General features: G+C 41.9%; 2 protein-coding genes across 3 annotated transcripts in view; one reads left to right on the top strand and one right to left on the bottom strand.

The window, feature by feature from the left end:
- Positions 1–2,199, bottom strand: part of ATP4B (ATPase H+/K+ transporting subunit beta) — a 6,332-nt gene extending 4,133 nt beyond the window's left edge. Inside the window, exons 1-2 of the mRNA XM_027675043.1 lie at positions 2,088–2,199; positions 554–682 (exon numbers count right to left, since the gene is read on the bottom strand). Of these exons, the coding sequence (XP_027530844.1) occupies positions 554–682; positions 2,088–2,199 (241 nt within the window). The remainder of the gene's footprint in view (positions 1–553; positions 683–2,087) is intronic.
- Positions 2,200–41,042: 38,843 nt separating this feature from the next.
- TMEM255B (transmembrane protein 255B) lies at positions 41,043–115,303 on the top strand. Of its 2 annotated transcripts, XM_027675029.1 has the most exons (10): positions 41,043–41,132; positions 48,522–48,664; positions 53,782–53,844; positions 74,401–74,490; positions 96,820–96,900; positions 100,733–100,818; positions 104,873–105,032; positions 107,735–107,743; positions 110,069–110,212; positions 114,596–115,303. In XM_027675029.1, exons 1-10 carry the CDS (start codon positions 41,075–41,077, stop codon positions 114,761–114,763), a joined length of 1,002 nt encoding a protein of 333 aa, XP_027530830.1. In that variant the 5' UTR covers positions 41,043–41,074; the 3' UTR covers positions 114,764–115,303. The 2 variants fall into 2 exon arrangements, with proteins under 2 accessions (XP_027530830.1, XP_027530831.1); XM_027675030.1 differs by lacking the exon at positions 107,735–107,743.
- The last annotated feature ends 1,123 nt before the right edge of the window (positions 115,304–116,426 follow it).

Raw genomic sequence — 116,426 nt, 5'->3', positions numbered from 1 at the left:
GGAAGGTATTCCTGCTCTCCCAGGGACTTTCTGTAGTGCCGGCAAGTATGGAAATACCCACCCCAGGTTGCTTGCCCCAGCGCGTCTCCATCTTGCAGGCACCCCACAACCCTCCATGGTGCTTGTGGGGTTGGAGCAGAACCCAGGCTTTCTCCAGGGATTGATCCCTGCCCATGGGTACAGGAGGTGCCCCACAGCCCACAAAAGCCTCCTCCTCTTGCAGGTGACTGCTACAGGCAGGCACCGATTAGCTCAGTAGTATGATTAAATAAATTAATGTATATATATAAAATTTTATTTTATGATATATATTTCTATATTATCTCATGTATATTATATTATTTGTTCTATATATATTCATATATAAATTAATACTTAATAAATTAAATAAATGTGCCAATATTTTTTAAAGCCTGATAGTGTTTTCAGGCAGAGGTTAAACTTTGCAGGGATCATTTGGGCAGAATTGATCTGATTTATTCCACATTGGTCCCCCCTCATGCCTGGGCTCTGCCAGTGCCTCTCAGCCCAGCCCAGCCCCACACAGCCATACCTGGGGATTTCAGCTGGTCTTGGTAATCTGGTTCATATGGATTAATTGTCCTCATTAAAGAATAAATGGAGAGTGCGAACAGCCCTGACATCACCACGTAGAAAGCCAGGTAGTAGAGGCTGATCCAGACTGTGGAAAAAAATGAAAGCAAAATCTCATTTTTCGAGCGAGGCACAGTGATCCCTCTGCAGCCAGGAGCATCCTGGCAGCAGCAGCTGACTTCTTTCCACCCTTGGCCTCAGGGAGGTTTTCCCTGTAAAGGGACAGGTTTTTTGGATCACTTTCTCTACACTCAAAAGAATATTTTTGTAGGAAAAAATTGTTCAGTTTTAAAGGGATTTTTGAAGTAGTTGGTGATGAGCTCAGATTTTTTAAAACTTAAAATATTATGTGGCTTCTTGAAGTAAATTCACATATTAAGACCATTTATCTACTTATTACACATGGACTAGGTGACACAGCCAAGGTATTTCTGTGTCAAAATCAAGTTGCTCCTTGTGTTATTTGGATGACAGATGTCAGTGTTTTGGGTGTGCTGATTTTAGAGCCATATCACTTCACTGCCTTTTACAGCTGAAATCACCATCAGCAAAATGTGTTATCTTGCTATTTTATTCTGGTGTGAGATGCAGAATAGTGTTGTATTTCTGTCTGTATGTGCATGAAGTGTCTTATACATGGCTGATGCTCTACAGGCAGTCAGTGGCTGTTTTGTGGGAGGGCTGTTAGAAACCCACCCCTGCATTCATTGGCGCCTCATAGTACATTCCTCTCTACCAACTGGAAGGGCTCACATTTCAGTTACATTTTCTGTAAAATTCTGTTTTTAGGAGTGGCCAATAAGCTACACTCACAGGTTTCATGGCAGAAAAAAAATCACCTGGAAACTTGCAGCTACTCTTACAGTTTGTGGGAAGAACAGGGATATTCCTTACAATGGTCCAGACTGCCCTTCTCAGAATGTAGATCATAAAATTCATCATGGTTGTAGACACCAGTTTGACTATGGGAAGAGTTTGGCTATGGGAAGAGAGGCTCATCTGAAATACACACTAAGACACAGTGATAAGAAACAAGATCTACTAAGCAGACAATAATTCAGAAAGGAATTTCAGAAAAACAAAGCTTGTTTACAAAGAATTGGACAAACTCCACCAATTAAGCAAAATTCCCCATGTACTACTATGTGAACCCCTTTTAGTTAGCAGATCAGAACCCAACTATAACTGTCACCCTTAGCTATCAATAAGTTACCTGTTAATATGTTAATTTTTCGCCTTTCAGAGTACTTGGTTTAAAACCACTTTCAAGTCATCTTACATTTGCAGGAACTACTTGGATCAATGTTTTGATCAGCTTATTATTATTATTATTATCAGTTGATCCAGCCACCCAAAAAGTGGTTCAAAATTATATGTGACAACTGATGTCTTCAACATATCTACATTGTGCCCCACTCATTAGGATGACACCTCCCTACATGGTTTTTAAATATACTACAAGGAAGAAAATACCCTTATATGTGAAAACCTACCCCAGTTAATTAAGGACCTTCCCATGAAGAGCTTTGTTTCTGGATTCCAGACAAAACGACGGAAATTTTCCATCCGTTCACTGCAGGTCTTCTTTTCATTTAAAGTTGCCATTTTCTCGCAGAAGTTCCCAAAAATGTGTCCTCCTTTGAAACTAAGAAATTCAACCGGTGCCCAGAAGACAGCCAACCAAGAAACTTTGGGTTTTATACCTTCTTCTCCACTGAAGGTCACCAAGTTTGTTTCCTGTGCCAATGAAAGCCCCTGCTCACTCCTGTCAACCTGCTGCAGATACAATTCTTTATAAAGGGTGTTGATAACGCTGCCATTGAGGCTGGCAGGGGAAAGTTAGTTCCAATCAAATGCCCTTCTCCTTTCTGTTGATGGCCTTAGCAGGTCAGCTGTAATAGCTGTTATCAGAGCAGATAAAGTAAAGGAGAGCTTGTTTCTCCCTGGGTTTTCTTTTCTTTTTGTTTTTTCCAATTAACGTGGAATTGCTGGATAGAGTTCTCCCACTACAACCTGCAGACAGTTGTTGGGATATAAAGTATTTTAGTGGGAGTTAGTGGGGGGCAAAAAGCACCAGGTTTTCCCAGTGTTTGCCACGTTGTACAGCTGGGGAAATAAGATCAATGTTTTTCTGTTTTCTGTGGGGAATGTTTTCAGGTGATCTCTGACAATGCTAACTCAGCTTTGGAGTGTGCATAATAAAAGTTTTGCCATCGCCATACAGATATGTGATGAGGTGGAGCAGAGAATGTACAGGAGCCATTTAACCCCCTTTTCTATCTGCTTTAAACCAAAGGCTCTGGGGCATTCAGAGGCAGATGCCCAACCCTGAGTTCACTCTGTGTACAGAGGAGCAAGACTGAAAAGTATACCCAGCAGCTCCCCAGATACACAGAAAACCAAAGGGTGCCCTGCAAGTGACAGAGCTGATGAGCTCTCTAAATGCCCCAGCTGCAAGGGGAGCCTGGGTGTTAGCCCTCCCAGGCTCGCTGTGTTCTTGCTGCTTGTCAAAGTTGTTTGCTAATGCTCTTACTTTCTTATTGAATCCCAAAAACCTCAAAAATTGCCTGGTGAACTCCCCAGGACCAGGGTTTCATCCTATTTAACCAGGTATGTTGGTGTGCCCTGCCTTATACTCACTTCACAGGACTCTTGATGGGGGCAAAGTCTTTGAAATGTGCACACATATAAGGTTAGCTGAGAAACTTTGGATTATTTGAACATTGAAACAGCTGTAATAGAACTGTCAGCTGGAGTAATATGGCAAGATTATTCTGTCAACTAAATAATGCAGAGTTTCTGAACAGAGTTTTATTGTGGGCTTTTTGCCTCAGGTTAGGCAGCATGATAGTTTAGCATAATAACCACCAATTTGGAGTGATTTATTCTCAGATAATGAGTTAGGAGTCAGGCCAAGTAAAAGAAAAATAAGATTTACAGACAGTTAACTAATTTGTATTTCCCATAGAAAAGAAAGGAGGATGAACATAAAGGTACTTTCAGTCATTACACCATGAGCTAACTGATATTCAAGACAAATGTGGGGTTTTTCTTAAAAGTTAAAATAAGACAGGGAGACTGGGCAGTGGCCTGAAAATCATGAAAATGAAACAGATGCCCAGAGGTTAAAAGTTTTATAGAGGATCCCACATAGCAGTTTTGGAAATGGGAACAGAGATGTGAAAAGATTAGGGAGAAGAGCGGGGGGGACCCGTAGCAGGTCTTGAACAGGATTTAACTTTTCCTGTGCTGAGCAGGAGCTGTTTGGGTGAATCTGATGGAGGGGACTGGACTTGGTGAGATGTGAAGTGAGAGGCTTTTTGAAGAAAGAGTGGTTTCTGCACAGCTTGCAGAAAGGTGATAATTTGACCATACACAGACTTCAGCAGGCAACTGAAGCTAAACAACAAATTAGTTATTAATAATGCAATTAAATCCCAAATTATGTTTAAAAGGAAAATGTTGTTGCTTCTGCTTTCACACAGTGAAGATGATGTAGAAATCAGCAGGGTGCAAGTGTCTGTACAGGAGGTGAAGTGGAGCTTCTTGAAATCAAGGAGAATGTCCTCTGGTGAAACTGAGGTTAAGGATTTCATGTGCTCTTCTCTCTTATATTATATCCCATTCGTTCCCATCTATCATTGGCTGGGGAATCTAAAACTCTGCTGAGTTCAGCAGCACTCGCCCAGGTGTGGCTGCACAGCGTGAAGGAGACCATAAAACCAGGAGGGCAGAGTCATGTGCGGGAGGGGGAGAAAGGCACAGGGCAGCTCAACGGGACCACATGGGCAATGGGAGAGGAGCAGCACCAAGTTCTTTCATCCCAACAGGGTCAAAGAAATATCTCTGGATTTGTGTATCACAGAACAGGCAGGAAAATGTTGGATGAAGGAAAGGAAAGCCAGATTTCAAAAGAAGGAGGAAGAGCCTGGCTGCTTTTTATGCTGCCGTAACCTGCACATAATCTGCTAACCTAGATTCAACCCTGCCAGCTATATTAGGCAAGAGTAGGGAAGCTAGATGATTTAAGTGGGTGATTTAAATTATTTTGCTTTATTTCTAAACTGGAGATAGTAAAGATCAGTGAAAAATGAAAATGCAAATATGTCAAGTTAACAGCAGTATCTACACTGAAGGTAAGAATAAAGCAGGAGAATATTACAGCTGAAAATATGTTCTGACTAGAAGCTCCAAAAATACAAATTAGATAAATGCATTACCACATTAATATAAAAGTGCAAATAGAATAATATAATTTTATTATATTCTTACTGTATAATACATTATTTCAACTGCTACACAACTTAAATACATTATTATATATTAAAACAAATAAATTACAAAAATGCATTTACATCAAATACAGAAGTAAGAAAAACAAAGTCGTATAACAGTAGGCGGTTATATTAAGATAGTTTGTCTCTTAGATTTCTCCTCCTGTGTTGCAAATTGTTAATGAAAATGTCAGATGTATCACTCTGCATTTGGACAGAGTGTGATACATCAGCACATATGAGCTGAAAAACTTGCATTTCATTGATGAACTCACCAGGACTTTTGAGCCAGCACTGAACTTAAAGACCAGACTTACTTGTGGAGGTGGTGTCATTGTTGCCACCAGCCAACTGTGTGTGGCAGTTGCTTGGTGCTTGTAAACAGGCTCATCCTATTCAACACTATTCAGATAATTGCAGAGGATATTTTTGTTAAAAACTGGATTTCATTTACATGATGTCTAAATATAATTTAGGAAATGGGATTAGTTAGAAATAAGTAATTACTTGAGTATGCAACTACTTTTGGAAGCTATCTGCAAGCCTGGAAAAGCATGCAAAAATATTGTTTATGTCTTTGGTGAGACCACAGTGGCAGCATGAGGGGCCCAGAAGGGACACAGGGACACATGCTGCATGCCATGTATATGGGCAGCCTGCTCCCAAGCCAGGCACAGCCATGTCACCATAGACTTGTCTCCTGTCCCTCTTCAGCTTCACAGCAGCAGAGACCATGAGGAGAGAAGGGCCATCAAGAACAGTGCCTTCTTATATGCATGAGTTCTGAGTGTAGAAATTTCCCATTGGGAAGCTGGGGATTTTCCACCACCTTGCAAACAAACTAACTCGGAACTTGGTGTTTCCTCTGAAAGACTAGAGGAGAAGTTTGATTAAAAAAGCAATGATTTGTAATGGTGGATTTTCTTCCTTTTTTTTCCTTTTTTTTTTCCTTCTAGAACAAAGAGTGAAATCTGGCTGCACGGAGCTGACAAAACACCTTTATTTACTCACTGAATTGCACAGGAGGCCAAAGGAACCTCGCTCATCTCCTGCAAGGTGAGGTGAATGAAATACTGGAGGTGAAAAGCTGTGATGAAAGGGCACTGACGCCTGGTGTGTGTTGGGGTGGGGGGGTGTTGTGCAGCAAACATGGGGGGCAAGAGGGGATGAGAAACCTGCTAGAAGAGCATGAGGGGAAAATGTTGGAGCACAGAGCTGAAGGTAGGATGGAGCAACGGCTATTCTATGGGCTCTGTTGAAGGGTTCCTGGACAGCACGGTAATTTGTCAGGACACTTGTTACTGACCAGTGGACAACTCTTCATGGTTCCACAGAGGGGGTTTTGGTCTAAGCTCCCTCTTGCTTTATAATCCATCAGGATTCATCCAATGCCTGCTTTCCTCACCCACACATGCAGGGCTGCCCATCAGCGTCCATCGCTGCCCTGATACCCTGGCCTCATGGCCACTGCAGCCAGCCCTGGTCCCATGGCTGTGCCAATCCCTTCTTCCAGAACCTTTTGCTGTATTTAATGTACCCAGAACTGCTCGAAGGGGGACTGATGTTTGCTTTCCTTGGCTGGAATTTAATGGCTGCATCGCTGACCTTGGGCTGGCCACAGAAGGGAAGGACAGCCAAGAGGGAAGGTTGTGCAGGAGTCTATGGTGTGGCACAAGAAGCCACCCTGCAAGAGCCACCCTGCTGTGACTAGGCACAACTGATTTATATGTACAAAGAGGGAGGTGAAGCCCCTTCCTCTCCCAGTGGTTTGCACAGTTATCAAGCTTGAGTAAAAAGCTTGAAGGCTACTTCTGGAGCACCATACCTAAAAGGTTAGATCCAGGCTGAGATGGTATCCCTTGGAAATGGTGCCCTTAGCAGACCTTTGTGCCAGTACACCTTGGCAAGCCAGGCTTGGCTTTACACCGGACTTCTTAAACACCATACCAGCTTGATCTGTGTTAGGTTTGCCTGGCACTGACTGGGAACTTGGTGTCAATGTTAATAAAACATTAACTTTGTTTACTCGTGATAAGGGCACTGATTCCATTCTCTTGTTGAGGCTGTGCAGAGGTGGTCGTGGTGGGGAATACCAGGAGGGACAGGTTGCTGCCTGCTGACTTATTGGAGCACTGCCAGAGCCATGACAGGGTGTCAGCCTCCTGATTTCAGATGGCTCAATGACACTACCTCTCCAAGCATCATGATTTCAGCCTGTCTCCCTGAAGGAGGTGTTCATCTTGTGCTGCCTGGGTGACTTTCCAGAGCACAACATGGACTGCGCCAGCTGGGAGGAGAAACCATCCTGGTGTAGTAAGACACGGGGGAGGGTCCCATGGGCCTCCATCCCCAGTGTACTTGGGGCTTGCCAATGAGGTTATGTGCTAGGGCTGGCATTTAAAGTTCACCTGCAGTGATAGAAATGAGGTTTATGCCTTTCTCTTTGGCCTATGACTGTCTTCTGTATTAAAAAGTCAGCAGGTGACTGGACGTGCTAGGCTTGCTCTGCCTTTCTCATGGAGACGGCAAAAAATTTTCTGAAAATGTCTGAAATATAAAATTTAGAATGTAAGAGAATATCAGATCCTGATGGTGGAGCACAGTGAAGGGACAAAGATGGTGAAGGGCCTTGAGGGGAAGCCGTATAAGGAGCAGCTGAGGGCACTTGGTCTGTTCAGCCTGGAGAAGAGGAGACTGAGGGGAGACCTCATTGCAGTCTACAACTTCCTCGTGAGGGGGAGAGGAGGGGCAGGCACTGATCTCTGTGGTGACCAGTGACAGGACTGAGGGAATGGCCCAAAGTTGTCTCAGGGGAGGTTTAGGTTGGATATTAGAAAAAGGTTCTTCACCCAGAGGGTGGTTGGGCACTGGAACAGGCTCCCCAGGGAAGTGGTCACAGCACCAAGGCTGAGAGAGTTCAAGAAGTGTTTTGATGATATTCTCAGGCACATGGTGTGACTCTCGGGGATGATCCTGTGCAAGGCCAGGAGCTGGACTCCATGATCCTTGTGGGTCCCTTCCAACTCAGCATATTCTGTGATTCCATGTAACACTGTTCCTGTCCAACTTTCTATGTCGTTTCAGGGTTTGGAGTGTGATTTTTTTTTTTGGTCTTGTATTTTGGTTTTTTCTTTGCTGCATTGTGTTTTACTAACAATCCCTCTCATTTGCCTCTCCCCTGTATTTTGCATTTTGACAAAAGAAAACATGTTAGCATTTTTTCAGCCTTGGGGAGCACAGTTATTCTATGTTTGAAAATAAAGACATCAAATCAGTAGCCTGAGCAATTCAGGGCAAGAAAACAGTTGAAAACATGGAGTTGTTGCTATCCCACTGTTTCCAGCCTCAGAGAAAGTGATAAGAGCAAGGGAGGGTGTTGGCAAAAGTGCAGTGCTGAGTTTATGATCAGGGCTGTGGAAAATGCAAAGCAGCCTCTCTTCAGGGCTTAGCTGGTCTCCACTTTTCTGTTCTGCTCCCATTTGTCCAAAGACTGCTGACACCACCATGAGCCCATTCAGATCCCTCTACTTCCCCTCTGCTTCCTGAGAATCTAAAGAAGATTATTGCTATGAAAAACTGCTAAACTGCATGCAAAAACAAACCTAGCAAAACCCAGTAATGTTTCTTTCAGACATGGCAGAGTGCCAAAGCATGCTGTTTCAGGGGCAACATACTACTGCTCGTGGTGTTTTTCAGATGATGGTGAGTAACGGGGTCCTTGAGAACATTAAACATCGCATGAGGCATCTCCAGCAGTTCTGACTTCATCAACTTCCACTGAAGGGATATCTCCATCTGCACAGGCTATCGCAGGCCATAGAGTTTCATGTGGTGTTGCAAGGTCATAAGCCACATGCCCAGCTGAATGCCCATCTGCAAAGCTGCATCCTGGCTCTTGTTACACTCAAAATCTTGTTCACGGACAAAAGGGATGTTCATCAAGTAAGGCCAAGAATGTATTGATAACATAACTGAAATCTTACGAGTCTAATCAGTATTACTCCAAATCTAGCTGTTACAGGAAAGAATATTGCAGTTAAAACCATACACACATTTTTTAGCCTCTACACTTTTTCTTGATGCTACATTCTGCCTTCCACTGCTTCTTGGTGTCCTGAGGTCAGTGTTGTCTCACTGGTTGGGCATTGTAAGTGGTGGAACAGCCCTCAGATGGAGGGAAATCCCACCATACCTAAGTTACATAGGGCTCAGCCTTCAAACCTGTCCGGGTGTGCCAGGCTGGGCTTCTCCCAGCCTGACCTCACCATGGGTGTTGTGGCACTGTCACCTTGTGACATGTTGCTCCCCCTCGCCTTTCACTCCTTCCTTTATGCCTCTTTACTTCAAAGACTGTTGAGATATTGCTTAGCCAAGCTATTAATACTTCAATAGCTCTTCAGTCATACTTCCTGAGCCTTCTTGCACTCTGTTACTGCCATTTTGTACTACCTCCCAGCTTGTCTGTGTCTTGGGGGTAATAAGATGTCCAAAAGTGAATGCTGTTCAAGATGTGGCCTCACCAACCACAAATCCTCTAAAATCCATGAGAATGTGCCCAGTGGCTTCAGTTTACTTTGATATCTGGCCTAAAGAGAAGAATACTGCTTTTTTTCAGCTCGGTAATATGATATCTCAGCATGAACCACTCAAAATTACATAGGGATTTTTTTTTTTTAACACAGCCCTATTAAGTGGCAAATTCGCATGTATCTACTATTTAGCAAATACTCCAAATTGCTTTGAGTGCCACTTCTTCTCAGTTCTACTCCTGTCAGATTTTAGCCATTCAAATATTTGCTTTTTATCTTGTACTTTGCCTCACTGCAATCCACGTTGTTTTCTGCCCAGCTTTCTAATCTTGTCAGACCTCCCCGTTTCTGTTGTCAAAGCCTGCTGCAGACAGGCTGACCATCTCTCTTGCCTCAATAGCAGATATGTGTTGACTCCAAGATTAGTTTTTAGCCAAGATGAAGAAGTAACAATGCAAAGTCTTTGCCTTAATTTTAATGTACCTGGCTTAGTTTAGACATTCAGACTGAATCTGGCTCATTTTTATATGGACCTCATTTTTAAAGGACACCCAACTCAATTCTTGGACCTGGTTTTCAGAAATTAAGTCTGCACCCAGCTGCTTCAAAGCATGTCTTACCAAGACTCAACAGTTCTCTTACACACTGGGGACAAGATATTGGGAAAACTGTATGCAACAGCACTCAACACACCTGTCATCATGCTGCTGCATCACTACCTTCCTCTGGTGCAGCAGGTCTCTATTACAAATTATATCCTTCCAATTCATAAAAACATTCTTCAGCCTCTTCTAAATAATTAGTGATACTACTCAGTAAAGGCATCAACAACCCAGGCAGTGATGTAATGGTAAGGAGGTAATGAAGTATCAGTTCCTTACTAAACTTATAGCATAGGGAGAAAGATTTCTTCATTCAAGTATACCCTCACAGTGTACAGGACAGCATGGATAAGTTCAGATAACTGTTGCAACTCCTCTTTGGGAACAGGTTTTCAAATGCTTTTGAACGCACCTAATGGCTATTTCACTTAAATCACATTATCAAAGTTTGCTTGGAGAAATGCTACATGAAACTATCTAAAACCTCACCAAACCAAGATATGCCAAGTTTAGCACCTGTTCTCCTAAACAAAGTGAGAAATTATGTTGGTTCAGCATTTTCAGCATAACTTAAATCACCCTAATTTGTAAAGGGATGGTATAATCCATTTTCTAGCCTCTTCCTTTGCACTGGAGTGGGACTGACATTTTTCATCAGGTGCTTCCTTTCTCTCTGTTTCTAAGTAAAGATCACGTGTTTCTCTGTCTTTGAACCTCTGGGTTTGAACCTTTGCTGGTCCTTGGCAAGATTTTCAGGGATTATTTTGGCTCGTTGCTGCATTCCTCTGCTCTTGGCTGGCTGGAAAACACTTGTTTATCGATATGTTCTTTAACTTGAGCACCCTTATTTTCTGGCTTGCACCCAATCTTATCTTTGTCTGATATTGGGATACAGCTGTCTGCCATTTGCAACATGAATTTTCCCCTGGGTAGTGGATGAAGCAAGGAATTATCTCCCCTTTCCTCCCACTCAAAAGATACAAAGGATATAACCTGGTGTCAGCTACGGTGGACACACATTGACCATGGTGGGGCCCTGCCAGACCCTGGTGACAAGTTGATTGTTTTCTTTGTCACATCTTCAGAACCCAGTCCTCAGCAGGCACTGAAAGCTCCTGCCCTGCCCAGCACCATAGGGAGCCCAGCTAAGGTAAGGAAACCTGGAGCCATCAGGGTTTGTCTGCACACAGCAGATTTACACAGCCTTTGGCTGTGCTGGTTATGACCTTAACTCTGTGACAGATCAGGCAGGGAAAGGTCAGCTTCAACCACGTGAAAAATCAATACCGAGTGGAAAGCGATGTCTCGAGCTGTGTGTGTTAAAATCCACTTTTACAGATGCCCCACATCTTCACTGAAAATTTCCCTTAAATATGCATGGCTGGTTCCTCCTTTGATGTCAGTGAGTAACAGCATTAATAGCTAAGTCCCCTTAGGCCTTATTTCCCCTACTAATGACAATCAAATATACCTATAAATAAATATTTCTTTAAAATAATAAATATAAATAGAGAGAGACATAAGGTATTTTTTTCCAGGCTAATACAAGGAAATGAGGCTACCAAGAAAATCTAGAATTATCTTCCAGTAAAACCACAGTGGCTGTTCAGCGGTTAATTTAGCATGCAGATGTCCTTTTACACACTCTGTCCCTCGGGAGCTGCTTAGTAGTCCTCCTGGCCTTGTTACAACAGACTAATTCCTGTTACATTGAATAAAGTGTTCTGAACTACCAAAATGCATGATGTAATGGTGCTATGCTTTAAGGGACCCCAAACTCAGGCCAGTTTTTTTCTCAAAGACTCAAGTCTCACTGCCTCTCACTGCAGTAGGGGTGATGGTGGGTTTAGGTGCCGTCCTGCACGCATACACGCAGTGGCAGCAGGGTGCTGACACAGGTGGCCACCACAGCATCCCTCCAGGGCTGCCCATGAGGATGCAGTGCAGGGGGATCAGCCCCCAGAGTCCTCTCTGTGAGCTGCAGGTGATTGCACAGCTCTAGAAACCATGACAAATCTCGCTTTGCACAGCTCCTGAAACATGCGTGCTGAGAGACATTTTAAAACGGTGCCTAAATGATTAGGAAATGGCAAAAATAATGCATTCAGTCTTTGTCCAGAGGTAGAACTATTCCTCCTGTTTCAATGAATGTTGGTAAATGGGAAAAGATTATGAGACTTTTCCTGATAGTGGGACTGTGAGTGCTGAGGAGGGGTCCTCAGGAAAAGAGGAGGTGAGAGAAATCTGAGGACAAGGGCTGAAAGCAAGCAGGTTTTAGTATCAAATTATCTCTGTGTACTTACTTGTGGAGCCATTAAACCACCAGTCTAAGCTACACTATCTTCTCAGAAAATCTTACGTTCAGCAACCTGGCATTAGAAAGGTACATGGCTACAGATGAAACAGTTCTAGTTTTGGCTATTTGTCTACAAGACTTAGAAAACTGAGTCTTTGGAGAGAAAAGGTGAATCTTCAGAGAGATAAAGTTTTAATGGGGATACCATTATTACAAATGAATCAACATTTCAAGGGAAGACCAGATTGGGAAAAAAATACTATAAAACTGAGTGTTCCACTAAAAGAGGTTAGGAGCATTTATGGCACTTTTATGTTTAGCTGTCATCCTGCTGAGGTGGTAACATTTCAGAATATGGCTATGCATCAGAATTTCAGTATCAGTACATCTTTATATTGATCTGAGTGCCTGGGATCAGCATCCATAATGGATAATGAAGCTTGTGATTCCAAGGCACTCTTAGGAAATACCAATGTTTAGAATTTACTACTGCTGTAAGCTGAAGTTATGGAGATACTTGTGAATGCCAGGTCTGGCTCTTGAAATATACCCCAGTTGTTATACAGAACTTGTTCTGTTTCTAAACTATAAGACTGGTGAAAAGATGTATTTGTTGCATTTATCACTGTGAATGATATGAATCACTGGGATTGCTGTGAATGTGTAGCTAGATTTACTCCTTCCTAGAAATAAATACTAATATCAGTGTATTTGTCAGGATCCATGGCAAAGATCGCTGACCACCTTACAAAACTGTGCACCTGCTTCTCATCTCACATATACAGCATCACCAGAAAGCCAGTTTTGTAAACCTGAAACATCGACTGAAGAGAGAGAAACCAACTGATCTAATTCAGTTGTCAATCTACCACAATGACTTGAAAGGCCATGTTTGAAACTTGTGACATAGAGTTCAGTAAAAATCCCGCTCCCCCCACCACTCACCCCCACTCCCGCAGGGTAGGGCTGTTCTTGCAGAGGGTATTTAGTGAAGTGAAAGATGTCTGTATAATGACAATCCTCAGAAAACTGCTGTTATCAAGGAAAAAAAGTGCAATGAAGAGATACAAGAGGGAAAGTGAGAGATCACAGAATTGTTCATTGTCATCTTTTAAATAAAGGAGCTAAAATTATTTATTTATAGGAGCTGTGCAATCATGTGAAGTTATACAAACTGTGGATCAACCAGAGGCACACAAAGACCCTGGTCCATACCAGGGTCACACAACATATTTCTGCAAGGCTGGTGAGCTCTGTGCTGCCCTTCTCCTGCTGGACCCTCTCCATCTCAGCCTCGTGGGCTGTGCTGCCACCTGTGGAGATGCCAGGCAGGCACTGACAGCACAATAGCAACCGAAGGTGAGAAGCCTGCATTGGAGTCCTCCTGATGGGGTCTCCTGCAAATCAGGCATTTTAGTGGCCTGAGGAGGGCAGCTCGGGGATCTGGTTTTTTTCCTACACAGGAACACTTGCATGGCACCCCCGGCTTTCTTTGCCCAAAGGGAGGACATGCACTGCTCAGGGGAGGGAGGCTGAGCCTGTATTTCACAAGCGTTGTGCTTACAAATATGGAGTCATACCACGTCAGCCATCTGCTTTTGGTCCCAGGGCAAAGCCTCCCATTGCCCTCGCATAAGGAGCACGGTTTGGCCTCTTTGATTAATGAAGCTTCCTAGTCCTCGTGCTCTGTGTACTCTTAATGAATAACAGCAATGCTTCATGCACAGCAACAGATATCTACTTACCCAGCACCCTAAAGCATTCTCAAAGTGAGGCCTGCAGCATCCTTATGGTAGGCTTACAGAGGGAGACACAGAGACAGGGACCATTCATGAGATGTGCCAAAAACATATTTTGGACATGACCATGTTTGATAATTCTAGAAAGACTTTTTCCAGCCCTGAAACACACATGTTCAGAAATAGACTTCATCTAGTATTTTTATTTTCTTCCCTGGCAGGATTTTCATAATATTCTAAAATTCAATCCCAGTCTCCCTTCTTCAGCTATGACAACAATAGCATCGTTCAGTGCACCAGGGCAACTGAGCTGAGCAGGCTTTTCCTTCCCATGACCCCTGGACAGCAGCACCCTCTTAGGTGGGAGTGTACAGGTCAGAAGGGCTCCCTGATGATCTTTTCTTTCTGCCTGCTTTGTGACTGTGCCCCTGTAAACAGCTGCTTTTTCTTGACTCAGTCAAGTCACTGTAAGTGCCAATACTGCAAAATGCAGTTATCGATAAATGAATCATTAGTGGGAGGCTCTGAGGATGGGTAACATGATATGGAGACTTTCAGTAAGAGGTCACAAGACCTGAGCTGAGGCCAAGATACTCTTGGGGGCGTGTAACACTGTGGTCTGTGTGGTCACCTGCTGGGCTACAAAGCTGGGTATGGGGTGCAGCTGAGTGTGTGCAAAGGCTGTCAGCTACTCCTGGAAAGGACGGTTGGGGTCCTTTCTGGAGCCTGAAGCTCCACAATGTTTTGCTGCTCCCCTCCTGTCACCCAGAACAACTGCACCTGAGACTGTTTCCAAGCCCTCTCATGTCCCAGTGACCCAGTTTACCCTTTTTTTCTAACCTCGGATCATTTTCATAGATGTGTTTCTGCTGGTGGACTGGAGGAGGCAGTATCTGGCCACTGCAGAGTAGGTGGACAGAGTGTTCCCCTGGCCTTTGGGGCAGCAGCCTGGCCTGCAGCCCTGACTGCAGCTTTGGGGGCAGTGCTGGGGACTGCAGCTGCCCTGGATCCGCCTGCTTTGACTCTGACAGTATTTCCTCACATCACCTTGTCTATCCCACCTTGTCCTTCAGGCAGTGCAGAGCCACAGGGGCACTTCCCCAGGCCCCTCGCAGCAAAAGGCACACTGGTTACAATGAACACCTACAGCCGCACAGCCAAAAAAATGGGGAAATGTGGGTTATTTCTGATTCTACCATGTCCCTCCACACACGTGGTCAGGGACTCAGAGTTCTGGTATTGAGACCTAAATGAGGCAGATGAACTTTGGGAGAGAAAAGAAAGCTTTTGATGCACCTTGAAGATAGCAAAGAACACTCCTGTTGAGGTTGCACATGCTTTCTTCTCCCTTCTCTGAGTGTTGCTCTTATTCTCTCCTGCATTTCACCTTCTACTTGCCTCCCCCCCCCTTTTCCAGCTGCTCAGAGACCCTGCTGCTCACTCAGTTTTCTGTCCCAGCACATATCCCACTGCTCTTTGCCTCCCTTCAGCTTTGTTTTGTACTTCTTCCTATGGGATGCTTCTGGTAGGGGCACTGGGCATTGTTCTTGGACACAGCAACTGTCTTCATGTCACAAGTTTTACTAAATTTGGTGATTTGGGGGATTTACATCTCAATAATATTAACTGCTTGAGGGGCTGTCAGAGCTTAGACCACAGGGCAAAGTGCACTACCTGTGATCAGTAGGCGGTATTCCCTATAAGCTGCCAGCCAAAAGCCCTGTTTAGAGGATGTTCTTGTGCTCAGAGAGTGAGCAAATGCTTGAAGGCGATGCATATGCTGAAAATGTTTGCCGTCTACTAAATGCCTGAAAAGCGTGGCTCACTGTCTTATTTAGAAAGTAATGTAAAAAAATTTTTTTTGATTGTCCAGAGTGTTCCTGGTTGAATATCTATTTACATCTCCAGCAATGTATTGCAGGACTCACTAACAGATACCAACACTCATCCAGACCTCCCACACCCCCCAGACATACTGGACAGAAGCAGGGTAGCTGTGTGTGTAAGTATACCCCCATTGCTGATTCCTGTGTGGTGTCATTCCATTTAAATGCCAAAAGTCTAGTTGTTTGGATCCTATGTTGCTAGGGGTATGCAAGAGGGACTGTGGATGTGGGCTGACAGCATTTCTCTATTTATGTCCCCGAGGAAGGCATGTGCACGTGTCTGGTCCCTCCTAAGCATTTCTACAAATACATTTATAAATCAATGTCACTTCAACCAGACAGTCAAGAGGATCAATATTCACTATCACTCCTTATGCTGAGTGATACATTGATCCCACTCATATCTGCATAATAGAGAGTAAAAGCTGAGTATGTGTGGTAGCTGTTAAAAGTTGCCTTTCAAGCTATACATTTTAAGGATGCACATGTGCAGTTGCACTGATCTGAAGGATTAAGGCTAATTTGGTGAATATATAGCTTCCTCCTTGACTGTGAGATTGGATGAGATAGCAGGTTGTAATCTACTGATCATGTGTTATCTGGTACAGTATTTCCAGAACAGCAGCATGGGCGAAAAGGTTCATTGTGAAGAAAAACAGTGGATGGAGAAACCTGTCGCGTCATTTTTTTTGACTTGGGAGCAATAGCTGCTGTGGGAGGGCCTGCCAGCAAAATTAGACCTGCTTCTGGGGGTGAGGACCTGCCCATAGAGGTGTCCTCAGCAGAGAGTAAGGAGCAAAAACATAAAGCTTTTTGACACTGTTGTGTTCGACCCTTAATTATCAGTCACCTTGCAGAAAGTACGATTAATAGAAAAAAGTTCTATATTCTAATTAAAAATTGTAAAGTTCTTTTTCCACTGAAGCTGCTTTTACTGCTACTTACTGTCTTAAAGCTAGGGAAATTAAATTTCTCTGGAGCTAGGTGTGAAATACTGAGTATCAACATTTTATGTGCTTATGCCCTCCTTGGGAACTTTATCCACAGGTTTTCCATTCAGTTGTAAATAGCTTCTGAAACCATAAGCTATGAGATCACTGTAGCAAAGACTGGGTAGAGTTTCATGGCGTGTTTTGTATAGCAAGCAGTATGGGCAACCAGGATGGCTTTCTCTAGCCCCTAACAGCAGTATGAAGCAGTTTGGAGAGGGTAAGGAAGAGTCTTTCAGGTACAGTACTGAAAACACAGCCTCTCAGCAAACAACTTTTGCAGTGTCCCTGCAGGTTGATCTTGCACAGACTTTTTAGTTGCCAAACCAAAACGATACAATAATTAAATAATGTCCATCTGACTATTTGAGGAGCAACCTGAGGAGGACATACAAGCTGTCACCAGTGCATGTGTAGGGTACCAAATGAACTGAACGTGATCATGCATGCTTGAGGCCCCAGGAGCAGGGCTCGAAGGCTGGGATGAAGGGACAGCACACATACTTTGCATACAAATTACTTTTTTGGGTTTTTTTTGTAAAAATGGTTTGCAGGAAATCTTAGGGTAGCTGAAATGTGGGTTTTTCCTCAGCTCAAGTGGCTGAGCCCTGTGGAGGCTCTTGGTCCAACATCCACCAAACACGGAACTGCTGCACATCCTGAGACTACTCTCCCAGCAAGAAACAAGAGGGGACCCCTCTGGCCTGATCTAGCCCCACTGTGTGGCCACAGGGTTGGAAGTCCTGGAGCATCCCCATGCTCAAGCTGCCACTGCAGACTGGGTTGGGGGTGGGAGGCAGCTGTGGGGCTCCTGGCGGCCTTCATCCAGCTACCTGTCATCATGTCTGGACATAAAACGTGGACCCAAATGACCCCAAGGGATAAGGAGAGAAGAGCACTTCTACCATTTGAACCAGTGATGATGACTCTCTTCTCGACAGGTCTGGGTGCTTTCTGAGTCCAAGTGACCTTGCAGCCTATAAACAGAAGGTCTCTGCCAAGGCAGCCCACAAATTAGTTGCATATTGTGGGCACAGATATTTTTCCGTCCATTGAAACTGCTGCCTGACAGGCTCATTTGCTGCCCTTTGCTTCTTGTATTAGAAAAGAGAGCTGGCAACTGTACCCTGCTGGCTTTCTTACTGCCATTCGTGGTCTTATTTATCTCCTTCATGCCACCCCTGCTCAACTTCTCTTCAAACAGAAGATCCCTCCTGGATTTATTGGTTTCTGGTGCAAAGGCCTCTCAGTACCTTTGATTATCCGCACTGATGATGCACTGATGCATCAGGAGCATCTTTGCATCTTTTCCAATTCTACTGTAGCCTTCTGGATGTGGGGAGAAGACAGTGCTCAAGAAACATCTCCCCCTAAAATCAACGTCTGTTCACCTCAATATTAATGGTGCCTGTTGGTCACTTCCAGAGCAGAAAGCAGGATGCATCCAAGAGGGGCAGACAGTTATTCAATCCCATTACAGCCCAATAAATAAATGATAGATTGCCTAGTAGAACAATCTGGGCTATCAGATGTCCTTTCATAATAAAGGAGTGTAAAGCCTTTCCTGCTGGGACAAGGTCCCCCTGCAAACAGCACTAACCTGCCTGGGGACCAGGCAATGTCACTTTGCTGTGTTCTGGTGGAAGACTTTTTCTCTCCCTTCCTATACCTCCAGTCCACCATGATTTCTTCTAATGGCTTCACAATTTTTTCAGGACATTTATGAGATATTGTGACACAAATTAGTATATTTTCTTTCTATTCCAGAACTAGAAATTCCACCCATTATGCCACCACTTTTGATCAACATGACTATGCCATACGGACTGTGTAGTAGGAAGAAAAGCCATCCTCTTCTGTATAATGGGATAGACCGAGAAGCACTACTCATGACAAGAGAGGAAGGAAGTCGACCTACATTTTACTAGATACCCCTTTTCTATAAGTGCTTGGTTATAAAAACTGAGCAATTAATTCTTGTAGGAAACAGTGCCAGGGATGCCTCCTGAACATTATTAAAGTTGTTCACAGAACAAGAACAAAACTGATTCTGTAGATAAAAGAAAACTGAGCTGGACTGAACTACTCCAGTACAACCATCTGTTTATGAATCTATTGGGAAGATGAAAGGTGAACAAGAAGTTCATCTGTGTGCAGATGTGTAGGTGATGTTGTCTGTGTGAATGGCCCATCTGGATTTTTGAAGCTTACACTTCTCAGACCTGTAATAAGCAGAGTCAGCAGAGACTGTTTCCCATTTCTCTCTCCTCTGTATAACTTCTTTGGTGCCTCCCAATGTGGTTGATCTCTCCTCAAAACCTTTCTGCAGTGAAAGCATTTGCTCCCTCTCCCTTCATTATCTGGTTGCCTCTTTCCCCAGGTGTGTTATCCTTGAGAGGTCCAGCACTCCGCTAAGTGTAGTTACATTTGGCCGCTGGGTTCAAATTTTATTACAGGGCATTGATAGACAGCACAATTGCATAAGTCTCAGCTTCAGGGGAAACAAGGATAAAAAGTCCCAGAGAGAACAAAAAGGAGAAAAACAACCTCATTTAAGAAATCTCCACGCATTCATTGGCTAAAACACGGCTTGAGCAGAACTTACCCGGGCAAACTCCAGTTAAAGTGGAAGGACATCCCTGCATTGAAGACAGTTATCACACAAGGCTGGATCTACAGATGTTGTATAAACAGCTATGTTATATGCATACCAGCTAACATTAATGTGCAAAAGAAAAGGGCTTTCAATTATTCATTACGTAGAGGCTCTAAAAACCCATGCATTTGGTGCCTCTGATGTCGATTTTTGGAGTGTGAAAAGAGTGGTAGACACCTCACTTAATGGGACCTCAATTTCAAAGGGGCCAAATCTCTCCCAAGTTTCAACAGGCTGATCAGTTGCATGGAGGATTTTCATTTGTAACTGCACATGCAAACCCCTGTACTTTATTTACCTCACCTAACCCAAGCTTACCAGTCCTTGTACTCTGCATATATGTGGGTATGCATGTGTAGATGCTGATGTACTGTATAGTCCTACAGCAGAGGTGTACTTCTGTCAAGTACTAGCTCCTATCGGGAGGATATCCTATCTCAGGCCTCTTCAGGATGGAAGTTTTCTCAGTTCAGTAACTGTGACTCTGGAATCACGGTCTAAAACACCAGAGCATTTCTGTAGGTGAGCTCAACTTTTTCATAACTGACTATTTGGGAGGTAGGTAGTCTCATTTTTGACACAGCAAAAAGGAGAGAACTTTTCAAAATCCTCTCGATAGTTGATGAAAACTAATTTTTTCCATGCAACTGATTCTTGCTTTGTGGCTTTAGTGCCTCTTTCTGCAGTGATGCCCTTTAGAGTGTATAATGTATTAAACCAAGTCTTTCTAAAGGAATGAGATATCATCCCAGATAATCTTAGAGCTCCTAACTGGCAACTTAAGCACCCCAACATTATTTATAAATGAAAGCAAAGTAAATGATAGCAGCAATACAGAGCAGTATTCAGTTTCTCTGTCTTAAATTTCTGGTGTTGCTGTACTCAGCATTGCAACTCATATCTGTCTGCCACTGGGTAGTTAGCAATCTAATAATCAATATTAATTTTTTTTCATTGAGTTTTTGCTATCTCATCAGATAGGATACTTGCAGTACTTAGGGATTTGGGGCGTTTTTGCCCTCCAGAGAAGTCTGGCTCCAGCCAAGGTGTTTCTTGCTTGTTTCCCAACTTCCAGACCAGTTTCTTACGTGGCAAGTGCTTGCCAGTTTTTCCTCTTTCATGATTCTGTAATATGAATAGAGGGATTTATTATCTCTTTCATTTATTCCTTTCCTCTGCTCCAGCCTACAAATGATGGCCTCATCATCTTCCTGGCAAGGAGGGTGGGCGGTCTCCTAGCATTTTAAAAAAATAAATAAATTTACTTCAATGACTTCAAGGCTATTTCTGTGTGACTTCATGGAGGGTTGATGTGAGAGATTTTAGAAGGCAATGACTGCATATATGAAGTACTTCTTAAGAGTGCCTTTCATAACCTGTGGCATGCACTGCTTATGCTTTGTCCGAGCTTCTAGACCATGATGCAAACTCATTGCTTCATCTAACATCTACAGTCTGGCAGACACCAATACATTTTATGTTTGCCCTGTTGAAGACCGTGGTACCAAAACTGATTCCCATTTTGTAGGTCACAGTACCTTCACTGTTGGGCCTGCCCAGCTATTCGAAGATTGCCACCACATGCAGGCCAAGCTGGTTCAGGAACCTCATCCCCTGAGACAGAGTTCAAATCACTCACCAGTGCCTGTAGGAACTGCTTCTGCTCTTGGCCAGATTCAGATCACAACCAAGTCGGAGCTTCAGGCAAGAGGTGGACAGCACAAAGACAAATGGAGCCATCAAAATACCCAAAATAATCTGTTGCACCCGAAGATGATAGAAAATAATTTGGGGCCTCAAGGCAGGTCTGTTGCAATTACAGAGAGGCATTGCTGAAGATGAAAAACAGATAAGGAAAGAGATGAAGCATGATCAGAAGCAGTGGTTAATAATCAGATAGAAGGTGCAATTAGGAATGACTGTTTTGTGATGCCAAGTGGACAAGGGGAGATAATCCAATTCCAGAAGCACTGCCAGAGCACCATAACACTCTGCCTTCCATTTATTTAGGCAGAGGAAAAGCACTACCAAATGCACATCATTATTATAGAAAAGAAATGTTCATTTCTCTCTTGTTCACTGTGCAATTAATTAAAAGTTATCTTTTGTTTGTAAAGTCACCATAAGGTTGGGGTCAATTTATGTCTTGCTGAAAGCACAGTCACTATTTATTACCTGTCTCCATCCTATCTCTCCCTAAATCATTCCTCTGGCATTCTTCTTCCTCTGCCAAGGTCTTGCCTTGGCCTCTTGTCCCTTGGTCTCTCATGACATGTCCCTCTGTGGCTGCCCCTGAGCTTATACGCCCTAAACATCTCAGAGAGTGTCCAGCCACCTGTGCTGTGTGCTTTGAGCTGAAGTACAGGTGTGCCCCTTTTGCTGGGATTCAAATTTTGTTGGTGAAACACCTCCCAAAAAACACTTGGAGGCAGCTGGACTGCTTCAGCCACATTTCCAGAGTAGAAAATCAATATAAAAGCTTCTTGAGTAAGCAGCACATGGCCAACCTCCAACCCAGTTAAGATTTTCATATCCCATTTCCTTTCTTTGCATTTGTATTTCTCCTCAGGTTTAGGCTTTCTAAAGCAGACTCTGGTCCTTCTTTTATGCTCGAATGAGAAGCCAGTACATGTTGGGTGCTGCATGAAGCATGAGACTAACTCTGCGTGTTCTCTTCAAGGTCCTTCATCAATATGAAAAGAATGGAAGTTTCCACAAACAGCTGTCATATATAAATAGATGAGGAGGTAATATTAAGATTAAAGAGCTGGCATCCTTGCTTGGTAGGCAAAATGTAGTATGCTGTGTAGCAGAACATTTTTAACACAATAAGAAAATTGCATCTTATAAATTAACGAGAAGCTTTTAGATAAAAAACAAAAGCCCAAGAAAGAAGTAAAAAATTGAAGAAAGGGCTCTAGGAAGGAAATGTTTTGTGCTAAATGCTTCATGTTTATTTATGTGCACTGTAGTTAAAAGAGCAAAAGAAATGGTCAGCAGTGATGTCTAAAGCAGAGCTGAACATCCACATGCATGCATATGAATAGTTTTCTGATAATTAAAAGTCTCTCAAGGCTGGGTTAGATCAAGATTTGCTGTCAACAGGTGCCATAATCTTCCAGACTGATAAAACAGTTTTGTTTAACTGTATGGAAGTCCTCTGGATTTATGAGGATTCTGTAGTAATTTAATTTATCGAATGTTTATATTAAGAAAGATCAACCTAAATAAATAAGAAAGTACAATGTTGTTTATTTTTATTTGACTTCTTTCAAAAGTTGCTTGTATTATAGTGGTAATCCTGGTCTCAACTCCTGTTTTATTCCCATTGTTCATACTGCTTTATTATAATTTTTCAAATTGCATGTTTTTTTTCCTATTGAGATGGAAAGTGCCTTGTGTTTATCTTAGATAAAAAACATGCACATGGGCAATGCAGGAATTTGATATATATAAAATTTAATCTCTAGTTCAAACCATAGTAACATGGGTGTTTGCCCACAAGATGAAGATCCCTCAGGTTCTGCCCAAATTGAACCCAGACCTCTGAAACAGAGGCAGCCTAGGGACTTTTATGCAGAGTGTATGGAGTTAGGCCTTCTCACTTGGCATCCCAAATGTTGAGCACACTGAGGAGGGACCACGAAGAGTGGTTTATAGCAATTCTATACTCTAAGATTTAGATATATCCCAAAAGGCTGCAGGCAGATGTCTCTGTCCATTTATTCTCATTTATAGGGTAAAAATTCTCTGCCTTTGCTTCTAAAGCATCAGTGGAGCTAACACTTTTCTGTAAAGGCCTGGCAAACCATGTGGAGGGGGTGGAGGATGTTGCAGCAGGATGCTGTTGTCATGAAAGTGTTAAATAAAATGTGGTCACCACCATGTTTTTGAAAGGCACTTGGACTGAGGAGCGATGCTGAGTTTGGAATGGCCCCAGAGGTGGGCAAAGGCATCATGCTGCTGCTAGAGTCAAGCAGGGAGGTTTTTCCAGTATTACCTGGAAGCTGCCTGGGGACTTTTAAGGTCACAGCTTTGGCCTCAATGTAGTTTCAGTTTCAACCCTTAAGCTGGTTCTTCTTGCCCTAAAAGACTATGGCATTTCATACTGAGTATAAATACTCAAGACCAATCTAAAATGGCCAAAGGAACAGAAAGAATTTGGCTTTGTAGGTTAGATTTTGCAGTCACCATATCAGATGTAATGTAGAATCATAGAATATCTCAAGCTGAAGAGGACCCATAAGGATCCTTGACTGCAGTTCCCTGCTCCTTACAGAACTACTTAAAATTAAACTATATGACTAAGAGCATAATCCAGATGTTGCTTGAACTCTGACAGGCTTGGTGCTGTAACTGCTGTCCTGGGGAGCCTTTTCCAGTGCCTGACTACCCTCTCAGTGAAGAACCTTTTCCTAATGCCCAATCTGAACTTCCCCTGACAGTTTCATTCCATTTCCTCATGTTCTCTTGCTGGTCACCAGAGAGAGAAGATCTGTACCTCCTCCTCCACTGATGCCCCTGAGGAAGTTGTAGACTGATGAGGTCACCCCTCATCACAGTGATGGTGGGTGGTGTTCAGCCTTGTTTTCTCCAAGCTGAGCAAACCAAGTGACCTCAGCCACTTCTCCTAAGTCTGGCACTCAAGACCTTTCACCATCTGGGACATCCTCCTCTGGACACACTAATATTTCTCCTCTCTTGTACTACAAATGAACCAAAATGGGGCTGAGTTTCTTCCCAGAGCTGCTTGGGCCAGAGACATGTTCCAAAGGCAGCAAGGAGAGAGAAGCTCTTGCATTTCTGTATCCCACTACAGTCAAGGGCTACTGAGGACCTGGACCAATAGTGTGTCCACTGTTAATGGTGAGTACAAACCATTGCCCCGTGACACAGCTATCTGCTGCTAACAAAGTAAGTATTGAGGGAATAATTGCCAGCAGCCTACGGAGAGGTTTTCCTATCATCATCATCCTCATCATGGCCAGGCTTTGTGAATGAAGATTTGCGAAGGACTCTACCCACATTTGCTGCAAGCGCGCTGGTGGCTAAAAAGGTCAATGCGAGATAGACAAGTCCGGTTGCAAAAGGCACAGCAGAAGGACTCCTTAGGTGGTATCGACAAGACACAGTTCTTTCTGCATTATCTTTTCTCCTCAAGAGTGGTCCTGCGTGCGTTCTCAAAGGAAGCAGCAGCATTATAGATGGTGTGTCTCCAGACCTCCTGATTGGAGGCCAAGGTAGACCAGTTATGATGATCAATATGGCCAAGGCTGAGATGTTGTTTCAGGGAGTCCTTGTATCTTTTCTTCGGGGCTCCTCTCTTGCAGCAGCCAGTGGCAAGTTCACCATAAAGCAGGATCTTAGGGAGGCGGTGGTCCTTCATCCTGGAGATGTGTCCTGCCCAGCACAGCTGTGTTCTCAGCAACATGGCCTCAATACTCGAAACTGCTGCCTGTTCTAGAACATGCGTGTTAGTCACAAAATCTGACCAGTGGATGTTTAGGATTGTATGGAGGCAACGTTGATGGAAGCGTTCTAGGAGACGCAGGTGGTGGTGGTAAATGAGCCATGATTTGGACCCATATAAAAGAGCAGACAGCACAATGGCTCTGTAAACACTGATCTTTGTACTTTTCTTCAAGTGTTTATTTCGCCAAACTCTTTTATGAAGCTTTCCAAAGGCACTATATGCCTTTGCTAACCTGTTGTCTATCTCTCCGTCAATCTTACCATCTGAGGAGATGAGGCTACCTAGGTAATTAAACTGCTGGACTGATTTGAGCTCTGATTCGCCAATGGTGATATGGGGATGATGAAAGACTTCCTGAGGTGCAGGTTGATAGAGAACTTCTGTCTTCTTTAAGCTGACTTCCAGCCCAAGAAACTCAGAAGCCTCAGCAAAGCAGGATGTTAAACACTGCAGAGCTGTTTCTGTGTAGGCAATGAGGGCAGCATCACCAGCATAAAGCTGCTCCCAGACAAGATGATTTAAGGTCTTGGTGTGGGCCTTCAGTCGCCTTAGGTTGAATAGGCTTCCATCAGTACGGTATCGAATGTAGATACCATCCTGATCATCGAGGTCTGCTGTGGCCCTTTGGAACATCATGCTGAAAAAGATTGTGAATAGGGTTGGTGCAAGAATGCAGCCTTGTTTCACACCATTGGTTATTAGAAAGGGCTCAGAAAGTGCATCTGATGGTAGTACACCTTGTTCCCAACAGCGCACTACAAACTCATGAAATTTAGCATGGAGTGCTTGGCCCCCATGCTTCCAGACTTCAGGTGGAATTCCATCAACCCCAGTTGCGTTGCCAGTTTTCACCTGCTGTATGGCCTTAAGGGTTTCTCCCGTAGTAGGGGCAATATCCAATTCATTCTTCACCATTTGTTGTGTAATGTACTGAATTGCTGAGTCTTGAACTACACAGCTAGTACTGAAAAGAGTCTGAAAGTGTTCAGACCATTGATTCAGAATGGAAGTTTTATCTGTGAGAAGCGGTTTTCCTATATACTGATAATTAAATAACTTTCGCATTAATTTCACCATTTCTGAGTGACTTATGTTGATGTTCCAGCTTAGTTGTCTCTGAGTGCATTCAGGAAACCTGTGTTCAGTTTGAACCCTGAACACCATCAATACCTCCCTTGTTTTGTTCTGACCTGTGCAAAGTTCTGGTTTCCAAAGCTTTAGGCTTACCTCATTTCACTTTGCTAACCTGAAGTATGCCAAATTCTGACATCATGTATAAAAGCTTCAATATAGAGGAAGGGCCAGAATCTAAACCTTGAATTATCCTAAGTGTACTGTCAGGGCAGAGAGCCCTTGGATCTGATGCCACTTCCCTCATGCATGCCATCATGCTTAGCAGGAATTCGGAGGCAAAGGAAATGCAAAATAAAAGCAAAGTTAGTTTAGGACATAAAGGCTCTTGAGTCACTAAAAAGTGACATTAGAAACGTGAATTTTCAAGCTATGTTCAGGAAGCCCTCTAGAGACAAGAGCCAAGTGGATCAGAAAACTTAGTTATTACTAAAGGATTTATGTTGAGAGAAGAATGCCTTTACTTGAAAGGACCTAAATCAAAATTAACAGCCAAATAAAGGCCCTTTTTAAAGATTTATGATAGGAGAAAGCAGTAAGTACCTGTAGTACTCGAAATAAGCTGCTGTATAGTAGCAGATGTGATCACATCTACTGATTCATTTGGATATTTGTGTAAGTATTATTTAAAATGAAAGACAAACAAAGCATGTGGAGAGCTGGTTATTCAAATGCAGAAAGCAGCTATTTTTAACTAGGTCCTCTGTTCCCTTCCTATCTTATGCAGCCCAACAGATACAATGAACCACAAAACTGCACCCTTCCCCAAAGCCACAGCTCTCTTCTGTGACTATTGATGCAATTTGGTTGGACTCGATGATTGTAGGGGTCTTTTCCAACATAACTGATTCTATTATTCTAGTTCAGAATTATTGCAAAGTCCCAGTTTCAAGGTCTGCTAGTTTGTTCTTTGTAATTGCTAAATGTATAATTTTGTTGCATGTTTTTCATAACCTTTGTGTGGGTGAGATTTTTTTTGTTTGCACGGATGCTCAAGAAATGGCTATTGTCTGTATAAACTCATATATTGATGAGCAAACAATAGTATATGGGATATGTCCAATTGTTATTCAAATTTGTCTTAAAAGTTTTATTTTCTTAGACAAGGTGCAGAGGCACAGGGGCAGGAACAGGTATGTTTGTGGAATGAGGGTTGAAAACCTTGGGTTTGGGAGCCACCAGATCTTTCTCCAGCATGGTAAGTAAGTCTTGTGTCTCCTTGTACATTGGCAGGCATAACAGAAGGCTGAGGGTGTACACCACCACCAAGGGAGAATTCTGAGAGGAAATCTTTCACTCTTTCCTTCTGGGGCAATCCCATGCTGTGACCATAGGAAAGCCTTGGAGAGTAGATGACTGATCACAGACAACAAGAAGAGAAAAACAACAAACAGATCAAGTGAATGGCTTATTTCTCATACCTATCCTCTGGATTAATTATAGTAACAAATATATGTGTAGAGCTCAGGATCAATTAATGAAGAAAAAGTTGAAGTAAATTCAGAGTTTTACAATTAGGTGCAAAACCAAAATGTATTGACTCTGAGCCCAACTAAAGACTTACAGTATGGCTCATGCTTTTATGAATCCAACATGTTTTAATGGAACCTGTGAACATGCCTGTACACATATTTAAATAGAAATAGATATACCTATGTAAGGGAGTTGTGGCAGTCACAGTTTTATCTGTGTGCAATTACATTTCATTCACCAGGAATTTTTAAAGCCTCATCTGCACCCTGTCCCACTCATCGGTGTCCTCTGGGTCCAGTTTGCACATTATAAATTCCTGATACTTTCAAACTACTGCTACCACAGAAGATGAACAAGTGAAACCCTCCAGCTAGGGTGAGCTCTCAGCAAATGTTGCCTTTCCAAAAACAGGTTTTCACTGACTCCATCTCCACAATACTTTTCTGCCTGTCCTCACGCCCTTCCCCATCCCTCCCAGTGACTCCGGCACCAAGGCAATGTAGCATCCTTTTCTGAAATAGTCAGGCTTAACACTTCAAATCACAACACGTAACAAAGCCAGGACGGAAGGCTTTGTGCAAATGAAAACGGAGATTTCCACCTTTAAAGCTGATCTTCTGACAGATGGTCCGGCTCCTAACACTGAGTATTAGGAGGTGCATGAGGTATTACTGCTCATGGAAAGGCAGTTATAAATAACTGTCAGAGGATTCAGAATCTTACTGGTTAGCTTCTCACTGTCTTTTGAGCCTGGTACCTCTGTAGCAAGGCAGATGGCTCTGCAATAAGGCAGTGAAAACTGACAATAGCATAGTTTCTTAAGTATCTTTGCAAAGAATTATCTCCAGCAGTTTTTCTACTGCCGTCTGGTATATATTCCATACCATTTAGGTACTGCTTGGAGATAGTACAGGTTCTGGATGACCTGTCTGGATGTCTTCAGGTCTTTACCATATACCGGTAGCTCAGGCATTTGCCCAGTCATTTTAATAAATCTTTATTACTGTGCTTCAATCAGTTCTTTCCCTATATATTTCAAAAATAAAAGCTTGTAAGATTAGAGGACCCAATCGTGCACTGAGTTGTGTGCAAAGGGCATTTATATATTTTAAACACCCTCTGAAGACCATTGGCCAGGTGGCATTCCAAAGAATTTGGCACTGGTTTTGCGGGATCTGCCTTCTTCATGTAGGGCTACAGTAGAGTTGCTGGGGGGACTGGTTGTCCATGAAAGTCAAAGGGATGAATTGTAGGGCAGGATGCCTATTAGGTTGCTGAATCAAGAGTTTTCAGTATCTATTTCAATGGCTTCATTGGTAACAAAAATAATTTAAAAAATAACACTTTCAGATGTGACCTGAAAAATATATATAGGAATAGTGTTACAGAACTGTGTGATAAGAGATATTCTCTGTTTAGTCAACTCAAAGTTTCACATAAGATGGGAACATACAGCAAAACATAATAATAAAAATATGTCATTGACATGACATGACAGTTATTTATAAAAACTGGATAATATCCAGGTTGTTCTTTAAAAGGGAAAGAGATGTGAATAATAGCATAAATAAGTGTTCAATATCGTATTCTTGTTGGAAGTGGCCAGTATCTTTTTCCAAAAGTTCCTTGCATTATTTGTACAACAGACCCACTGGGGGGAAAAAAAACGATGTTTGAAAATAACTTTGGAAAAAAATAGGTTTATTGCAGCTTTTTTTACCTTATCAATATAAACAGAAGCTCAATTAGCAGATAAATGATCATAGTCTTGTAGATCCTCAGGAAAAAGGGACAGAAATCTGTGAATCATCTGTTGCTGATGCATTTATGCTGAAACAAAGCATATGCAGTGGCTAAGGGTAGCAACCTGAGAAATGATGTCTTGATCAAAATCTGGGAAGGAATTGTAAGGGACTTGGAAGGCAAACCTGTTATAGCTACTTACCACCTTAAGTTTATGCTTGTTCAAATGAACAGTCATGTGAGAGGACAAAGTTGATGTAATATCAGATGTAAACCATCATACACAGTCTGAGGCAAAAAGATGGTTGCATTTATTGTGGTATCTGTTTACTATGAGCAGTCAGCTCAACTCCAAATACAATCTATTTTTTCCTTTAAAAGTTTATGAAATCAAGTGTAATGCTGGGCTCCATTTGCGCGTTTAACTCCACAGGTGTTTCGGTACATCCAGCCCACACAAGAGCTGAAGGATTTCACCTTTCTCTCTATTTTTCCCCACCTGCATTTCAGTGACGATATTTTTACTGGCACTGAAAAAGTACGATAGGGAGACTAGTTTCCTGCTCTCGGTCTAGTCGTCTTATCTATCTGCTTTTCTCTGTGCATGGGCAAAGAATATGTCTCTTGTTTTGCTGCCCAATGCTGTAGTTTGTTTGCTGAGGAGGAATACAGTAGCTCATTAAAAGGGGGCTGTCTTCAGTGGTTGCACTTGGAGAGTCCGCAGCTCCTCCTGAGTGACTGCATTTTGTCACATTTTGAGCTGGCCTGTCACCCTCCATCCTGTACTACTGCCAGCACTAGCAGGGCTTTCTTCCAGGGTAGCAGGAAGTTCTGCGTGGAGAGCAAGCAAGACTGAAAGGCTTTGATTTTGTCCTACTCCTTTAGTAGCACCCTCTTCACCTCTGCACAAAATGCATCTGGCAACTTAAGGGCTCCGTCTGTGGAGCTCCACAGACAGGAAAGGGGAATACCAGCCTGACTCATGGTCGGTTTAATCCAGTGTCAATATTTATTCATGGCTTAGTTTCTTTCAGCCTAGAGAGGTTTCTCTTGGGTTCTCGTGGATGTAGATCAACACCATGGAAAATATCATTCTTGTGATCTAACCACATAAGGCACAGGGACTCTGCTGCTTAAGTGATAGCTCTGAGGTCAGGAGAAATGTCTATGACTGACACACCTGAAGGAAAAAAAACCTAGAAGTGATACGTTTTTCCTAGACTGAGTTTATTGCTATTATTAGTATCAGAATATGATGATTTCACAAAACACTTTGTTTGGACAATGAGGTTGAAAGGAAATAGAGGAAGATGTAACATGTTCCCCTTAATCATATTAAGATATAAGGGCCTCAGAGCTGAAAAAAGAGGGAGGGGAAGGAAAGAAAAACACTACTAGAAATCTCCAAATGTATTTTTCTTTTAGGCATTTTTTTTCTTTGTTAAACACTTTGGGCTGCAGTGGCTCTGCATCTTTTGTCCTCTACTTAGATGTCTAAACATCCATGGCAGCAAGCCATAGTCCATCTCCTGAGCAGCTAAACTTCCCGGGCAGCAAGTCATGGTCCACCAGCTACTTTTAACTCCTTTTTCTTTGTTGACAACTTAGTATTTTACCAAACAAAGTGCCTGGAAGACTCTCAACTGCCGCTGAAAGTGTCTTGCCCCTGAGGATAGGGAATGTATTTTAAAACCTGTCACCTTTCTGAATTTCAACCCTACATCTCTGCTTTATCTCCACAAGAAGCCCATGTCACCAAATGCATCATTAATTCTGGTACTTTCAAATCAAGCAGAAGAAATAAACTAGGCTGTAACCCTTCCTTTATGCTATCATAATGAACCAAGCTAGGCTTTGGGAAGACCGAGTGCTAACATTTTAACTTTTAGTTGAAGAATTTCTTCCCCACAGAGGTATCAACAGGGAATGGAGCACCATCCTCCTTTTTAAAATTAAAGGCCAAGTTTCTCAACTATTTTTAAACCATCATGGGTACAGCCACAAGTGGGATGGTGGAAAGGTGACCCTTTCCCAGGCTGAAAGGAGCAGTTGTGCTAAAGCAGTGGCCACTGTAGGTCACTGTGCTAGCTGAGCCACCCAGAACCCACTTGCAGTTTGCATATCCTGCACCATCTCCAGCTAAATGCGATTTGCCGTGTTCACTGCCTTATTCTGCCAAGTTACCAGGAATCCTCATCTCTCCAACATCCCACAATATTCCGCAGGAGGACCCAGCCTCCCAAGTCAGGTTTTATGGCCTTCCTTCTGTTACGCCTTCACATCTTTATTAAATCCTAACCACAAACTTTTAAGAACTGGTGAGCTGCTTCCCTCATGTGTGAAAGAAATGCTGCAGTTGTGATCTTTTCAATGAATGTGAGTGCTGTGAAAATGCTGAAACACTGGACTACAGTAAGAGCCTGCCATCTTACCCCCCTCTAAATTGGCAGGCTGTTCCTAAGGTCCCATTGGGAGGGAGAAAGAGGCTCACTCTACATTACTGGGATACCTCTCCATGGCTAGTAGATTCCCTTGTAGAGCAAGCTTCAAAGGCTGACACATCCGTCTCTGCTCACCCTCTCCCTCTTCTCTCTTCTTCCCAGATGAGCCACATACATTCTCCAAACTTCACTGTTCTCCTTAACAAGACATTTTTGATACCATGGAAACTGCAGTGCATGTTAGGATATTGCTCTGATTTCATATTTCATTGTCCAGAGTTTATGAAGAGTATGCTGAGTTCTTTAAGTTAAAGGAATACATTGGTAAAACAAGGAAATCAGTTTGACAAATGTGGTACATTACAACTCTTGAGGGGTTGTCAGTGTGGAACTTGGCTTTTGACTCTCCTCAATTTCCATTAAACTGCAAAAACTGCCTGTCAAGGGAAAGGAGGAGAACTTCATAACTGAGACTTTAAAACTCAACCGAGCAAAACTGCTCAGAATATACGGAAGAAACAACCTTGCACGGGATGAGAGAGGTGGAAGGAGCTCTTTTCCCTCACTGATACTGTACTATACATTGTCCTTGACTTTGTGTCACTACAGCAGACAGGAATGAAGGGCATCTGACTAAATTAGGCACCAGCTGATATGAGAAAATGTACAGGATGCCTCACTTACTTCTGGGCTTTAAAAAAATATAATAATTTGAATGGATAGTATAATTCATTGTGCCATTAAAGAAACTTTTTAAGATGCTTTGAGATGGTAAAAATAATTTATCAAACTTTATGTTAACTATTTAGAAGTGTAATTGAAATTATGCCTGTTATAAAAATTTCAGTATTATATCTGTATCCCAGATTGATTTATTCTTTTGGTGATGGCACAATTTTGAAATTTAAGATGCATTTTCCAGAGGAGCTTCTTCATGCATTCCAAAAACTGATGATCTGTTCCTGTTCAGACTGGTATAAATACCTCTGTATAGACATTTTTACATATACACATATAAATGTAACAATTCACAATACAAACTAAGTGGTTTTTTGGTTTTGTTCAGTCATGCTTCTGATGTGTTATTATTAGTGCCTTTCAAATATACCTTTATTAATCATGTTGCAGAAGTACATACCCAGTTTATATAAACTTAGGCTCTATCAATATAAGAATGTTTCAAAAACAAGTAATTTGAAAACCTTTTTTTAACTTCGTTTTCAGAGATTTTTTTTCCAATAAAAAGGTTTTTTGTCGAGCAGTCTTCACCGTAACACTGTCATATAGAGATTCTTGTCCATGAATACCCCCAAGTCTTTCTCCCCAGGGCTGTTCTCAATCCATTCTCTTCTCAGCTTGTATTTGTGCTTGGGATTGCCCCAGTCCAAGTACAGGACCTTGCACTGGGCCTTGTTGTACTTCACACAGTTCTCCTTTCAAGCCTCTCCAGGTCTCTCTGGATGTCATTCCTTCCCTCCAGCATGTTGACTGCACCACACAGCTTGGTGCTGTCAGCAAACTTGCTGGGGGTACATTCCATCCCACCATCCATGTAGCTGACAAAGGCATTAAAAAGTGATGGTCCCTGAGGAACACCACTTGCCACTGGTCTCCACTTGGATATTGAGCCATTGACCACAATTCTTTAGTGTGACCATCTAGCCAATACTTTATCCACCAAGTGGTCCATCCATCAAATCTATGTCTCTCTGGTTTAGAGACAAGGATGTTGTGCAGGACAGTTTGCAGAAGTCCAGGTAGATGATGTCTGTTGTCCTTCCCTCATCCACCACTGCCGTAAACCCATTGTAGAAGGCTAGCAAATTTGTCAGGCCTGATTTGCCTTTAGTGAAGCCATGTGGACTCTCACCAATCACCTCATTATTTTCTATGTGACTTAACATAGTTTCCAGGAGGATTTGTTCTGTGACCTTTACAGGCACTGAGGTGCAACTGACTGACCTGTAGTTCCCTGGTTCTTCCTTATTTCCCTTTGTAAAAATCAAAATTAGGTTGCCCCTTTTCCAGTCAGTGGGAACTTCAATGCACTCCCATGACTTCTCAAGTATGGTGGATAGCCACTTCCTCGGCCAGTTCCCTCAGGACCCATGGATGTATCTCATCATGTCCCACAAAATTGCACACCTTCAAGTTTCTTAATTGGTCTTGACACACAATTTCCCTTTTCTGTCTTTTATTGCTGATGTATCTAAAGAAGCATTTTTGTTACCTTTGATGTCCTTGGCCAGATTTACTTCTGCCAGTGCTTTAGCTTTCCTCACCATCTCCCTGGCTGTTTGGACAGTTTCTCTCTATTTCTCCCATGTTACCTCTCCCTGCTTCCACCCTTTGTAAGCTACCTGTTTGTGTTTAAGTTTTTCCAACAGCTCCTTGTTCATCCATGCTCACCCTCTGACATTGTCCCCTGATTTCTTCAACATAGGGAAACATTGATTTTGAGGCTGGAGGAGACAATCCTTGAATATCACAGAATATTCTGAGTTGGAAGGGACCCACAAGGATCATCAAGTCAAGTGAATGGCCCATATGGGGATCAAACCCACAACCTTGGTATTATTAGCACCATGCTCTAATCAACTGAGCTAATCTGGTCTTTTGTCATCCCACTCTCTTGGGGCCCTCTTCCCTACAGGGCTCTCATCCAACAGCTTGCTTCTTGCTCTCCTCATTGCCCCAAAACACTTCTGTCAAAACCCAAAATTGAACCAGGGACCTTTAGATCTTCGGCCTAATGCTCTTCCAGCTGAGCTAGTTCAGCTCTTGTAGGTGGTTAACCTACAGCTACCCAAAGAAGGTCACTTTTATCTATCAAAGCACTCGTTAAATTTTCAGGGATTTTATTTTTTATGTGTTGGGGGACCCCTGGTGGTCTAGTGATTAGGATGCGGCACTCTCACTGCCGCGGCCTGGGTTCGATTCCCAGTCAGGGAACTCCCCCGGGCAGATGGAGCTCGTCAGCCCTGTAAGGGCATCCATCTAAGAGAAGGTCACTCTAAACAAACCTACATCCTGAGGACCTCACTGCCATTGTCCAAGCTTGCTTGGCCCCGCCAGATGAACCTTAGGATTAAAGGGTGGGCTCAGTTCAGCGCATGCTGTGTCTCACCTAAAAAATCCATTGCGCAGGCTCGAAAGGTAAAAAACCTTTCCCAAAATCTTCGTTCGCGAAGACTGGCCATACTATTTCTGTGTTGAGCCAATCCTTCAGAAGGCACTTGAGAGAGAAAATATTCTCATATTTTACCAAAACCACGCTGACTTCTCCATGAAGTAAGATGAGGTCACAGTGACTTCACTTAGTTTTTACAGACTTATGCAAATCCTAGGCATGTTTCATTTTTGTAGTAGTGTATTTCATATCATCAGTTGTATGTCTTCTGATATTTCCTGTCTTCATAGTCTGTGTTAATCAGGATATATAATTATTAGGACTCCAAATACATTATATTTGATATCTTTGCATTTTGTTATGCCTGTCTCCAAACTGCTGCAAAAGATCTTCATCTCTTCCTTTTAGTTATTTCTTGTGTTTTGTTTTGTACTACTTTCTTAAATCCTATGAATGAGATGAATTCCCTAATTTCACTGAGTGATAAGATTTTCCTGAAGGAAGAAGCATAAAAGGCAGCACACATAAAAGGCAGTTGTCAGTCTTCAGCAAAGTCAAGTCCATTTCCTACAATACTGTTGTCTTGATATGGTTATGAGCTACACCACAAGAATGTTCTCCAGTATATTATCCATACAGTTTCTCACTATCTAGCTTTATTAAGAAATGAGTAACACAATGAATTTTGGTATCATGTAGCAATTGTTTGTTTTGTTGTTTGGTTTGGGGTTGTTTTTATAAGAGCAATGTACCTTTCTTCAGGTACATTCTCCTATAACTCTAAATAACCCTGACATTTAACTTGACTTTTATCTTGCTCTTTTCAATTTGCTTCTTGCTCCCATTGGGATATCTCATGTTTTCATGCAGCACATGGATATCCGTGCAGCTCCTTGTCACAACATGTTGTGAATGCTAAAAGTTCAAAAATTGACTGCACAAATTAATGGGCAGTAGAAAATTAATTTGACTGCACAAACTAATGGGCAGTAGAAAAATCTACTGAAGGCAATTAAAAACTTTAAACCTGCTTTTGACAAACATGTACTATTAGCTCAGGTGCTTAGAGCATAGCGCTAATAATGCCAAGGTTGTGGGCTCAATCCCTATATGGACCATTCACTTAAGAGAAGGACTTGATGATCCTAGTGGGTCCCTTCCAACTCAGAATGTTCTGTGATGCTTCTTTAACTGAATGAATGTGCCATTCATTTATCTCCGATGCCTCTGAACAATGCTATTAATAGCTTTACATTCTCAAATTCCTTTTAAACATGTCAGACAGAGTCTTCTAAATCTTGTGCTAACAAAACACCACCATGCCCTGGAAACTGGCTGGGACCAGAAAGCAGAATTTCTGAAGCAAATTGCCCAGCAACTTTTTTTTTAATAGCCGTAGACAATTTTAATCGAATACTCCGTGGCCATTTGTCTCAACCTCAAGATTACTTCGCTTGTTCCTTTCACTTCTGGCATGATTCCCTTTTACTGCCCAGCTGAACTAAGGCAATGTATTTCTCAAGGGATTGTACCAGTAACCATGCCAATAAATAGTATTTATAAATTATGAACAAAGGAAATTGACTTACCTCATTGTCATGACCCTGTGTGACTGGGCAAGATGGTTTATTAAGCATTCTGAGTTTAGTCTCAGCAATGACTAGCTTACCTTTCTGCTGGGGGTTCAAATACTGGGAGGAGGAGATGGATCCCAAACATTTTGAGGAATACAATAGTAGTTCAAGTGCTATAGTGAAGAGCCAAGTGCATTGGGGTCGTTTAAGCTGCTTCACACTGGTAGTCTCTTGTGACTGGATCTCTGAGCCTGGGCCTGGGAAACAACTTCCTGCTGAAAGCAGGAGTGATGGAGGAGGGCTAGAAGGAATGGTCTTTTGTTTTGAATTTTAATAAAAACCAACAAACAACCTTCTCCCAAAGACAGCATCACCAAAAGTCCATGATGGATTTCCAAAAGGGGTTACGGAGAAAATAACTCTTGCAAGAGAATGAACGCAATATAACAAAACTTTGTATCAGATGCTGCTACAGAGAAACAGTGTAAATCACAATAGTACGGAAGGGATAGAAAAGGGAGCTGAAGAGTCGTACTTATCAATGGTCCTGGAAGACAGAAAGTACTGAGGTGCTTCTGTGTCTGGTACTGTTCAGTATTGTCACTGATGGTCTTGGACATGAGGTATATTAAATTTGAAGAGAATATAAAGTTGGGAGAAACTGTTGAGTATCTTGGAGGAACTACACTGGTAGACAGACTTTTAATTCAAAATTACTTTGAATAATATTTTTTGGTTGTGGACTCTCCCTCACTAGACATATTCAAGAACTATTTGGATGCCATCTCATGCAATGTGCTCTAGGACATTGTCCTCTCTGTTTGAGCGGGAAGGTTGGATGAGATGATCACTGAGGTCCTGTCCAACCTGACCCATTCTGTGAATATTGTCCAGTCACTGCGCATTACCCTTAAAGAAGGATGTGGCCCACACAGAGTGTGATGACATAGAGTCTAGAGGGAAGTAATGGGAATGTCCACTAGCCTAGAAAACATGACCTGCAAAGAATGACCAAATAGATTGGTCTCGTTTAAAATAAGAAAAGAAGAAAATACTTCGGAAACACGCAGGATACAAATTTCACATGTGATCAACCTCAGCTCTAAAGCATTCACCAGCATAATGATGACCTGTAAGGACAAAAGACAAAAACCTTCAAAGCTGCAGTGTGCCATAGAAAAGGAGGAGAAGAAATTAAGGGCATCGTGGAGGCCTTCAGGCCCAATGATGACAAGGTACTTTTTAGGTGAGAATGCAAAGATTATCCTGACAAAAACGCCACAAACACACTCTTAACAGCCCTTGGAAGACTAACCTTGGAGTGCGGGGACTCCTTCTGGGCATAAATCTAGCAAATTATTTAATTTTGACCTCTGAACAAGGTACATGAACCAGGCATCTGAGAAAGAAAGACCTTAGAAATACTAATTAAGAAAATTCAGGTGCAAGTTACACGTGAAAATGGTAAAAAAAACCCTCATGGCTTTGGAGACAACCAGCAATATGATTACAAAATTAAGTTCTACCACATTTACAATGCATTGAACTAATTAACAAGTTTTAAATAACGCATGCCAGAACACACCTGTTTAGATGTCTTCTCATTGGCATCATTCAAGCACTGGCAGTGATATGTAAATACCTTCTCAATTTCACTGAACTGGGGAGACTCCAAAATAGCAAAAAAAGCTCTTACTGTTAGTTTCTAAGTGTGTAAGCTCCTGTTCAGTGTATTTCTAACATGCTAGTATGCTCCTGCTCCCATAGTCGTCAGTAACAGCAACTGTGAGAGCAGTAATAGAATTGCGTCTACCAGCTTTGTGGTGGCCACACACTTCATAACCACATATACACTCCTTAAAGCCAACAACACCAGTGATCTTGCCTCCAGACTGGTCCCTGAGTGCACCTCAGACAACCTGCCTCTTTCAGATCTTGGCTTCCTGTTTGCAATTCCCATACCTGATGCTGACCCATAGTTGCAGCTGTCTGCCCCTAGTTAAGTCTTTTCCTCTGAAGGACTCTGTGTAGACATGCAGAGAGATTTGCTTCACTGCATTGCTTTTGCCTCCAAAATCACTTACCTTATCAAACACCTTGGTAGTCTGACATGATCTAGCTTTGATGAACCATAATGTAGCTGAACCTATTTTTCACTTATTGCTAAGACTTTCCTCAGTCAAATTAACAGGGCTTGGAGTTGCCGTTCCTTTCACTCCCTCTGCCTTTTTAGAAGACAGGTTTCTTCTTCTTCTTCTGCAGTAACAGTACTTCACCTCCAGCTTGGCTAATTCATCAAAAGTGTTGCTCAGGACTTGAAAAGATAGCCAACAATTCTTTCAGCATTTGGGGTGCAATTTTATGTGGCCTGACACAAGAAAAAGCCTAATTTATGCTTCCACTTCACATCTGTTAATGTAATCTTTTACATTATCTTCGCTTATTTTTGGTTCTCTGCCAATACCCTCACATTAATAATTTTTTTTCATTGAAAATGCAGGCAATGTATTTATCCAATATTTGGAGCAGCCTTCCTCTAGTCTCTGCATTTAGCCACCATACATCTTCCTTCTTTGAATCACTTTTATTTCTATAGTTGAAGAATTCTTTGTTATCTCTTATCCTTTTCTTTGCAACATCTGGCTCAGCTAGATTTTTATCCGTTCTTTCTCTCTGATCCTGCAGTTTCTAACCCTCCAAACTGTACTTCTGTTATTTCCTTTCCTACAGGTTCACTCACTAATTACCTTTTTCGGGTAGTTACTTTTCCACTAGCTCTAGAGTTGTTCTTGACCTATTCCAACCTCTTTTATGGGATGAAAGTTCTATACAGGATTTTCTATTTTGGATTTAAAGTAAGTCCATGATTCTTCCATGCTCAAATGCTTGGAGATTTTAGGCCCATGAAGTCTCACCAATCATTTTTCCATAGTTTCTTAATTTTTGCCCTCAGATATTCAGAACTGGAGGACCAGATCTATTCTTGGTTGTCCTGAAATTTGCAGTAAAAAATGTGAGTCATTCATCAAAGGTTATTTTCTATAATCAAATTATTTTAAAAAGGATTTATAATATCCTTTTGTTTTACTGAAAAGAGTTATAGAACAGCTTCCTTGTAGGCTGTTGAGACTGTTCAGTGGCTGCTGGTAAATAAAGTTTATTGCCCATCATATTCAAAATACGTGCTGCATATGGCCTTTGTTTTCCAAACTGTCTAGGGAATTAAAGTCTTCCCTGATCTTTGCTGCTATTTAGTGTTGATGAAAATCTCTATTCATAGCCATTCCTGAACCTGAGGGTCTTTATCAGATTTGGGGGCATTTTTATCGCTCTTATCCACTATCACTTTCAAATAAATGTTTTATTTGTACCATCATCATCTCTGTCTTCTCAATCTATTAGTCACAAAATTCTATTAAAAAATTAGTAATTAATAGTACAAATACTACCTCTGTCCTATTTTTTCTCCTTTCTTCAAACCCTCCAAATTAGAGGATGCAAAGAGAAAAAGATGGCCTTGTGGTTGGCCTTAGCTCCTGACTTACTTGGCTTCATAGGCTACAGGGATAGTACCTGAGAAAGTTGTGGTTCCATCTAACAATTTCCTGGGGAAATCAACCAAATGCTGAAGAACTTAAATACATATACACACATACATTTAGAGGCTGGAGGAAAAGAAAAACAAGAATGTTGACTAGAGTTGCGTTTGTTGCAAGTGGGAGAATACACTTTAATGTAAGAAAAGCGCTTGGCAGCCTATCAAAAACATTTTCCATAAAAAAATGTTATTATATTCTCTGCTTTAGAGAAGTCATGCAAAAGGAGCAGCAGGCACCAAAACAGCACAGTGCCTTTGGCTGTTTCTTCTCAGTTGTTGCTAGATTCTTTCAGACAGAAGTCACACAACCCTGCATTCAGTAGCACTAGATGCAACCAGCAGTTCCCAGGTTGCAGTAGGACAGGAATCAGGATCTGTGGTGGGAATAAAAACCGAGACAGTGAGGATGAGAAATTGATAGACACCATGTAAGAAAAAAACCAGCACTGTGGTATCTCTTGATCATTGACGTTTTCTGTTTTAGCCTATGCCTGCCTAAACCTATGTCTCAAAGATGCCTGCTTCTGTTATTTAATTAGTATTTCTGGTTGCAGTTATATTTTATTTCTGATTTATATTGTGGAGTTTTTTTTAAAAAAGGGAAGACAAAACGGAAAGTTTGATAATTCTGATTTCTGCCAGGTGACAAATTGGCCAAGAACAAATCCAGAAGTGACGCCAAGGCTGAGGCACGGGTAGAACATATGACGGATTAAGCAGTTGATAGCTGCACTAACAAAGATCTTGTCCGTGCTCTAGGGCGGCAGGGACGGGCGCCGACACACGCGGGGCGGCGAGTCGGGGCCAGGGGCCGGTTCGACGGCAGGAACGCCCCGCCCCGGCCTCGGGGCGCTGCCCCTCGGGGCGGACCCGCCGGGCCCCGCACCACGGGCAGCGCCGGCCGCGGAGCGCGGAGCGGAGCAGAGCGGGGCGCCCCAGGGACGTGATGGTGCCGCCGCCCGTCCCCGCGGCGTCGGGTCCGCTGGCCGTGCTGGACCCCACAGGTGAGCCCGGCACCTGCCCCACAGAGCACGGGAGCCCTGGGGACACAGCGGCGGGAGAGCGGGAGCCGGGAGCTGGTGGCGGAGGCTGGACGGTCGGGCTCCCCCGGGGGCAGCACCGCTGCCTCTGCGCTTTGGTTACGGGCTGTGCCCCGGGGCTTTCAGCCTGAGGTTGCCGGCGATGCGCGATGCCGCTCATCCTCTCGCTCGCGGAGGTGTTTAAAAATACTGGTCCTTCTTTAGAGCTTTCAGCTGCCCTTGGTGAATCCCTGTGTTGGAGGTTTAACATTGGAAGGAATAGGTATGGGACGCGGACAGGAAATTAATGTAAGAGACATCCTGCTGTGCTCGATGGCCGTGGCCGGTGGCCGTGCTGGAGCAGGTGGAGGTGCCCGCAGGTGTGGGGTGGGCTGGGGACAGGTATTGGGTTAGTTTCCTTCCTCCTGTTTCTCCCTGTTGAGTGGTGCGCTGCTGAAGTGGTGTGCTGCTTGTGTTTACAGCTTTACGTCCTGAAATACAAACACACAGGCAAAAGAAAGGTCAAGTATTTCATTATCCCAGCAGAATTCATTGAAGTCGAGAAAATACAAAACTTACTGCTAAGGATTGCTCCATGTAGTGTTTGAAAGGATAAGCAGAGACTTTGCTGTGCACTCAAGGATCTTAACAGCTCTACAAAAAATGTATCAGATCTTAATTTTTGTCTTAAACTTGGAAGACAAATTATGTTGGTGTTGAAATGGTGGCACTGGAAGAAGTGCTATAACTTAAAAACGTTTTCAGGTAATCATCTGAAAAAGAAGTACCTGTATTCTAGCTTTAAATTAGTGAGTAACTGCTCATTAAATTATTTATTGGTGAAACAATTGCTGCCAAGCAGTGAAGTCATAGTGATACTGCATGATATCACTTACTATCGCTATTCTATATAGTATAGCAGGGTTTGTGGGATTGCTGTCTTGTTTTGGTTTTTTTGCGGTTTATTGTAATAGAATTGTAAACTGTTACGTGTGGTCTTGAATATATAACGCACTCGTAATCTTACTTGAAAAACTAACAACAAAGCCTGATAAAAGCTGCTGTCTTGTGGCTTGAAACAAATGCCTCTGGTTTAATTAGTTCAGCACTCTGGACAAGTCAAGCATACAATCAGAAAAGGGAAAGTAATCACCAATAGCAGGTGTGAGTATCTCTTTTAAGCATCTCAATCCATCACATTGAATTTTGGGAGACAGTGTAGGATTAATGTAGTTTCACTGGCATAAAGCAGTTTTGAAAATATACAATGAAAACCATAGCTGAGAGAGAGATGGCACTGAAGTGAGCACTGCAGAAATTAAAAATTATTAATTTAGCTCCAAAGATCTTCTCTTAAATAGTTTCTCAATAGCAGCAAAGCAGTGGATACCTTTGATACTACAGTTTGTCTATGGTGAGGTTCCACTTATTATGTTATCTTAGTATATATGCTTAATGCCACTCTCTGAAATGTCACAATTTTTAGTAGTATTCATTAGGTAATAAAAGTGCACTGTTTTTTTCTGTTACAAAAGTTCCCTCCTTTTTCTCATAGCAAGATGCTAATATACATTAAGCCAGGGCGTTATTTGAAATAAGTGTTTCCATTTAGATCACCTTAACTAGATCAAAGAAGAAGGTATGAAATTAGGTAGTGCTAATATTCAGCAAATGTGATTGTGATCCCAGTAAATTGCTACATCCTACAGCAATTCTTTCCTTGCCAAAAATCGTTCCAAACTTTTTAACAGACTTTATGATGCCTGAAGATAGATTTTAGAAGGAGTAGTGAAGTTAGCAAAGGATAGTTACCTTAATCTAAATGTAGACTTTTTTTTTAGTTTGGTTGCAAATCGTATGCAAGTTTTCCAAGGTGGAAAGATGCTGTTTCACTCTATTTTTTCTTTCCCTTGCCCACTGGACACATTCTGTACCATGGACGTGTTTCATCATTAATTAGTTCATTCTCCTTTTAAACTCACTCTTTGTTTTGTTCAAATCCAGACCCTACCATTATCACGAGATCCACCACTTCACAATCTGATATATACCCTCCCCACAAAACCATTCATATTTCCATAGTCTTCCTACAAATTGAATTGAGCCCCTAGCCATTGAAGACAGAGCATTGTAAATACAATTTTGTTTCCTGCAGCTGATAAATGGCCAGAAGTCTTTTTCTGGGTGCAGCAGAGCATGGTCTTTAGCAGGTACTTTTTCTCTTTGGTCCCTGGAGAGTCATCTCAGTTTCTCTCCTCACAGGCCTTTCTCTGTCCCAGGCAGGCAGCAGTCCGGTGTCTCTCCTCCTTGTCCTGATGGCATTCCCTCTCCTTCCATTGTGGTAGCTGGGCTGAATGGCTCTAGCAGGTACTTTGCCTGACAGATGTTTAGCAATCAAAGAAGAGAGTGTTTTGGGAATTGTTTCTTTTTGTGCACAATTTAGGTCTATGCCAGCCAGAGCAAAAGCCAGTGATGTGGAAGCAGCGTTACCTCTCTGATTTATCTGTAGTGACCATTGCTGCAGTATCAAAACTCTGTTAGTACTTTGCTGGCCAAAATGGCTGAAGAATATTGCCAATAGAAAGTAATAACATGATCACATCCACTGTTGACCCCAGCCTCAAGCTAATGCTAATAAAGATACGACAAGAAAATTTCTTTCTACAACCTTGATTTTTGGTATGCTAAATATAAGAATTTTAAGTTATAACTAAATTGCATTAAGGTCCAGACTAAGAGTTTATAATATTCTTACCGAATCATTGTTAAAGAAGTTAAAGGTAATAAATGTCCAAATTATTCTAAGAGTCACTTCAGTACTAAAAAATTAGAAAGCGAATAGCCTACATTAACTGTTTCCTGCACCCGAGGAACATTGGTGCTGGAAGAAAATTCAGCCTACAAATACTGACAGCAACATTTCCTCCGCTCTTAATTTAACTGCTGTTCTTGTGTATGGCCAGCCTTTGGTCCAAGCCTTGCCACAGAGAGTGTCAGGGAAGAAGGCTGGACCAGGCACACTGTCTGAGCTGTGGACAGGACTTTTGAGGGAAAAGTCTGGCATTGGGTCTTGGCTGGCAGGTGCATTAAAAACAGATCCAAATAAATTGCATGGCAGCTGCTACAAACAGCAGTAAACAAAGGCTCAAAAATCTTGAGAGCCAACAAGACTAAAATTGCAGAAGGAAGCTAATAGTGAGAACTCTTTGCAGCTGTAGCTTTTTTCATCCAAAGATATAATGTTGCTTTCAAATATTACATAGCATATTACCAATATACTGGTGGCTTATATGCATGTCATTATACACATTTGGATAGCTAGAGCAAAGATTTTTATTGTTGTGACTAATGAAAGCCGAACAGCTATGGTAGAAACCAATTTAGATCTGAGTTCTACCCATCTTCTCTGAGCATGTGGCAGTCTTTGAGAACACGTCCTTGCATGTGCCAGCCTCTGCTCCAGAAGAGGCCTTTCTGTCCTCCTTGCCTGTAAGTCTTCTCTCATAAGGGTGGAGTTCATAGCTAGCAACATGTAGTTACCAGAGTTTCCAAACTGGACTACGAAAAAGAGATCCAATTGGATATTTGCCTCTGTTTTGAGGTGCAGGTGGTAATAGATCAATGACTGTGAGGATTGAAGGGTATCACATATGTAAATGCCTTCTGGCACGTTTAAATTTCAAAGTCAAAATGCAGTTCAGTCTAAGAAATGTTCCTACAAATTATGACATCCTTTTCTGTTCTGTCTGACTAAATCCACGTGCAATTTACTCCAGTAACAAGTAAGAGCATGCTTTTCCTAAGACATTTTCCAGTAAACTCACTCTGGACAATCAAACTCATGTCTTTCATTATTGATAACCAGAACTCAGGAGGACAAGTTGGACCTATAGTTTATCTCCATACAGTCTGATCAGCCTTTGCCAGTACAGGTGTTACTTTGAGGAAATGTGGAGGTTTGGCTCCTCAGAACTTTCCATGAAAGCATTCAGTGGTTTCAAAAACACTTGGCTGAGCAGCATCTGCCCCACTGGCTTTCAGATTTGTGCTCCTGAGTCCCTTTAAAGTATGTCTACACTGTAGCTGCATTTTTGTAACAGTGCATATGAGCACACGTACCCAATCCACTTTCATTTCAGTCTAGCTGTTGTGACTATCATAAAACCATAGAATCATAGGAAAATACAGGTAGGAAGGTACCTCAGGAAGTTGCTATTCCAACCTCCTGCTCGGAGCAGGGTTAACTATAAGGTAAGGCCAGATTGCTGAGTGCTTTTTTCAGTTGAGTCTTGAAAACCTCCAAAGATGAAGACAGCACAAGCTCTCTGGGCAATTTGTTTCGATGTTTGACTGTCCTAGTGTTGAATTTTTTTCTTCTTATACCCAGTCTGAAACACTTTTTTGTATTTCAGTTTGTCTGCTGTCTGTTCTCCTCCTGCTGTGCACCATTATGAAAAGCCTGAGTCTGTTCTTTTGACAACAGCTCATAGGCATTGGAAAACTGCTACTAGCCCTGCCAAAAGTCATCTCATCTCCAGGCTGAGCAAGCCTCATTCCCTCAGTCTCTTCTCACACAGCGAGTGCACCGGCCCCTGACCTTCTTTGCAGTCCTCTCTGGAATTCACTGCAGTTAGTTTATGTATTTTCTGTACTCGAGGCCCAAAAATGGGTGTAATAATATGTGGTCTAAAAAGGGCTGAATAGATAGGTGTAGTTGCTCCTCTGATGTACTAATGATGCTCCTAGCCCAGGATTCTGTTGCTAGGCCACACTGCTGCTTCATGTTCAGCTCATCATCTGCCAATACCCCCCGGTCCTTTCCAGCAGAACTGCTTCGTTGCCTGGAAGTCCCTTACCTGTATCGTTGAAAGGAACTGTTGCTTCCTTTGCTCAGGACTTTGCATCTGTCTGTTGGATCTGTAAGGTTTTTGCTGGCCCGTTTTTCCATCCTGCCTAGATCTCTTTGAATGGGAATGCTGCCCTCAGGTGTTGGTTGACTGGCCCTCAGTTTTGTGTCGTCTACCAGCTTGATGAGTGGGCACGATACGCCTTTCTCTAGGACATTTATGAATACATTAAGTGGGACAGATCCCAAGACAGACTCTCATGGTACTGCACTTGTTACTGGCCTCCAGGTAGAGTAAGTTAATTTATCTCTCCCTCTGAACCCAACAATACAGCTAATTTTTTAACCATCTGCTTGTCCAACCATCCAAGTCATGACATCTCAGCTGGGTTATGTGGGTGTTGGGGGATACCATACTAAAAGCCTTGCTAGAATTAAGGTAAAAGACATCCACTGCTCCACAAGTCCAGTCTTCTTGCCATAGCAGCCACCTGGGCTGGTCAGATATGGCTTGGCTGTGGTAAATCCATGCTGTTGCCAGTTGCCTTTTCCTTAAGTGGCCAGAAATGTCCTACAAAGGATTGGTCCCAGCATCACAGGAACCAAAGTGAGGTTGGTTGGTTTGTAATTCCCTGAATCATCATTTTGGTCTTTTTAAAAACAGGTGGAGCATTTACCTTTCTTCAGTTATTGGAGATTACCTAATCTCCACGACTTTCCAAAGATGATAGAGTATGGCAAGGGCATTCAGATGTTGTTTGCAATCTGGTAGATATATTGAATGAATCATTTTAGTTTGTGGGAAGCACAGCTGACTTGTGGAGTGTCACATCTGAAGTCTGCTTTTCCCTCTTTGCCATGTGAACAGGCTTCATTGAAAGAACTGTCTTCAACTCTATACACTTGGGGAAGAACTGATTGCTAATGAAGAACCTCTCTGCTTCCATGTCCCCACTGATCCTCCATGGATTAATAGGAAATTGCCAGAGGCAGACAGCAGGGACACAGGCTGGAGAAGAGGTGTTTGGAGACTCTTATGAATTATTTCTTGACCTTTAGCAGTACGACTTTGTACATGCAGGTGAAAGACCCTTATGTAAGCTCAATAGATGATATTTGTCTTCAGAAAAGTTGCTTGGATTTCATACTAAAATGCTGGAGTCATTTTATCTCGTTGCTCTACTGGAGAAATGTCAACAAACACAGCTCTTTATTATAAATGCATTTTTTTACTAATTAAAATTATTTGACTTGGTTTGCAGGCATCACTAATCTAGTCTGGCTTTTGAACTCTAAACATGTAACTGAGTTACCTGCTTTTAAATTGGCCACAAAACTCAAGTGACTCATTTCAAATGGCTTCTGCTTCCTTTTTGACTTTCCTGCATTTCCCCTGCTGTTGCTTACAGTGGCATCCCCAAAGCCTGACCCATGCAAGTTGCCTTTCCCTCTCACCTGTTGCTGCTTGGTGAGAGCTGCTGCCTCCAGTATGCAGTGAATATCACAGCCTCTGCCTTCTCCTGAAACTGGGTATGCAGGCAGCTTCATGGGACCATGGAGGGAAAGACACTGGCCCTGCGTTGTGGCCAGGCTATGCTCTCTCAGGAGCTCTGCCCTGCCCAGATGCAGTCTATATTAGCATGGCATCACATGGTCCAGTTCTCCAGGGGTGATCCTGCACACTCTTGGCTTGCCTCTCAAAGCAAGAACACCAGAAATGGGGAACTACAGTTTGATTCACTTGGGTGTCTTTCGTTAGTTAGGGTCATGTATGAATGGCTGTTTTTAAATCCGTCTTACGTATGTCTGTACTGTAGGATGGGGCCCTGATGTTAGTAACCTATGGCTGCAGCTCAGATATGCCACCACATTAACATGATTAAATGCTTTGAAGCAGGCTGAAACCTGTAGGTGGGGGTGCTGTTTTTCACTTTGGGGTATCTGAATCCCAATCCCAGTGACACTGAATGTATTTCACTGAGCAGCTACTGTTTGAAAAGTCTCATATATCATTACCTGATTAACTATATTACAGCTTTGCTTCAGGGATACGGATTGCTTACCCCAGTAAATACGAGAAGCACATTCATTTTCATGATAGCATGCAGAGTTTCTGATAATCTTGTTTAAAATATAAATTTATTTATGTTCTGGCCAGGTAGAGTCAAACTGGTACTTCACATAATAAGCATTTAAGGCCTGCAGGATCTGACTAACCAATGTGAGCAACATTTAATTATAAATGTTACTGAAGACAAGGCATAATTATTGTTGTCACTGACTTACAGTTCAGCTTAATAAAAACTCATCTCACACCTGTACTCAATGCGTGTGCATTAGGCTGTGCTGAACTGTAGCTAACTCTGTAGCTTCTAATTCCTTTTGTTTTCCCCTAGAAATTTTCTTAAGTGGGTTAACAATAGAAAAGGTTAACAATAGAAAATCTTCCATTATTTTTTATTTGTTCTGCCATGATTGCAATGAAAAGCTCTCTTTTTTAAAATTTTTTCCCTCCCCACTCCCTACAGGACAGTTTGCAAAAAGGAAAAAGACTTCGCTTTGGTTCACAGTTGCACTGCTGGTGGTGTCTGTTTTCATACTGACCATAGGTCTGGCAGCTACCACAAGAACAGAAAATGTTACCGTGGGAGGCTACTACCCAGGCATCGTTGTAAGTAAAAAACTCTGTTTTAGATTATTAGGTATATCCAGATAAATTATTATCAGCTGCAAATGTGAAGCTCAGATTGGTTGGGAAAAAAAAAAAGGAAAATTAGTCCTGTAGTATTTCACAGGAGAGAGATGCTCCTTTGTTTTGGTCTAATTCTAGTGTGTGATAAGGTAGCAGGGCAAACTGTTTTTCTGAGGTGTCCCAAAGGGGAGGCTGTTAGGGGGCAGAAGGAGGTCAAGGTTGCACTGCACAGCAGTATGCTGGGCTCAGGAACCTATGTGAACACCTGTGCTGGACTTACCACTGGTCTCCATTAAATGTCGGTGTGTAAATGACTGGACAGTAGGCATGGCATAGATTTAAACAACCCTTTAGAAGTTTACTACGTTCATAGCAGAAAGAGCCACTCCACTCTTATGTCCATGTGCCAGGAATTCTGCTGGGTCTGTTGCAGGGAAAACCCTGTAAATGGCCATGTGGAGGCTTCTCCCTGGAGCCTGCCTAACATCCTATCATGCAGTCTTGCTGCCAGTCCTCTTGTGCAAGATCCCGTTTCCAAAATCCTTACTCTTCTTTCTGCTTTGGGAACAGATTGCTTTAACACATTCCTACAGAGGGCATAAGGTTTGAGCTCCACCTGCTTTGCCCTGTGGTGCCTCTCTGAATTCTGGGGAGGAGTAGCCCTGACAGCCTCTTACTGTTTCAACCCCCATGGCCCTTTCTGATCTCAGAAGAAGGGATCAGTCATATCCAAAAGCATAGAAATCCCTGGAGTAAAAGAAAAAAAGTTAAATACCTGGGCTGAGTTTTAACTAAGACGAGTACAGGCAGCAAATAGAGAAGGGCCCATCTACTTCATTTGGTCTCCCCGAGTCAGCCAAGAGGAGGTAAAGGGTGCAAAGTGGAGAAAGAAACTCACATGCTTAGACTTAGACACCTGCTTAGGTATGTGGCTCCACCACTGACAAAATATATTGTAAAGTACCGTTATTTCTTGTTCTCTATGGAATTGAATGTCCAGAGAAGAGGAATATGCATCTTTTAATAGTGTGCATCATTTTGCACTGCCATTAATAATTTGTGAGTTAGAATTGTTCCTCCTAAACAAGTCCTCTTACATCTTAGTGTCATGCTGAGAACAGGACTTTTAGAAGGATAATTTTGGGATAATGATATATACGGAGTGGTGTTTTAAAAATAGAACAAAAAGCAGTTCCAAGAATAAGACCTTAAAAGAATGAATTTCCCTTCCATTAACCTAAAATAGATAGATTAATACCGACAAAAGTCTCTTCTTGTTCCGTAATTTGAATTAAAATCTTTTAGAAGACCACATTCATTATCTGCATTCATTCTGTAGAAAGAAATTTCATTTTTAAACTGTTGTCTTTAACAAGTGTAATAAGTAATAAACCCACCCATTTGCACAAAACAGGTTATTTCAGCATTTATTTTCTTTAAGGAATAACACAATGTCTATTCAGTCATCTGAAAAATATCATCTGCTCAATTTTTTTTCCTAAATCTTGGAGTCATTAGCAACCAGATAGAATAGCAAGAATTTATTAGAACACTTTGAAAATAAAACCTTTTATTAATAATTTTCCCTGTCAAAATATTATTGGAGCTAAATAATTCTCATAAAATTCGGAATTCTTTTTGTGCACATGTGATGGATTTTTGAAGTAACTGAGAAAGAGTGATGGGTAATTGTTACTGTAAATGTCATCAAATACTAAATATCACAAATATTTAGTAAGAGTTAAAGGTTCTATGCAAATCTTATATGGTATCTTTCCAAAAGTCTAGTAAGAGGTGTGTGGCAGCACTGCTGTGTTCCTGCCTCACTGCCAGACGTGACTGATTTCAGTGCAGCATTGGCAGATGGACTATCATAGAATCATAGAATGGTTTGGGATGGAAGGGACCCTAAAGATCATCTCAAACCCCCTGCCATGGGCAGGGACACCTTCCACTAGACCAGGTTGCTCAAAGCCCCATCCAAACTAGCCTTGAATACTTTGGGAATGGGGTATCCACAACTTCTGTGGGCAACCTGTTCCAGGGCCTTACCACCCTCACAGTAAAGAATTTCTTCCTGATATTTTATCTAAACCTACCTTGTTTCAGTTTGAAGCCATTCACCCTTTCCTGTCATTGCATGCTTTCTTGTACTGCACCTCTAGGAACTGGAAGGCAGTAATAAGGTCTCCTGGAGCCTTCTCTTTTCCAGGCTGAATAACCCCAACTATCTCAGCCTGTTGTCAAGGAGAAGTGCTCCAGCCCTCTGATCATCTTTGTAGCCCTCCTCTATGCTTGCTCCAGCAGGTCCATGTCCTTCCTATTTTGGGAGCCCCACTAAACACAGTAGTCCAGGTGGAGTCTCAACAAAGCGGAGTGGAGGGGCAGAATTGCTTCCCACCATCACTATGAGATGAACTCTCCTCCTCTGCACAGTCAACCACCTTTCAGGATGAGTTGAATAGCCCCCAAAAGGTGCTTCTCTTCTTTGCTGACAGTAGAGGGAGCTTAGAAAACCAACATAGCGCTGATTCCAAACTTCTAGATACCTAAAGCCAGGAGAGTGAATTCCACACTACATATTTAACTGCTGTGCTCAGAAGAAAGAAAGAATATGAGGACAACCTTCATTTAAATTAAAAATATGGTTTAATTCTCATAGAATTCAGTAGTAAAATATTAATTTCACAGCTGATGGATGAGATGTAAATCTCTACTGACCTTAGGTAGGAGTTTTTTTCTTAAAAAACATGCAGAATTAACCCTACCTTGCAAACATCTATGAAGGTGAGTAACACTATCCACTGGCATAGGTTTACTTGCATCGAGAGGCGTTTGCAGAACATGGCTTCAGGGTTAGATTCGTAATATAATTTGGCTTCTGCCTAGTTCCCACTGGCTTCAAGAAGTTAGGTGCCTTAATTTCCCTCCATATGTGGTCACTTGTAATTTGTTTTGAAAAAATCTTTTTTCTAAATTCAGCTTTATAGAGCTAGGTATTATCTGCATTTATGCATCCAAAGTAATTGAATGTAAAATATTTTTGTGTGTAGAGGAGTTAATATAATGTTACACTTTGGGAGGTATCTGCATTTAGTAAATTACTGCTTGATCATCAATTTGGGCTGTCTTTGGAATGGTCTGCAAATACAGAGTTGGAACTTCTTCAGCCTCACATCCTTATAAATATTATTTATACTTAAATATTTAATGTCACTTCTTTATGACTACTGCTTGTATTATTTTTGTTTGCTATTCTTTTAATCTTTCAACAGGATCCAATTGTCCCAGTCAGCATACTGACCTAGACTCCCAGAGTTCCCAAGCCAAATAGCCTGTTGTCTAAACAGACAAAAAAAAGGAACTCATCTGACCCTAAACCAATCTCAGCGATTCCATGGCTTCTATTGTGATCTCTGTGGTTCTGCTCCTTCAGATTTAATTGCTATTGTTATGTATTTGGTAATTTTTTTTCTTCATATGGATAATATTACTCCATTTTGTGTCCCCTTCATCGGCCATAAATGGGGCTTTATGAATTTTTCCTTTTGGAATGAAAAATGGGGCTTGGAACCAGGTGTCAATTTGATGTAGTTATCTCAATTTACGAAGTAGCTGTCTCCTGAACAGAGTGTCCTTGCTCACGGTTCCAAGTCTCTCTACTATTCTGCTGTCAGTGTGAGTGCACTTGCGCACTCTTTCAAAGTCTCTACTCTTAGTCCTTGTGCCTCCCTTTCACATAAATCTTCCCAAAGCGATCAAGAGTAAATCTTCTTTCCCTGCATTTGCTTTCTGGAGAGTGAGTGACAGATTCCTCTGATACTGAGCAAGTAAAGTGCTTGCAGGGGATTTGCTTTCTGCTGTGAGTAGTCGTGCATACCAGCAAGGAATTTACGGGCATGGCTCAAGCTCTTGGCTGGGACATGTAGTCCTTAAAAACTTAATTTGTTCTTGGAGGAGAGGCTCTGAGCTCGACTCAGAGACCTCATTCCAGAGAGGGGCTTAAAGAGGCTTAGATTCCTGAGCAGAAATATCTTGCCCCATGGAGTGGGTTGGCTGGAACCCAAGGGTGTGACTTGAGGCTTTGTCTGGGCAGGGAGGAATGTCAGTCCTAGTGAAGAGGAGAGCAAAGAGCATAGAAGTGATGGGGAATTGAATCTGAGCTGACCACAGGGCAACGTACAGCCAGGCAAGGCAAGGAGGGAGCCCTATGGAAAGAGCCTGTTGACACCTGCCGTCCTGCTGTGGCTTCTTCTGAGTCTGTGGCCAGCTATGTCACAGGTGTCTAGCACCAAGGAGACCTCATTTTTCCGAATCAACGTGAGCCCAGTGGGAGTCCTGATTCCAAGAAGGTCTGATGAAAAGCTGGTATCACCTGTTGCTGCTTTACTTCATGTTAGCCATGAAAATAAGGTGTTTCTACTGCTCCAAACCTTCATGGACCCATCATAAAGAGGGGGCTTTTCCTGCCATACCAGTGTTGAAGCAACACTAGTAGGAACATTAGGGCCACCTTACTCCAGTGTCCCTTCCTACTCTCTGTCTCCTGTGGCTGTTGGTGACGCAGCTGACTGTAGTGGTCCTTTTAGCATTTTAGCAAGGAGTTTTTCTGGGATCTGTGATAGTGTTCAGTCAAACAACCCCAATTCTAAGGGTTTGAACTTGCGTCATTTGCATGGCAGGAACACATCAATTTTTTTGAGGAAACTGTTTGCAGTTGCCTAAAGCATTGCAATTTTCCAAAATAATGAAGTATGGACTAAATGTAAGTATTCTTTTCTCCTACTTCACCTAATTTTTGTTTTACAGTATGTAAAACCATATGTGACAATGGTAACAGGTTACAGAAATATGTCTATATGGGCTTCTGGTTACTGTGACAAATTTTGCACTGAAATACCAAAGAGCTGCAGTTCTGGCCATTGCCCAATACATTCTATTATTTATGTCCAGCAGTAACTTCCACCTTTTCCCCTGACCCAACCCCAGTTAGCCCATCTCTGTGATGCATCAGCTCAGATATCTCTGTATGTGTTTGTATGTTGACCAGATAAGCTGACCTCATGCATTTCTTTTGGTTTTGTTCTTTGCCTCAGCTTGGCTTTGGATCTTTCCTAGGGATTGTTGGCATCTACCTGGTAGAAAACAGAAGACAAATAGTAAGTAATAGCCCTTTTCATTTTTCTTTTCTTTCTTTTTTTTTTTTTTGTATCAGAATGTATTAAACATGAAAAGCAGGGATTTTCAGCTGACTTAAAACTGATGCATCTGCCTCAAAATGTTACTCATTTGTTTCACCACTTCTGAGAAGTTTTAGAGAATGAGAAGTATGAACTGGCCAGTGACTTCATTTGTACAAGGCAAGACAAAAGCAACTTGCTATGTTTTACTGAATTTACTTTCCTGCTAGTTTAGTGAGTTGAATTGATCAAGGACAGGATTAGATAAGGCTAGATCTTGGCCAGGGCCATGTAGCTGGGAAAAGGATGGGTAGAGAGCAAAATACCAATTCGAGCATCAACAACCTACATGATCAGCTCTACCCTAACAGTTGATCTCATCCTGCAGAAGAAGTTTAAGTCAGGAACACTTTCCTGAAACTATATGTGTTAAACAGAAGAAAAAAACCAGAGCACTTGCTGTCAAGATTCTAGGGCTATATCAGATAGGATCTGAGATACTGTGTGATTTGTTTGTAGATTTAGCTTGGCTTTCCAAATGCTTTGCTTTTATTTATATGAGGAAGTCATAGATATTCTCTGGGAGGTAAAGGAAGGGATCTGAAGAAGGATGAAGGAAATTGTGGAAATTTTTAACACTTTCCTTGCTCTTTGCAAAAAATAGAAGTCTTGGTTGAATAACAGCATGTCCAATGTGCACTTTACAGTAGACTGATTATATACAAGCATCATGAAATATGATTAATTTCATAATGCAGAGGTTTCACTGGTATAAATCAAGAGTGGTGTTAAGGTCAGAGGAGGAACTGATGGATTTACATTGCATTTTATTAACAAGTAACTATTTTACTTAGAAGTAGTCTGTTGTCATTTCCTGTTTTGTTCTTTATAAAATGCAGTCATGTTCTCACTATTTGTAGGCAAATTTCTTTCATAATATCACTCTTTTTTTGCATTGCCCCTAGTGTCAGTGGTGTATTTGCAAGTATTCCTTTGCTTTTAACGTTTGTTTCTGGCTGGGCTTCCCAAAGGAATAAGATTTATAAAGCCATAATGTTTGTCTATGTCTTTCCCTGTTCCCTATTCCATTTTTTTAACATGTTGACCAATTTCAGGCAAATTCAGGAGGGTGGTAGAGACTTCAAGGGTGTTTAGTTACCTCAAGTTTTATGAAAGTTCACAGGGGGGGTAGAGAAGAGAATTATGACTTAGTTCCCCCATGGTGGTAAAGGTTGCAATGTTAGCTCACCACTGATTAAACAGTAAAGAATCCAAATGGGACATGACCTATGAGACAAAAATCTGCAACAGGTCAGTTTTTTAAGAACTATTGCCCCTGATTTCTACATTAGAGACTAGGATGAACAGCAGGTTCCAAGTTGCAGACTGAGCGGTGGGCAGATGAAAATAGCTTTATCTTCCACAGCATTCATGCTACGTTATTAACAGGCATAACGTTTTAGGGTTGTTTTATTTTTCCATTTTCTTCTAATCTGCCTCGTAGTTTTTCTATTGCTTCTGCCCTTAGCAGAAAGTTAAATGTCTGAAAAAGCTATAAGGTGGTTAAACCATGTATTTCTCAGCATGTTGTGTCATTTACACAAGGACTGTGGAAAAATAAGTGTCCCGCATGTCTGGTATTAGTGCCTGTTTGCATATCCCAGCATGGAATAAGGAAAACTTCTTCCTGCTAATAACATGTAGTTATGATTTGGCTGTTGAAAGATTGGATTTCTGGGGAACAGACTAAGAGAACAACTAGAAAGTTTAATTGTTTCCTGCCTTGAGCACCGTCCACTGTGGGTCTTTTAACACTGTCTTTGCCGAGGCTGAGCTGTTTGTTTCAAATGTTGCAGAAATCGTATTGAAAGGATTTATGTCGCACTACAACGGAGAGTGGTAATTTTTCTCTGGGACGTAAATGAGTATATTTGATTGAAAGAGTCTAGGGCAGCTTTAACAAATTTGCAGCCGTCAGTAAGATTGTAAAACCTTATATAAGCACAGAAGGGTAGCATAAATGTCATGTTCCTGTAACTAAAAATTCTATACAGTGCAGCAGGACAAAAGGGAATGGGAAGGAAAAGAAATTGTTTACTCAGTTGCTTGTATTTTAACTAGACTTCCTTTGAGCAGTTGCTGCAGTATAATTTGAGTTTAACTCAATATAGCTCTGACAATTGTCTGGCTCTTCTAATGACTCAATACTTCATTTTTTATTTGTTGTTTAAATTGAAAATGAATGCAGGTTCAATTAAGCTAGGACCCCCCCTCCCCCTTATTTTAAATTGACATTTCTACTTAAATCTGTTTCTCTTTTTGTCTTGAAATTCTATTTCCTTGTGAGCTGTCCTCTGTAAGTCCAAGTTCTTTCATGGTTGATGAAATGCTAAATGCAATATAAAATATATAATGATTAACAAAACTAGTACAGCAAAACCTCAGCACCCAGTAACTGATGAGCAGGGAGTTTGAGAAAAATGAAAGCACAATTAGGCAGAATGGACAATGGTTTGTTCTTAAAACATGACATTAATAATATTGCACCTCTTTGACCTCATTCTTGGCATCCCAGGGCCCACAGTGTGAGTTCAATGTGCTGACCAAGGTATAACACTTAATTTAAAGGAACTGCTGCTTGCAGAAGCAGGCTCTGCCTCATTGAGTAGTATGATTTCACTTCAGTTCTTAGCATTTGTGCTTGGCTCTGCTATGCAAAGCCTGGCACCAGTTTGACTGAAGATTTGCACTGACTTGGGATGTTTCTAAGTGGCAAACAGAAGACATTGAAGAATAATGTATTGGAGTCCCTTTTCGCCTCTCTTGTAACCTGCAAAGCAGGTTATGGATTGAAGAGCAGCATATCGAGCTGTATGTTGTTTCATTACAAAGGCGCACTTACTCCAGCTGGATGGGTGGAAATATGATACTGCTCAAATCAAATGGATTTGATTGTAAGACATGAAGTGTCCTTGCTCGTTTGCTTGCTTTCCTTCTCCTCACATTACAGCACAAAATATTTCCAATCAGGAAATGAGATGCTGAAATTACATACAGAGGTGGGGAAGGCTGGGTGTGTGAGGGGTTCATGGCAGCAGAGTTGAGCTGAGAGCAGAAATTTGTGCTGAGGGAGTGCTGTAACAGGTTTCTGTTCAGAAAATATGTGGAGGTGGCATGAGCTAGCACCTAGAAATGAAGCACTCTCTAAATATGCAATGTCGATATGACACCATGCATGTAGTTTTAGCTAACCCAATGGATAAACCAAGCACTGGCTCACAGTTTCACTCACAAGTCTTTCCAATGCCAGCCTCACCAAACTGTACTGTTTGCAAGGCTGAAAATGAGCATACTGAAGCTGTGGTGCCTACAAGAGTGGTTGGGAGATGCAAGGGCACCATAACAGCTGTCAGGGTTTTGAATGTTTGCAGTATCACAATGTTGCCTGCAAGAGCCCTCGCTAGGGCTATGGGAGCCACACCGACAGCAGCACAGCTATGGCAGAGAGCAGCACAGGCAGGGAGGGAGTAGGAGGAGGTACAGGAGCATAAAGGACACAGAGACGATGGGGAGGTGTCATAGAATATGCTGAGTTTGAAGGCACCCATCAGTATCATCGAGTCCAACTCCTGGCCCTGCATAGGACACCCCAAGAATCACATCACATGCCTGGGAGCACTGTCCAAACACTCCTTGAACTCAGACAAGCTTGGTGAGTGTGGCCACTTCCCTGAGGAGCCTGTTCTAGTGCACAACCATCATCTGGGTGAAGAACTTTTTCCTGTTATCCAACCTACACCTCCCCCAACTTGCAAGATTGACCCCTCATGAGATTTGAGTTAGCACAAACCTTGGTACTTAGGCACAACTTGGAGGCAGTTGTCTGCAGCAGGTCTGAGACCCAAATTTGTCCACTGCTGAGTCTTCCTCGTGTTTTTTCATGCTAACAAACATTTAATTTTCTTGCTCACATGTCTAGCACATACTCAGATATAAATTTAATGCTCAGCTGGCTCAGTCTGGCCCATGACCTTTTTCAGAGAGATGGACAAAAGCAGAATTTGAAAACATGAGGAAGGTTAAAACATGGAGCTCTGCACACAGATAGAAAAGGCAAAGCTGTTTATTCAGGCTTCTCAAGGGTACTAAGTTTAGGTGCCTTAATATGCTTGCTTCCCAATCTCTGTGAACAAGAGTTAGATTTCAAATGAAGTGCTGAAAAGCAACTAAAGCAGAAGTTGGAGAAGCAAAGCAGTAATTTTCCTTTTTTTTTGTCAGTTAATAGACTTCTCTGACAATGCATGCATTCCTTTCCTGTGTTCACACATACATGATGGTAGTATTTCGATATCATCTCCTGCCACCAGATTTGCACCTGTTTCAGAATAAAAGTTTTTTTGAAGCAGTTACATGTGTGAGCCAGTTTTCAGAAGAGCTAAACCTCTTCCACTTTTCAAAACTGATGTGTCTTGTAAATAGATTATGTCCATCGGAAAATGCCCACTGGGCATTTCGTGTAAAGGTGGTGTTTATTAACATGTACAAAAAAAAATATACTGCTATGTGTACCTAATCTGCTCAGTTCAAACCTATATTTTTTCATCTACTTTTTCATGCAAATCAAACATTCTAGAAGAGACTGGCTGTGTACAGATTTTGGTCAAAGATGTTAATTACTGATAGATTTCATGTCACATATTAAGCTAATTAAAGAAACTTGTTTACATAAAGAAAGATCACTGAAATTCTGTAGATTTCCTGAGACTGTCTTTGATGTTCCCGTGCAAATAAATGGAAAAAGTCTTTACTGTGGTGCATGGGAAATGCAGATAATATAAAGGCAATTTTTGTCATTACCAAGGTATAATTTCTCTTATGAACTCAAGATTCTGACAAAGTCAACAGCACTTCTTTCTTTCACTGTTGATTTTTTGTGTGCTCATATTTCACATAGTTCAGGGAAAAACAATTAATGCTAGTGTAGAAATGATAATAATGGAAAAAAATTATCAATCATTCTTGTCTTGTTTAGCACCTTTAAAATGATTGAAACTGAAAAGACCTACTAATCCCTTTTCAGTCATAAATATGTTCTAGGTTTTGTGGTGTGATCTAACTGCACATTTCAGAAACAGACAAGGGGATTTATACAATGATAATCAGTATAGGTTGACATTGATACTTGCATGAGCTTGAGTGGCTCTTCTTTAGGTGTCTGTTCTTTTCAAAATATGAAAGAATCTTATTAGCTGTGAAGTTCAAGCAACTTATTCTTTGAGAGCATCTTCCCGCTCTCTCATGCCTAGCTCTTCAAACCTCTCTAATGAGGTGCCCTTTGCAGGCATCTTGTTCTCTTCTTAGTTTCTGGAAGGAACCTGGAAGGGTGATTTAGACTAGACTCTGGAGTTTTAGGTAGCTAAAGTGTGGTAAGAAAAATCCTGCGTGAAGAGGCAATTATATTTCTCTTCTATAACATTGAAGAGATTACAAAATGTATTGTACTATAACTCTGACAAGTTTTGAGTTTAGAGCAGAGCAGCCTGTGTATAGACTGTCCAGTCTCCTTTAGTGCTATAAATATGGTCCAGTCTTGGGCATTAGCTGCCTTATTTTGAAGGAATTGGCTTTGAGACCCCTTTTTAATCCTTTTTGGGAAGGATTTGGAAAGTGGTCTATCCATGGTAGGTCTGGGAAATCTGTGTTATTCCTTGTAATGCAGGAAAATATTCAGCAAAGTCAGGGGTAGAAGTGAGATGAATAACTGGAGGTGTTTTGAAGGCTCAGTTATATCAGCTGAAGAGGAGGAGGACAGGTGATATGTCTGTGGGTATGAAAGCACCATCCAAAGTGAAGACAAGTGAAATTAAAAGAAGAAAGTTACGGACAAAGAAAATGTAAATAGTTGAAAAGTTTTTTCTAATTTATTTTAGTTAGTATAATATTACAAGAGACATTTTGCTATTATTAGTGTCATATATTCCATGAATAAAGGACTGAGTAAAGTATTTTGGATTTTTTAAATGCATTTCTTTGACTTTATGCATTTAATGTGAGGATTTCCAATTTGTAATAAGTGTAAATATCCACTGATACAGAGAGATCTTCCGTTCTTCTCTTCTCTCCTTTCCTCTTTCCTCTATTTTGCTGATTCTTTCTTTTCATCTTCCTTGCCCCAGACAGAAATAGTTTCCACTGGTTAAGTGAATAAAAAGGTTCATGGCCAAGTAAAAGTCATACATAGCAAAAGTAACTGGTGGAGCTGCATGGCTGAGAGTAGAAAGGAATATGTGGAGAGGTGGAACAAGACTTGTCCCTTTTGCTGGTAATGAAGTGTTTTATCAACTCACTGTTCTGTGAAAACATAATCTAAGTGCTGTCAGTGAGTTAGGTAGCCTGAAGTTAAATACAGTAAGTTTCCCCCCAGTGTTTGAGAACTTGACTCAAAGACAAAAATAGATGCTCTCTCTGTGTGAATTACCAAAGGAAGTGTGGGAGATGTTTCAGATCTTCTGTGGTCTAGTTCCTGGTGGATCGGCATTTCACATCACATACAGGTCTATACTTTCAGATTTTACCAGTGCAGATTCATCAGCTAGTCATGCAAATATTTGTTTGTATGTAAATATTACAATATAGAAATTTAATATGACATTATAACCGTATAATATATAACCTGTAATATGTGTACAAGTACGTATTTACAGCTGACATGTGCTGGTAAATACCTGTCATAATGACGAAAAGTCTATGCCACTGTGCCGCTGACACTATGTCTTTATTGCAGAAAATGCTTTTTTCACTCTTATAGATGTGTCTGCCAGAGTGTATGAGCTAGTAAAGCTGTACTGGGAAGTACAGTCAGGTCTGTAGTAATCTCTGCGTTCCATCATCAGGGCTGTGTCTGTCTGACATACCAAGAGAGGTACCACCAAGTACATCCACTTGCAGCCCAGCACTGGAGTTCTTGCCCTCTCACACAACCCTATGCTGGTCCATTGGTTGTACCAGTCCTACGTAGTACCCTTCCCAGATTCCTCAGCTTGTGACACAACAAAGCATTAGCTCAGTTTCAGACAAGAAACTACCACATTTTTGCTGTTATCATTGGTAGAAAGAAATGGAAAATTGAATCCAAAGGGGAAAATTTTGGAAAGGGATACTTTGGTTTCTATTCAGAGAGCTTTTTTTTTTGGCAACCAGAGTTACTTCAGTTTGCTTCTGGAAGCTTATATTCTATAGAAACAGAAGGGAGATGCATACATAAGATATAGGTATATATATGTATGAAAATATATATGCACCAGCACAGCTTATTTTTGACACTCCAATTTTTGAAGGCTGGCACCATTCTTTTGAATCAGAGACTCAAGCCACAAATTCAGTTTAAGTCCTCTGTCTTATTAAGTGCAAGTCTTTTGGGATATGATTCCTTTAAGATGTGTACTTCGAAACAGCACACAGAATTAAGTGCATAATAGGACACTTTTTAACTGCCAGTTTGTTTTCTTGGGACATTTATGTAATGAAAGCATTACTGTCACACAGTTGAAAGCAAAAGTAAACTTTATGACCCATGAAATGTGTTTGTGGAACAACAAAGAAGTCACTCTCTACAGCAAGCAGGAGCACAAGATAAATAGAAAGTCTTGGTAAGGAGCCTGGGATAAGTGCTCATGTGTGCATGGTGGAGAGGGTGAGGTGGGGTGTGCCTTGTGAAAAGAACAGGTGGTTTCTGAGCCTCTTGTTGAAGAACGAGTTCAAGTTGAATTGCTGAGCATCCCTGATGGCCAGGTACAATCTTCCAGGCTCTGCAGGTAGAACTTCACTATGTGAAAGCTTGTATTTGTAATGCATTTCTGGTAAAGAGTGTGTGTGTCTTGAGAAACCAATGCAGTCATTGTATAGTGAAAGATGATTTATCAAAACACAGATTTTGGTGTAAAAACACTTCTTGCTGATAAAACATTGAGCTGTAACAGTCCTGATCTATGTAATTTCACCATTTTTTACCAGGAAGCATAAACTTTTATGACACAAGGTGTGCTATGTATTTTTGGTTTATTGTTCTCCTACCACTCTGAACAGCTATCTCTGTTTAAGTGATGAAATGAGCTTGTTCCAGTCTAATCAATAAAAGAGCATCCATGAAAGGAAGTATGTGACTATAATGTCAGCACTGCTGATCAGCAAATCTAAATTTTTATCACTTTTGTTCCCTTTCCTTTTAATGCTCTGTTTAGGTGAATTTTATGTCCTTAAATATATAATAATTTTTAACCATTTTTAGACAAGTGCTTTTGTTGATGTTTGCAAAGGGGAATTCTTACCAGTTTGAAGTGCCTACTGGACTAAGGCTTGCTTAGGCTGGTTCCAAAACCATTAGCATTTGTCCAACTGTGAAATCCAGATTTTTTTTTTCTCTTTTCTGTATAACTTCACTTTGTCTTCTTCTAGGCATCCTTCTCTCCTTCCACATTACTTCCCTCCCTCCCTCCCTTTCAAGTCCCAGGCAAATGAGTGAAGGGAAGTTCCAAAGTGGAGAAGAAAAAGCACAAATCAGAGCAGCCGTCATCAAGGGAATGAAAGAATTATTGACAAGATGGTGATTTTGGCTGCACAGGTACTTCCTCATCTGGGCTTCCTCTGTAGCCAGTGGGAAAAAGGATACCATCAGAAAGTAATTCATCCCCTTTCACAGTAGGTGTAGAATGTATCTGGAAGTGTCTGGTTCTCCACTGACTACAGAGGAGCACACATAACCACCTGATGCAAATACTTATATTTTAAGTAGCTGAAGTTATATATGATGAAGTCTACCCCTTAAGAGAATTTTCTTAGCAGCTTCACCACATACAAAACACCACAATTGGTACCATTTAGCAGGCTGGATAAGAACTACTGCTTCACTTTGGATGAAGCACCGCAACATTCCCATTTCAGAAATACATACTGAGGCTTCACACTCTGCACTTCTATTGAGCAGAGCCCAGCTAATTGTCAATACAGACCCATCTGCTTTGTGAAGGCCTGCTGCTCCTGTTTTTGGTATGCTTCAGCCTATACTTACATCTGCACAAATGAACTAAGTACCAAATGCACCAATAATTTTGGTCTCAAATGTAATCTGGAATCAGTTCACATGATTTGCCATAGAATATGGCAACACACCCCTATGAAAAAAAAGCTAAGAAACAGATGTAAAAAGATGAAAAGGAATGAAAAAGTACATTGCCAAAGGACAGCTCTTGAAACAAAGCAATAATTTGGGAATGCCAACTCTGATTCTGAATGTGACTTTAGAATAGGGAGACAAGGACTTGCAAAACCAGGAGAAGATGGCCAGAGAGTGACATTGCCTGTCACAGGACACTACACTCAACTGCCCTGAGAAGCCTCAGTGCTCCTCTACATAGCAGTAAGAATGTGAAATAGAGGGAAGGGGTTTGATCATACAGTCAGAACCCTATTTAATGGGCAGGAAGAAAAGTAGAGCAGCTATAAAAAAAAAAATCTCTAAAAGGAGTGAAAACATGGGTGGAGCAGAGCTTATGTGTTGGACCTGCTTAAACTAGAGATGGTCAGTTATTAGGGTGGTTGTATCAACTCATACTGGGAAGAAAATAGAGCAGTGCTGTTTGAATGAGCTGAATGAAGCTGAGATGTACTGCTGCTAAAAGGAAGAGTAATTGCAGTAATCTTAGTGGGATATGAACTGCAGTCCTCAGATGCTGTGGGGGCTTAAATCAGTACTGATAATAAGAATAACCCTATCCTAGGGGAAAAAAATTCTTTTTTAAGGTTGCCTTCTGTTTCTTGTCCTGGAAAATATGAAGCAAGTACAGTTTAGTATTTTTTTTTTAATTGTTTCAGTAATCTCCTGGACTCCAGTGTCTATAACTCTAAGACTCTACCAAACTCCCAGGAAACCTGATATTGCATCATCCATGGTAGCATTTTTAACTGAGTCAAGACAAGCATTTTACTCATCAGTGAATGGATTATCTTGAATTTGATATGTGTTCATTTACACATATATCAAATTCATTCGCTGATTGCAATGTAATGGTGACTCCAGTTTCAAAGTCTAAGTGCACAGAAACTGCTTGATACAGGTTATTTTATTCAATAGATTGGTCATTCTAGTAAAGGTTTCCTTGTAAAACAAATTGAAAACATTTCCTAGCTATTCTGGGTCTGGGTTTGTATCTGATATTAGATTATGAGAGAAGAAAGAATGTATTAATCAGGTAACCTTTTTCAGTAATTTTGTTTCATGTTTCATAATGGCTATTGATTTAATTCCCACCATTCTTTCATTGCCTGAAGATAAAAATATAGGAAAATTCATCTTTATTTTGTATAGCATTTTTTGCAGAAACTGTATCTTTGAATGCTTTATCAGGTTGGAAGAAAAGATGATATGAATTACAGAAAGAGTAGTGCAAATGGATTGGTATAAATTAAGGATTAATGCTCAAGAAAGAATTTCTAGAGGGTGAAATCAACAGAGAGACCTAGACTAGGGAACTGTCAGAATTAGCATACAAGGTATTATTTGGACACTACAATGTTAAGGCAAAATGTTTCCATGCTACTTTTCCAGGTAACTGGAGTTGCAGAAGACTGTAGCTGCTGTACTTATCACCTGTGAGAATGGCACAGCTGCTGCCAGCAGACAGAGAGCAGGGAAGGAGGATGGGAGAGGCTCAGTGGTGGATGGCTGGGGAGGCTTAACAACAAGGGTTCAAAGGGACAGTTTTGAACAATGGGCTTTCATGCCCTAAAGAGAAATGGCAAGCAAAGATGGCTGTGTGAGCCATCTCCTGTCATGGTACCCAGCACAGCCATCACACAACCCTGGGCATGTCTCAGTGTGGTCAGATGCTAAATTCCCCCACCTCTATAACTAGCTGTCACAGCAAATGGCATAAGTAAAGTTCCCAGCAGCTCAGGTAGTCTGTTTATCTGACTAATAAACAGGTAGTCCCTATGCTAAAGATCTCAGTGTGTGCCTGGAGGAGCTGGACTAAGCAGACTCAGAATCTGTGCTCCTTTTCTTGTCTTACTCAACTGTGCTTCATAAGCCCTCTTGGGCTGGGTGAGAGCTGGGACCACTAAGTCACCTTCTTGCACATTTCCAATCCACAGACACTTCTGTGGTCCCTTGCCCTTGTGTGTAGCCTAACTGATGAATTATCTGCAAAAGCTGAGTGTCAATACCACTGGAAGTGAAAAAGACAAAGCCATGTGCTTTACCGATGCCTACATATTATAAAAACTAACTGTGAGAATTTAAGGTGTAACAAAAGGTCTTGCAAATTCTGCCTTCCACAATTTTGCCCTTCAAGATGTGGGGCAAGAAAAAAAGATAAATTTTGCAAACAAAAATGCCACCTTGATTTTGAAAGTAGATTTTGATCTTGTTTTTTTCTCTTTGGCATAATAAGTTATGCCTCTCATGTGGCTTCTGTAGGCTTTCCATTTGTTTATCTAATTAATTCAACCTTTTTATGCCTGTGAGGTTGCTTAAATTTCTCATGGGACCTCTCCCCTGCCTGTGTTACATCAACTGGCCTTTTCATGTTGCTATTTTTCCTCATTATCCTTGACACTATACTGGAAAACAGCAGACTTCTTCATAGGCAGTAAAACAAGTCTTCTCGACCACAAACAACAAAATAACTCCAGTCCTTATGATTTATTCATTATGGCTAAAACCTAGCTTTTACTTTGATAATCCCTAGGACTGCAAATTACATGGAACAGGTGAAACAACTTATTAGTTGTCAGCACTCCTGCCTCCTTCCCTTCTGTCATGGCTACATGGTCTCACCTTCTCATTTGCACTGGGTCTAGTGCTCATCTCTCCTTACAGTTCTCATTTAATTAATTTCTGCCTATTGAGTGAATTGCACTGGCTTACTTTGGGTAAGTCCAGGAGGTGGTATGCAGGGATGCAGCCCTTTGGGAGAGAGAGCAGGAGAAGGGGCTGGACAGCAGGGAACCAAACTAAGGACTGTAGAGCAAGACACCATTTCAGATGACAGTGACCAGCTGCCTAGGCTCAGCTCTATACTCTGAGGTGCTATTAACAACAGAGAGAGGGAAAAAACCCAAATCAAAGATCTGTATTGTTCTTGATAATATTGAACACCATATGACTGAACTTGCTGGATTCAGCAGCAATTATGCTGTGGAAAAGTTGTAGTTTTTTTGACTTGGTCACTTGATCTAAGCATGAGACTTGATCTAAACACCTGACAACACAGAATCATAGAATCACAGAATGGTTTAGGTTGGGAGGGGCCTTAAAGAGAAGATCATCTAGTTTCAACCCCATTGCCATGGACACCTTCTGCTAGACCAGGTTTCTCAAAGCCTTGTCCAACCTGGCCTTGAACACTTCCAGGGATGGGGCATCCACAACTTCTCTGGGCAACTTGTTCCAGTCCTTCACCACCCTTACTGTTAAGAATTTCTTCCTAATATCTAACCTAAACCTTCCCTCTTTTAGTTAGAGGCTGTTACCCCTTGTCCTCTTACTAAATGCCCTTATGGAAAGTCCTTCTCCAGCTTTTTTGTAGGGTTCCTTTAGGAATTGGAAGGCACAGTTTGGGCAGTTATGAAAGTCTTCCATCATCATGAATTTGTGTCATTGTAACTAGTGCTGACTAGAATTGGCATTAATGAATAACAAACATGATTTAATCCTATCTCCTGTGGTGTGACAACCCTCCAGCAGCAGCCTCAGTTACAGTAGTACCATTACTTAAGAACCAATCTTTGGAAAAAATACCTTGTCAGGCCATAAATTGTGAAGCATATTACCTAGGGCAGTGAGAAACCTCCTAATTAGCTCAGTTATGAAAACCTACATAGTAGGAGCCTTGCCCAAGCTTAATTTTCATTACAGCAGCACAACTTCTGTCCCAAGGGCAGGGAAAAGAAGTGGCTGTTATGTGAAGAGAAGGGGCCACATAGGAGAGAAAGACTTTCCAAAGTAGAGTAAATTAACTCACAATTAAAAGCACTTATATACAGTCCCATCTCACAAGACAGGCAGTGCGTAGTTCACAGCAGCATCTGAAATACAACGCAATGAGTTTAATTGTCTTAGTTTTGTGGGCTTTTAATTTACAGACCTGCTGAGGTGCCATGGTAACAGATGCAGCTCCTGGTTGAGATTGGTTGTTCCAGCTCCCTCGTTGCACCAGGGTGGAAAATCATTCTCTGCATTGGATTTGTGATAAAGAGTTTTTATAAACTTCTGCTCTTACATCATCATCCTCATACTACTGAAAAAGTGCAGCAGATTTATATAAGCCTGTATTAAATTCTGTTCTTGGAGACATAGGGAAATCAGACCAGTAACATGGCCCACAGAATTAAACTCTAATTTGGGGAACGTAATGTTAGGGGCAGCCTACAACAAACTGCCCCATTAATTTCTTTTCCAAATGCTTTTACTTGAACCTCTGTGGGGATAAAAAGGAGTTTACAAACCTGTGGTATAACATTTACACAGCCTTTTGCAAAGACTTCATTTTCTAGAGCAAAAAGTATTGGATGATGGTGTTTCTCAGTTTACACTGATGAGCGTAATTCTGAGTCTTTCTCTGCCTGGAAAAAAATCCCAGAGAGACTTGATGAACACACAGTGCTTGGAGACATTGGAGGCTGTGCAATGCAGAAGTAGCCGTTTAGCATGAGCAAAGTGAGTCTGTTTGATATAATGTAACTTGCATCCCATACAGAGGTGATTTCAAAAACAAAAATCCATGCATTTTTCAAAGTCTCAAATCTACTTAGTCTAAACTGAGTGAATGAAACAATTCACACAGCATCTGGTGCTGGAAATGACTGTCGTTATCTGAGAAGTTGTGCCTTTTGGCTGAGGACAGGTAAGGACTGAATTAAAACCATAAGGAAACCAGGGATGTGCTAGAATGGAGACCTGGAGTCTAGCTAGCCTTGCAGAAGTATTTCACAGGACTATTGTAAACATCCAGCAAGGTACCAGCCTGTAGCCAGCCTGTGCTTATGCTGGGGGGCAATGTAATTTTCCATGTGTCTGCTGGCAAACGGTGGCACATCTCTGCATGTTGCACAGCAGGGACAGGAAGGGACAGGAAGACACGGCACCAGCAGCGTATGATTCAGCACATGAAGTGCCAGGGGGCCTGAGATGCAGTGTTCACATGAGAGTGTGGTTGCAGCTGGGATGGCCTCACCAAACTACGTGTTGGGTTTGGTCTGTTGTTGTAGGAGACTTAGTTGCAAAATACCTGTGCCAGGTGCATTTCTGGCAGCTGAACAGGGTCTGGGACTAGTGTCCATGGCCACTGTGTGTCCCCTGTTGCCTTCACTAGTCTTGTTTGGACAGGAGGGTGACAAGGCAGGCAGTGCTGTTGTACGGCTGCTGAAGGACAGGAGGTTGTCCAAGACAGGTGAATTCTGCAATAAAATGCGTGTCTTTTCTGAAAGAAGGCAGCATGCAAGAATTTAGCAGTCCAGCTTTTCACTAGTTTTGCATTTTTGAGTGTTTTCATATTTCTGTGAAGTGTCTGAAGATAGATAACAGCTCTCCAGTTAATACTGTGTACAGAAGTCTCCCATTCCACGTGCTGTTTTGCTCTCCCTTTTGCTAAAATACCTCTGTTAAACAACTGGTTTTTGAGTTTGATTGTTAGGCCCACACAGTACAGCTTTCATTGTTTAGTAACTGGTTTTATTGCTCCTTGTAAATAATCAAATTATTGTATTCCATAGCTGAACCAGGAGTAAACATTTTCTGATAGCAACAGCTGTAGAGAAGCCTGGCTGCACAGCAGCAGAACAGCAAGAACAAAAACTGTTCCTTGAATAACTGTTATTGCTATGAATAATGAATAGTTGTCCTGACAAAACACACTGCTATTAAAAATGGAGATGAGATGATGCGATGGATCAGTATTTATTTCTTTTAAAGTGCTATTTCTTGTACCTGTCAATAAGCATTCTCTATGTTTAAGTAAACTGCACTTCTTTTCTTTCTAGACAGTGCTAGGCTTGTGAACTCACAACTCCAGCAATCACATACTACTCAGGAAAATTATCTTCTGAATTTACAACAGCTCTTCATTTGCCTGTCTTGGCTGCAATTTTTAGAAGTAGTTAATTTTGTACTTTGTTTATGTGTTTCTCACATTCTCAATAAGCAGTGAGAGACTTGAGAGAGAATATAAATCTGTCATTTCATTTTAAGGACTTTTATGGTGTTATTCCTCTATTATTAGTTCTTTTATAATTTGAATACATATGTAAGGCAATTTAAGTCATAAGAGCCTCTCAGTGTTGCATTCTGCCACTTGGCATTGTAATAAATATTACTTCAGTCAAGAAATGTTCTTGATTTCAAAGGGACTGCTCACTGTAGGCAACCTCTTGAATGGGTAGATGAACCCCAACACGACTGAAGGGTGCAAAGCCAACTCCATAGCTCCTGTCTATACTGTGATTTACTGTGCACCTTTATATGTGGTCTCCTATTGCTGTATGGTGAAACTGAAAGGCCAGAATACTCATTAGGTGATTTAAACTATCTCCGTGAGTGGAAAACGTTGATTTGGGGGCTGTAGATCATCAATAAGTTGCTCATGTGTGAAATGAAAAGCCACCTTGAGGTCAGCTTCCAGTAAATTCATCTTGAGCTCAGGCAATTTGGAGACACCTGGCTAAGCCCACTAATTATTTGATTGACTGCTGTGACTTGAAAAACAGGATAGACATATCTGACAATCATGACTTAATCAGAACTTTTAAACACTGCTGCTTTTTCAAATAAAGAGATCAGGATCTGTAGCAAATGCAGCTGCCACAGGGCAGCACAGCCCAGTGGTCTGCAGTGATAGGAGCCCACAGCCTTCTTGATTTGATGAATTGCATGCCAAGGTCTTTAGACAACCAAATTCATGAGACATGAACTACCACCCTGGAGAGCCAAGGGACAGTGGAAGTTGAAGGATGATGCAGCCAACAGTGCTTTCTTAGGGTTTCAGCAGGCTGGAGATAGCTGCAGGGGGAATGCAGCAGGTCCCCAAGATAAGCCAGTACGATCTGCTTCAGCCACTTTGTGTGCCACTTTTCTCCCGTGCTGAGGATTCCAATTCCACAGCAATCCCTGTGGGCAGTGCCAACTCACCTCTGACTGCATAAGACATGAGCTAATGAGAGGCCAAAATAGTGTATCAGAAAACATTGTGATTCTTTTGCTTCTAAGTTTTACTTTTTTCCAGTTCACTAAGAGTTCTTGTCTCCAAGTGGATGATACTGCTTTGACCTATGTGTCCAATGCTGTGTGCTTATATGGCTGTATAATTTTTTTGAGGAAGTCACCAATGCTGTGTCCTCTGTTACCACTATTGACATTGTACTGTTCTTAACCTAACATAAGCTTACAAATTTTACACTTGTGCAAACAGTGCTTAGGTAATGCAGGCATGGATTTTGTATAGGCAAAAGGGATATAGGAACTCTATGGATGTGATTTTGGTAATCTATACCTGGGAATTTCAGGAATATATGTTATGAAGGAGTAATTAACGACTAGTAAATATCAAAAAGGTTCCACATTTTTAACTGAATCCCTCATCCATGTGCTCTATCAATTAAGGGTGCCATTCTGTCAGGTTTTGAAGAATTTTTTTAATCTGTTGCAGTTCTTTACTAAAACTGTAGTGGGTTGGCCATGGCTGGATGCCAGGTACCCACTAAAGCCACTCTCTCACTCCCCTCTGCAACTGAACAGAGGAGAGAAAAAAAAACAGCTAAGGATTCATGAGCTGAGACCTCATGAGAGGTCACTTACTGATTACTTTCATGGGCAAAACAGATTTAAAGTGGGGATATTACTTAAATTTATTACTAACAGGATCAGACCAGAAGAGCGAGAAGTAAAATAATCTTAAAAACACGTTCCCCCCACTCCTCCTTCCTTCCGTGTTCTCCCTCCTTCCCCCCAGCAGTGCAGGGGAATGGGGAATGGGGGTTATGGTCAGTTGTTGTTTCTGCTGCTGCTCAGAGAGAGGAGTCCGTCCCCTGCTCCCGTGGGGTCCCTCCCACAGGAGACAGTCCTTGATGGACCTCTCCGGTGTGATTCCACAAACTGCTGTCCCGTGGGTCACTCCTCCATGGGGTGCAGTCCTTCACAAATGAGCTCTACCAGCGTAGGTCCCCCACAGGGGTCGCAAGTCCTACTCGGGAAAACCTTGCTCCTTTCTCCACAGGCTGCAGGTCTCTGGCAGGACCCTGCTCCATCTTGGGCCTCCCACAGGGTGTCTTGGTTTGAACCACTCCCCCCTCCTGGGTTCATGGGGGCCCTGAGCCTAGAGATGATTGATCCCAGGGAAGTCCCCCTGAGGAAGCAATCAGAGCTGGTTTTGTTTCACTCCTGTGAAAATTAGATATCGACAACAACCGGAAGTGAGTTGGCAGCTGTGTGTGTAAGAGAGAATCGGAGACACAAGGGGTGGCCAGGGGGCCCCCAAACCAAGGGGGGCCTCCTTGGGCCTCCTTGGCCTTGGTTCAACTAGGGCTGGGGTGGTTTTCCTCGCCGGTTCTCCCCCTCCACTGCACAGGAAAGGCAGTTGGAGCAGACTCGGAGGCCAGCCAGGGGAGTTGTAGGTATCTGCTCCCCTTGGCGGGCATGCTTGGTACTGGAACCAAGCCAAGAGACGGGCTAGAAAGCTTGGAGCCTGGAGAAGTGGCTGCGATTCGTTGCAGAAGCTGGAGGAACTCTAGGCTGAAATTGGAGACGGGCCAGAGAGAGGCTCAGAGGTGCCTACGTCGGTTTTGGATGTGGACTACTGAAACTGGGAGCTGCAGCAGCTGGAGAAGAGTGAGAGAGCCAACTAGCAGCAGGCGTGTTCTGAGTAAGAACTTAAAACAGCATCTTACCCCTGGGAGGAAACCTTCACGAAACCAGGGAGTAAGGACTCAGAGCTATCTCCTTGGACCTTGTGATGAAGAAGAGACCTCAGCATGGAGCTGAGACTGGTGGGGGTTGCTCAGAGGAACCCTTTTCCCTGATATCCCAGTGAGAGAGAAAGACTACTTAACTATCAGCCTGAGGGCTTCTCCTGAACTGATTGTGGGAGGGGCTCGAGGGGTGGTAGAATTGTGTTAATATGGTGTATATAATTGCTCTTTAGTTTGTACAGTAATAAATTGTATATATTCCCTTCCCCTATACTGAGTTGTGCCTGCCTGAAAAACTCTTCGGTGTTGAGGTAAACTGGGGAAAGGCTTGGACTTGGAAATTGGATTTTTGGGGCTTTCAAACCACCACACAGGGTCACAGCCTCCTTTGGATATCCACCTGCTCCAGCATGGGCTCCTCCATGGGCTGCAGGTGGGTCTCTGCACCCCAGTGGTCCTCCATGGGCTGCAGGGGCACAGCTGCTCCACCCTGGTCTGCACCACGGGCTGCAGGGGCCTCAGCTCCAGCACCTGGAGCACCTCCTGCCCCTCCTTCTGCACTGACCTTGGTGTCTAATTGTTCCCATGTTCTCACTCCACTCTTCCCTGGCTGGAGTTCTTTCTGCGCAATACCTTTCTGTTCTTAAATGTGTTATCACAGAGGTGTTACCATTACTCCTAATTGGCTCAGCCTTGGCCAGCGGCAGGAAGTTCGTCCTAGAGCCAGCTGGCATTGGCTCCACTAGACAGGGGAAGCTTCTAGCAGCTTCTAACAGACCCCTGTAGCACCCTCCCCCCACTACCAAAACCTAGCCACAGAAATGCACTACAATAACTTAATACTGTTGTAAATTAAAATTAACCTATCACATAGAATGTTTCAAAGGGTTCCTCTTGTGACTTTGTGTGAGAAATGCCAGAGATGTGGGAGATGTACATTATCTCACATTAAAAACATAGCCAGAGAGTGCATGTTAGTTCACCTTATACCCTGCGGGTACTGACTCATCCAAACTCAGGGTGCAGAGTCCTCAAAGTCACAAAACTCTCTAATCTGGGAGAGGAAGGAGTGATAGCATCTCTTCTTCATCTGATGGCATTGGGGCTAACAAGCCCAAGGGGAGTGCCTTGCCAAGCATACAGAGTTTGTCTTTCAGGGCTCTGTCTCACCTTGCTCCCAGTACTGCACCCTTCAGATGTGACCTCAAAACAAGCCAATATCATCTCAGAAACATATGCTAACAGCGCAGCGACTGGTCTGTCATGGAGATGTATACCACATTCTTTTCAAGTCCTACTGCTCTCTTCAGAGGGAATTGGGCAGTAAACTTGCCATGTTTGGGGTTGTGCTACCCTGCACTTGCTGTTAAGCTGCAGAACAGCTAACAGGGGGCTCAGCATGCCCAGCCTGCACAGCCTTTTCCACCAAGCCCTCTGTTTCACTTCAGCTTGTGCTAGAGCTGTGCTCTAGTATTGCACTATCTGCAGTTCTGTTGATAAAGAATTAATAACACTCAAGGGACCCCTGGTGTCCTAGTGGTTAGGATGCAGCACTCTCACCGCTGCAACCCAGGTTCGATTCCAGGTCCCCCAGGCAGATGGAGCTTGTTAGCCCTGTGAGGCCATCCATCTATGAGAAGGTCACTCTAAACAAACCTGCGTCCTGAGGACCTCACTGCCATTGTCCAAGCTTGCTTGGCCCCGGCAGATGAACCTTAGAATTAAAGGGTGGGCTCAGTTCAGCGCAAGCTGTGTCTCACCTAAAAAATCCATTGCGCAGGCTTGAAAGGTAAAAGACCTTTCCCAAAATCTTCGTTCGCGAAGACAGGCCATTATTATTATTATTTTATTAATAACACTCAATGAAAGAAGCAGCTTGGGAGGTAGAATGATGTTTGAAGCTATGCCTGGTGGGCTAATAAAGACAGTATGCTGTCTGTGCTGCATCTGGGACATGCTGTGCCCTGCTGTGCCCAATCTGAGGCTGAGGGGCAGGCTGGGAGCCCTATCAAGGGCAAGGGCCAAAGCAGCACACCACACCCCTTCCAGAAGTACCAGTCCTATGAGTCTCTGATTTAGTTGTGGCATAAGCTGTCATAAGCTATTTGGGATAAGAAAAGATTTCTGATAGTTCGCAGGCTATTTTTATTTTATTTTATTTTATTTTATTTTATTTACTTACTCCGATGTCTTTATCCGTTGGTGTGAAATGCTACCACTGTAGTAAAGCTCTAAAGATTTATGCAAGCAAACAGGAAAATGACTTTTTGCCATGCTCCCTATGGAATCACTGCTATTTTATGAAATAAGGTGATTTGGAGGAAATCACCTTTGAATTTAATAACTCATACAGCTTTCTCTTGAAATATTTAAGCTTTTCTAGTGGAATTGATGGTCTGTCAAACCAGCATCAAGAATTTCTGCATTTTTACTAGTGCATGACTGTCATCCTGACACACTGATCTAAAGTGAATTACAGCAGGAGGAACCATCACTTAAAATTTCTAGAAAAACTAGTGTAATTGTTTTACTTAAAGACTTATATTGAAAACATTACTCAATCTGTTTTTTTCTTCTCAGTTGGTAGCCTCCATCGTGTTTATCAGCTTTGGTGTGGTAGCAGCATTCTGTTGTGCAATAGTTGATGGAGTGTTCGCAGCACGACACATAGTAAGTATAGTGATTTTGGCATCTTTCATTTTTGATAATTAATGTAATTTCTAGCAGAAAAGCATTTTCTTTTGGTTTATGTCTAGCAGTATATTAGGACTATTGATAGTTCTTGTTGGAGATTCCAAATACAGAGGTGATATGAAAATGAAAGGCATGCTAAAAGACATATCTACTCGGAAAAAGGAGGACACTTCAAATACCACCATAATTTGTTTCCTATTGCTCAAAGGCTTTGTGGGCATGGTAAGGATTTGGAAGGCACCTGATGCTGATGAGCACCAGGACAACCCAGGGGATGTAAATATGCCAGTTTGTATGTTAGAAATGTGTTGCTTGCTATACCTAAAATTCCATCAGAATCCAAGCTTTTAATTGATCTTTGATTTCCAAAATCATCAGGAAATAAGCAGTCATATGTGTTAATAGGCATTAGAGGTCAGATATAGCGTGCTACATAATACAGCAAGTATGATGGTATATGACCCTCTCACTGCTTTGAAATACCATGGGCCTGTTCATCTTTCTGCTTACATTCATTGAGGGGCAGCATAACTCCACTGGCATCAATAGAACCCTACTTGAACTTCTGTTAGCAAATACATCAGAATAATTAGGCTTTGGATCACTTGGAGCATAAATTTATAAACTGATCTCTTTTTTACTGTTACTGAAGAGGACTTTAAACCCAATGTGAGTTTCAGAACCTCATGTGCATTGCACAAGGAAGGAGACATCCATTGGTATAAACATGTGAGGTGTGTAATGTGAGCATGGATAAATGCTCTGGATTATAATCATGCTTTGTGCTATACAGAGTCTGCCTGATGTTGAAGTGACCTGCTTTTACTTGCATTTGCCCTCTAGTTGCTCTGGATGACACCTAGTATAACTTGGTCTCTGGTTGGCGTAAGTCCAAGGAGCCTTTCCATGAGAGCTTCTTAAAAGAAGAGGGGAGTAGACTTCTATTTAGGTTTCCTGCTCCTGAAAATTCAGTGGTTGTGCCCTGGAAAACCAATGTCAATTATTCAAATATTGGACCTGTCCTGGAACGGCTGAGAGAACTGGAGTTTTGTAGTCTGGAGAAGAAGGAGGTTCATCACTCCCTATAACTACCTGACAGGAGGTTGTAGTGAAGTAGTGGTGGGTGTCTTCTGCCATGTCCCAAGTGAAAGTTTGAGAGGAAATGGCCTTAAGTTGTGCCAGGGTAGGTTCAGATTGAATGTTAGAAAATTAATTTTCACTGAGTGGTTAAGCATTAGAATAAGTTGCCCAGGGAGGTGATAGAGTCATCATTTCTCAAAGTGTTCAAGAGGCGTCTGGATGTGGCACTTGGGGATATGGTTTAGGGGTGATTATGGTGGTGCTGGGTTGATGGTTGGACTAGATGATCTTGAAGGTCCCTTCCAACCTTGACGATTCCGTGATTCAGTAATTTCCCAGGAATCAGCCTTATTTTTGTCCTGCTTTGATGTGATCATTAGAAAGTGTTTAGGTGGCACTTGTGCAGTCTTACACCTTATAACTGCAGTGCAGCTGTGCAGCCACAGCCCCCCACGGCTGAGGTTAGGCACTGTGTTGCCTTCTCTGAGGTGAGTTACTGTGTCAGAGGACAGTGTATGCTCAAACTCAGACAGAGAGACAGGCATCTCCTCTCTCACCTTTCTAGGTGTGTCCTTTGTCAGTTTGCACTCTCTTGGCTTTATGCTCCTTTCACATATATTGCCTAGCTATCCTAGAAATGACACTGCTTCCTATCTCAATCAAGCAACGGTATCATGTTAGAATATTATTATAGCCTTATATCTGAAGAAACAGTGTTTCATATGCAATAACTAGAGTTTATATTTGCCTTCTCTGCATTACAATATAATTAGCTGATGAGATTGCTTGCTGTCGTGGCATGCCCTTGATGTGTGTTAATGAATTAAAAGTGATTTGGTTCATTGCAGTGTTCTCTGGGAAAAAAGTGGGTCAGCAAGTAGTTGGAGAACCCCAAAGCACAAAGTCATTCCACTCACCCGCAAAAAAAGCATCTTACACTCTGGGGTGCACTTCTGCATCTGGTTATATCAGTGACCAGGTATGACTGCATCATCTGAGCAGAACTGGAGGCTGGAAGGGACTGGTCACTATGCAGCCATTCCCCAGAGTGCTGGAGGTGTACAACCCAATGACGTGAACCTGCTTCAGTGATGTCATGCCAGGCTTTACAGAAATCCATTTCCAGCTGATTACATTTGGGTTGAATTTTGTCACACCTGTCTCTTCTGGTTTCCTGCACATACTACAGAACAAAGAAATACTTAGTAGTACCTTTTGTTGAAAAACTAATTTGCATCTCAACATAATCACACTCAATCTCATTCTCCTCCTCTGTTTAATAGGGAAATTTATAGCATCATGTGAAATAAAGGTGTACATCATCTAGTTTCTCTAACACACCTGGGAAAGTCTGTAGGGGTGGTAGTGTAAGTACACTCCCAAATTAACTTACAATAACAGTGAGACGTTATCAAAAGAACATGTGCATTGCAGACTACAGTGTCATTGCCATTGTATTACATCCTCTTTGCATCACAGCTCATTTCCTACAGGAAGAGCAGCAAATGCCACTTTCAGTCCATTCCGTACAGGCCAATACCAGCCATTTTCAGACCTGTGTTGTGCTGTTGCCACTTTGGCCACTGCCTTTGGGGGATAGCTGCTGGAAAGTTGAACTAAACTGTCCTCCAGTGAGGGAAAGGACAAACTCCTGGCATGCCAGAGCAGGTGCCTAGGTCTATACTAAAGCCGTAAACTTTTTGTGAGAAGAAATAGGGCAGCATTGACTATTCTGTCTCCAGTATCAGGCTGCTGATACCAAGCCTCCAGATCCCTTTTCTCCTGGAGGGAGAAGTACTAGCTGAAGCCAAGCAGTCCTCAGACCGACAACAAATACAACATCCTTCACATAAATTTGGTAAGAAATGTGTCCTATTTTTCTTTTTTTTTCTTTTTAGCTTCATTCGAGCTGGGAAGGATGTGAAGAGGACAAATCACATAATTATAGATTTTTCTTAGTGTGTGCCTGCTGTGGAATGGAGATTATTATTGCTGCACATTTTCTCCTGCACTTGTAAAACAGTGAATAGAATAATAAAACACTTTCTCTATTTTACTTTCTTCCCAAGAAGGCATAAAATTGACAAAAATTCTTTCAGGAAAGGGATGCATTTCAGAAAAGAGATACTTAAATTATTTAAGACTCTACTTTATAGAAAGCTCTGGAGCACACCACTTATAAAATTAAGAACACCGAAGGAAAAGTAGCTTGAGTTAAAATAGCAGTAGCTTATTTAAAAATTAATGCAGATGTAATTCACCTTAAGAAGAAATAGCCAGAATCAAGTGAAACAAATCAAAACTGAAATTAATGTGCAGTGATGTTGTTTCAGAAAAATATGGTGATCACAGGAATTCATTCATTCATCTTTGCTTGAGACATTTTGTTATTTAACAGATGAGAGTAGCCCAGTTGTGCTGATGGAGATCATTCAACAACCTCCTCTCACCACACAGGGAGATCCCCTGTCCCACCTCATGTACACATTCTCTGCAGTACCTACTACCCTCCTATCCATGACTGCAAGCCTTGACCATTGCCACGTGATCCTTAGCTTTGCAGTTATCCTTCAGGAAGAACCTAAAATAACCAGCAGCAAGAAATCCAGTTATGAAGTGAGGAAATTGCCTGCAAGAGCTTCCTGGGAAGGTTAGGAAAACAACAGGTAGCAAAAGCACGGGCAGATATTTTAAGCTCTGAAGACAAATGTTTTGTATCATCTTTTCATATGCTCAGCTCGGAATCATGGAACATTGTTACTGACACAGGGCCAGTCACATTTTCCTGAAGTATGGAATATAAAGGGACTCAGACATGCCTGAAAGCTCTAGGAGAAATCAAGGGCTCAGGCTGGAGAAGTCCTCTCTGCTTGATTATGAGAACTGCCTTTTGATCATACTGAGTGGAATTCACAGACCACATCCAGACAGACTTATTAGAGGAGATTCACTAAAAAGAAAAAGAAGAGCTGAAGAACTTGGGATAATACCAATGAGAACTAAAGATACAGTAGTGAAATTGCAACTTGTGATTGTTGTCATTATTCTTTCTCTATATACACCTCTATGGCTTTGTTTTCTGTGTAACAATTCTTAAGATGGCTCAATGCAGCAATAAATATACCCCTAAGCCTTCCTTTCTCCTCACTGAACAAGCCCCGTTCCTTCAGCCAGAATCACAGAATCGATTAAGTTGGTTGGAAAAGAGCTCTGAGTTGATCAAGTCCAACCTATCACTGAACACCACCATGTCAAATAGACTGTGGCACTCAGTGCCACTTCCGGACTTTTTTCTTGAACACCTCCTGGGACAGTGACTCCACTACCTCCCTGGGCAGCCCATTCCAGTGTATAATCGCCCTTTCTGTGAAGAAATTCTTCCTAATGTCTAATTAGGAAAAGAAGAAATTCTTCCTTACGTCCCCTGGCGCACCTTAAGACTATGTCCTCTCATCCTGTCACTAGTTGCCCAGGAGAGGAGGCCAAGGTCCCCCTGAGCCTCCTCTTCTCCAGGCTGAACAACCCCAGCTCCCTCAGCTGCTCCTCACAGGACTTGTGCTCCAGACCCTTCACCAGCTTTATTGCCCTTCTCTGGACACACTCCAGCACCTCAATGTCCTTCCTGAATTGAGAGCCCCAGAACTGGACACAGTACTCAATATGTGGCTTCACCAGTGCTGAGTACAGGGAAAGAATCACTTCCTTGGTCCTGCTGGCCACAATATTCCTGATACAGAACGTATTCTGGTACATACTGTCTTTCAGTCCCCTCCGTGATCATTTAGTGGCCCTCCACTGGTCAGACTGTGATTTGCTAAGGTCTTTCTTGACTTGGAGAGGGATTAAAATTGGCTGCTGTACTGAGATGTGGCCTCATGAATGTTCTCAAAAAGGAATAATCACTTCCTCCAACATATTGGTAATGGTTTGCTAATGCAGCCCAGTGTGTGGTTGGCCATCTCTTTTGCAAAAGCACCCTGCTAATTTATATTCAACATGTTGATGAACATATCTATTCTTTTTCTTTACCAATGGTTGGCTGGGGTTATTCCAGCTCAGATAAAGGATTTGACATTGATGCTGTACAAATACTAACAGATTGCGGCCAAAGAATTTAGATTCAGGTTCAACTATTTTTAAAGATGCACTAGATTTCTTTTCTAAATGTCTTCTCTCTCTAAAAGAAAAGAATAAAAATGTTTGAATGCTCTATTAATTGCCAATTAATTAGCAGTTTTGGCTTGCTTTTAAGCATGAACTGGGCTGAATTTTCTGTTTACAAAGCCCAAGACTTTGGTAATGACCCTTACTTACCTTATCATCAGTTATTGGTATTTTCTCTCAGCTGAAGTTCTGTTTTAATGCATGAACTTGCTTTAAAAGGAAGTGATTTTAAGAGAGTCTGATTTTATGTAGTGCAGTGAAGGGACAGCATGCACTGTCGAACATATGCACTGTCCTGTTCCCTTTTGCTTAGAGCTGGGTTCCTCTGCATCTTGCTCTGTTGTTTTGAGGTTTCACTACAACACTCAGGCAAGAACTGCAGCAGGAGTGACCTGCATCTTTACTGACCACAGCTGCATTTTACTACAGGGTGACTTCACAAGCCCATGGCATGTAACATGGGCCACAGTCTTGCACACTGCAGGCCAGATGTTCTAAAAAGTAATTTGAAAATGTTCTGAGTGAGCCTATTGGCCTTTCCTTTGAAGCAAAAAACAAATAGTTGTATTCCATGTCTAACAAAGCTGTTACCTTGACAACTGGTGGCAGAAAACACAACTCAAAGAATAATTGAATTGGAATTAAGTTAGGTAGATTCTCTGGAGAACAACACTAAATGCATTTTACTTTCTCCATGCTGCCACACGAGACAAAACTAGCTATTAACTTTTAATTCCATTTCCATCCTGTGTGACTCACTAATATAACAGCATGGCATAGTATATGGCATAAAAACATCAAAAGAAGTGTGTCCAACAGGTCAATGAAGGCAATTCTGCTCCTCTGCTCTGCTCTGTTGAAGGCCCAACCTGGAGTACTTCATCCAGCTTTGAAGTCCTCGGCACAGGAAGGACATGGATCTGTTGGAGCAAGTCCAGAGGAGGGCCACAAAGATGATCAGAAGGATGGAGCACCTCTCCTATGAAGACAGGCTGAGAGAGTTGAGGTTGTTTAGCCTGGAGAAGAGAAGTTCCAGGGAAACTTGATTGTGGCCTTTCAGTACCTAAAGGGGGCCTATATAAAAGATGGAGGCAAACTTTTTGGGAGGGTCAGTTTAGATGAGATATAAGGAAGAAGTTTTTTACTGTGAGGGTGGTAAAACACTGAATCAGGTTGTCAGATGTGGTGAGTGCCCCTTCCCTGGAAACATTCAAGGTCAGGTTGAACAGGGCTCTGAGGAACCTGGTCTAGTTGAAGATGTCTCTGTTCATTGCTATTAGATGAGCTCTTGCAACCCAAACTATTCTATGATTCTATGAAAAGTTTTGCAGTTGTATTTTTTTTTAAGCAGAGTGAGCACTAAACATCTATAACTGAAAATTAGCACTAGTTCAGTAGTGATTTTTGTATTGATGGTCCACTGAGGTTAAAATGTTTTATTGATGAATTTCCTAAATACGAAGTGCTGAAGTTTGCAAGCAGTGCATTTTGACATACCAGTGGCCACCTATCCCACAGTGTTAATCCTATATTAGACCTTGCATCTGACACTGAGATGGTGTGGTGGTTTGAAACTCCCAAGGATCTAATTTTTAAGTTCAAGCCCCCCTCCCACAGTCTGCCCCTGTGAGAGGGTTTAGTGATGTTATGGACTTGATATCTTTTTCACCTCATGTGGAGAGTTTTCAGACAAAACACAACCATTCACTATTGGGGGAAGGGGAAAATATTTACAAGGGTTTATTTATACACACATATATATGTATCTACATTGAATTAAATTTCTCCTTTCCTTCAATAAAAGTCCAAGAAGGAAAGAGAAAAGTCTTTCTGTCACTTCTCAGGCCACAGTTCCTTCATTTCTGTTTTTTGTGGCACTGGTTAGTGTCCTTCATTTTCCTGAGGCAGCAGATTTAAGTATGGCAGTCAGGATTTTGGTTCTTACTTTGTGGAAATTCCAACCCCGAGCCCGAGCCTTCGGGGGATCTCCCTGTAGATCTTCACTCCTCTTGGGTTAGAACATCGAAGGCAGCTTTCAGTTCAGTCTTACCAAAGCTCTTTTGCTCTGCCTCAGCTTCCCAGCATGATAGTAGCAACGGCGGCAGCAGCAGAGGGCATGGCCACCTCCCCCGTGTTCCATTCTGGCTCAGCTCTCAGGATGACTCCGGGTTTCTCAGCTCCTTTCTCTCTCTCTGAAGCTGCTGCTGCATTTCAGGACTCCCTAAAGGTTTGGAAGTCCACCCCTGCTCTTCAGCAGGTCTCTGGGTTTTGGGAAAGTAATACAGTCTTACCCCAAACCAGCTCTGTTGAGTTTTCCTCTGTTTTGTTGCCAGCTCTCCCTCAGGCAGGAACATCTCTGCGCCTCTTAGCCGGCTTCATGTTATCTTGCTGCTACTGGCTATCTTTTTGGCTTTCAGCCATCACTGTCTCTGTTCAGGACTGCTCTGCTGCCGCTTTCAATGTCTTCTGCTGCTGCTGACAGTAAGGAAACTCCTCCAGCTCTTGATTACGGGACCCGGTCCAGCTTTGACACTACACCGGGTCTCCCGTAGTCTCAGCTGGGGCTGGGGGCTCTTGGCCCCCAGAGGGGGCTCACTGGCCCCCTGCTTCCTCGTAGCTCAGATCATGGCTACCTACCTTCTAAAAAAACTTCACCACCTTCTCTTCCGTTGCTGTGGGTATGTAATTTCCGTAGGGCACATATGAACCTTTGATTGGTCCAGTATTATCAGTGGGGCAAACCATTGCTACCCCAAAGAAAAGGATTTTCAAACCACCACAGATGGGAAGCGCAGGTCGCATTCTTAGAGTACCAATTATTTACAAGGGGGGATTAATTCTTTTTTATGAACTTAATTTAAGACTTGGAGCAAAGAAGGACTCTTGCAACCAGCTTAACCCAATCTGCCAAGATTTCTCTTTGTACTGCAAGATGACCATATTCATGTAGCATGCATTTCATTTCATGTAGCATATTCATTCACATGTGTCCAAATGCAGTTGAGCATACTTTAAATCAAAGGGTGAATAATTTTCTTTGAAAAAGAATTTTCCTGAAGGGCCTGAAAAGCTTGAAGCCTATTGTACTGTCATTTTTGTTCCTGTTACTCACATATATTTTCCCTGTGAAGTGCATTACAGCTTGGGAGTGCCCAGTCCCGTGAAAGGCAAATTAGTCAGAAGTGCATAATTCAAAAGCATCACAACAGAAGTCACAAGGAAATATGGTAGAAGAGAATGTACTGACATTGCAGAACAGTTTCAGACCACCCCCACAAGCTATCTTGAGACCAAATCTGAACTAGATGGATAATGCTAAGTTGCGTTGGTGTGAGCAAAATGGTGAGACCATGTGGTGTTGCATCTCTGGCTTTTATTGGGCAATATAGGAATAGCTGGTGGGATCATTGCTAGATTACTGACTCCAACTCTGGTATTTTTTGGTGCTTTGCAAAGGACCTTACTTGGAAGAAGTTCAGAGAATAAAAATCCAAAATTTGGAGTAGTACCTTTTAGAAACAGTACTCAGAAATTTGATTTATTTCATTTAACAAAGAAAAAGTTGAGAGGTGAACTAATCTTGCCCTCTTTGAGGTATTTGCATAATGAAAGGTTACTTGATAGCAGAGAGCTTTTAGTCTCTTGAACAAAACCAAACTAAGTGCAGTGAATTGAAGTCAGTGCTAAACAGATTCAAACCATGAAGCAGACACAGTTTTGACAATAAAGAATTATGGAAACAGCTTTGTCAAGGTTATGGATAGTTCTCCATCACTGAAATATTTCAATCCCAATCTTATTTTTATGTGGTCTTGTGAAGCTTATCTGGAAGTTATGAACTTGATGCATATGTCTTGGGATGAAATTATTTAGCCTTTGTTATTCAGAAGGTCATTCTAGAGCAGTGTCTTCAAAAAGGGTCCTGTGAACTATTTTTATAGTCAGGTGGAAACTCTATTGCCTCTTGTCTACAGATCTGTCTGTGTGGTGACCGGATCTGTTCCCTGATGGAAAATGTTTAGGGGTTCATAGATTAAAACCACCTGAAAACTATCAAAATTTCTGATCTAGGTTTGCTGGTCTTCAGATCAACAGAGGAAATGCAATCTTTAACATGAACATAACTGAAATAACATCTTTACTAAAACCACTATTTCTCACATACTTGATAATATACAAGACAACCCAGTGATGAGTATATTGGATGCATCCAGGGACTTTTCAGCAAAACTGTCATTTCACTAATGATTTCTGTCTAGAACACAGAGACAGGGAGGAGCTTCAGGGTTTTTGTACCCACAAATCTGCAATCTGATATTCCTTTCTTTCCAGACAGGTAAGCATGATGCGTACAGCCTGAATATACTGACACTGCAGAGGGCCTGGTAGTATGCATTAGTTTGGTTGCCAGATATTTTACAGTAAGAAAAATAATGGCAACCCTTTTTTTCTGGAGAACCTCTTAAGATTCCCCCTCCAGTTTGCAGAGCCTCTCACACTGGCAGGGACAAAGGCCCCTGGTTATACAGCTCTTATTTTTCCCCTGAAATTCCTTTCAGGTTTAGCCAAATTGCGAATTCTTTAAAATCCCTTTTTTCTTCCCTGCTGTGACTTGTTTCCTGAGGGAAAAGGGCTGGTATTGTGCCAACCAAAAAGAAATATCTAAACCAGTAGGCAGCATACACGCCGCCAAAGAACAATTCACTTGTTGATGAGAAGGAAAAAGACAAATTCCCTGTTCCTTTCCTATTTGCGCCACTGTGTAGGACAAATGCTTTCACTGCTGGCAAAAACAAGGATTGGTCCAGCATCCCCTAGCCCCCTGACATAAATATTGGTCCACTGGCTTCCCTCTTTGAGATGTAACAGCCCAGAGTGAGGACCCTCATTAATGTCATTACTTGGTCACTCAAATTGCAGCAATGCAGCTTTGAGAGAAGAATTCTGTGCGGATACAGTAAGAGGTATCTTACTGTAATTCATGCAATAGGGTGGGAGGAAGACTACTCTTTTATTTTAAATTGGGAGTTTGTGCTCTGAGAAAAGGTTAAGAGAATGACCCATGCATTTGATTATATGAAAGCTAATGGTTAAATGCCACTGCCATTTAATTGCATGATCCTGTTGCACAAAGAGCATAATGTCAATCTACAACAGGGCAGAATTTTTAGTGCACTGTGGCAATAGCAAATCTGGCACTTCCAATTTCTATGCCTCTGAACATTTTCTTGTAGCTTTGGTCCCAGTGTACTTAGATAGTTATGTATGCCACTAAGTATATTCTAAATCAACTCCAGAGATATGGAGGGAAATTCTACACATTTTAATGATATTAACAATCATATTATTATTGCAAGAAATAATATGAGATGTGAGAAAGTGAGAAGAATTTGATCCAAGTTTAAAATTACACTGGTATTCTAGTTTCCATAGATTATGGTCTTCTGCATTTGTACATAGATTATAGTCTTCTGCATCTATGTGACTTCTATACATTCAAAAATCAGATGGGGTGTAGGGAGGGCAAAATTTGTTTAGCAGTGTAGAATAACAGCTTGGATCAGGGGAGATTTACTATCTACTTCCATCTTTACTTCCATCTTTACTTGGTTACTTTACAAAGCACTAGCCATGATGGAATTTATGCAAAGCATACAAAGCAAGTTAATCACACTTTAATCCTAAGAAAGGTGGGTGACTGGGGGAAAAGGGCTTGCAGTTTGCTCCAAAAAGTATAATCTCTCATGCACTGCCAGCAGAAGATGATTTCCTTAATCATTTCCTATTCTCAGAAATGTTTCTAGACTAACCACAGATGCTTCTATTCTGTGAAAAAATTCAAAGCCTCTACATAGATACACAGAAGGAGAGGAAGTAACCACCTGCAGACTTCAGACTACAGCAAAAATACTTGGCGATTTTTTTCATCATTTGTCAAAGGAAAAACAGGAGTTTGAATTGCCCAGTGCAGAAATTAGTGGAGTGACAAAACAAAAAGCAAAAAGTATTGTTTATTCACATGCATTTAAATTAGCAAAGCACATATAAGTCCTTAAATTCTACTAGAGTAAAATTGAGGTGTTTAAGTATGCTGCAATTTGCCCTAGCAAAAGTTTTTATTTGCTTCATCTTTAAGAAGAAACCATGACTAGTATGAATAATAATATCATGTAGCAGGAATTTCTCTCTCTGTAGATGGATGATTATTCAGTTGCATATAATGTCCATGAACAGCGTGTTCCCAGGATTCAACACAGTTTTGATTGATGATTATTTATGGCTCTATTAAGAGCTTATTAAAATGTGTTGCAAAAGCATTGATAGACTATGGAAGTTCACACTTGTAATATATTTTAGTCTTTTATGATAAATTCCAAGACGGTAACATAGATTTTTTTTTACCAGATCTGCCTAGAATTTTGTTGTGTGTATGCCTCAGTGCAGTTCTCTCCACATTCCCAGCCACCAGTATGTCCAGTGGCATTTTTACCTCTCACTGAACACCATGTATTTCCACATCTCTGATCTTCTGAAATGCACGCGAGCTTCAAAATGACAAACCAGTGGAGATGGGGAAAAGCTAATTGTACCTGAATAGTCAGGGTATACATGAACCATTTCACTAATCATTTAATCTTTCCATTACTCCTTAGGCTTGTCTCATGGTCTTTTTACTCTCTTATATTTTGAGGCCTAGTCCTGCAGTCCCTCCCATTTGGATGAATTCTGCCAGCCTGGCCTCTGGTGTGTGGTCATGTGTGCTGGTGGGGGTCTTCCTTTTTACAGGGATGACAGGGACCTTTGATGGCAAATTGCTGGGAATAAACACGTACTTTCTGTCTGTTTTCTGCTCAATACTTAACGTAAAAATTTCATACATAAAGGTGTTATTACATTACTTAAATTATAATAGGTATGTTTTGTGCCATGCCCTGAAAATTAAAATCAACACTGCAATATTAATTAAGCCTCCAGCATTTCATTTGTAGATGTAGATATTCAATATATAGATATTACTCAACTTTTTTGCATCTAGTGCAACATCTTTTCCTGCTCTTTAATGTTAAACAAATTCAAAAGAGCATTATAAAGGAAATCCTCCTATGTTTCAGTCATCAGGGTATTCAATATTTCAGATGTCTAAGGGCTAGTGTCTTGCAAAATGACATTTCTTAGAGATTTATATACCTAGAGATTTATATATTTATTACATTTTATGATAGCATTGAGGAAAAAGGGAGGGGATGGAGGAGTTTTTCTTGTGTTTGAGTTACTTGATGAGAAACAGACTAAACATTTCTTGCATTCTTGTGGAAACGTTAATTACTCACATGGCACAACATCATTATAATCAAGACACAGCAATCAGGCCATATAACAAACCCTATAATCAAAGTAACGTAATCAATGTAAGTAATCAACTATAATAAGCAATTAAATATCTAACTGCATCAAGCAATAACTAAAATTACAGCCTTGAATAATATCAGCTAATTACATCATTAGAAACTTGTGTAAAAGTCAGTGGTAAATCTAAGTTTTTAACTACACAAAATAGCTGTTGCAGGTATCATGCTAAGGTCTATAGCCTCATCCTGAGAGACATTAGCTAGCAAGACTTGACTAAAGAAAAGCAGACCTATTGCAGTGCCAGGCTTGGATTTGCCAGAGGTCTGGGGTGTTAAGGCAGGAGTAGGCATCCTCAATGGAGCCTTGTGTGGCCCCTCATCCCCCAGCCAGAGCAGCTGCCTCTGATGCCATACAGGTTTGCAACAAGACAGGCACAGTGTCACTCAGCAGCTCTGCATACACATCTTTTCTTCCTGCCACCACCTGTGCCTGCACCAGTTAAAGGCATTGGGGCCACTGAACCTCCTTGGGGATGTGCTGGGGAGTCTGCTCCCGTTTCTTCTGCTTGTTCCACTGCACTCCATCTGCTTTAGAAGGCTGATGGGCCTTTCCTCCCACCTTTGCGCCACAGAGAGTGTGGCCAAAAGTCATTGAAAGAAGACGACTTAACCTCTCCTAGTAGATCTATATCCATCTGAGAACAGACATGTCAGTCCACATCAAGAAGCGACCTGTTTGTCTACATCGTCTAGCAATGGGGCAGCTCCAGCATCTGGAGGCTTTTCATTTGATTGTAGCTGTACTACCAGACCATAAACCTCATCAAAATAAAGAAGAGTGAGGCTGAGGCTATCACTACAAAATATTTACACAAAGTAAAAATCAATGAGGAAATACAAAGTGAGACAGATCCATGTATGCGTGTTTTTCACCCATGACAGTATACAGGTACTCTAAAGTATTTACTGGTTTGAAAGACCTGACATGAATATCTACTGTTCACAAGTATTAAGAGAAGAAGAATCTGTAGATCTAGTCTTTCAAATTACATAGAAATCCTAAAAAGAGCTCCTGGAAAGCACGATGTGAAGTAAATGTGGTTTGTGAGAGTAAAGTTTTTAAGCCCCACCAGCTGCTTTTCCTATTTTTGGCACTGCAGTTGGCTTATTTCAGCACAGCAGACAAGACATGCAGGGTCCCTAGGCTGGAGTACAGCATTTCTAGTAGAAGATTAGCTCTTAAATTCAGGCAAGGCAGATGTAGAAGCACAAAAAAAGAGCAAGTGCTGGCTGCAGTCTAGAGTGAACTCTCAGCATTACTCTCATGGCATGACTTCACCCAAAGCACGTAACAAGATACTGTCATGATTGCCTCTTAAGTCTTTAAACAACACTTAGAATGTATTATTTGCACCAGGGGATCACTAATGTGTTGTAGTTACAGCAGGAGTATGGCATGGACAGAACCATCCTGTCTCTCTGTGTCACTCCGCATCGTTTCGAAGGGTTTGTTCAACTGTACATTTCGGAACCCTTGACTCTTAAGGCAGGGGCATGTAGAAATTGAATCAACATACACTAGCCAAGTCTGCAGATTAGGTCGAAAGAACATGTGAAAACCTAATTTGAGGGATTATAGTTTCTTAATATGCTTTGCTAATTATTGTCTGAATTTGGAAAAAAATAGCAAATAAAATGGAAAACATTCTGTTCCTGGTTGTCCAGTCCATTGCAGCCCTAGGAAGTAGCATAACCTCACGTCTGTGCAGCAGCCTAGACATGGGAGTTCCAGAAATGGCTTGCTCTCTTTTTTTTTTGTCACTCACCTTTCCAAATCCCAGCCAGCATGCACTATGCACACTCTGACAGCCCAGGACTTTCTATGTTGTTAGTCAAGGTGATGCTGTCAAGAGGACAAAACACAGAAGAAAAAATAGAAAACAGACACTAGTATCATAGTGGAGAAAACTTTCTGAAATTCAGAAATGGAAAGATTTGGAGGCCCACTTGATGAAGTGCCTGGCACTCCCTTAAGAACAGCCCCAGACATTGAAGGGAGAGAAACCTACTGAGCCCCATGATGGTGGTGGGCAGCCCCAAGGCACTGGCCTGTCCAAGGAGGCACATTTTCCTGTGGGAGAATGTGCTCTGTCCTGGCCGGAGAATCCTGCAGTGCAGTGAGCAATGACCCCTCTCTTCTCAGCTGTTGTCTGAAATACAGAGGTTATGAAAATAATGCTGTTACTCACAGAAATAAATGCCAATGAGCCATATGAGGAGCAGTATTTTAATAATTACGTGTAAACTATGTGTACAAAAATATAACATCTCATGAATTATGGATAAGGCATTCTGTTGGTCTGCCAGGAGGTTAAAGATTCTTTAACAACACAAGGAAAGGTGCAGGTCCATAGGAAACTTGCCAGTTTAAAATGGTTATTTTAATTAGTTTGTTTTCCAGTAGTTGATGTGGATTCAATATTTGGAAATATGGACTTGGAGAGTTCAGAGGATATTATTTCAGATATTTTCTTATAATCATTAAATTTTGCAAGATAAATTGTTTTCTGAAAGCCACTTCTGCTCCAGAAATTACAAACTGAAAACTGAATTGCAGGTTTAGCTGCCAATGAGCAAAAGCCCAAAACAGTTGTCAAAAAAATCCACCCTTTTTCTGATTCCAGAAAGTATGATCATGTGCTTTATGTGGAGGTTGCAAGCCTGGTGAGCAAGCAGAAATATAAAATGTTTTTTTCTTTAAAGCTTATCCACCCTCACTTCAGTATTGATAACTGTAGACACAAAAGTTCCTTAATATCATCTTACCACAGCGGTCATTTTTCATTTGTTTATGAGTGAAAGCACAAAGATGTTTGAATTAATCACTCCTATAAATCCATTGGATCTCCTAGCAGTCTTCCTCAGAGACACCCCTCTCATTTGAAAGCATTCTTGAAAAACACTGAGAAAGAGCCCTTGGTCAGAGTGAGACAGGAATTACAAAAGACCTATAGCATTTCCTCTCATTATTTGTACAGGGCAGGATCCAACCACCTGTCCCCAGACAGTGATTCATTCTGCCTGCTTTCCCAGTCTCCTAATATGTTGGCACCTTCTTTTATGAGATTCTTTGGTCTGAAAGCTCTCAGGTTTGTATGCTCCCATATGCCATGTGCTCTCAGATAGTCAGTGCGGGGCAGACACAGATACCTACGCTCCATGTCAGCCTCCAGAAAAGTATAAAAGCTTGTTGCTAATAATTTCTGTTTGTTCATATTTGCATGCCTGCTTTCAGAAAGTTATCAGAGAACCTGATCTTGAAGGGAGTTATAATCTCCAGAACACCCAAATGTTGGCACAAGGCTGAGCAGGCACTGAAGGGTGACACTTCGGTTTGCTTTTAGGATTAAACTTAAATCTTGGCAGCTATACCTCTCCTATTCATCGCTAGCTATGGTGTAGATGAAAAGGACCTACAAAAATGTTGTAGGAAGAAAACAGAAAATTAAAAACTTCAAGTTAATGGGCCACTAAAAATATTAGTCTGGTTTTGGACTCCACAATTTTATCTATATTTGTCTTTTACATGTGCCCAGGATAGTGTTCCCCAGGCCAACTGGCATGGTGAAGCCCACATCCCTACTCTCAAAGTCTCTCTGAGCGTAAATGGCAATGTCCAAATTACTTACTGGGAATAGTTCTTGGCCCATGCTAATTTACAAATCATGCCCAGAAATTATTTTGGACGAGTGACAGTTTGCCCAGGCCAAAACCATCACTGGCACAGTTCTAACAATTTAATAGGCTAGATGGTCAAGTTTCAGGCCTGGGAATGTTCCCTGGCAATGATTAACCTACACCTTTAGAAGCCATGGAAGTTAAGACTAAATAAATACTGTAATTGGAAAAAAATAGCCCTCACTATATAATTATTTCACTAAATTATTATCCATGTTTTGTATAATATAGCATACATTTCAATCAATACAGTTTAAGCTATATCTCAGCTTTCTGAAAGTGATCTTACACATAAGGGAGATGGAATTTTCCCTATGTTATCCAAAATACATCTGTTCTCCAAGGAAACAAAAACTGGCATAGAAATATTTACTTTCCATACCTCACGTAAGAACCCTTCAATATCCCCACAGACATTTTATCAAATCCACCAAAGATACTGTTCAAAGAATACTTTTCTTACACAAAAAAATGTATTGCAATGCTCCCACCATCAAAGAGAACATGGGGTTTCTACTGTATGCTCTTAAAGGAATCAACCAAACCAAAACCCTTTATATTTGGACCAAATCTTCTCTTCCTTGGCATAAAGACTTCCCTCTTGTCCATTTGTTTATCACTCTCAGGTTTTAATACACATACTAGAAAACTATTGAAATAAAAACTGCAAGGAGATGAAGAGCTACATTTTGCCCTGTAGGGTTCAAGGCTGAGCAGTTCAGATTTGTCTGAAATCAAAGGGAATTACTGGGTGTCCTTATTTTTTTTCGACATGTCTGGAAATGTTCTAAACTTGGACTGGTAGCAATCTGACTGTATCTAGCCAGTATACATAAACACAGTCACACATAATTAGCTAAGAAATCATCTTTTTCCAGTGCTCAGAAGGATTGAATAAAACCTTTGCATTTTTCCTTTACATCAATAAATAAAACCAAGCATACAACTACATTTTTATACAGAATTCTTCCTCTTTTTGTCAGCCTACATATTTTGCCCTCTGCATGTATCAGCAGAGCTCTAACCAAGAGAACTTTCCCATCTGCCCATTTCCAGTTAAAGAAAGTTACTCAAAGAAGCAGAGAAAGGGAATACATTATTCATTATATATTAATATATTAATATTACACATTAGTGGGAGGTTTTGCATAGCTCTGTTTCAATAATAGTGATTGAGGAAGTTCCTGGTACCAAAGAATATTAAACCAGTTAAACACAATTTTGTTGCTATATACTTTAAAGCTACTGTGATTAGATTAAATACATATATATACTTACGTATATAGTATGTAAAAGCTGTGTCTCTACTAGTATTGCTATAAGCAGTAGAATCAAGAAGAATCAAGGACTGGTAGATATCCTGTGTTCATACACACTCTGTTGTATGCAACATGAAGTATTTTAAGAGCAGTCTGTCAGGGCTACTTTTACAGCTTTAAAGTATGTCTCATTTGCCTTTGGTATTAGAGACTTGAGCAGGTGCTAATGTGGTGTGATGTACTGTTGGATAATTTTTAAACACCTTTTAATATCTGTGTGGTGCCTTATTCATATAAACGCCTTAGCTGAGAGACAGACCACAGCACATATGTGGCATGCAAATGGAAGCTTTTACCGTTGCAAGCTTTAGGCATCCCCAGTATACCTCTACTTTAAAGCTTTGTGCTTTAGGTGTTAAATTCTATGGGTGTCTGGACAAAGTCAACGTTGTCTAATCTTGGTTATTTCTGTACACTTGATCATCACTGATTTATTTTGATTGCACATGCAGATGAGTATAGAAGAACAGGCTGAATGCACAAGGTTGGCTGTACTGGTGCAACAGGCTTGCTGTTCAAAATTAGGTGCATGAAGGAAGGTACTTGTTTGCCATGATTGTGTATGCAAATCTATTAACTGTATTCACAGTGGTCGCTTCCATGTCGCAGCTCTGACCTTTTTGATGCACAGCAATATGAAACGATAATAGCTAGTATGGATTAATCAATCACCTCTCTCCCCAGGGAACAGTGCTGCTTCCAGTCATAAGCACACTTGGATGAAAAACATTTTGTCTTCTCCCTCAAAGACCAAACCAATAAAAGGACTAATTTCTTTTTAAGAGGAAGGAGTTGTAAAAGGTACTAAAACTGTGTAAGCCAAGAGACCAGGACCAAAGTGAGGGTCTTTCTGTACTTGATGGAGGCAGATTAGATAGCTCTCTCCTTGCTTTTAACAAGATATAGAGGTGTCTGTGGACAGTATCTTAGCATTCAGGGTCAGACACAGTCTCATAGTGTGATATGGTGGTGTCACTCACCAGCAACCTGTAATAACGGCATGAGTGCCCAGAAGGTAAGATCAGGGAATATCTGTCTTCAGGTGGTATGTTATGTCTGCTGAATTCACAGCCTGTGATACTTGGAGAGAACTTGTGCTCATACCCTGACATAGACTCTGACCGTCTTCACAGAATCACAGAGTTGCTGAGACTGGGCAGAACCTCTGGAGATTTCTAATCCAACCACCTCTGCTGAGAGCAGTGTCAGCTAGCACAGCTTGCTCAGAACTGTGTCCAGTTTGAGTATCTCCAGAGATGGAGACTCCACAACCTCTCTGGGAAACCTGTTCCAGTATTTAATCACCTAAATTAATTAGAAAGAGTTTCTTCTTATGTTTAAATGGAATTTGCTGTATTTCAGTTTGTGCCCATTGCCTCTTGTCTTTTTTCTGGATACTAGTGAGAAAAGTCTGGCTTCATCTTCTTTACTTCCCCCATCAGGTATTGGTACCTATTGATGAGGTACATGGGAGCCTTCTCTTGTCTAGGCTGAACAGTCTCAGCTCTCAGCAACCTTTCTTATGACAGATGCTCCAGTGTGTTAATTAACAGACCATGTTCATGGTCTCTGTCATACTGAGGAGCACAGCACTTTACCCAGCATTCCAGATACATCTCGCCAGTGCTGAGTAGAGAGGAAGGATCATTTCCAGCCTGTCAGGCCCCAGTCTTTTCTGGTACATGGGATTATTCCTCCCCAGCTGCAGGATTTGACATTTCCCTCTGCTGAACTTCTAGAGGTTCCTGTGGGCCATTCCTCTAGCCTAGGTCCCTCTGAACAATAACATGGTCCCCTGGTGTTTCAGCCACTCATTCCTGTTTTGTGTCATCTACTAGCTAGTGGAGGGTGCACTCTACCCATCATCCAGTTGAGTAATAAAGATGTTACACAATATTGTCCCTAATGTTGACCCCTGGAGTAGATAACTATTGAGTCATCTCCAGCTGGACTTCATGTCACTGATCACAACATCATGACCCCAGCAGTTCTGCCAGCATTCAGTCCGACTCACTGTTCACTTTTTTAGCTCATACTTCATCAGCTTGTCTGCAAGAATGAGACTGTTAGAGGCATTACTAAAGTGAAAGTAAACAACATCCAGAAGCAAATGAGTGAGAAGCTCCACTCATCCACCAAGCCAGTCACATCATCGTAGAAGGTTAACGGATTGATCAGGCATGATTCTCCCTTTGTAAATCCATGTTGAACACTCCCAATCACCTTCCTGTCCTTGAGATGATTGGAAATGGTTTCCAAGATTATTTGCTCCATGACCTTCCACCAGTGTGTAGTTCCCTTGATTCTCTTTCTTGCCATTCATGAAAACGGGAGGTATCACCAGTCTGTTTAAATGCTCCCAAGCCTGATCCTCCTCCAACAAGGGTAAGTCTTTCTTGCCCCAAATTTTCCCACTGGTCTTCATTGAAGACCAAAGCAAGGAAGGCATTGAATACCTTAGCCTTTACCATGTCTTTTGTCACCAGGTTGCCAGCCTTATTTGGTAGTGTGCACATATTCTTTCTGATATCTCTTTTGCTGCTAATACACCCATAGAAGCCCTTCTTGTTGTCCTTTGCAGCCCTTGATGGGTTGAATTCCAGATGGGCTTGGGCTTTCCTAACCCCATCCCTGGATGCTTATATAATTTCTTTATTTTCTTCCCTGATGACTTTCCCCTGATTACACTTCTTGTAGACTTCCTTTTTGTGTTTGAGTTTTGTGTTTGGAACTCCTTGTTCATCCACACAGGCCTCATTCTGCCTTTGGTTGATTTTCTGCTGGTTGGGATGAACTGTTCCTAAGTTTGGAAGAGGAGAACCTTGAATCCCATTCTCCTGGACCTCACTGCTCTCCAGGACTGTATCCCATGGGATTCTTCCAAGCAGATCACTGAATAGGCCAGTCTCCTTTCCTCAAGTTCAGGATTGGGATCCTTCTTTTCCCTGCTCCCTCCTCTCCAGATTCTGAACCCCACCACCTCATTATTAGGGGCAAGGCTGCCCCTCACCTTCATATCCCTGACCAATCTTTCCTTGTTTGTAAGTATGAGATCCAGCAGAGCAGCTCTTCTTGTCAGCTCCTTGTTCTGGCAGAGAAACTACATCCCTGTTAGACCTCCCAACCAGATCTGTCCCTGGAAGTCATGGCTAAAGGCTAATGCTTTCCCAGCAATATGGAAGGGTGTTGACCTAGTTCAAGATATGGCATGCTGTTTGTGTGGTATTTGCTTTTCCTCTAGAGAAAAAGAGTTACTAAATCATTTTTTCTTACACTTGTGTGATATAAATTAATATTTTTAGATGCAGGAAGCTAACCTTTCTCCAATCCTTGGGAGTTGGTGTCCAAACTTCCCTGGGTTTGCCAGAGTAATCAAAAAGGAAAACAGGCTGATGGAGGAGCTTTATTCATTAATCTGTCTGCATTCCTGCCTAGCTCTGCATTTTAACTAACTATATATTTTGGGTCAGCAAATTTATATAGTTCACACTTCATAATCCAACAAGCGTAGAATACTCAAAAGTGGTCTGAAGTAGTGCAGATATTTCTGCAATTACTGTGTTATTCCTGGATAGATTTTAACACTTCAAAATGCAGTGAAAGTTAATCAGTGCAGATTTCTGCCAACAACTCAAATAGTCCTTCGCTTGTAAGTTAGTATGGAAAGAGGGGATGGCAGATAGTGGGTTTCCATCTTCTCTCTTGGAAGTGGTCTGAGTGACATACTGGGGAGCACTTGAGTCCTTTTGAAGGCACGGATCAGGACTAGGTAAGTGACAGAAAGTTGAAAAAGTCTCTTTTTATTTTTTTTTCCCAAGTATAAGTAATTTCCACACTGCTTTTGGATAGACATTGAATCACAGAGGACTCAAGTCGTCACATCCTCCCAAGGCAAATATGGTCTAGTCTTGAAACTGGCTGAGGTATGCACCCTCTGGCCTTCAGAGTGGCTGTTTGCCAAGGTCAGAAAGACACATCTTCCATCTGGCCAAGGATATTTTGTTGTGTTCTTCCTTTATATCAGTTTGTGGGAACTGTTACAAGCAAAATATGAAATATGAGCAGCTAACACATATTTTGCAATAAATAAAAAATAAGGCAAAAACAAACAGTGCGGATTGCCTTCTCTTTATGCCTTAATTTCTTCATCATTCTTTGTTTTGCTTTTGGGGTTTGAAGTGTGTGTTGTAAGTAGTAAGCTCAAAGTATTACCTATTTTACTTTGTTTTCTTTATGGATATTGTTGAAATCCCTTAAAAAGAAAGTCCTATATCTTGAAAACAGCAAAATAAATCTTGGCGCTAGGTAAGACACTGTACCAGAAAAAAGAGTGGCTGAACCATTCTCATAGAGCAGTACTATTTGACATCAAGCAAAGAAGTGGTTAAATGCCAGGGATGATGCCTTCTTAATAGTGGCGATCAATACAGAGAAAAATAAATGATACTCACATAGTTTAGTGGTGGAGTGAAGAAGGAAAAGAGGAGAGCTACTCTGGAAAGAAAGCCAACACGGGGGTGTCTGAGCTGCTTACCCGAGTGACTGCATTGGCTTTGGCTCACAGAGCTGTAGGCATTTGGCATGGGGACATGGGACATGGTGCCTTCACACTTCCTCCATACCAGTTACTACTTTGACTTCTCTTTTCTTTACAGGAACCCAGACCTTTGTATAATAAAAGGTGCCAGTTTTATTCAAGTGGAATAGGATTCCTATATGATGCCTACCAGACAGAGGTAAACAAACTACCTCATCATGTGTTTATTTTGCTGTGCTTTCAGGGGCCGGGGAGGAGGAAGGTAGATGTTTGACAGCATGTCTGTGCATGTAGGTCATGGGTAGAGAGAAACCCCACTGTTCTTTCTCCCACAAGTGACTCCCTGCTTATCCAAGCCTCTGATGATTGCAAATCACTACAATCAGTGGGATTTTGAATCATCATTGGTGTTTCTATCCAGTACATTACTCTGGGACTGGAATGATTCCCAGTCCATCTATGCTGTATAATAGTTGTCTGGAATGTGTTTGTCACATTGGCATCTTTCTCTAAGGAGGTTTTTGTAGACTCCAAGAGGAATAGGAAATATCTAAATTAATCCACTTGTATTGTCCAGAAGACTTCAAATCTCTGTATTTATCCAGCACAGGCCCAAACCATCAATGGTCTGAATGCAGCTTTTTTATTATCTCAATGACATCAACATGGTTGGAAAAGTGCCCGTATCCAAATGGCTAGCCTCCTGAGAAGTCCAGATTTAGTTTCTTTTCCTATTTTATTATTATGGTAAATTGGTGATGAAAAGAAAGGCAGAGCAGCATTGAGAACAGCTAGACAATGGTATAATTTTCAAGAAGCCAGATGTCCTTCATCACTATCCCTCCCATGGCTAAGAAAAGGTGTATGGGGAGTGTTAGCACCAAAAATTCTAGAAAGCTTAGCAAAGCATATTACCAGGTTAAGCAGCTCCTTAAATCTTGCTGCTAGGGCACTCCATTGTTGATTCCAGAAAATGTATGGCAAAAATATTTCAATTACCTCCTTGATTGAAGACCTGCCCAGAAAAACTTATGAAGTGTGACAACACTCTTTAAGTTTTACTCCATCCTCTTCTAAAGCGTGCTTGCACACTCAGACACATAGCCTGAGAAATGCTTCTGATTCCTGTAATAAGCATGTGGTTGATGTCACACTGACCACAACTCCTTGCGGGTGACCCCAGCCTTGAGCTTCTAGACAGATGGTTTTCTACAGCTCTGCTGCTTCTGGGAATGTCTGAAGTTGGGCCACCCAGAACTCCTTCCTCTATTCTGGCAAAAAAAAAGTATCTTTTAAAAGTGTGGGTAATTTTTAATGACATGCTTGTCTGGTTGTCCACTGATTTAGAGTCAGCATGTGCTAATTCAGAGTTAAGGATCCATGGCATTTGTACTTGGCTTTTACTTTTCCAAAGTTAGCCAGCTAGTGAGCAGGGGACATGCTCTGCATGCCAGGCAAACACTTAACTAGGAAGAATAGATTGTTTACTGAGTGCAAGTTTCCTTTTGATTGCCATCTCTCACCTGTAAGTGGTCTACAGCTCATTTGGTTTGCCTTTGTTTCAGTTCTCTTTGATCAAAGCAGAAATAATTCTATTGTCTTGCAAATACTGTGAGATAAGAACATCTCTTCAATTGGTGCTGAGAAGATAGAGCATCACAAACATCCAGGACATAAAAAAGCTCAATGTCTGGTCACTGAAAAGAAATAATAGGTCTTGACATGCAGAGTACCCACAAATGGCCTGTTTCCACCACCCTTGCTCACACCGCACAGTAACTTATTTTGTTTTTTTTCACTGCTCTCCTAAAAAGGAGTGTCTTGTTCTTTGCGTGTTTTAAAAATGCTGTGATAAAAATAGACAACTACAGTAACTTCCTTGGCCAATAATATGAGTCTTGTAGACTAGAAGCAGCTAAAATGGTGTTTAAGATCTTGCTGATCTCCCTCCCTTGTACTTCTAGCCTTCCATATTAAAAGGGGCAGTCTGGCCTATTTATCGCTCAGAGAGGGGAAAACTCATTTTATTTCCTATCAGAAGTGGTCCCCAAACCAACAAACCACTTTTTAGCAGCCCATTCCATCTTACAAAGCCCTAGTAACCCAATCATGCATGTGTAATGGGAAAAGGCCTAGGTCCTAGGCCATTTTCACTGCATACAGGTGGTCAAAACCAAAGTCTTAAGTGCAAAAGCTCTAGAGCATCCCACTAAATGTCTGTGGTAGTGAATGCATTGGCACACTGTGCTCCAGAATCACTTTTCAAACTACTTTGAGAAGTAGCCAGGTGTGATGTTTCAGTCACTTCCTTGATTGAGCTAATTCTCCTCTTCTGCAGTAAATTGCAGCTCAGGCTGAGGACAGCTGCAGCTGAATGTGACTTCAGGCCAACAAAGCCCTTATGGGAAATCCCAGTAAATTCAGACACAATAGAGCAAGGTTGATGAAACAAAGTCCCATCCCAGAGTGAGATGTTCTTGTGACAAGTGTGATGTGTCTATTATCAAGCTCTGAGCTCTGTTTACAGATTGCAACCTAGACTGAGACTGTCCTTTTATAATCTAACTTCTATTTTGGGATAGAAGAGCTGATTTATATGAGACACAAACCACATGTACAGCCTTGTCCTGGTCAGAAAAACAATCCCAAGGCATCATTTTAATCTCCGTTTCACCTTAGTTTTGTCACCCATCTTCCAGTGTTCAAGCAAATCCTGCTAAGTACAAGTGTGGCAAGTTGAGACCAGCTGCAAGATTATCTGGTGCTGTATGTGTTTAAGGCTTTCCTTTTTGCCGGGAACAAACATGTGAAGCGTACAGGCTCATCAGCAGCAGCAGTTTTCACACTAAAAAGGATGTACAGATCCAGAACTCAGGAGCTGAGAAACACCTTGTTTAACACCTCTTGTGGACACTGTTCCACAGAGTAGCACATTCATGGCTAAGCAGAACTGTCTGACAGAAACTTCTCAAAAGCAGGCATGCTCCTTCTACTTTTTCCTTATGAAGAATTTTCCATTCAACAATATATTTTATTTGCATTTTGTGAACAAAATACTTCTCAGTGGTTACAGTACATTTTTTTCCATCAAAATAAAAGCTAGAGAAAGAATGTATTTTCTGACTTGCTAGCTTTTAAAACCTGAGAGCTCTCCAGGATTTCAACGTCAATAAGCTAAAAATCTTAGGGGAAAAAAAGTGCCTTACATATAAAATATTTCAATTGGTCTGTAGTGCCAAATAGAAGTGATTAATGCTTACCACACTTAAGGAGTCATTAAAATGATTTCTTGTCTGGATAGAAAGTGGTGTACATGTGCCTGCCTTTATTGTTCTAACATCTGTCCATCCCTCAAATTCCTGCTCACACAAATAAACCTTTTCAGTTTTCTATTCAAAAGCTTGCAGTAAATGGTACTTACTTACTGGAGTGCTTGGATCTTTTCTCAATGGTTTTGTTTGTGAGTTTGGAGATTGTTCTTGCTGGTGTTCCTAATTATTTCCATCTTCAGGAGGTTTTTACTGAAAGGAGAGAGCTCACATTTATTGGAAGTTGTTCAGATAAACTGACTCCTTTGCCCATTTCACCACTATAATGGACTGGTGTTCTTATCCACTTCGGTAGCTTTCTGTAGTGTATTTCTCAAGACATGGAGACATGGTCTCTGCACCACAGCTGTAGAGATCCAAATCTCATGGCTGCAGACTCTGGGTCTCAGCAGAATAGCACCAGGCAGTGCAGCAAAGTGCTTAAAAACTCTGGCAAGCCCTAGCTGCAGGCTGGTGCTGGGGGCTCTGGGCTTCATAGTGCAAATGCCCTCAGACTCTGGGGCTGACATCCTGGTTAAACGTCCTAGGAGCTCAGAGATGTCCTTTTGGCCTGTGGTTGTAGATTTTGGAATATCAGGATCTTTCTGCACAACAGGTAATAAAACTTGACACTGCAGTGGTTTCTTTTTTTTGTGGTCAGTAGGATGATTTACACAACACCGAAACACTGAGAATAAAGGTCAGTCTCTTCTTTTTTGGCAGGTGACATGTCATACCTTAAACAGCAAGTGCCAGCTGAAAGTAAAGAGTAACACATGCTATTGCTGTGATCTGTACAACTGTGAGAAGTAAGTACCTGGGTGCAGTTCATGGCCTGTGAGAAATCCTTGGTTGTTTGTCCTTACTTGTAAATGATAGAGCCTGGAAAAACAACAGAAGTGTGAGAAAATTCTCTTTTACCAATTTATAAAACGGCAAAAAACACTTGCAGGACAAGGAAACTTACAGAAGAGAATCCTTTATTTGCAGCGCTGGGTGCAGTCCCAAGCCACCCGCCTGGAAAAGCACACCCCCCTCGAAAAGCACTCTCTTTTTGTACTCTTCGGCTACCCAATATCTTGAATATTCAGCAGGTAACAGGTATTTTACCTTAAAGGGTAATTTTCAAATCAGCGGGTGGGTGTTACCCTCTCGCCTGATTGGTCCCGCCTGATTGGATCATGATGTACCCCCCTGTACTGTACAGGGGGTCCCCCTGTACCGATTGATTGATTGATGATGTACCCCCCTGTACCGCACAGTGGGGGTTCTTTTTGCACACAAAGACATGTGGCCGGTGTAAATTTTCCATCTATATATTGTATCCTACCTCGACCACAATATTCCCTCGGTGTGCAGCCCTGACGGGGCCTTTCACCTTACAATCTTCGCGAGGCGCCTAAATATTCCCAAAATTAAATGGGAGGTAAGAAAAAAAAATCCCAACACCCCCTGTTTCCCACTTAAATAAATTTACTTATAATTAAACCGGATTATTTTATTTCTCATAAGAAGGAGCTTGTATGCTGAGAAGTCCAGTTCCTCTGCAATTGAAGTCCTGATGCCAGCAGAGAAGATGTCAGGACTTGTTTACTAGTGTTGATATTATTTAAGTTTCTTTTTCTTTAAATAGATCCATAAGCTCTTTGCTGTGTGATCAAAATTGATCACAGTCATAGCCCTGTTCAGATATACTGTTGGTCTGGCAATACAATTTTCCCATTAGATTTAATAAGTCTTCTGCCTGAGCCACCCTTTGCACACCTCAGTATCATAGATTCACAGAATGGTTTGAGTTGGAAGATCATCTAGTTTCAACCTCTTTACCTTGGGCAGGGACACCTACCAGGTTTCTCAGAGCCTTATCCAACCAGGTCTTCAACACTTCCATAAATGGGGCATCCACAGCTTCTCTGGGCAACCTGTTCCAGTGTCTCACCACCCTCACAGCGAGGAATTTCTTCCTAATATCTAGTCTAATTCCTCCCTCTTTCAGTCTAAAGCCATTCCCTCTTGTCCAATTACTACGTGCCCTTGTGTCATTGTGAGAAATATCTCTAATTAAAATTTAGAAGATGGCCAAATAAAGTGAAACAAAGAACTTTATTAACAGAGTGCTGAGTGCTCCAAACTTGTGACCTGATTCAAGCACACCTGACTGGGAGGGGACAAGCCTTTTTAAGGTCTATTGATTTACATAACCACTCCCTCGCACCTCCCACCCCAGGCCCTGCTCCCCTCTTCCTCAAAAGGCAATCCTTACCTTTTGGTACAGTTCATTGGTTGTTCCCATCCACCTGTCAGGTTGTTTCCCTGCCCCGGCTGCATGGTCTCCTGGCAGTGAGCCCAAATTGGTCTCACTGCCTTACATGCTTTCCGATTCGCCTTCCTATCATACCAGTAAGCAAAGCAGTAAGTCAGCAGTAGTAACAGTGATCAGAACCACTGGAACAATAAGAACAGCAAACAAGGCAGTAAGCAGCAGTCAGTAACAGTGACCAGAACAACATGCAACCCACCAGCTCCTGACCACCAAATGGCTCTTCAATCTCCCCAAATGACCTCCAGGTATCTCAACATGAGGTAACCATGGAAATCCCTGCTTGTAATAAAACCATCTTATTTATTTCTCACAATCATCTTACCAGGCACTCTCATGCAACCTCTGCAACCCTCTACAGTTCACTGACAGTCACTTTTCCTTTTTATCCGCCATGTATTTCTCATCTTTCTTCTTTCCTACATCTCCTGTTTTATTTTGATTTTGCCTCCTTTTCATATGCTAGCAGCCCTTTATAGCCCCAGTCCTCTGTAAGCCTTGGCTAGCACCCTGCCAGACATGAACATTTTGGATATAGGGAAACAAGGGTGGCACAATCAAGGCTTCTGCATAACAAAGTAGCTCTTGCCCAGTTCCTGGCTCAGCTAGAGAAGTGAAAGATGACATTTGGGACTAGGGGTAAGTCATCTATACGTGCATATTTCTCATGCAGATAGGAGACAAAAAACAAGTGCAGGTCTACAGGATGGATTAAAATCTACTATGAATGTTACAATCTTTTGCTTATGTAAGAAATATTAAATCTGAATATGATGCAGTTATACATAACAAGTGAAATGGGAAAGGTAGAGAATGCACAACTGTTGTACCTTTTCTGTGACGGACAACAAGCATAAAAGTCCTTACATTAGTCAGTCAGGCGTCAGGCATTTCTATGACAGACAAATGATGGAACACCATATTTGCAATGCATTGCATATACATTTGCAATGTATATTCTGAGAATGCTTCCTTCCATGGTACACAGCTAACTGCTACATGTTAACACTGAATCAAACAGCACGATTCAATACAGAAAAGAACGGGGGTGCTAAAGGGCTGGAAGTATGCAGAGTTATCAAAGAAAAGTGAGTGAAACTCTGTTGCTTAAAGTATAAGGTAACAACAAGGAGAGCTCAGGCATATTCCCCCTCCAGATGGAGATCCTCAGTGCCATTTTTCTAAGACACTGGGTTTGTCTGAAACACCTGGGACTGATCACTGCTGTGATAGTATTCCATGATACAATTAAACATGTGTGTCCTTCACAGTGGACAGCAAGATCTTATGGCACTGGGGTGGACAAATTCAGAGTAAATAAGCAGTCATGCTGCTCTAGAGACTCGGCAATTCCAGTTCACAGGATGGCTAAAAAGAAGTAGGACTAGACACAGTCACACAGTGGCTTGTTCCCAGCCATGGAATAAACTGGTATGTGGGCAGGATCACAAGTCAGATTTCCTCAGCCTTGTGGTAGCTGAAGTTATAGGTTTGTTTAGTTAAGATGGGCTCATGATAGTGCCCAAGTGAACTCAACAGTAGTGGTTCTTCAGTGCCAGAACCATGCCCTCAAGCCATTGATTGGACAGGACTATGCCTGCCTTGGTTCTTCCCAGAAATACTATGGGTTTCTCCACGCTGCTACCTTCCTCTGCAGAGCTTTCCCTAACCACCATCTCCACTGCTGCCCCATGCACTGGGGATGGAGGAACAGAAGAGTGAGCACAAACTGGTCACTTCTGGTTTCCACTATAATCTGATGGCAATTTCCTAACAGGGGGAAAACAGGCTTGGCATTTAAAAAAATCTTTCCAACTCAAATAGCTGCCCTAGGAGCTCATTAGTGGGCTAGAATTAGAGGCAGGTACCAGAAAGAACTACAGGAACCTGTGGTTTCAAATTTTGCTGTAGGATATTTCTGGCTTTTGGCAAGACAATGAGGATTAAACATGCCTGATTTGCAATAACCAGTGGGGTGTAGAAATATGAACAAAGATTTCTGGATAGTACAATCCATAGTGTAAAGACACATCTTTATACTGTACTGTGTTGCATTTCTTAATTTGGAACCACGGACACCATAAACAAGTGTAGCCAGCTGGAAAAACCTCCCTTCCTGTTGTTGAATTAATGCTTAAGCAACTTGCTTTTCCCAGTTTCGGAGATGCCAGCAGGTGAGCTATGAAAAAAATCAAAGGCGAGCATGCTTTAGCTGGTAGCTGAATGACAAGCATCCATATACCAAGACTGTGCCTGTGTTCAGAGGCCCTGAGCAAAAAATAAAAAAGAGTCCATGCTGATAAACACCACCAATCAGCAAAACTAGAGTTGATATTAGTTGGACTACATGTTTGATGCTAGCCTTAGCAGAGCCAGTTTTACAGCAAGCTTTATCCAGTTCTTCTGAGCAGTGTTTGGTGAGAACATGGATGAAGTACTTTGCCAAACAGGAAAGCATACAGGAAGGATTCAGATCCTCTAGAGATCTATATTATGTGCAAAACCATTCCCACTGCGGTGACACTGTCTGCATTCCCTTTCAGTTCAGACCAGTCCTCCAGCTACTATGAATTTCTTGGCGTCAGCAGCTGTCAGGATGTGGTTCACCTGTACAGGCTGCTGTGGTCCTCCACAGTCCTCAACATCATTGGCTTGTTTCTGGGCATTATTACAGCAGCCATTCTTGGGGCTTTTAAAGACATGGTAAGCCTCACAGTCTTTTGCCTTATGTGTGGATGTCTAGGCTTGTTGATATTGTCATATGGGTTAAAACCAAGGAAGCACAAGTGTACCAAGGAGACACTTTAAACATGTTTACTGTGTGTTCTGGGAGTCTGGAGTTATATCTTTAGGCTAAGCTATTGCCAGCTGCTCACAGCTAAGTAGGTCAAGCCTGGTCAAATACATGAATAGAAGGGAAAAAACAGGTGCTTCTCTGAACAAATGCTGGCAATTCACTTAGTGGCATCTTTTTTTCCCTTCTAATTCATCTCTGAACATGTGGGCCAGCACAGAGTCTGAGCATGCTAGTTTGTAGCTAATGTGTAGAACTCTAGTCCTAGGTGTGACTGTTGAATTTACGTAGTTCTTTTCCCCAAGAATGGAGATGAATTCTGAAGTACCAGTCAAGTTTTTATTTAAACAGTTGTGTACCCAGGTCACATTAACATCCTCTTTTGCTTCACTAAGGAATGCTAATTGCTGCCTGTACCACACCACCATGTTGTGCTGATGTGCAACACTGCAGCCAGAAGAGGTTGTAAACTAGAAGGGATTATCTGATACAATGCCTCATCCAGCTAGATTTTCTTACACATTAAAAGGGTGAAGTTGCTATTCCTGGGATTATCACTGTCACTGGTCATATTTGCTAAAGCAGTGCCTAAAGACCAACAAAGGGGCTCATGATAGATTAGGCTCTCAGAGAAGTAGATAGTCCCAGCCCAAAAAGCTTCCAAACTAAATGGGTGGAGGTGTGGGGATGGAAGTGAAATGCAGGAGCTAAAGGGAGGTGTGATTGCAGCACAGGTAATCTTAGATCCATGATGTTATTGATGGCTATTCCAGAGGCAAAAACTCAATAAAAAGACAGGTAAAACAAAATAAGAGAGGGATGGAGCAGGAAAGAGAAAGCAAGAGAGATAGTTGAGATGTACATCTGGGCAAGGGGAGGGGCAGACCAGAGGGCAGACTAGAGGGAATGTGCTGACAGCCAGTGAGCCAAGGACCCAGTCAGACTGGAGACCTAAAGGAAAATGAGCACACTGAGCTTTCCCATGGAAGACGTGCAGCTGAGCAATCAAATTTAAGTCAGGGGACTCTTGCTAGAAGTTGATAAGATTGCAGCCAGCCAGTAAAGAGTTGCAGCTGCCCAATGGGAGGGAGTGGTAGCAGCTTTCCCATCTTAATTCATCTCCTACCCACCAGAGAAGCAATGGCAGAAGCAACTGCAGTGGGAAATAAGGGAGAGAACAGCTATATGAAGTGTCATCTGCACTAAGTCCCTGAGAGAGCATTGCAGCTTTTCAGTGCCACTAAGTGTTTTCCCCTGCCTAGCAGATGGGTGCAAGTGCAGCTGTTGGAGTTGCTAGTGCTCTCTTGAGGTGGGAAAAGGTAAAGAGAGCCATCCCAAGTCCACCTAATGTCTTGCTCAACCCAAGTCTTACACGGGATTTGGGCTGATGCATTGTAGCAGAGCAAGCTCCAGCCCAGATACAGCTCTGTACTTCACGGGGTCATCACTACACTGCGTGTCAAGGATATCAAGCCAAGGAGATGTTCCTGGGAGAACTGGGGTCTCCGTGACCTCATACATTGCCTGGCTAGGAGGCAGAGCCTGGATCACAGTCTTGGTCTTTTTGACTGAGTGGCATAAAGCTGTGCAAGGAAATTGCAGCAGCGGTGGATGAGCAGCTTCCCCCCAAGCTTGGCTGGAGCGAATCTGTCAAGGCTCCAGGTAAAAACTTGACCTGAATAAGCTGTTTAATGTCTCCTCTCAGTGTGAGCAGAAGAAAAGATGTCTCTAGCTCAAGGGAAAGATGAGTTTGTGTCAGTCACCTCAGCACAGGATCCATGCTCTGCTTGTGAAAGTCTTACTGAAGCAGCAATCCAAAATGCAGTGACCACTCCTTGCTCCTGCCTGTGCTTTTTCAGGTTCTTTTGAGTTATGTACTAGAGCTGGTTTGCTAATCTGCTACTCCCTTGCCTTAGAAAAGCAGTAACTCTTGGGGAAAGACAGGGGCCAAGAAAACATCAAGCAGAAGAGGGAAAGAACGGGTCATGGGACTGAAATAAGGAAAGAAACCCTTTAAAATATGTGGGAGAACTTCTTTGTTTCAGGATGTCACCTTCCCACAGAAGTGCTCACTAGCATTTTGCAGGAAGAGCTGCAAAGCCCAGCTGAAACACCTCAGGGCATTGCTCTGGAATTAACTTCCAGAAAACATCATGTATATCTCTCGGGAATGCTGGCAGCCAAAACATGCTACAAAGGGGAGAGTTTGCAAAACAGTGCCGTTGCCTTTAAACCCATCATATTTCCTGGACAGAAAAAAAAGTGTTGTTTTGTTTTTTGCGGGCTTTCTTTCTTGTGACAAATTGCCTGCAGACTGTGGCACACTCCCTGTAGTTTTGCTTCCTGCCACAGGGCCGTGCTGGCACAGTGGGAAACATTTCATCCTCTCCTGACTCCCAAGGTGTCAGCTCAGTGGCCCCTACATAACCCATGGGGCTGCAGTGGTTGTGACAGGTACCTTCCTTTTCAGGTCTACAGTGTACTTGGATATAGGACACTGGCAGGGTAGTTACCTTAAAATCACCTTAAACAAAAAGCAGATTAATATATAACTTAAATAGATGGACTTGCAGTATCCAAAATGATAATACACTGTGATTATTTCTTACAGAAGACGGAGGTAAAGAATTGCATGGAAAACTTCACTTGCTGGTGCTAAGAGTTAATCTAGAAACTCTCTGCCCTGTCCCAGTATTCATCTGATGACTTCTGGATGTTTTCCTGACACACCTTGCCAAGGAATCTGCCTTCTGGGAGTTTAGGGTTGCATTAATCTGAACTACTGATGTTTTGGGGAGGGGGTTGCTGCCTTTTTTTTTTTTCAATTAGTCTCCTTCTTGCAGTCTCCTTAAGGGAATCTGAACAGATTGAATAGCATTCCCATATCTGCTCTCCTCTTCCTTCACCCTACTATAAAAAGGAAAACAAAATTAATACCTAATTACTAAGCTACTTGCCATGGCTTAGCACTCATGCAACTAAAGGTGCAGTCTGATGCGAAAAGTAACCGTAGCTTGAAAATAAGTGCTCTGGCAGGTCTGTGTCAGGCCAATGAGCTGACACTGGCAGCACACCCTGACCAGTTGGTAGCTCTTTATCTCTTTGACTTGGGTGGTGGTTTAGTTTAGAATGTCTCCACCTACTAGTGTATTTTAGGTGACTAATTTAACATAGTGTAATTACTGGAATACTTAATAAAATCATTCAACCAGCTTCAGTACCTGCAAATTGTTGATGGCTCTGGGCTGAGACCAGATAGCCTGATAATAAGGTGCTTTGATCAGTGGGTTTGGAGTAGATGACTCCCTAAAACTGTCTCCTAGGACTGTTGTGATGTTCATACTTAGCAATTAGAGAGCAGTGCTGCTGTGGATAGAGGGAAGGTGAGAGGATTGAGAGAGGTTCCCAGGAGAAGAACTCAAAGCAGGTCAAACAGCAGCACCCAAAGAGACTCACACTAGAAAGGTAGTGACAGATGCAGAACAGGCATCTGTGTTTTATACTGGGCAAAACAAGTGTTTCTTGATGCGTTGATGTCCATAACCAGAGAGATCTGATTTCTATCCTCCTAAGAAAAAAAGGCACATTCTGGGGCCATGTTGCTGGCAGCAAACTTTTGCACCTGAGGCAAGCATATTAACTGCTTCTCACTCTGTCTAAAAGGCAGTGTCTCTTCCTTTCTCCCCACCATATCCACCCAGCAGGGTGGGTAGAAAGGGGGCTACCTTGCAGATCAGAGTGTTTTTGAGGATGCCTTATAAATGAGAGACTTGCCTTCTTCCATGAAATAAGCTCTCTGCTTTCAACCCCAGCCTTTTTCTGTGCCAGCTCCTAAAATGCTGTTTCTCTAAGGAGCTAAGGCCTAAACTGTCAGGTAACCTCATGTGGTACATCAGTGACCTAGATGACGTTTTCCATGTACAAACACAATTAGTATGCCTCTTTCTCAATCTCAGAGGTCTCACACTATCTCCAGAGGATACAGTGGTTTATGTCTCTCACTGATAAATCTGAAAGGAAATGCCAAGAAAAAAAATACTGGCTGCTGCTTTCAGCATTTGTCTGGCAACTACTACGTTTTATTATTTCAGTGAAAAGAAAATTCCATGCTCTCATGTGGAGGAATCTGCTAACAAAAACAAAGGAAAGAAAAAAACACACTGGATTTATCTCAAGAAAATCTTTCACAGAGCTCTGTTGTCCTTCACAAATGGTTATATAGCACATGGGTTTAGGGTTTAACACAAACCCCTTTTCACATTTAGCTTTTGCTCTTTTTTTCCTTACCAAGTTTTATTAGCTGGTTTAATATGAGCTATTACTTCTTCCTGCAAACCTCATTTCATATTGTAATTAAGGGACATGTCAATAAAGCCACGGGAAAAGGATTTTATGTGGTAGGAATGAGGTATGCATGTCGAGAGTGATACTGGAGAGCCAGCAGCAAACTCCCTTTCACAAGTGAGAGGGAACTGTGAAAGAAGAGCAACTGGTCTGGGAAGGGAGATCTTTGTAAATCCGTGTAGGAAAGCAGTGAGAAAAGACATGAGGGCATCGGGTAGTTGCTGTTGGAAAGCGTCTGCAGCAAATGGTGAAGGACTGGGTGTTCAGTGCTGGAACGAGTGAGAAGAGGCAGCCAGATGTATGCTGTATGCTGTGCTCTTCAGGCTGTCTCAGATCTGGAGTCCTGCCAGTGCTTCTGGAACTGTTGCTAGGGAAGCACCAGCCGTCTTTTTCCAAGGAAAGAAGATTAAAATAGCTCTGTATTTTTACTCAGAAAATTCACTCTGGATACACCCTCTCATTCTGTCTGCTCCGTGGTTTTTTGTAATCGTGTTGGAAAATAGAAAGTTGTTAAATGGTCTGATTGCTTGTGTTAGGAGCAGTTCCTGCTTCAGCTTCCTCTATGCTGTGCTGATATATTGTTGTCTTCTGTGCTCAACAGGTACCTCTGTCCCAAATTGCATTCAGCGCTGCACCTCCTCCTCAGATCCTGTACAATCCTGCCCAGCAGATCCTGACATATGCTGGGTTCTGTCCTTCTGCAGCAACTATTTCTACGTATCCATCCTACCCATTAGCTCTTCAGGTACAGTACAAAATGGCACCCTTCTTACTCCATCAGAAAAGCATAAGATGCTACTCAGTACATACTTTGCAGAGGTAGGTCTTAGCTCTGGGGTTTGAACCAAGGCAAGGAAGTTTGATCCCAGCTCACAGGTTCATCTCTGGGATGAGTTAGTCTGCACTAAGTTTCAGGTCTGTTCTCAGACCTCGGGCTTTCTCTGGTTGTCCTTTGCTGACCAGGAATCCCAGTGTGGGATTCAGGCTGTGTACAAGTAATTATGAAGGTGAACACAGCCCCCATATTGGGCAAGATAAAGCAGCAACAGAGGCACTGGGGAAGCCAAAGGAAGCATCTGATACACACAGGATTTGGCTGAAAAATTTATATACCTTAGTCCATCCTACCCTTAATATGGAGATAAGTATATTAGGACTTATTAGACGGAAAGGAGACGAGAAAGGGAAGGACATAAGAGGCCTGTGGAACTGAGTGCTTCAGAAAGGATTGTGGATGGATATTAGTGATAACTTCTTACACACAAAGTTTTGGTTGCCTCAGTAAAGCTATTAAGGGGCAATATAAGCCAGAAATAGGAAGTGCTTTTATAAACAAGAGAAGATTCAAATGCTACAGGATGATGTGGAGGACTATAAATGAGGGGTTAGGGATTCAGGTTTCACTTGCAGCCCAGCAAGACCCCAAATGTCTGCCAGCCACAAGAACCAACAGGGGCTTATCAGAAGATGTTTCTTTCAGCTTCCTATAAGTATCTGCCACAGGCCACCACTGGTACACAACAGGTACAGAGCAGCTCTGGCAGTTGGCAGAGGTTGGTGAGCCTCATTGACTAGAGGCAGCTGGCCTGAAAGCAGGAAGGAAAGCTGCCAGAGGTGCAGCTTCCACTCCTTGCGGGAGGGGATACAGCATGAGCTGGGTCAGCTTCGGGTCAATCACCTCCTTCAGAAGACTGAGGTACAAGTCATGCTCCAAGCCTGTGTTGTGTTCAGGCAGAGCTGGCTTGGAAAATGCAAAGAGTGGTGCTGAGGATGGTGTTTGCTTTTTTTTCCCCACCAGAGTGAGGTGATGAACGTAGAGTGATCTGGTAAATAACTGAATATACTGAGACCCTGTAGCAATCACAGAAGCTTTTAGATCTAGTAAAGCACAGTAAGACTGTTTTGTTCCATATGACGGCTTGTTATACTTTGGCTGTGTAGTGCTAGACCAATTGGTACCACAAGTTTTGCAATACTTCTTAATTGAAAGCACTGCACAATTTAGCATGAACTAACAGTGGACCAGTGCCCCACAGCCTCCTGGGGTACATCTGTTCAGGGCCAATAAGCTACCAGGCACCAGTACTGGGACACGATGATCATCCACACCAGTGAATGGTTAGCATGCTGCCCAGACCACCTAACAGTCTCCCAAAAATGTTTAGGAAGGGGTCAGAAGATGGCAAGGGCAATGGACTGTTCCCAGTCAGCAGCATGCACACAGACAGTCCCACTGGTTTGGTGGTAAGAGTTCAGCTGTAGGGATGTTGTATATGCTGTGCCAGTTGGCTTCGCAGCCAGAGAACAGTCCTTGGCATGTCTTATTTATTAACATAAATGGGTCCAGGGACTTTGAGACCAAGGGTTGAGAGGCAAAAAAGAACATCTCTTTTTGTTTGCTTTTAGCTGCAAAGCTGTGCTGTTCTGCAGAGTTCAGTTAGCATGTAGCCAAGAGTAGAGGGAGAAGGGGATAAAAACAGATGAAAGAAAACAATTAAGCTGAAAAGATGCATGTAAGTAGTCATGAGGATCCACTGTAACTGTTCAGTCCTGTGTCCACTGAGAAACAGGAATACACTGTATTTACCCCAAATTCTTGTCTGCATTCCAAAGCAAACACAGTTATTTTCCTAATTTCTACTTTTTCAAAGAAGTGTGTTCATTTGTCTTCTTTCCCCTTCATAACGTACATAGGCAGACACCACCAGCTGTTCCCAAGCCAGAAGAGGTTAGTGAGAAGCACTCGGCTCAAAAGGGGAAAAATTAATCCTATTTATTCCTAGGGGGAAAGAGAAAAAAAAACCCTCAAGGCAGCCACCTCTCTGTATGTTTGAGCTCATCATGTTGCAGTTGGGAGAAAAGTAATTTCTGCATCAGTATATGAGTTAAAAAATCATAATTAACTTACTCAAAGCTACAAATGGTGAATATTGAAAGCAGGGATGATTAGGAACAGCCAGAAGCTTAACTGTCATCTGCTTCCATTACTTGAGAGCTGTGGGCTGAATGGAAGTCTTCATCATCCACCTTAAGTGCTCCAAGCTGTTGGATTCAGGCCTTCTGCTGGATTCAGGCCTTCACAAACCCTGCTCAGCTGGTCCTAGTTCTTAATGCTGGGAGCTAGGAATCTGGGGCCAGGATTCATCTGATTAAATGCAGGGGCCACTGGCATTTAGGGATCTAGTACTGCCTATAAAGAAATTAAGTAGCCACCTGTTCCCTCTTGCCCCTGTGAGAGAGCCCAGGTCCAGGTCTTGTAGTCCTCCCTGTGTCAAATCTGCATGGATATCTGGAATATCCCTTGGCATCCCAAAAGGGCTGAGCACTTACATGTGGGCAACTGAATTAAGCTCTAGCTGTCCATAGAATAGGAGACCCTGCCTGAGCTGGTTTAACCTTTAGAGTCACACATGGATTATCTCGGGCTCAAGGTATATGACATTCGTTCCTGGTCCTCTGCTGAATCCAGGATCTCACTGAATAAATGCTTGCTGGAGGGGAAAACTAAGTCTTTAAAAGAATTGCAACCTGAGCTCATGGTAAACACTCCTCAGTTCACCTCATGACTTCCTTGTCCACAAGCAGAAATCAGCCAAATGCAAAAAGAAAGGGTGATAACAGGAATGCATTTTGACAAGGATGTAAAAAACATTTTTTTGTTTACTGTGCCAACAAAATCATTCATCACTTACTGGTACAATTCAGTCACAACCAGTAACAGGCCTGCCAGTTGGTCAGGTAAAGGTTGTGATTAGCTGTGGAAGGACTGGTGGTGATGACAGCAGTTACAGGTTGTGCCAGTCATTCGTGCTAGAGGAGAACTCGCTGTAGAAGCAATTCCAGGCAAACAGATGGAACTAGTGGTTGCAGTTTGAGAGGGGAGCAAAAACTCCAAAATAAAAAAACAAAACAACCCAAACCCACAACTAGGTTTGGAGCTGATGTAGCTAGCAGTTCTGTTAGCATACCTGCACCGCCTCAGAGGGTTAAAGGACATAATCAGCCTTCCTGTCAGGATGTCCCCACTCTCACTCACTAAGTCACCCTGTGGTACAAATGCAGGACAACGTTCTCCTTGCCAGGAGGGTTTGACCCAGGGCAACAGCCCCTGCTCAGCCAGAGCCCCGTGGAGAAGCTGGGCACTTTGGCATGGGGTCTGCCAACCCCGGGGCAGCTCTGAGATGCCACTGTCCAAGGGCATCTAAGGCCCTGTTACTGGCCTTTTAGTTTGTGGCTATTAATTTTTTTTAGCAGCAGGGAGCAGCGTTTACTTGCCATATTTTTCAATTCCCTTGAAAAAGGTCCATGATTACTTTATTTTGTTTTTTAAATTCCAGGCACTTAAAGTTCACTTAAAGCCTGAACCTGAGGGGAGCTGAGCCCAACTCTCCAGTTGAAGCGCATGGACTGGCATGTGCTGGCATATGAGGGGAGGAGTAAAATCCTGACCCTCTTGACATCAGTGACAAAACTTGGTTAAAGGAATGGTAGGATTTTATCCAGAACATTATTCCCTACATGGATCCTTTTGTTTTAACAAATTCTGCTTGTTCCTGAACATAGGCTACTTCCTAAGCTCTATTTATTTTTTGTGCCTCTTTTAACCAAAGCCCCATCATAGCTGAGACAGCCAAAGTGAAAGACCTACAGGGAGACACATGCCTACCTGTAAAATTTTAAGAAGAATCTGTATTTGGCAAAGGAATAAGACTTTGCATTTATGCAAGTACTACAACTGAGATTAATTACATCTGAGGTAATTTAAATTTCAAAGTGATGCCTGGAAACGAGCAGCTACACGTAACCTAATCAGCTGGTCAGGTGCTGTGCCTCACCCAGGAAGCCAGAGCATCTTTTCCTGCAGAAATTCCTGTTCTGCTCTATTGCCCAGCTGTCTGCACAATGTCTATTAAAACTGACTTAGGTTACAGATGGAATCTGTCTTGTTTCACTAGACACCATCATTGCTAGACTTAAGCAGGTGCTTTAGAACTAATGTTAAGCTGCAATGCAGGAGAAATTTAATCATGAAGCTCATTATCTAACACTAACATAGCAAAAAACCCCAGAACTGCAATGGGGTTGTAATCCTTTACTGAATAAGGTATTTTCTTTTGTCTACATACAGCCTGCCAACAATTTTCCAGGAACATCATCTACTGACATTTCTTTATCAGAAGAAACTCAGCCTCCATCTCAGTCCAGCTCCAGCTATGGTCTTCCCCCAAATGCTCCAGCCCTGTATACACCAACTTACTGCCTGCCTGGAGAAAAGCCTCCACCATATGCACCATAGAACAAAGAATTAATTTTAGGTAGCTGGTAGGCTTTTATTTTTTTTCTAAGAAATCTCTGGAAACTGCTGTGCAGGCACTAGACTTACCAAAGGAACCCACTGCAGTGTGTGTTACAGCCACTCTGCTTTTACCTGCATCTCACTGTGAGCAGGGCAGAACCCTGGAAACGTAAGGGCAGGCACACCACCACTGGGGCATCCAGTCACCACCTAGTTTGCCTGCAGTCAGGTGTAGTAGTTCTTTCTGGCTGCAGTAAGGATGAGATATTTCCTTCTCGGTGCACTGCAGAATAGATTTTCTTCAATAGGAGAAATGAAGAAAACACTCTGGATATGTGTTCTGCTTTCATAAACCAATATAGAGGGGTTTAAGCCTGTGCTGTCTGAGCGCGTAGTCAGAAGCTCTCTGAGTCAATAATTTTCAGTAAGAGGCCAGGTGTTTGTTTGCTTGTAGTATTTATTTAATAACCCTTTTTGGTGAAAGTGTTGTACCAATAAAGTGTGGCAATTATTTTACAATAAAATTCACAGTGTCTATTTATACTGTACCTAAGACTGTCTGTATTTGTAAGGACAGGAAAACAAAATAACAGAGGAAGAAGTACCCTACCAAACAGTTTCCTTTTTCAAGTTTCAGACAGAAAGGCTAATTTTATTGGACTGTTACATCTGTACTTTGTGCCAGTCTAGTCGGAATAGTAAAATGTCATGTCAGTGTGCTAAAGATGAAATTTCCAGACGTGTATTTTATGCTGTACTTTAGTGTTCAAATTATTTCCTTTCTAGTCAAAAGAGCACCACAACCAAAACCATTCTATTTTAAATGCCAGTTATTTATTTTTAAACTGATCAAGACCTGATGCAGGCATTTTACAATGACTGAGACAGAATGAATGAAGGGTCATAATTCTTTTTTTTTTATTTTCTTCTATTGTATAGAGACAAGGCTAAGCAACAATACCTCTGGCAGTGCCACTGACAGGAAAAAACCATGTCCCTGATGTGTGCACCCTTCTGCCTCACTGTGCATCACATTGGCACTGGGATTCATCTTGGCACTTGGCTGCCACATTTTGGGACAGGAGTGGTTACACCAGCATGAAAACCCATCTGACTGCTGCACCCCTTTACTGCATTTTGCTCCTGCAGGAAGGATGTTGGTGCTGCTTGCTCCACAGATCTTACAGTCTAGACATCAATGAAGCTACAAAAATTTCCTGAAAGGCCAAAGAGCAAAGTAGGGAAAGGAAGGTATTTCTCATTAACGCTTTAAGCAGCTGCTCTGAATTATGAAGATATTGAAAAAACCCATATAAACCAAATCAGCCTACTTGGCAGTTTCCTTTCAAAGGAAGTGATACCATCAGACCTGCTCAAAATAGAACAAAGAATTATCATCCGTTTACATATTTTCCAACTTTCAAGAAATTTCTGTTAATTTATGTACATCTGTGTATAAAAAGCAGAAGCAGATTCAGTATTAATACACGTAAGATCAGAAATTAATTTATATGTATCATAAAAGCCACCTTTTGTTAAGGTTTTTCTGAGGTGCAAAGTTTTAGGCCAGTGATGTTAACATCAGTGACGAGGTGCCTTATGTGTACTGTTGAGTTATATGAATCTGACTGAGAGAAAGAAGTCAGAGAAGAGACATTGTTTT

The sequence above is a fragment of the Neopelma chrysocephalum genome, unplaced genomic scaffold, assembly GCF_003984885.1.
Source record: "Neopelma chrysocephalum unplaced genomic scaffold, ASM398488v2 Primary Assembly neopelma1_25, whole genome shotgun sequence".
Classification (NCBI taxonomy): Eukaryota; Metazoa; Chordata; class Aves; order Passeriformes; family Pipridae; genus Neopelma; species Neopelma chrysocephalum.
Note: the sequence above shows the minus strand (reverse complement) of the source record. Positions and strands in the feature narration are given on the sequence as shown.

Excerpts from the sequence above, each read along its gene's own strand:
- TMEM255B (XM_027675029.1), top strand. The coding sequence starts at position 41,075 with ATGGTGCCGCCGCCCGTCCCCGCGGCGTCGGGTCCGCTGGCCGTGCTG. Across the intron at positions 53,845-74,400 it reads TAGAAAACAGAAGACAAATA|TTGGTAGCCTCCATCGTGTT; the intron begins GTAAGTAATAGC and ends TTTTCTTCTCAG. Across the intron at positions 74,491-96,819 it reads TGTTCGCAGCACGACACATA|GAACCCAGACCTTTGTATAA; the intron begins GTAAGTATAGTG and ends TTTTCTTTACAG.